The sequence below is a fragment of the Microcaecilia unicolor genome, chromosome 6 (assembly GCF_901765095.1).
Source record: "Microcaecilia unicolor chromosome 6, aMicUni1.1, whole genome shotgun sequence".
NCBI lineage: Eukaryota > Metazoa > Chordata > Amphibia > Gymnophiona > Siphonopidae > Microcaecilia > Microcaecilia unicolor.
In genome coordinates, this window is record NC_044036.1 from 93,582,296 (window position 1) to 93,726,474 (window position 144,179).

General features: G+C 44.4%; 1 protein-coding gene across 1 annotated transcript; it reads left to right on the plus strand.

The window, feature by feature from the left end:
* The first annotated feature begins 9,444 nt into the window (after positions 1-9,444).
* RGS8 (regulator of G protein signaling 8) lies at positions 9,445-75,403 on the plus strand. The gene is made up of 4 exons (XM_030206369.1): positions 9,445-9,545; positions 16,279-16,343; positions 57,762-57,928; positions 75,097-75,403. The coding sequence occupies exons 1-4, from the start codon at positions 9,454-9,456 to the stop codon at positions 75,277-75,279; spliced, it is 507 nt and encodes a 168-aa protein (XP_030062229.1). The 5' UTR covers positions 9,445-9,453; the 3' UTR covers positions 75,280-75,403.
* The last annotated feature ends 68,776 nt before the right edge of the window (positions 75,404-144,179 follow it).

Sequence of the window (144,179 nt, forward strand, 5' to 3'; positions counted from 1 at the left end):
GCAGCTTAGAAGTTGACCCCCAGAAATAAGGTAAGTCTGAGGGTGATCATGGCCACAGATGTGACAGTAATATGTAATTTATCTTTAAATCAAGTGTGGTACCAGAAGATTGGAGGTAGCCATTGTAACTCCAATATTTAAAAAAAGTTCCCGAAGGGATCCATGAAATTATACACCGGTGAGCCTGATGTTGGTGCCGGCAAAATGGTACAGATTATTATAAAGAACAAAATTACAGAGCATATTCAAAAGCATGGATTAATGAGACATGGAGGGGCATAATCGAAAGGGGCGCCCAAGTTTTCCTGAGGAAATCCATTGCAGGACATCTTTCGTTTTGATAATACGGTCGGGGACGCCCAAATCGCAAAATTTAGGTCAACTTTAGAGATGGTCGCCCCTGATTTTCAGCGATAATGGAAATCGAGGACGTCCATCTCAGAAATGACCAAATCCAAGCCCTTTGGTCGTGGGAGGAGCCAGCATTCGTAGTGCACGGTCCCCCTGACATGCCAGGACACCAACCGGGCACCCTAGGAGGCACTGCAGTGGACTTCATAAATTGCTCCCAGGTATATAGCTCCCTTACCTTGTGTGTTGAGCCCCCAAACCCTGCCCCCAAACCCACTACCCACAACTGTACTTCACTACCATAGCCCTTATGGGTGAAGGGGGGCACCTAGATGTGGGTATAGTGGGTTTGTGGTGGGTTTTGAAGGGCTCACATTTACCACCACAAGTGTAACAGGTGGGGGGGGGGGGGGGGGATGGGCCTGGACCCGCCTGCCTGAAGTGCACTGCACCCACTAAAACTGTTCCAGGGATCTGCATACTGCTGTCATGGAGCTGGGTGTGATATTTGAGGCTGGCATAGAGGCTGGAAGAAAGATTTTTAAAAAGTTTTTTGAGGGTGGGAGGGGGTTAGTGACCACTGGGGGATTAAGGGGAGGTCATCCTCAATTCCCTCTGGTGGTCATATGGTCATTTAGGGCACCCTTTTGGTGGATTGGTCGTAAGAAAAAAAGGACCAGGTAAAGTCGTCCAAGTGTTCGTCAGGGACGCCTTCTTTTTTCCATTATCGGTCGAGGATGCCTATGTGTTAGGCACACCCCAGTCCCGCCTTCGCTAAGCCTCCGACATGCCCCCATGAACTTTAGTCATGCCCGCGACAGAAAGCAGTTGAGGATGCCCAAAATCAGCTTTCGATTATGCCGATTTGGGTGACCCAGTGAGAAGGACTTAAAAATGATCTATGAACTAATGAACTTCCGCAAACTACTGAAGACCCATCTCTTTAACAAGGCTTACCAGAAAGATCAACCAATGTGAATATACATAACTCCTCCACACATATTCAGAATTGTCTTATAATATCTGCTTGTAATACTACTATCATGTCTTATCTTTATCATGTTACCAAAGATTCTTCTGTAACACTAAATATCTAATTTCTAATATATTTCCATTACTCATGAGTATTGTAAGCCACATAGAGCCTGCAAAGAGGTGGGAAATGTGGGATACAAATGCAATAAATAAATAAAGGACGCCCATCTTGCGATTTGTGTCGAAAGATGGGCGTCCTTCTCTTTCGAAATAAGCCTGAAAGCCAACATGGATTTACTGAAGGGAAATCTTGCCTCACCAATCTTTTACATTTCTTTGAAGAGGTGAACAAACGTGGATAAAGGCGAGCCGGTTAATATTGTGTATCTAGATTTTCAAAAGGCGCTTGACAAAGTACCTCATGAAAGACTCCAGAAGAAATTGGAGAGTCATGGGATAGGAGGTAGTGTCCTATTGTGGATTAAAAACTGGTTAAAATATAGAAAACAGAGAGTAGGGTTAAATGGTCAGTATAGAGAAGGGTAGATAGTGGGGTTCTCCAGGGGTTTGTGCTGGGACCGCTGCTTTTTAACATATTTATAAATGATCTAGAGATGGGAGTAACTAGTGAGGTAATTAAATTTGCTGATGACACAAAGCTATTCAAAGTTGTTAAATCGCGGGAGGATTGTGATAAATTACAAGAGGACCTTACGAGACTGGGAGACTGGGCATCTAATGGCAGATAACGTTTAATGTGAGCAAGTGCAAAGTGATGCATGTGGGAAAGAGGAACCCGAATTATAGCTACATAGTGCATCGTTCCACATTAAGAGTCACAGACCAAGAAAGGGCTCTTGGCGTCTTTGTTGATGATACGTTGAAACCCTCTGCTCAGTGTGCTGCGGCGGCTAAGAAAGCAAATAGAATGTTAGGTATTATTAGGAAAGGAATGGAAAACATAAGTGAGGACGTTAAAATGCCTTTGTATCGGTCCATGGTTTGATTGTACCTCAATTATTGTTTTCAATTCTGGACACTGCATCTCAAAAAAGATATAGTGGAATTAGAAAAGGTACAGAGAAGAGCGATGAAAATGATAAAGGGGATGGGACGACTTCCCTATGAGGAAAGGCTGATGCATCTAGGGCTCTTCAGCTTGAAGAAAAGGTGGCTGAGGGGAGATATTATAGAGGTCTATAAAATAATGAGTGGAGTGGAACGAGTAGACAAAATCGTTTGTTTACTCTTTCCAAAAATACTAGGACTAGGGGCATGCGATGAAGCTACAAAGTAGTAAATTTAATACGAATCGGAGAAAATATTTCTCCACTCAATGTGTAATTAAACAGCTTTGAGGAGACTATATGGACACACTCAGACACCAGAAGTGCGGGCCCGGTTGTTGGAGGCGCAGCAAGCTTTAAATGAACTTCTGCAGCAAACAGCGCAAAAATCTGCACTGTATTATAAGTATCACCTTTATAAATTCGCTAACAAGGGGGAAAATTTTTAGCTCGATTATTGCACAAGCAGGTGGGCTCCAGGAAAGTTCTTTCGCTAGTTAATAAACAAAAGGAGCTAAAGCATAAGGATAGAGAAATAGCGGAGATCTTTAGGCAATTCTATGAAGCGCTGTACAAACCGCAGCTGGAGATAGCAACTCCGAGTGAGGCATATCTTGGGAGCGTTGATGTGCCGAAGCTGCACAATGATGACCTAACAGATCTTAAATGCAGCAATAACGGAGGATGAGGTAGACTGGGTTGTAAAGCAGAGCTCGCTGGGTAAGACACCTGGGCCGGATGGTCTCAGCAATGAATTCTATAAACTACTTAGGCCGGGAATAGGACGACAATTATCGGAGGTTTTTAAACGAAGTGATCAGTAGGGGACAGATGCCCAGCCATTTGAACCAGGCTAATATTACGGTCATACTGAAGCCGAACAAGCAAGCGCACCTGCCGGAGGCCTATAGCCTATATCTCTGTTGAATTCAGAGACAAAATTTATAGCTAAGATACTGGCAAATAGACTAGCTCGGTTCTTACCGACATTGCTGGAGCAGTCACAGGTGGGCTTTGTGAAAGGCCGGAAAGTAGTCAAGAATCTAAGGCGAATACTTGGTGCCCTGGAGCGAGTGCGGAATGAAGGTTTGCAAGCTATGTTAATCAGCTTTGATGCTGAAAAAGCCTTCGACAGGGTGGACTGGGGCTTTATGTTTGAGACCTTAAAGGCCTATGGCATAACGGGATTTTTTGGGAAGGCTTTACAGACTTTGTATACGGAGCCTAGGGCGCGAGTAAGTGTCAATGGGCTATATTCTGGCTGGTTTACTATAGGGAGGGGAACCCGGCAGGGCTGCCCGCTCTCGCCGCTTTTGTTCGTATTGACCCTGGACCCGCTAATACGGGAAATTGGAAATAATGTAGGAATTAAGGGTGTACGGATCCGGGGTCAGGAGTTTAAAACAGCGGCATTTGCGGATGACTTGTTGGTACTGATCACAGACCCACAGAGTTCGTTGGACCAACTGATGGACAGTTTGCGGGAATATGGGGACTTTTCAGGGTTTAAACTGAATCTGGAGAAATCGGAGGCACTAGTTAGCGCGGGGGTGGATCCGGTGATTTGGAATCGGACACAGCTCCGTCAAACACATAGGGAGTTTAGGTACTTGGGAGTGCAGCTCCCAATGGATCCAGCGCAGCTGTATAAGGTTAACGTCCCTCGTTTGATTGGGGAATCTAAAGCACAGCTGGCGGCATGGATTTCCATGCCACTGTCCTTTCTTGGAAGAATACATTTATATCGCATGATAATATTCCCAAAATGGTTGTATATGCTGCAGATCTTGCCTATTAGGCTGTTGGCTAAAGATCTGAAAGCCCTGCAGAGGCATGTAGCGTGGTTCTGTTGGGCGGGGGAAAAAATCGAAAATGCAATGGAAACATGTATATGGGGCGCAGTGTAAGGGAGGCTTGGGCATGCCTGATTTGAAGGATTATAATTGGGCGTGCTTGGCTAGACACTTGCGGGATTGGCTCCTTAATAAGACAACCTATACCGATATATGTTGGGAACAAGCTTTCTTCAGGCCATGGTCCTTAAATTGTTTGTTACACGCTAACAGAAGGGGGATACCAAACCCGTTTTAAAGATAGTGTACTTTTGCAACCTCTACGACAGGCCTGGAGGGTACTCTTAGGGCACTGGGGACAGGATCCGGGAACCAGTGTGATGCTGACGATAGTGGGGAACATGGACTTTCCGGCGGGTCAGGAGAGTCGTATTTTTCAAGACATGAAGAGGCAGGGAGTGTTTTTATTGGAGAGTTTTTTGCAAGTGGATGGTTCGCTGTTGCCCTATGGGGAATTTGAAAGGAGATGTGTGGGAGGTCCACTGGCAAAATTGGCCTACTTGCAGTTGGAACACTACTTTAGAGGTTTGCCCCAGTCTGCACTCACATTGGATTTTGGGAGGAAGATTCGTGACTTTCTGAAGGGGGATGCAGTGGGGCAGACTTCAATCTCTTTGTTTCATAAGGCACTGGAAGAACTGAAGCCTAAAAAAGATATTGGTGAGGTAGTGGGGAGATGGGAGCAAGAAGTGGGGGGTTCCTTTGCAATCGAGAAGGTAATGGCTGCCTTAAAAGGGATGACAGGGGTGGTGCATAGTGCGGAACTGCAGGAATGTCATTTTAGATCAATCCATAGGGCATATTTCTCGGGTAAGCAAGCGTGGCATGCCGGGATAGTGGGGGCAGATAAATGCGGGAAGTGCGGAGTGGGCATGCCTTCTCTGGCACATGGGATGTGGCAATGTCGGCTCATTCAAGGATTCTGGGCGGCTCTCGCCCGGTTCGTATCAGAGCTATTGGGAAGTAGGATACACTTTACATTTGAACGGGTAATGTTTAGCTCCCCAGGAGTATGGACGGTGGGAACAAGGGAAGAAAAATTGTTCCTGAGCAAGTCCTGCATTCTGGGGAAGAAATGCATAATGAACCACTGGCTAATGGACATACCGCCCTCATACTGGTACTGGAGGAACAAGTTGCATGCTCTCATGTTATGGGAGGCTAGGGGTGCCCGTTACACGCCGAAAAGGAGACAACACTTTGTTCGAACATGGACTGCATATTTGAATGTAGTAGCCCCTAGAGCTAGAAGTCAGGTGCTGAATGAACTGGGTTGAGAGGGGATGAATGTGGAGTGACTGATGGGAAGCAGTGTGGGGGGGTGGGTGAGGCGGGAAGGACTGAGGTAATACTGAGGAGAGCAGACAAGGACAATCCACAATGTAGAGATGACTCACTCCTTGAATATGGGGGTTCCTATTACTAAGTTTGCACGACTTCTAAAGAGGTGTTGGCACAGGATGAAGGGCTGTAAGATATAAGTCCATGTGGGGCAGATTATGTCGTAAGATATAAGTCCATGTGGGGCAGGCTATATTGTATGGTCGACACCTCCTGTGTTTCGATGTTGGCTGTTCTGTGTGGTTGTATTGAGCAGGGTGGTATGCACCCTTTTGGAATATGCAAGGGTGATTCGCATTAATAAACATAAGGCGAGAGATGGAATAGGGAGGGATGGGGGGGGGGGGGGGAAGGGGGGGATAAAATGTAAAAGTGTATGGTGACTTAAGTGATATCATTGATAATTTGCGTTTGTCTCATTTTCTGAGCAACTTGTACAAGCTCTGTTACCACTAATAAAAAGATTTAAACATAAACTTTGGAATTCGTTGCCAGAGAATGTAGTAAAGGCGGTTAGCTTAGCGTGGTTTAAAAAAAGGTCTGGCTGGCTTCCTAAAGGAAAAGTCCTTAGACCATTATTAAATTGACTTGGGGAAAATCCACTGCTATTTCTGGGGTAAGCAGCATAAAATATATTGAACTTTTTCGGGATCTTGCCAGGTATTTGTGACCTGGATTGGCCACTGTTGGAAACAGGATGCTGGGTTTGATGGACCTTTGGTCTGTCCCAATGTGGCAATATTTATGTACTTATGATAGCAGATAGCCGGTTATATCGCCTGATATAACTGGCTATCTATGGATTTTTAAAACTAGCTTAATGGCCATATGTGGCTGCAAGAAAACATGGAATATCTTTGGCCAGTGTAAAGATAACCAGAGTGCAGGAGTGCAAGATAACCAGATAATGCTGAATATCAGCTTAGCCGTCTATCTTTAAAGTGGCCCAAAATAAACCAGATATTCAATGCCGGTCACCAGAAGTGGTCCGGCATTGAATAACGAGGCTCAGCGCTGACCTCGGGAGGTAGCTGGTCTAACTGCCATGGTCTGAATATCATCCTCTAGGACTTTAAATCAGGCATGGGCGTTCTTTAAAAATACCATTGTGGAAGCCCCACCAGATGTATTCCAAATATTAACAAAGGTGAAAAGAAGAGTAAACGACAGCCAGCATGGTTAAAAGATGAAGTGAAAGAGGCTATTAGAGTCAATAAAGCATCCTTCAAAGAATGGAAAAAGGATCTGAATGAAGAAAATAAGAAGCAACATAACCACTGTCAAGCTAGATACAAAACACAGATAAAGAAGGCTAAAAGAGAATATGAAGAAAAAATTGCCGCGGAGACAAAAATTCATAGTAACACCTTTTTCAGGTACATCAGAAGCAGAAAGCCTGTGAGGGAATCTGTGGGACATTAGATCATGAAGGAGCAAAATGGGCATTCAGGGAGGACAAGGCCATAGCAGAGAGACTGAATGAAATATTTGCTTAGGTCTTTATGGAAGAAGTTGAGGGAGATCTACCTGTACCAGAAATTGTTTTCAAGGGTGATGATGCAAAGGAACTGAAAGAAATCTTGGTGGACCTGGAAGGCTTACTGAGACAAATAGAGAAGAATAGTAAATCACCTAGACCGGATGGCATGCACCCTAGGGTACTGAAAGTACTCAAACATGAAGTTGCTGATCTGCTGTTAGTTATCTGTAGCTTGTTAACATTTGTCAGTAGTGTCTAAAGATTGGAGGGTAGCCAATGTAACACTGATTTTTAAAAAGGGTTCCAAGGGTGATTTAGGAAATTAGACTGGTAAGCTTGGCTTCAGTGCCGGGCAAACTAGTGGAAACTATTATAAAATATAAAATTATGGAACACATAGACAACCATGGTTTAATGGGACAGAGTCAGCATGGATTCAAACAAGGGAAGCCTCATGAATAAACATGTGGATAAAGGTGAGCTGTTTCATGTAGTGTGTTTAGATTTTCAGAAAACCTTTGACAAAGTTCCTCATGAGAGACTCCTAAGATAATTAAAGAGTCATAGGATAGGAGGCAATGTTCTGTTCTGGACTAGGAATTAGTGATTGGACAGAAAAGAGAGGATAGGGTTAAATGGCCATTTTTCTCAATGGAGGAGGGTGAATAGTGGAGTGCTGCAGGAATGATCTGGAAATCGTAACAACAAGTGAGGTGATTAAATTTGCAGATGACACAAAACTATTCAAAACATATGCGGACTCTGAAAATTTGCAGGAAGACTTTAGTAAATTGGAAGACTGGGCATCCAAATGGCAGATGAATTTGTGGACAAATGCAGTGATGCACATTGGGAAGAATAATCCGAATCATAGGGTCCACCTTGGGAGTCAGCACCCAAGAAAAAGATCTAGATATCATAGTAGACAACAAGCTGAAATCTTCTGTGCACTGTGTGGTGGCAGACAAAAAAAGCAAACAGGATGCTAGGAATTATTAGGAAAGGGATGATAAGACCAAGAATACTGTAATGCCTCTGTATCGTTCCATGGTGCGACCTCACCTTGAGCACTGTGTTCAGTTCTGGTCACTGTATCTCAAAAAACATATAGCAGAATTAGAAAAGGTTCAAAGAAGAGCAATCAAAATGATAAAGGGGATGGAACTTCTCTCATATGATGAAAGGCTAAGGAGGTTACCTTGGAAAAGAGACAGTTGAGGGGAGATATGATTGAGATCTACAAAATCCTGAATGGTGTAGAACGGGTAAAAATGAATTTATTTTTTTTTATTCTTTCAAAAAGTGCAAAGACTAGGAGACACTCAATGAAGTTTACATGGAAATACGTTTAAAACAAATAGGAGGAAATATTTTTTCACTCAACGAATAGTTAAGCTCTGGAACTCATTGCCAGAGGATGTTGTAATAACAGTTATTGTATCTGGGTTTTAAAAAAGGTTTGGACAAGTTCCTGGAGGAAAAGTCCATAGGCTGCTATTGCGATGGACATGGGGAAGGCACTGCTTGCCCTAGGATTGGTAGCATGTAATGTTGCTACTATTTGGGTTTCTTCTGGGTACTTGTGACCTGGATTGGCCACTATTGGAAATAGGATACTGGGCTAGATGGACTATTGGTCTGACCTAGTAAGGCTATTTTTATGTTCTTATGGAAAAGAATTTAGAAGCTTGTACTAGGTTCATAAATTAGGCTAATCAATCTAGGGAAATGAATGGCAGGCCTAAATTTATGAGCAGAACTTGTAAGCTCCTAGATTAAGATGACTTCTCAGCTGAAAAGTTATGCTTCTAAATTGACTGAAAATAGAGCATAAATTTAGGAGCCCAGCATTTTCTGAGTATTGGGCCCTTGATTTTTATAAAGTAAAAAACAAATATTAATCAATATGCAGACCCATTCAAATCTCTGCATATGTGCCACAGAATTGCAAACTTTTGTTGCAGAATGTTGAAAGGTCTGCTGCAGGAAACCAAGGGCTGTGCATATGATCAGATATATATTTCATGGATATACTGTATTATCTATTTGCTGATCTGCTGCCCTTTTATATCTAAAGTAAATGCAGGCTGATCTGTAACCAACTTAAGCGAGTGCATGAGCTGAATCTTTCCCCAGGGCATTCCCTTCTATGACTCTAGTACTCTGCTTGTCAGCTTCCCCATTAATCCACCTAAATGTGTTTCTATAATGTGACAAATTGTTCTATTGTAGTAGCCCACATCTTAGGGCCGATGAACTCTTTCATTCTCAAGTGCCCGTGTGACTTCCCTAAACTGTATTCTAGGGTGATAGGACTCTATGCAATCCTGTCCTTCACATTTCTGTTTTTTTCTTCCCTCTTTGTGATGATGGCAGAAGCAGAGGAATGAGGACTCGCCTGGGCTGCCTGTCTCACAAATCTGACTCATGTAATGACTTCACTGCCATTCTACCAGACAAATCCAATCGGGCTTTGAAGTAAGTACCTTATCATTACCCGTAGTAAGTCCATTGTTTCTGTTTGTGCTCTTCCATATTACAAATTCTATATCTGACTAATAAACAGGAAGGAGAGGAAATATATAAGGATCTGCTGTGAAGTGAGAGAGGAGACAAAATGGTTAGACCAGACTTATTCCCCTGCAGTTGTCCTTCAGTGCATCTAAGCTCAGGGCCACCAAGAGAGGGGGGGGGGGGGGGGGGGGCAGGGGCAAGAATATCCAGGCCTGGCCTCCCAGAGGGCCCTGCACTGAGGTCTGTGTCTCTTCTGCTCATGTGTTGGGACCTGAGTGATTACATTAATGTGGGCAGGAGGAGTAGCAGCCTAGTGGTTAGTGCAGTGGACTTTGATCCTGGGGAACTGAATTCAATTTCCACTGTAGTTCCTTGTAACTCTGGGCAAGTCACTTAACCCTCCATTGCCCCTGGTACAAAATAAGTACCTGACTATATGTAAGCCACTTTGACTGTAATTGCAAAAAAAAAAAAAAAAAAACAACCCCTCAGAAAGGCAGTGTATCAAGGCCCATTTCCCTTTCCTTCTTGTAAATTTCTACCTCAGTCTCACTGCTTTTCTTCCTTCATCCACTCCATCCATCTATTCACTTCTCTTCCTCTCTGAGAAGCAGTCATCTGTCAACCCCCTTTCTTCCTTTCTCACACTGACTTTGACTCCCAGTTTTCCTTTTTTCTCAAACCTTCATCTCCTTCCCTCATTCTTGGGGATTGCTGATAATCCCTCTGACTCTTATGCCTCTCAGTTTCTTAACATCCTCTTTCAATCTTCAGCTATGCTCTACTACCCCTACTCACCAGAATGGCCACTGTCTTCTTCTCCAACTGCTCACTCTCCAATTTCTGCACCTCAGTTCTTCCCTTCTCTGACCATCATCTGATAAGAGAAAGGGTATTGGGACTTGATATACTACCTTTCTGTGTTGTTGTTGTTGTTGTTGGTTTTTTTTTTTTGCAACTACATTCAAAGCACTTTACATAAGATATACAGGTACTTATTTGTACCAGGGGTAATGGAGGGTTAAGTGACTTGCCCAGAGTCAAAAGAAGCTGCAGTAGGAATCAAACCCAGGATCAAAGTCCACTGCACTAACCACTAGGCTACTCCTTCACTTAACTTTCACACTTAACACTCTCCCCACCAGTCCCATCCAGTCTCCACCAATACATTTAGGAATCTTCAGGCTGTTGACCCATGTACTCTCTCCACTAGTGCTTCATCCCTCTTCTCAACCACTATGTTATCCAGTTCTGTCAATGAGGCTGTCTTTTCCTTATAATACTCTTCTCTCCTCTGCTCTGGATACTCTCACTCCTCCCATTCCCCATTCTGTAAGGCGTACCAAACCCCAGCGTTGACTGACCTCTAGAATTTGCTACCTGCGTTCCTTTGCTTGATCTTCTGAATGCCTTTTGACTAAAATCCCATGCCCATGCTGGCTTCATACATTTCAAATTCTTGCTGACCTTCCAGTCTGCTCTTTCACTTGCCAAACAAGACTACTACATCCATTTGACAAACTCTCGTTTCACTACAATAGCACCCTCTGATGGCCTCTTCAGGGTAGGACAGGTCCTGTGATTATCACATACCCCCACCCTTAAGATATTGCTGCTTCCTCAAATACACCTTAGTCTTTCTTCTTTGAGGAGCAGCAATTCCTGATCCCCTTAACTTATCCCTTGGGTCAATTTCATTAACTCCCTCTTATCTCTTAATAGGGTCTTTTCCCTTTTTAGCATCAGGGATAGGGATTTTGAAGAAGGCTTTATACCCCATTGTCTTCTTTAACATAAAGGTTCCAGTCTTCTCTAGCGGACCTTCTTCTATAACTCCTAGAAACTCAAGGATCCATCGTCCTTTCTTTTTACGCCTCCCTAGGCCTTGACGTCTAATTCTTTCTTCCAATTTCCTGATCCACAGTGCCCTTCCTTTAGCAACTATGGGTTTCTTTTGGACCTTACCAACTCCTCTTTGCTTAATATCCTCCTTAGAGCTTTTAGTTCGGAGCTTCCCTTGCCTATCAGTATGAATTTTACTTTTCCTACTGGATCCTAATGAGTATGTGGGGTTCAAATATAGGGTCCTAAGTCTCTTTTTCCCTAAGACTCTTAGGCGTCTCCTATTCCTCCCCTTTTGTATAGGATACCTACTTTTGGTCCAGGACATCTCCCAGCCACTGGGTGACTTAGCGTCGTCCTGGCACCTTCCCTGAGCCGGTGTCCTCTTCTAGGGAACTCTTACTTTAACCAACTCTATAGTGCAGTATCTGCGACCTAGGATCAACCCTTCCTTATGAGGTCTGAGCCTTCCTCTCCATTGGGCAGCCTTTTTCCTTTTCTGCTTGCCTCTCTGGAGTCTCTCTAACCCTTTAAACATCTCACCATCTCTCTTTGTGGTTTTGACAGGGCCTTCTCGTTTCTCCCTATTATAACCTCTACTCATGGACAGGAGTTTACTTAACCTAACCTCTCCTAGGTGTTCCTTTCCCTTGAGCTTTTTCTGGAGGTCTACAATGCAGGATTTTGCTTGTTGGAGCTCCTTTAATCTTCTTTGCCCATCCTGGAAGAGAACATCTACAGCTAGGTTCAACACCCTGCACCTCTTCAAAGACCACCTTGCTTCTTTCTGCCCTTTCTGTTGCTTCCTTGGCCGGCTGTCTCTCTGCAGCCCACTCAGCTGCCATCTGAGCTCAAATTTGTTGCAACTCATCTATCTGAGTTTCCAACTCCAGCTTACTCTGGGTCAGGTATCCAACCCTTCCCTGGGCTTCCTGCACCTCTGTAACTAACCTGTCTATCCTTTGGGTCTATACCTTGTGCAGGTCCTCTATCTGACTTTGATTATAGAAATAAGATAATTTGGGTAATTTATAAAAGGTATTAAAATAGTTCCTGGAACTTAGTGAAAATGTAATTAGAAATGGTTTTAAAAATAAATGTAACTAATCATGTCAGCTAAATAAGGATCTGAACTGCATAACTGAACGAGAAAATGTGGTTTGTATTAAACATCTTTTAAACAGCAAAGTGGACTGCCAAGGTTCCCTCTAAGAGGCCCTTTTACTAAGTGGTGGTAAACACTAACGGGTGCTTAGGGCACGCTAAAAAGGCACTACCACGGGACACCTACATAAGTGCATAAGTAATGCCACACTGGGAAAAAACCAAGGGTCCATCGAGCCCAGCATCCTGTCCACGACAGCGGCCAATCCAGGCCAAGGGCACCTGGCAAGCTTCCCAAACGTACAAACATTCTATACATGTTATTCCTGGAATTGTGAATTTTTCCCAAGTCCATTTAGTAGTGGTTTATGGACTTGTCCTTTAGGAAACCGTCTAACCCCTTTTCAAACTCTGCTAAGCTAACCGCCTTCACGTTCTCTGGCAACGAATTCCAGAGTTTAATTATGCGTTGGGTGCATCCCACACAAAAAAATACAAAATATGAGAGCTGTGCATTGATTCAAAGTTTCAACCACATGATTAATGGCAGCTAAAAATGTTAATTGCGCAATTAATCACATAAAGCACTCCCTTGCATTTCCTCCTGTACAGTGCAATATATAGACAGCAGATGTAAATTCTCAAAACTGACATATTTCAATTACAACACTACAAATAAAATAATTTATCTCACCTTTGTTGTCTGGTGATTTTATCTTTCGAATTATCTTGTTCACTCTCTCTGGTTCTGCTTTCCTGTGCTCTGATTCTCTTTCCTGGACCTACTGTCTATAAACTTTCTTTTTTCACTTCCTTCACTTCTTGCCCTATATCCATCTTTCACATTCAGCTTTTTTTTCCAATTTTCTTTTTCCTGCTCAGATCTATCTAGTTCCATCTCTTCCCTTCCCTCCATGGGCACCATCTCCTTTCTCTCTTCACCTTCCATGGACGCCATTATTATTTATTATTTATTGTATTTGTATCCCACATCTTCCCACCTCTTTGCAGGCTCAATGTGGCTTACAATACATCATGAATAGTGAAAGTACATTAGAAAATATACATTTAGTACTGACAGAGGATCTTGGGTACATGATAATGATAAAACATGATGGTGTTTTAGCAAACAATCATAGTAAGAAATATTTAAGAATTATATTGGAGTATGCATTTAGTGATAGCGAAAAAATATGATAGTGGTTTTGCAAGGAAATATTGTAGGGGCAGTTCTGGATATGTGTACGGGAGTTCATATTTGTTGATCTTTGTTGTATGCCTTGTTGAAGAGATGGGTCTTCATCTCCTCCCATCTCTCTTCTCTTCCCTTCCCTTCCCCTTCTCTCCACGGGCACCATGTCCTCCCATCTTCATCCCCTCACCTCCCCTTCCCAGGCACCATCTCCTCTCCTCTCCTCTTACCTTGCTCCCCTCCCCTCCATAGGCACCATCTCATCCTTTCTCTCTTCCCTTCCCTTCCTCTCCATGGACTTCATCTCCCTCCCTTCCCCTCCCTGGGCACCGTAACATCTCCTCTCTTCCCTTCATCCGTGATCACCATTGTTTCCCTTCTCTTTCCTCCCCTCCCATTCCGTTCTTTGATCCTTCCATCCTCTATTTCCAGCATCTGTCCCTCTAACACCCCCCCCCTGCATTTATCTCTTTTTCCTCTTTCTCCTATTCTCCTGTACCCCCTCCCCCTGTGTGTTTTGCATCTTTCTCTCTGTCTTCTTTTTTCTGTTTCCTTTCTCGCCCACAGCCCCGGCCCCACCGTGGTTCACATCTTTCTCTCTGTCTTCTTTTTTTCTGCTTCCTCTTTCTCCCGTGCCTGCTGTGGTCCACATCTATCTCACTGTCTTCCTTTTTGCTGTGAGCACCTTCCAGCCATCTTCTTACCTACCTTTCCTGGCACGCCACTCCAGCGGTCCCTCTCTCCTCTGCAGCACGCTCCTTCTCCCTGCCCCTCACCGCTGCAATGAAAACAGTATTGCTTTCACCCGGCCTGAAGCATCTCTCTGTAACAGGATACAGGAAGTTTTGAGGCGGAACTTCCTGTTACAGAGAGAAGCTTTGGGCAGGGTGAGAAGCAGCAGCACTGTTTTCACCTCAGTGGTGAGGGGCAGGGAGAAGGATTGTGCAGAGGAGATAGGGGCTGAAGGAGCCTGTGCCACGCCATGAGAAGTAAGAACAGGTGCTGGCTGGTGGGGGAGAGATGATGATGGCATTAATGCATTAAAAATTTTAACACCAGTTAATCGTGTTATTAATGTGTTAAATGTATAGCCCTAAAAAATATATTTTAGTGCGGGGGCGTGTTTGTGGGGGTGGTGGGGGGTGGGTGAAGAGTAGATGTGCCTTGCTATAATCAGCAAATCACCGATTAGGCCCCTATTTGTTTTGTGGGAGGGTGTAGGTGTGCATTGATGTTGGGCACATAATTTCAGACATGAGCAGCATTGGGAGGGGTTCATTCTTGCCCCATTACACCTCCCAATGTTCCTTCTAAATCATGGGTGGGCAACCTTGATACACAGAAGGCTGTATGAATGCCAGTACTATTCCTAGCGGGCAGCAACATTATGTAATGTTGGAACTTGAAATACACAGAACTCAGTGTGCTGCTGCGGCTAGGAAAGCGAATAGAATGTTGGGTGTTATTAGGAAGGGTATGGAGTCCAGGTGTGCGGATGTTATAATGCCGTTGTATCGCTCCATGGTGCGACCGCACCTGGAGTATTGTGTTCAGTACTGGTCTCCGTATCTCAAAAAAGATATAGTAGAATTGGAAAAGGTACAGCGAAGGGCGACGAAAATGATAGTGGGGATGGGACGACTTTCTTATGAAGAGAGGCTGAGAAGGCTAGGGCTTTCAGCTTGGAGAAGAGACGGCTGAGGGGAGATATGATAGAAGTGTATAAAATAATGAGTGGAATGGATCGGGTGGATGTGAAGCGACTGTTCACGCTATCCAAAAATACTAGGACTAGAGGGCATGAGTTGAAGCTACAGTGTGGTAAATTTAAAACGAATCGGAGAAAATTTTTCTTCACCCAACGTGTAATTAGACTCTGGAATTCATTGCCGGAGAACGTGGTACGGGCGGTTAGCTTGACGGAGTTTAAAAAGGGGTTAGATAGATTCCTAAAGGACAAGTCCATAGACCGCTATTAAATGGACTTGGAAAAATTCCGCATTTTTAGGTATAACTTGTCTGGAATGTTTTTACGTTTGGGGAGCGTGCCAGGTGCCCTTGACCTGGATTGGCCACTGTCGGTGACAGGATGCTGGGCTAGATGGACCTTTGGTCTTTCCCAGTATGGCACTACTTATGTACTTATGTACTAAAAACGATGGAAACAAACTGCTAGGTGGCTATTCTGAAAATATTTGCAAAATAGAATCACCAGAACTCTGGTTAATGACGTTTTCTATGTATATTATGGTTTTGTGGGCTGCATAAAATTCAAAGGTTGCTTATAACTGTCTAAGGGCCTGTTTACTAAGCTGCACTTGCGTTTTTAGCGCACGATAATATGGGTGTCTCTAGCGTTAGCGCGCTAATTTTTAAAGTGTGCTAAAAACATTAGCGAACCTTAGTAAACAGGGCCCTAAATTTTCAGTAGAGCAGGTGAAATGGAAATTGTGCACTAGTGTTGAATACATAACTTTGCTCTTTTTATCCCCTCCCTTTCAAGTGTGCTGTTTCTACTGTACCGTTGTCATCTACCACTGCTGCCTTCTTCTCTTCCAGGAGGTTATCCACAGAAGAAGCTACGAGGTGGGCACATTCATTTGACCTGCTTCTGTCTAACAAATGTAAGTAGAAAAAGATCCACATGTTTGCAGATTTCAGCTGGAAAACATAAGACATGACTTTTTGATTCAGACCTCAATTGTATTCTGTAACGTTGTTGATTTGATTATTTGACATATTGTGCTGTTTTGATTTTTTGCTTTCATTGTATTTTGTAGCAAATTAAATTTTCAGTATCATGATCTGTCTTGTAGATGTCTGAGAGAAGTGTACAATAAATTGAACAAACAAATCAAATGCATAAATAAATACATATTTTAGATTGATTATAATTCAGATTGAGGTAGGACTAGGGGGTGTCAGCATACTCTGTGCCCCAGCTGATTAAACATGCCAGATGTAGTAACTGTAATATCTATCCTTTAGTATGATGCTTTACCTTGGATTTTCCCATGCTAAGCTTACTCCCAATATCAGTGCTTTTTTTGTAGAAGAAAAGGTGTCGGTACTCATTATGGGCGGGGTCACCACATATGGCCCCACCCCTATGATAGCCACACCCACATTAACAACACCCCTTATTCCAGTCACGGCGCATATATACAGACATCATTGAAAATATTATACTAGTATAGGAGAAAAAAATAACGTGATTTTTTTTCATTATAAATAATTTCTGTAAGCTGTTACAGCTCCAGTATACCCAGTGCAAAATAAGCAGATGTAAATTCTCAAATTGGACATATTCCAAACACTAAAATAAAAATAAAATGATTTTCTACCTTTGTTGTCCGGTGACTTTGTTTTTCTATCCATATTGGTCCCAGTCTCTGATTCTGCTGCTCTCTATCTGTTCTCTTAACACCGTTTCCAGGGCTTCCTTTCCATTTATTTCTTTACTTTCCTCCTTTCTTCTTCATTTCTTCCCTACATCCATAAGTAAAAGCTGGGTCCTCCTCCGTAGAATTGGCTGGAGGAGGTATAACGTGGATCCAGCTTTGCCTATTTTCTCCATCCATGTGCAGTTTTTCTCCTCTCTTCCCTTTCCCTCATCTCCATCCATGTGCATCTTCTTCTTTTTTCTTTTCTCCCCTCCATCCATGTCCAGCACTTCTCCTCTCTCCTTTCCTCCATCCATGTCCAGCATTTCTCCTCTCTCTCTTCCCTCCCCTGTATCCATATAAAGCAATAATTCTCTCTCCCCTCTCTTCCATCCAAGTCCAGCATTTCTCCTCTCTCCCTGCCAACCCCTCCATCCATCCATCCATGTCCAGCAAATTCTCTATCTCCTGCTCCCTCTCCATCCATTTCCAGCATGTCTCCTCTCTCCCCTTCCCTCCCCTCTCATCCATGTCCAACGATTCTGCTCTCTCCCCTGCCTTCCATGTCCAGTGAATTTCTCTTCACTGACCTCCCCTCCCCTCCATGTCCAGTATGTCTCCTCTGCCCCCTGCCCTCCCCTCTCATCTGTCCAGAAATTCTCTCTCCCCTCCCCTCCATGTCCAGTATGTCTCCTCTCTCCCCTGCCCTCCTCTCCCCTCCCCTCCATGTCCAGCATGTCTCCTCTCCCTCCTGCCCTCCCCTCCATGTCCAGCGATTCTCCTCTCTCCCCTGCCCTCCCCTCCATGTCCAGCTCTCTCCCCTCCCCTGCCCTCCATGTCCAGCATGTTGCCTCCCTCCCCTGCCCTCCCCTCTCATCCAAGTTGCGGCGAACCGGCAGTGAAGGCAGCAGTTCTCACTGAGGCAGGCACGCAGGCAGGTTCGTCTCCTCTCGCGTTGCTTCCCTCTCAGCACGTCCTGCCCTCGAAGGCGGGACGCACTGAGAGGGAAGCGGCACGAGAGGAGACAAACCTGTCTACGTGCCTGCCTCAGTGAGCACTTCTGCCTTCACTGCCAGTTTGCCGCGACTTGGAGAGGGGAGGGCAGGGGAAAGAGGCGACATGCTGGACATGGAGGGCAGGGGAGGGGAGAGAGAATTGCTGGACATGGAGGTGAGGGCAGGGGAGAGAGGAGAATCGTGACTTTGGGTAATCAAAAGATTTCAACGGAGCGCGGGAGCAGGAACGGACGGGAGCGGGCAGATGAGCCAGATCTCAGGAAACAGGTGCCGGTACACTGTACCGGTGCGTACCGGCACAAAAAAAGCACTGCCCAATATAGTAAGGGTTTTAACATGGAAAAATCTGCAGTAAAAGCATTGCACTAAAGGGTAGTGCAGTGGACACATAATATACATGCAAACCCATCAAATAGGGAATTACTCCTGATGTAAACAGTTAAAATTATGGTGTGGTTTCTTAAAACTTTCTCTTTAGTGCTGAATCTTTACTCCAGCACAGGGCCTGAGTAAAGATTCTAGTGTGGGATTAAAAGGGTCATCTGAGATGAATGGCAGCACTTTATCTCAGATGACCCTGGTCAGGAAAGGTCTCTGGTGGCCCAATTAGGCCCTGAAGCCCCCTCATCCCCTCTCCAAGAACATCCCAGGTGGCCTAAGTAGACCCCAAAGACCCTAACCCTAGTAATTCCCTGATGGCCCAGGTAGGCCCTAAACACTCTTCTTTCCTGTATACTTCCCACCCCACCATGGTCAGGAGAAGATGCCTACTCGCTCCTGCCTTTGATACTGCTGTCTTGGAGAAAGGTGGTATGTGGCCCTTAGTGGTAAGTCTGAACGTTCCAGCAGCCTGATCCCTAACAGTATGTTCTGATGTATTTTGCAAGATGGCAGCAACAAAGGGAGGAGTGAATGAGTATTGCTCCTGCCTACCGACCAAGGTGAGTTGGAAGAATATCACTTGGATCACCAGGCAATTTATTGGAGGAGGTAAGGCCTTTGTGGCTCACTTGGGCCATAGGAGGTTGTTTATGGAGAGGCTGGGGTGGTTTGGGGGCCTACTGGGCCATCAGGAGTTTTTTGTAAAGAGGGTGGAAGACTTCGGGACCTACTTGGGCTATCAGGGAGTATTTCTGGACCAGATAGCCAGGGATGAAATCTTTTCCCTTTCCTGTCTGTGCCTAAGCCACTCCCAGTCAACACTGAATACTGAATGGGGATTGGCTTAGGCACTGACAGGAGGGGGAACAAAAATGCCTGATGCAGAAAACAGGGGCAGATTACTGGCAGCATGCTATTTTTTAACACCATGGTCATTTGCATGCCATTTTTGTTTTGCTTTGGGAGTAAAACTTGCTCAGAGCCTGCGTCAGTAAACTGCACTGAAGCTCAAAGCACAGTTCTAACGCAGGGCTTATTACATCAGCCCCTGAGCATGTCTGGTGCATTTGATCAGAATAACAGCTGACACTGGTAAGCATCTTCAGTGTAAGATATCAAATAAGAATTTTGAAGAGCAGTGTCAGATTATAAAACTAAGGCCCAGATGATCAAAAACCCTGTGCTGTTCTGAACAGTGCTCTAAAATTAGCGCTGGAACAGCGCGAGGAAATAATGCCTCTATGATCAAAGCTAATAGCATGCAAATTCATGTGCGCTATTAGCTCTGATCATAGGGGTACTTCTGTGGGAGGATGGTGTCTGGGATGTGCCCGGACCTGTCAAACATACCAGTGTAGGCTGGAGGTCCAGGGAACCTCCAGACCCCCCAACCCCTATTCCCCGTACAGGGACCCTGATGGTCTAGCACTCCCCTGACTCAACCAGACCCCTCCACAGAAGACCTGACCCCTCACCCAACAGAAGAGAGGGCTAGTGGTCTAGTAGACCTCCAGCTGCCACCTGGTGGTCTAGCAGCCCTGACCCCCTCCCCCAGTACCTTCAAATGACAGAGGAGGGAGTAGCACTCCCTCCTCCTTCCAGCGTGCCTCACAAAATGGCAGAGCATGCCTTCCCAGTGCATTGTGGGAAGCGCTGGGCCGGGCTTCCCTACCATATAAGGTGCTAGAAGGAGGAGGGAGTGCTACTCCCTCCTCCATCATCTGAAGGTACTGGGGGGGGGGCTCGGGGGCACTAGACCACCAGGTTGGGGCTGAAGGCCTGTCAGGGGGTGGGGGGATCAGTCGGTCAGTTGGTCTCTTCGGGGGGATGCTATTAGTGTTCAGAGCTAGTGAGCATGTTGTTACATGCACTCACCAGCTCTGATTCTGGGGCGTATGCAAATGCAGGTGCTAGTCCGGTGCTAATGGCCTGTAGTGCCTGCGTTTGCTTTTGATCATCTGGTCCTAAGAGCAGCAGGAGCTCTGCAAAACCAGAGCCGCCCTTTGTTGGATGAAATATTTGGGAAACTGCTTGTCATTGGGTGTTCTGTAAAGGCTGCCTCAGTGACACTGTGGTTCTAGTTTTTCCCCATGCTGTACTGTATGTTATAGTCAGTGCATTTTTTCTAACAAAAAAGGTGCCGGTACTCAAATGCCAGGACACCCTTCAGGGGTGGGGTGATCACTGAGTGACCCACCCCACAATAGCCAGGCCCCCTGCAATCAGTCACAGACTCTATGACAAGGCAGAATTGGTGTGTAGAGCCTGATTGCTTTCATTAAAACTTGGGGACCATGGGTCAATTTTAGCAGACAATGGAAAAGATGCCGGTACTCAGTACCCCCTCAAAAAAAGCCCTGGTTATAGTTCAACAATTTGTATTGATGACAACAACAACAATACAGGCAAAGATTGCATGGAGAAAGCAGAAAAGCAATTAGAGCTGGCATAAGTGTGTTTTGTGAAGCAGCCCTTAGAAGCATCTTTATTAAAGTCCTTATTTTCTTTAACTGGTCCGCAAACAGAAACCGGGAATTTTTGAGATTTAAATGCAAAACTGTTTTTGAAGCATGACCAAATTCTTTTTTGGAATTATTCACCATTTTGACCCCTCCTCCCTTGGAGAAGCGTCTTTATCATTTTGGATCATTCTGTCAAACAATATGATGTTGCCTATTTTTATCAGTTCCATTTTACAAAACCCTATTCACACTGCCAGGCACAACAACAGAGCTCCAAACGAAAGGAGAGAAGAGAAAAATCGTGATTCTACTGCAGATTTTTTTTTCTTTACATTTTTGAACCACAGAAGACTTTCTCATGTAAATGATGGTACTGTATATAAAATAATCTTGCACCTTTGTGTGGAAGCCGCTGTGGTCTGGAGCTGTGCAACTGTCATTTCTTCCTCCTCCTCCTCCCCCCTCTGGCGTTCTGGGCACGCTCAAGCGCTGCGCTTAACACACAACTCCTGCGAGCATACACCAGACACAATCCTCCCAATGAACTCCATAATGCTTAATGCTATGAGCGCTCCTATATTTGCATCTCATTAGCATTGAGCATTAAGGAGTTGTTGTTCTGTGCTGTTCTAGCATTATTTCTCTGGCGCTGTTCAGTATAGCACTGGAGTTTTGAGCATCTGCCCCTCACTCCTTCTATGCAGCGCTGTCTGTCAGGCCTAGGGTTACCATATGGCTCCAGAAAAAGGAGGACGGATTGAGTCAGCCGGGTTTTACTTCCATTGCTTTCAATGGAAAGCAATTGCTTTCAATGGAAGTAATTGAGCCAGCTGGGTTTTTACATCCATTGCTTTCAATGGAAAGCAATGGAAGTAAAACCCGGCTGGCTCAATCCGTCCTCCTTTTTCTGGAGCCATATGGTAACCCTAGTCAGGCCCAGAAGCACAAAACCTAACAAGCCAGCAACATGGGTTTTACACTGGTTCTAGCCGGTTTAGCAATCACGGACTTCAGCCAGACATGCACAAAAGGGTTCTGCACACTCTTTTCCTGTCAGAAAGGAAGTACAGTTCACTTCCTGTAGGAGAGGAGAACCATCTCTTCCATATGTTCTTGGGACATTGCTATTCAGTGATTAAACCAGGCAGCAGAGTGTCTTATCCAGTTATATTGTGCTGGCTTTCCTAGGGCAGATTTTCAATAGCACTTAATCAGCAAGTCCTGATTAAGTCTTAGGGCACAGTTGTGGTGGAACCGGGAGTTATCTGGCCAATATTCAGTGCCGATGCCCAGATAGCTAACTGGGCATGGTGGATCATATGCTTGGCTGACTATGTGGGCAAGGTAATGAATATCAGTCATACCCATTTAACCCTCATTTGCCTGGGTGATCAACAGACAGATTAATGTTTAGAGTTTTTTTTTTTTTTTGAGCAGTATGGGGTCAGAGCCGGGACTAGAAGAGCTAGGAGGCAGGCAGCTCTGTAATCCACACTTTTCAGCACACTCTTGCAGTCAGTAAAGGAAGTCCACACATGTAGGCATGCTTTAAACTTGGAAATAAGATAAATCAGATAGGCTCCAAGCAACTACTTACATACTGACATATTCCAGTTAGTATAAGTAGATTTAACCATTACAATTGGGGTTCTGCAAAGTCCAGGTCCCCTTGCATAGAGATGCATTGGCCGGGGACCTGAACCAAATGCAACACCTCCCATGCCCCCAGGGCTGGGTATTTACAGTTGCCCAGATTTTCCCTTCCAAAGGATGTATTCTCCCACTTTGGCAGTCAGGAAGGAAGCTACAACCCCTGTTCAGAACGCCTTTATTCTGGCAGAGCAACTGAAGGCTCCAGCACTTCTGCGTAGTAACATAGGCGGCAGATAAAGACCTGGCATAGGCCATCTAGTCTGCTCAATAAGGTGGCCAGAGCTGCATCTGCCACTCCATGCAGGTTATACTCCATCATGATCAAATATTGGCATCAGAAATAGGGCAATCAGGGTGGAATCAAGATGGCGTTTTGAGCAGTAGTGTGGACGCGATGCCTTGTATGCTGCTGAGTAATCTGCCGTGTGGGCTCCGTTTACTGTCTGAATGATGGGGAAGCGGAAGGGGAAAACTGCCACCTACCTCCCTGGTCCCGCATTCGACGCCATCCACTCGCCAGACAACTCTCGACAGCTTTGGCATCGCCTCCCAGGTTCAACGGACTTCCGTTTTGACTAGCCCTGCTAGTCTCATTGAGCCCTCCCTCACTTACAGCACCCCAGCAGCCCGGTGTCGTATTTTCCCCACTGGGGCCACGGAGAATGGAGGAGTACCCAGCCATAGCCGTGGAAGGAGGACCCAGGGGAACTTCAACCCCAGGAAGTGAAACAGCGGAGCAGGGGCTGAGTCAACCCTGTTCTTCTACTCCTGGGAGTTTGGTGCTGGGGAACTCTGGAGGAATTACAAGACCTGCTGTAGTCACGCTGGAGACCCTATGGGACGCTATACAGGGTGTGAGTAATGTCTTGTTACAAATGAATACCTCAATGAAAAATGAAATTTCGGAATTAAAACAAACTCATCAGGACTTGTCTGTTAAATTTCAAGAGCAAACTGAAAAAAATGCCAAGTTCGATGGGGAACTGGAAAAATTATAAAGTATTACCTCAGAATTAATAAGAGAAAGAGAGTTACAAGAAAGGAAAATTGAACATTTGGAAAATAATGCTCGTAGGAATAATTTGAGGTTGTTAAATTTTCCAAAGTGCCCATTGATACCCGCAGGTGAAATGCTTAAGAAATATTTTAGAGAAATACTGGAGATCCCAATGGAGGGCTTCCCGCCCATCACGAGGACCCAGTATTTATCAGGAATAAAGGGATCTAAAGGGCCAAATCAAGATAATCCTAACTTAAATTTAACAGAATTTCTTGAAAACTCTCTTGAGATAGTAACTGAAAGAACAACGTTAATTGTAACGTTTGCTCTGGAACCAGACAAAAACAATATATTTCGACTTTATTTTCGTCACCTGAATGACTCTTTCCTTGAGGGTAAGATCCAGATCTTTCCGGACATCGCAAGAAATACACAAAAAAGGAGAAAAGAATTTCTTTTATATAAATCCAGGGTTTTGAATTTAGGTGGTCTTTTTGTGTTAAAGTTCCCTTGCAGATGTTGTATATCTTTAGAATCAGTTAACTATGTATTTTATACCCCAAGAAAATTGTTGGAATTTATTGAACTTAAAGAAAAAGCGAGAAGACCCCTGGAAACGATCTCATAGGAAATGCTGTAATGTCGGCTTTCGGTCTCTGTTGTTCCTAACTGCTTATTAATTTGATTTACTTTTTTTTTTCTATATATCCTAGTATCTTGATTCAGATATTGATATTGGGGACTAAAGTAAAATTATATTTCAATAATATATTTACTGGATGTAAAATATGTTATTCATATATTCTTTTTTATTTTTTCTGTATTTCCACATTTATGTTTTAAATATGTAAATGTTAAAAAAATTAATAAATATGTAAAATTAAAAAGAAATAGGGCAATCAGAACACAATCATGGAGGAGTGGTTTTATAATTTTGATGTAGCACAGGCACATTCATTGTTAGTTCTTGATTAAATCACTGATCCTGCAATGTTGCAAACTGACATTTTACTTGCTATCAACTGTAAGAGGCATCTTCCCCTCCCCCTCTGAGCAAGTGATACGAATGTGACTTTAAAAAAGCACACACTTGTTCTCAAGGCAGAACTTTTGCCATCTGTACACCTGGATAGCTACCGGGCACCACCTGAAATCCAGATATATAGGGTGTGGCACTCAATCTCTAGGTCTGAAGCAGGGGCGTATCTGCAATCCGGCGGTAGGGGGGGCCAGAGCCAGAGAGGGGGGGCATATTTTTGCCTCCCTCTCCCCCCAACCCCCCCGCCGCCGCCTCTCTCCACCCCCTCCCCGCCGTCAACCCTCCCCCGTTGCTTACTTTTGCTGGCGGGGGGCCCCAACCCCCGCCAGCCGAGGTCGCAGCGACGTCAGACGCCGAACTGGATTCAACCAATCAGCACTGCAGCGTTACTTCCTTGAAGCACATGGCCACGGAGGAAGACGAAATATGGAGATTGCGGGTCGGACCTCGGCTGGCGGGGGTTGGGGCCCCCCGCCAGCAAAAGTAAGCAGCGGGGGAGGGTTGACGGCGGGGAGGGGGGCCAGGGCGAAATCTGCGGGGGCCCAGGCCCCTGTGGCCCCACGCAGATACGCCCCTGGTCTGAAGTAGCCAGCAGCAGTCATTGTTTAAAGAAACTCTGACCTTGTCTTGATTGAACGATTGAAATTTAATATTTGTACAGCGGTTCTTGTTTCCTTCCGCTCATAATAAATGATGGTTATTTCTCTTGCTGTTTTTTGTTCATTTGACTACCTTTGAAAATTAATAAAGACTATTTGGAAAAAAACAAACTCTGACCATCGCCGGTTGAGTAGTGCCCCCTGGGTTTTTATAATTCCCTTCAAAAGGCAAGGCTTCAATCCACTTAGTTTTGACAGCCACTACTCTGGAGCAGGGACCCAGAATGTTCTCCCTGTTATTGCATAGGAAGGCACATTATAGCCTGCTACAATAAATTTAACATTGCCTGTGCAGTTGTCTTCTCGTGACACTTATTATGGTATTTTTATGTATTACGTTTTACAAAGCTAGATGACTGTCAGCTTCTCAGAGTGTTGGATTCTACCTTATGGATTCCCTCAGGGCTCTCAGCTTTCACCTATATTTTTAAATATATACATGTCTTCTTTTGAATTAGGGTTCTCATCTTTGGATGTTAAATTTTATTCTTATGCTGACGACATCCTTTTTTTTTTTGGTCCCTATGGAGCATGACCACAATACAACTCTTGCAAGGCTTTCTACTTGTATTAATGCAGTCGAACATTACAGCCATACACATGGATGCAAGCTTAACAAAGATAAAACCAAACTATTATGGTTACAGTATGATATGGCTGTACCTTTTGAACAGTTACCATTATCAAATGGCTTGATACTAAAAATTGCAAAATCTTCCAAATTTCTTGGTTTTCTCTTAGATGCTACACTCTTTTTTGATATTCAAGTTTTACAATGTGGTATGTTCAACTCATTTTAAACTGTCTTCTTCGTCGCTTACATCTTTTGTTTTTGGAAAAACACTTTATTATACTAGTTCAGACTTTAGTTTTATCATCCCCTAGACTATTGCAATAGCCTATATAGCTCTATCACAGCTAAATCACTCTCTAAAGTTCAAATTTTCCAGAATACCACAGCCAATTAATTTTTCAACTAAAGAAATATAGAACAACTCAATCATTGCTAAAACTTCACTAGCTGCCCATACAAGCTCACATAGCTTTTAAGCTTGCTTGCTTGGTTTTTTATATATTTGAGGGTTCTAGTCAAGATTATGTACCCAGTTTACGTTCATTCCCTCTTAATCGTAGATGTTCTAGAGCGAATGATTCATGTTTAATTTACTTTCTCTCCTCCTTAGGGATTTGATATATAAGGGTATTGGAGAGCTCTTTCTCATATAAGGTGGTTCAGATTTTCTGGCAGTCCCTCCCAAATGATCTAAAATTATTGTCTTCTTATTAGGGCTACTGAGAGGGGAGGCAAGATTCCTCTAGGCCCGGCCTTCAAGGAGGGCCCAGCCAGAAGCATTGCTATGGGGTGCACAATAACAAACAAGCATTAAATTCTCCTCCGCCCCTGTCTGGTCCAGTATCTCTCTCGTCTTTTCATCCTCCCCTGGGCAGTGTTCTTGCAGGCTACTGACAGCATCAAAAAAGAAAGCAACCTGCCTTTGGTTGGCCTTGGAAGTGTTCCCTCTACTTTGTCCATCCTCCTCTGACGCAACTTCTTGTGTCCACACAGATGAGACACAGCAGAGGAAACACTTCGGTGGTCAGCCAGAGGCAAATTGCTTCTTTTTTGATGCTGCTGGCCTGGTAGCCCGCAGGAGGAGGGAAAGACAGGAGAGATATTGAACCAGCGAGGGGGCGGTGCCGGTGGCAGGCAGGCAGGGGTGAAATGGCAGCGGGCAGGCAGGGGGGCGTTGGCAGCAGTGGGCAGGCAGGGTGGGTGCAATGTTTGCCCCAGGCCCAGCTTTGGCCCTGCTTCTTATCATTTTAGGAAAAATCTAAAAGACTTATTTATTTAAAACATTTTTGCTCTGATTTTTGTCATCCATTTACAGCATTTTGTGATCCACTTTGAACCATTCTAGGAGTTGGTGGAATACAAGCACTGTATCAATATGAATATCAATAGCATGCTCAGTGCTTTTCTGCAGCCAGCTTGGCACTGGTGTATTCTGATTAATTCCTTTTACACATGATTCCTGCCCCGACGATTATTATACCTTTGACCATGTCTCACAATCTCCTTATGCTCATTCCTCAATCTCTTCCTCTCCATCCTTCCTACTCCTTACCCCTCCCAATCTCTTCTCCTTTTGCTCATCCTATCTTTGTTTACCTCTCCATGCTCAATTTACGTATCCTCAAAACCCCACTACTACTATGTTTACTACAACTTGTAACATTCTCCTTCAAGACTTTGTAATTCTATTTACTATGTAAGCCGCATTGAACCTGTTATGTGTGGGAAAGCGCGGGGTACAAATGTAATTAATAATAATACATTGTGCAGATAGGATGGAATGGCGCTACCTGTGGTATTTGCAGACTGCATATTTCTCCCCTGTGTACAGACATTCAGCTTCATTTCCAGAACATTGCCAAAGGAAAGAACCTCAGTAGTCCTGAAATCTTACATCTTTAACTACTCATTAGTCTGATTGAGGCACCTTTTCTTTCCTTTGTTGGTTGACTTTTAATTGAATTAACTTTCCACAAGTTAACATGTTATTTTCCTTTCTGTTTTACCTAACTATTGCAATGAGAGTATTTAGTTCAATAACCTGACCCATTTATTTTCATAGGACTGTATCACCTTAAAGATCCATGTGAAGGAAATATCTCTATCTTATTACATTATGCACAAAAGATGAGACTGTAGTCAAACTAAAAATACCTCAAGTGTTGCTGCAAGAGAATAACCTTCTTTTCCTTTCCACTATTGAAGAGCTATTCTGATTGGCTGAGACTAGCACAGTTCAAGCTGCTTAAGTGCTGCCATATGAGCAAGCGAGTACATAGCCTAATGGTTAGTGCAGTGGGCTGAGACTGTAGAGAGCTGGATTTGATTCTCTCTACAGCAACCTGTGACCCCTACGTAAGTCACTTAACTCTCCACTGAGCCCACTAAGGACAGGGAAATACCTGAATATGACATATAAAACTGCTTTGGTTGTACCATAGAAGGGCAGTATATCAAATCCATGACCCTTTATGAGGAGGTCAGATCAGACTTCCAGAAAATAGGCCATTCATAGCGTTACTTAATCTCTAACTTCTTAATTCCCTGTCAAGTTTAATTTTTCAGAGCCTTTTTGTGAACTGGTTACTTTTTGGTATATGCATAGCTCAGTAGTGGTTCATTTCACTTCTCCACAAACTCTTTCCACTGCTCAGTAGTGGAGTAGTTTCTCTGGTAATATTCATTTCATTTCCTGCTGAGGGCAGCCCTTGACAAAATTTCTCTTTGAATCTAGGAGCCAGTGCATGAAATCTCTTTCACTTTCACCTCCACCAAAGTTGAACAGTCATGGGGGAATGGAGGGATAGCAGGAGAGAGAGGGAGTGAGAGCGAGAGCGAGAGAGAGGGAGAGAGAGAGAGAGAGAGTGAGTGGATAATCCTGTACCAGGTCTGCTGCAGCTCTTTTAGGACTAGATTTACTATGGCTGTTTTCCCATTCTGTAAGTGGAAAAAGTTTATTAAATCAGATGCTTAGGGTGGCAATTCTATAACAGGGCACCTAGAATTAGGCATCTGGAAGGCACGCAATAGCAGACCTGCCAAATCTTCCGCTTTTGCGAGTCATCTCCCGCCAGAGTGCCAGGATCTCCCGCTGAACAGCTCCGTTTCCATTTTTCAGGCACAGCAGGAAATGACTTCATTAAACATCATCTCCTGCTGCCGCTGGTCTCGCAGCAGCAGGAAATGATGTTTTACAAGGTGTTTCCTGCTGTCGCTGGAAAGGAAGGTTGTGCCGGGGCAGAACTGTGGTGGTTGTAGGCGGAGCTTTGGGCAGTTCCAGGTGGCGATATAGGCGGGCTGGGCAGAGTTATGGGCGGGTTGGGGCATGGCTATCGGCAGGCCGCCGACCCCCTTGGCAGCTCTGCAATAGGTAGATATTTTACAAAGGAACATAGGCACTTACTTTCCCTTTTAGAATACTAGTGTAACTGGGTACTAAAATGCCAGGAACATTTAGGTGCTCACACTTAATACCAGCCATAGAGCTGTGGTAAGTACAAGCACCTAAGTGTGGAAAGAATGTGTGTAACTCACAGTTTTCTGTAAGTTATACATGTGACTGGGAGCCCTATGTCCTGTCCAGGGCTGGCTCAAAGAAGTATGGCACCCTAAGCCAACTTGCTTCAGCACTCCTCTTCCTGCTGCATTGCTTCTGTTCCCGGCACCCCCCTCCTCGGGGGTCTGACATTTCTCCCTCGCTCACTCAGTCTAGCATCTCTTCCCTATCCCCTGGTCCAGTCTACTCTCCCTCCCTCCTTCTCTGTAATTCTGTAATTTTATCTTGGTTGCCTGCAGGAGTAGCATCAACCACAGGTGTCTTCCCTCTGCTGTGTCCCACCTCCTCTGATGCAATTTCCTGTTGGCCCAACACATCAGCAGGAAGATGCAGGGGTCAGCAGGAAGATTCAGGGGTGGGTTGAGAGCTGCCTGTTGTTTATGCTGCTGCTGCCAGCAGCCAAGGTAAAGTGTACAGGACAGTAGTGACAATGGGAGGGAAAGAAGTTTAGTTTATTTCATTTGCTTTACCACTCTGGCATAATCAGAGCAGTATACAATTATCCAACAATCAGACTGAAAAGAAATCCATAACATTTGCAAAGAAAAGAAGAGAAGGAGAAATAGAATAGAATTACATTCTCCAGAGCAGGTGCCAACGCAAGGCCCTCCTTAGAGGCGAGGGCAGGAAGGGAATGTTTGGGTGAATAGGTAAGTTCAGACCAGAGATCTGTTAGGAGGGCATTCCATAGGGTGGGGCAGCACAGAAAAATGCCAAATGGCAGGTCAACTCAAGGCGAGAGCAGTGTAGTGGGGGCAGAGCCAATCGAAATGAGAGGGCTGATCAGAGGTAAGGTTACCATATTTGCGGAGACAAAAAAGAGGACACACACAAAAAAAGGCTGCCCCAGCCCCGCTCTGGATCACCCCCAGTTCCACAGTGCACCCTGCTGCACAGTCACCTTGATGCCCCCAAGAAAGCAGATTCCATAAGTAGTGAAAATACTGGTAAAAGTAACAGAAATGCATTTTCTTCCATACTGTGCTAAATGCAAAATTAGAAAACATGTACATTTCCAGAAAAACAAACATCCATGAGCAGCATGTCCCCTTTCCTTTCCCTCCCATCCATGTGCAGCTCTTGCCCCCTTCTCTCCCTCCCATCCATGTGCAGCACTTGTCCCCTTTTCTCCCTCCAATCCATGTGCTGCATATCAACCCCCTCCCCTCCTATTCATGTGCTGCATATCAACCCCCTCCCCTCCTATTCATGTGCAGCATATCAACCCCCCTCCCCTTCCCTGGCCTACCTTACAGCCCTGGTGGTCTAGCGACCTCCTCAGGGCAGAAACGAACCCCACTCTTTCCAGCCTGCTGCTTCTGGTTGCTGAGATTTCAAGTGGTGGCCTTGCAAGTCTTCCGCAGAAATCTCGCAAGGCCGCCATTTGAAGTCTCAGCAGCCATTTTAAAGAAGAAGCAGCAGCAGCAGCAGGCCACTAGACCACTAGGGCGCATTATGTAGGTTCAGGCAGGGGAGATAGAAAGCTGACCTGCTCGCCAGCCAGTCAACCCATCTGTCCTTCTGCCTGCCACCCAGCTCATCTGTCTGTCAGCCAGCACATCCGCCCAGTAACCTGAACAAATGAGCAGGCTGATAAAAACCGCCCGGACCCCGACAGTCCCTTGAAAAAGAGGACATGTCTGGGGGAATCCGGACGAATGATGACCCTAATCAGAGGACTGTAGATGGGATAGAGGGAAAGATAAAGGGGATGCCTGAGTGTAAAACCTTATGTACAGGAGTGAGAATCTTGAACTGAATCCAAAATGGGATAGGGAACCATTGGTGAAAAGCGAACAAGGGAGTGATGTGATCTAATCTGTGTGCAACGGAGAGTAAGCAGTGTTTTGTACTGTCTGAAGATGCCTAAGGGATACGATTGGGAGGCCATAATAGATAATATCACAATAGTCTATACGGGTGGAAACTAGGAACAAAGGAGAGTTGCACAAGAAGGCACTGATGGTGATGTCAGAGGCTGGGGATTTTGGCGCCCTTTATCATCCAGCATCCTGAGCCAATGCCTTATGTGATCCAGTGGTTAAGTCCTGGTCCTGCCCATGTTCCTCATCTCTGGCATCTGCAGTTCTGATTATACAGCAGGACCGTGGCTCTCTGCATACTGTGGCTGCTTCCTCTAGACCTGCCTTGCCTCCTCCGATATAACTTCCGCTGCCAGGCCAAACGGAAGTACTTTGTACTGGTAATGAAGGTTATTGTGATGAAAACAGATGTACGTCAAGTGGGGCGGATAGATTGAGATATGAGCATAGGCATCCTTGAGATCTAGTGTCGCCAGCCAGCTGTTTTGTGGCAGAAGAGGAAGAATGGTTGGGAGAGAATAAATGCGGAATTTGTCTTTCTTGAGAAAGAGATTCAAGTGTCGTAGATTGAGGACAGAGGTCACCTGTTTTTCTGGGGATCAGGAAATAACAGGAGTAAAATCCACTGAAGGGAATTGGTTCGATGGAGGTTGATTTCAGAAGAATTTGACTCTCCTGCTGGAGTAGTGGCGACTGCTGTGAATTGAGATGGTTGGACACGGGAAGAAAATGTGGAGGAATAACCTGGAAACTTTGTTTGTAATCATAGCGGATGATATACAGAACCCACTGGTCTGTAGTGATGTTGCACCACTCTGGAAGGAAATGAGTACGATGACCCCCTAAAGGGAGAGGGTCAAAAGCTAGGCGTGGGTTTGGGCAGGGTAGAAGTTGGTTGAGAGTTTCTTTCACGAAGTCTGGGACATTGATATGTTGTATGATGCCGCTGCTTTGATGGAAGTTACCTGGAATATGGCTGGTAACACCAATGGTATGAAGGCTGATACTGATAAGACTTGCATGAAGAGTCCACTTCTTAAAGGAAGAGTTGGAGTCTGAGGGAGGATTAGATAACTCCCTAAAGGTGGATTTGTCATCTTTAACCTGTGATACTGCGTCCTTCACTTTATCCCCAAACAAGTTATCTCCTAAACATGGGGCATCTGCCAATCTGTCATGCAAGTCATCTCATAGTCCTGAAGCTCTTAACCAGGCTACACAGCTTGCTGCAGTGAAAGCTGCCCCCTGCCGAGCAGTGGCGTCTTAGAAATCATGTGTGTATGTGATTAAGTGGAAAGTGATTTCCTGTAGAGGTGATAAAAAGTCAGAAATCTGCTACGGCAAGGGAGAAACAACAGCTTGCAAGGTAGAATAAAGTTTAGAGTGCTAAAAGTGCAATATCTTCAAGTAGTGCAAAGCAACAAACTCTAATTTTCTGGATAAATTTATTATAACTAATGTCTTCAGGAGTATCAGGTTTAACCGAATCAGTAGGTGCATCTTCAGGTAAAGTAGTAGGCTGGGCCACTGAAGGAAGATCAGTTGCAGGGTTGTGATCGTCATCAGAAGAATAGACTTCTGAAGGATCATATGGAGATGAGAGACATTGCTGGAAAGAAACTGATGGACTCATTGGCCTCTTAGAAGGAGCTGGTAAGTTTTCGAGGGCTCACAGTTTCCACCACGAGTATAACAGTAGGAGGAGGTATGGGCTTGAATATACCTGTCTACATACACTGCACCCATCACTAGACTACTCCAGGGACCTGCATGCTGCTCTAATGGACCTGGATATAACACTGAGGCTGTCATAGAGTCTGGTAAGTACTATTTTTATTCACATTTTTGGGGGGTGGGAGGGGGGTCATTGACCACTGGGGGAATAAGGGGGGGTCATCCCTGATTCCCTCCAGTGGTCATCTGGTCATTTAGGTCCCTTTTTGTGCCTTAATTAGGTCTATACCAAAATGTTGAAGTTTTTGCCCTAGACATTTTTGTTTTGTTCTATTATGGCTGTAAAACGCCCTAAACCCACCCTAATCCTACCTCCACAATGCGCCCGACACGCCCCCCTCCATGTGATTTGGATGCATTGTAGATGAAAAGCATAGATAATTGTCTGCAAAACAGGTTTCAAAAATACCAATTTGGACTTTATGACACTTTTTGGACATTTTTCTCTTTCAAAAATGAGCCCTATAGTTGTTTTGCTATTTCAGAACATAAAGGTTCAACGTTCAATTTATTTGATGTACTGCACATTTTTCCAAGGAAGTCTAAGCGGTTTACAGTCTCTAAAATAATTCAGGGAGGGGAAACACAACAAAATAATATCCTGATAGTGAGGTTGCAAAAGAGACCGTAGTAGATCAGATGTCCCTAAATAAAACTAAAAATCAGACAAAAGATTGCAAATTAATACTGTCAAGTACTAAGCATGATGTAAACAGGAGCAACAAACACAGTTTGAAATGTCTATATGCGAATGCCAGGAGCCTAAAAAATAAGATGGGAGAGTTAGAATATATTGCACTAAATGAAAAATTAGATATAATAGGCATCTCTGAGACCTGGTGGAAGGAGGATAACCAGTGGGACACTGTCATACCGGGGTACAAATTATATCGTAGTGATAGGGTGGATCGAATTGGTGGAGGGGTAGCATTGTATATTAACGAGAACCTTGATTCAAATAGATTGAAAATTCTGCAGGAAACAAAACACTTCTTGGAATCACTGTGGATTGAAATTCTATGTGTAAAGGGGAAAGGGATAATGTAGGGGCGTAGCCACAGGTGGGCAGTTTGGGCTCAGGCCCACCCAGCAGTGGAGCACCCTTAACAGCACTGGCAGCAGAGCACCTTTATCAGCACGGCAGCGGAGGGAGCAGGCTGAGCTCCCACGATCCTGCATCTACCTCCCTCTGTCTCAGTGGCAGCGATAGCGATTCGTACAAAATTGGAGGAAGAAGGGATGGAGGTGGGGCCACAAAGACCATTGAAACCGCGAGACCGGAGCTGCAGGATGATTGTTGTGTGGCCGCGGCAGCGGAAGTGAGAGTTCCTCATGCCACCGCTGTGGAGATAGTTACTTTTGTGTTCTGGGAAAGTTTTCTGTCAGTAGTCGCTCCGGTTGACGATCATGAGCCTGAACATGTTACTGCAGCACATTGTGGTGTCGGAGCAGCATGCCCAGGAGATCTGCCGTGATCGGCTCCACAGTAAGCCGTCGCCGCCGGTGGTCTTTCTCATTGAAACGGTCAATATGTACATTTTTTGTACCCGACTAGAAGTGAGCTGTAGTGCCGTCATTCACTTTCTCATGTTAACCTGTAATTGATGAAGTGGCCCGTTAATTTTAACGTAGTTTTTGTTTTTCAGATATAATTATGTCTTGTCGCTAAGATAAAATACTAACTTTGATTTTGAATGTATTATGTATAAAAGTAATACATTTTGATAGCGCTTGGATCAATCAGTTTCATCCTAGTCCGGCCTTTGGAAGTACCTTCTTTAAGGATCCTCTTCTATAATATGTCACTTGGGCTGTGTGCATTATAGTCTGCTAAAGTGCTAGTGCTTAGAAATTTCGGGATATGGCATATGGAACAGCCTAAAGGTGTAAAGTACTTACAGTTTCATAATGCAATAAAATATAAAAGGGATCCGCAGTTTTTTTTTTTTGCAAGAAACATCCTCACTTTCTCAAGTGGAGTAGTAGGACAGCAGCTTTCTGTCTGTAAACCAGGCCCAGTTTTCTGAATACCCTTCATATTTTGAAGATGTCACAAATGTACTAGGCAAGGATCTAGCCTAACCCACTCCTGGCTTAGTGATTATGAATATAAATATCGTGTATATCTACTAAGATTCTGTGGTGCCACAGCTGGTAGCTCAGGTTAGAGCTCTGCTTTACAAACTTTCAAAACAAGCTTATTATTTGCTCACATTAACTTTTTCTGATTGAAAGTAGAAATCGGTTATAATTCATTAAGCATATACAGAATTGGCCCACCAATTGAACAAGACTAGACGGTTGTTTTAGGGCACCAAAAAACCAAAACATTCTTTAGCGTCTACGGCAGATGAATCCAGAAACATGTGGGTTGCGTCCATCTACCAGCAGGTGGAGATAGCACTGATTTGTACTGTGCCTGGTGGATGTCGCACTTCCTGGCCAGTCAGTATATCTCTTAACAGAGACTATGCAAAACAGTAGAGTTCAATAAGTGGCTTGAGTCTTGGTGTAAAAGTTTTAGTCACATAGGGGCGTGGGGTAATACGTGGAAAAATAACAGGCTGTACTGTAATGATGGGCTACATCTTTCGGTGACTGGAAAAAGGATCCTTGGGGAGAAATTCAGACAGTATGTTTCTAGACATTTAAACTAGAAGGTGGGGGTGACAAAAGGAAACAAGGGAATTCGGAAAGTCACCCCCAGAATAAACTTGATGGCAGAGGGAAAGGTCATCTAAATATAGAAAACCACCTAAACTCTCTATGCAGATGGAAAGCAATGAGCACAAATGCTCGCAGTCTAGGTAAAAAGGTTTAAGACTTGCAGGCCCTGATGTTTGAAGAAAACTGAAGAAATTTGAGTTGACAGCAAGGCACAAAGAAGAAAAAAGAGAGGAAAGAGCTAAAAATAAGAACAGTCAATATTTCAGAAGCAGGTGTAGTGAAGGTAAAAAAAGACAAAAGGACAGCAGCCGCTTGAAAGAGAATTAGAAGACGACAGACAGGAAAGCAGAAAAGAAACTGTAACCAACATATTGGAAAAATACAATGTCCAGACCACAAAGGTAGAAAAAAAGCAATGTATTTTGAATGTTTTAAATGGATTATGTTGGCTTTGGGAAATCTACATAGCAAATGTGTTTGTATCGTGTTCAGAAGAAAGGAAATGCATTTCTGTTTTTATTTCTCCAGTGTTGCAGCACATGCTAAGTTTAACTTTTTGGGGTTCCAAGTTCAATTTTTTACTAAATATTTTTATTTCTGATATGTGATCCCTTGTTCAGTATTTGGTGAGGGTCTGTTAGTTTGACCGTAATGGCAGGTGGGGAAATCGAAGGGTAGGCAGGGAAGAGAGGGGAACAGGGAGGGAGCCCTAGCATGTCTAACACCAGTTCTGACCATTGCTATATAGCTGGTAGGGATCCCAAGCCTTCCCAGCTGAGGACCTCCTCCAAAGACAGCCAGAACTTCCTTCTACAAAGTTCTGCAGTCGGTGACAGCATGCTTGAGTCACCGACAGCTAAGCACGCATAGGGTGTTGGCATCAATAGCTTGCGGACGTTGCTGCTGCCTGCCAAGTTTTGTAAAAGGGAGTTCTGGCCACCTTCAGAGAAAGTCTTCAGCTGACAGAGCTTGAGGATCCTTATTAGCTAATGTATTTATATTTTGCAGTAGGGCAGGGCAGAGAAAATATTGTGCCCACCCACTTTGGGTTCAGGCCCATCCAAAATTGGCTGTCTGGCTACGCCACTGGGATAATGATAGGAGTGTACTAGCGTCCACCTGGCCAGGATGAACAGACGGATGCAGAAATGTTAAAGGAATTTAGGGATGCAAACAAACTGGGCAACACAATAATAATGGGTGATTTCAATTACCCCGATATTGACTGGGTAAATGTAACATCGGGACACGCTAGGGAGATAAAATTCCTTGATGAAATCAAGGACAGCTTTATGGAGCAGCTGGTACAGGAGCCAATGAGAGAAGGAAAAATTCTAGACCTAGTCCTTAGTGGAGCACATGATCTGGTGCGGGAGGTAATGGTGCTGGGGCCGCTTGATAACAGTGATCATAATATGATCGGATTTGATATTAGCTTTGAAGTAAGTATACATAGGAAATCAAATACGTTAGCGTTTAACTTTAAAAAAGGAGACTATGAGAAGAATGGTGAAAAAAAACTTAGAGGAGCGACTGCGAGGGTCAAAGATTTACATCAGGCGTGAATGCTATTCAAAAACACCATTCTGGAAGCCCAGGTCAAATGTATTCCGCGTATTATAAAAGGAGGATGGAAGACCAAACGACAGCCGGCATGGTTAAAAAGTGAGGTGAAGGAAACTATCAGAGCTAAAAGAAAATCCTTCAGAAAATGGAAGAAGGAACCGACTGAAAATAATAAGAAACAGCATAAGGAATGTCAAGTCAAATGCAAAGCGCTGATAAGGAAAGCTAAGATTGCGTTGGAGGCAAAAACACATAGTACAAATTTTTTTAGGTATATTAAAAGCAGGAAGCCGGCAAAAGAATCGGTTGTACCGCGAGATGACCGAGGAGTAAAAGGGGCGATCAGGGAAGACAAAGCCGTAGCGGATAGATTAAATGAATTCTTTGCTTCGGTCTTCACCGAGGAAGATTTGGGTGGGATACCGGTGGCGGAAATGCTATTCAAAGCTGTCGAGTCGGAGAAACTTAATGAATTCTCTGTAAACTTGGAGGATGTAATGGGGCGGTTCTACAAACTGAAGAGTAGCAAATATCCTGGACCGAATGGTATTCATCCCAGAGTACTGATAGAACTGAAAAATGAGCTTGCGGAGCTATTGTTAGAAATATGTAATTTATCCTTAAAATCGAGCATGGTACTGGAAGATTGGAGGGTGGCCAATGCAGTGCTTTTTTTGAGCCGGTATGCGCCGGTACAGTGTACCGGCACCTTTTTTATAGGTCCGACGTTGTACTGGAGCCGGCTATGCTCCCTCCCTCCCCCGAGCTAGCGTACAGGGTCCCTCCGCGTACTCCGTGCCGCCAGACGACCCTTCTGCCACCCGACCCGGCCGGCACCTGACCCAGCATTAAAAAAATCTACGAAGCGGCGGTGCGGTGCCTCCCGTCTGAGAGTAAAAGAAGAAAAATCGCTTCGGCGGCCGGCCTTCCCTCACTGTGTCCTGCCCTCTGATGTAACTTCCGCAAGGGTGGGACACAGTGAGCCGGCCGACGAAACGATGTTTCTTCTTTTACTCTCAGACGTGAGGCACCGCGCCGCTGCTTCGTAGATTTTTAAAAAATGCTGGGTCAGGTGCTGGCCGGGTCGGGTGGCAGAAGAGGGTCATCTGGCAGCACGGAGCTGGTAGGCAGGTGGGGACTGGGTCGGGGAGGGGGGCTCAGATGGGAGGGGGGCTCAGATGGATATGGGTGGCTGGAGGGAGGGGGAGCAGGAGGAACGAGGAGAGTCGCTGGACATGGGTGGAAGGCAGGGGGGACTGGGGGGGTTGCTGGACATAGGTGGATGGCAGGGGAGGGCAGGGGGGACAGGAGGGTCCCTGGACATGGTTGGATGGAGGGGAGGGGGTTTCTGGACATAGGTGGATGGCAGGGGAGGGCAGGGAGACAGGGAGGGTCACTGGACATGGGTGGATGGAGGGGAAGGGGGTTGCTGGACATGGATGGATGAAGGGGAGGGCAGAGGAGGGTTGCTGGAAATGGGTGGATGGAGGAGAGGGAAGGGAGAGAGAAGAAATGCTGGACATGGGTGGATGGAGGGGAGGGCAGGGGGAGAGGAGGGTTGCTGGACGGGTGGATGGAGGAGAGGGCAGGGGGCAGAGGAGGGTTGCTGGACATGGGTGGATGGAGGGGAGGGCAGAGGAGGGTTGCTGGACATGGGTGGATGGAGGTGAGGGAAGGGAGAGAGAGAGAGAAGAAATGCTGGACATGAATGGATGGAGGGGAGGGTAGGGGGAGAGGAGGGTTGCTGGACATGGGTGGATGGAGGAGAGGGCAGGGGGCAGAGGAGGGTTGCTGGACATGAGTGGATGGAGGAGAGGGAAGGGAGAGAGAAGAAATGCTGGACATGGATGGATGGAAGGGAGGGCAGGGGGCAAATGAGGGTTGCTGGACATGGGTGGATGGAGGAGAGGGAAGGGAGAGAGAGAGAGAAGAAATGCTGGACATGGATGGATGGAAGGGAGGGCAGGGGGCAGATGAGGGTTGCTGGACATGGGTGGATGGAGGTGAGGGCAGGGAGAGAGAAGAAATGCTGGACATGGGTGGATGGAGGAGAGGGCAGGGGGCAGAGGAGGGTTGCTGGACTTGGGTGGATGGAGGGGAGGGCAGGGGGCAGAGGAGGGTTGCTGGACATGGGTGGATTGAGGAGAGGGAAGGGAGAGAGAAGAAATGCTGGACATGGGTGGATGGAGGGGAGGGCAGGGGGCAGAGGAGGGTTGCTGGACATGGGTGGATGGAGGAGAGGGAAGGGAGAGAGAAGAAATGCTGGACATGGGTGGATGGAGGGGAGGGCAGGGGGCAGAGGAGGGTTGCTGGACATGGGTGGATGGAGGAGAGGGAAGGGAGAGAGAAGAAATGCTGGACATGTGTGGATGGAGGGGAGGGCAGGGGGCAGAGGAGGGTTGCTGGACATGGGTGGATGGAGGGGAGGGCAGGGGAGAGGAGGGCTGCTAGACATGGGTAGATGGAGGAGAGAGAAGAAATGCTGGTCATGGATGGAGGCGTGGGAAGAGTGAGGAAGGAGATGAGGTGAGGGAAAAGGAAGAGAGAAGAAAAACTGCACATGGATGTAGAAAATAGGCAGAAGCTGGATCCACTGGACAGTCAAGTCTGCGGAGGACCCAGCTTTTACTTACGGATGTAGGGCAAGAAATGAAGAAGAAAGGCGGAAAGTAAAGAAATAAATGGAAAGGAAGCTCTGGAAATGGAGTTAAGAGGACAGATAGCAGCATAATCAGATACTGAGCCAGTATGATCAGAAAAACAAAGTCACCAGACAACAAAGGTAGAAAAAATCTTTTTATTTTCATTTTAGTGTCTCGAATATGTCCAATTTGAGAATTTATATCTGCTGTCTTATTTTGCACTGGGTATACTGGAGCTGTAACAGCTTACAGAAATTATTTATAATGAAAAAAAATCACATTATTTTTTTCTCCTATACTAGTATAATATTTTCAATGATGTCTGTTTATATGCGCTATGGCTGGTATAAGGGGTGTGGCTAACATGGGTGTGACTATACTAGGGGTGGAGTCATGAGTGGTGACTCCGCCCAGAATGAGTACCGGCACCTTTTTTTCTACAAAAAAAGCACTGCCAGTACTTCCAAATGCACCCTGCCACTTTGAATGTACCTTTTCTTTCCTCCCCACCATCCCCTACATATCCTCCTGTTACATAAGTACATAAGCACCGCCATACTGGGAAAAGACCAAGGGTCCATCAAGCCCAGCATCCTGTCTCCGACAGTGGCCAATCCAGGCTTCAAGAACCCGGCAACCCCCACCCTCCCCCCCAAAAAAAATTTAATAATGTTCAATGGACTTTTCCCTCAGGAATCTGTCCAAACCCCCTTTAAATTCCGTAAGGCCAGCTGCTGCCACTACATTCTCCGGCAACGAGTTCCAGAGTCTAACTACAAGCTGAGTAAAGAAAAACTTTCTCCTATTTGTTTAGAGGTGTGGTAGCCATGTTAGTCCACTCTTAAAGGTTATCAATCGAAATCAAACAAAATAAAACATGGAAAAGAAAATAAGATGATACCTTTTTTATTGGACATAACTTAATACATTTCTTGATTAGCTTTCGAAGGTTGCCCTTCTTCGTCAGATCCTATTTGTTTTAAATCTACCATATTCTAGCTTCATCTTGTGTCTCCTGGTTTTGTTGTTGTTTGAAAGTGTAAACAAACGCTTCACATCTGTCCGCTCTACTCTGCTCATTATCTTGTAGACTTCTATCATATCACCCCTCAGCTGCCTTTTCTCCAAGCTGAAGAGCCCTAACCTTCTCAGCTTTCCTCATAGGGAAGCCGTTCCATTCCCTTTATCATTGTCGCTGCTCTTCTCTGCACCTTTTCTAATTCCTTTATATCTTTTTTGAGATGCGGCGACCAGAATTGGACACAATACTCAAGGTGCGGTCGCACCATGGAGCGATACAACGGCATTATAACATCCTCGTGTTTGTTTTCCATCCCTTTCCTAATAATACTCAACATTCTGTGTGCTTTCTTAGCTGCGGCAGCACACTGGGCAGACGTTTTTAACGTCTTATCAACGATGACTCCCAGATCCCTTTCTAGGTCCGTAACTCCTAACGCGGAACCTTGCATGACATAGCTGTAATTCAGGTTCCTCTTACCCACATGCATCACTTTGCACTTGTCAACATTGAACTTCATCTGCCACTTGGACGCCCAATCCCCCAGTCTCGCGAGGTCCTCCTGTAACCTTCCACACTCCTCCTGCGACTTGACGATCCTGAATAATTTTGTGTCATCTGTGAATTTAATTACCTCACTAGTTACTCCCATCTCTAGGTCATTTATAAATATGTTAAAAAGCAGCGGTCCCAACACAGACCCCTGTGGGACCCCACTAACTACCCTTCTCCACTGAGAATACTGACCATTCAACCCTACTCTTTGCTTCCAATCTTTCAACCAGCTCTTAATCCATAGTAATACCCTACCTCTGATCCCATGACTCTCCAGTTTCCTCAGGAGTCTTTCATAAGGCACTTTGTCAAACGCCTTTTGAAAATCCATATACACAATATCCATTGGCTCCCCATTGTCCACATGCTTGTTCACCCCCTCAAAAAAATGCAGTAGATTGGTGAGGCAAGACTTCCCTTCACTAAATCCGTGCTGACTTTGTCTCATCAGCCCATGTTTTTGTACGTGCTCTATAATTTTATTGTTGGTAATAGCCTCTACCATTTTGCCCGGTACCGACGTCAGACTCACCGGTTTATAATTTCCCGGATCTCCTCTGAAACCCTTTTTAAAAATCGGCGTAACATTGGCTACCCTCCAGTCTTCCGGTACCACACTCGATTTTAGGGATAGATTGCATATTACTAACAGTAGCTCTACAAGTTCATTTTTTTGTTCTATTAATACTCTGGGATGAATACTATCAGGTCCTGGCGATTTACTACTCTTCAGTTTGCAGAACTGACCCATTACATCCTCCAAGTTTACAGAGAATTTGTTTAGTTTCTCCGACTCACCCGCTTCAAATATGTTTTCCGGCACCAGTGTCCCTCCCAAATCCCCCTCGGTGAAGACCGAAGCAAAGAATTAATTTAATTTCTCCGCTACGGCTCAGTCTTCCCTGATCGCCCCTTTAACACCATTTTCGTCCAGCGGCCCAACCGATTCTTTAGCCGGCTTCCTGCTTTTAATGTATCTAAAAAAAATTTTACTATGTATTTTCGCTTCTAACGCTAACTTTTTCTCAAAGTCCTTTTTTGTCCTCCTTATCTCCGCTTTGCATTTGGCTTGGCATTCCTTATGCAGGGACTGTCCTCCTCTTACCCCTTATTGTCAGCCCCGGATGACATCAAGAGGAGAGGGCAGAGGCTGCAGGTAAACACTGGAGCCAGGACTGCAGCAGATGGAACTAGAACTAGACACACCCTCCAAACAGCAGAGGGGACAGGGCTGCTGTGGTCCACTGGTGTGAAAGTGAATACTGGGAAATGCTCTTGAGTCAGAAATATTTGCAGTATTAAAGATAATTTCTCAAAGACTGGAGGAAAGTGCTGTACGTTAGTTGCAGAAAGATAAATGGATTAAACATGTTTATCACTGTTGGCTAGATTCCTTGTCCTGGCTACATATCCACAGACAGAAATGCTGGCAGACAGCTTGGGAGATTAACGCTAGATTTAAAAAGTGCTGAGCAAATGTAGGAAGAGATAAAGACACACCCACCCGTACTGTGCATGTGTGCACATATTCACGTACATGGGCAGACATGCTTAGTAAAATATATTCAAGTAGAAGAAATCCACATATCAGGATAAAAAAGAGAAAAATCAATTTTATGCAGACAAACATATAGAGGAAACATATAGATAGATGTACTGTACTTACACCCCTAATTCTATAAACATTGCCAAAAATTGCGTGTGCAAATTTGGCCGCATGCCCTCAAAATTTTATTCAACAGTATTTGTATGTTCATCATGGTGCAAAGCATATTGTTGCTGTGGAATATTGACCTGAATAGAAGGAAATAGAAATACCATACAGTGATACACACATATAGAATAGAGGACATTTTAAAATAGATTGATGTATGAAGGTATACTTCCAAAAGAGGCAATTTTCAAATGGATCAATGGTTGCAAACTCTGAGGGCAATAATCAAAGCCCTTTCCATGGGTAAAAAGCATTTTAGGAGTAGATGCTTGGGCTTGGATTATTGTTCAGCCTTTGAGTTGATAAAAATATGCACATTGTTTGCAGTGTGCATATTTTTACCTGCCGTGAGAAAGAGAGGGGTGTATCAGGCCAGAATGGAGCTTGGAGATACAGTGGTGGAAATAAGTATTTGATCCCTTGCTGATTTTGTAAGTTTGCCCACTGACAAAGACATGAGCAGCCCATAATTGAAGGGTAGGTTATTGGTAACAGTGAGAGATAGCACATCACAAATTAAATCCGGAAAATCACATTGTGGAAAGTATATGAATTTATTTGCATTCTGCAGAGGGAAATAAGTATTTAATCCCTCTGGCAAACAAGACCTAATACTTGGTGGCAAAACCCTTGTTGGCAAGCACAGCGGTCAGACGTCTTCTGTAGTTGATGATGAGGTTTGCACACATGTCAGGAGGAATTTTGGTCCACTCCTCTTTGCAGATCATCTCTAAATCATTAAGAGTTCTGGGCTGTCGCTTGGCAACTCGCAGCTTCAGCTCCCTCCATATGTTTTCAATGGGATTAAGGTCTGGTGACTGGCTAGGCCACTCCATGACCCTAATGTGCTTCTTCCTGAGCCACTCCTTTGTTGCCTTGGCTGTATGTTTTGGGTCATTGTCGTGCTGGAAGACCCAGCCACGACCCATTTTTAAGGCCCTGGCGGAGGGAAGGAGGTTGTCACTCAGAATTGTACGGTACATGGCCCCATCCATTCTCCCATTGATGCGGTGAAGTAGTCCTGTGCCCTTAGCAGAGAAACACCCCCAAAACATAACATTTCCACCTCCATGCTTGACAGTGGGGACGGTGTTCTTTGGGTCATAGGCAGCATTTCTCTTCCTCCAAACACGGCGAGTTGAGTTCATGCCAAAGAGCTCAATTTTTGTCTCATCTGACCACAGCACCTTCTCCCAATCACTCTCGGCATCATCCAGGTGTTCACTGGCAAACTTCAGACGGGCCGTCACATGTGCCTTCCGGAGCAGGGGGACCTTGCGGGCACTGCAGGATTGCAATCCGTTATGTCGTAATGTGTTACCAATGGTTTTCGTGGTGACAGTGGTCCCAGCTGCCTTGAGATCATTGACAAGTTCCCCCCTTGTAGTTGTAGGCTGATTTCTAACCTTCCTCATGATCAAGGATACCCCACGAGGTGAGATTTTGCGTGGAGCCCCAGATCTTTGTCGATTGACAGTCATTTTGTACTTCTTCCATTTTCTTACTATGGCACCAACAGTTGTCTCCTTCTCGCCCAGCGTCTTACTGATGGTTTTGTAGCCCATTCCAGCCTTGTGCAGGTGTATGATCTTGTCCCTGACATCCTTAGACAGCTCCTTGCTCTTGGCCATTTTGTAGAGGTTAGAGTCTGACTGATTCACTGAGTCTGTGGACAGGTGTCTTTCATACAGGTGACCATTGCCGACAGCTGTCTGTCATGCAGGTAACGAGTTGATTTGGAGCATCTACCTGGTCTGTAGGGGCCAGATCTCTTACTGGTTGGTGGGGGATCAAATACTTATTTCCCTCTGCAGAATGCAAATAAATTCATATACTTTCCACAATGTGATTTTCCGGATTTAATTTGTGATGTGCTATCTCTCACTGTTACCAATAACCTACCCTTCAATTATGGGCTGCTCATGTCTTTGTCAGTGGGCAAACTTACAAAATCAGCAAGGGATCAAATACTTATTTCCACCACTGTACATGCATAGTTTTGAATAACCAAAACTGCCTGTATATTTTCAGATGAAAAATATGAACATAATAGAACATAAGAGTAGCCATACTGGGTCAGACCAATGGTCCAACTAGCCCAGTATCCTGTTTCCAACAGTGGCCAAGCCAGGTCACAAGAACCTGGCAGATACCCAAATCGTGGCAACAATCCATGCTACCAATCCCAGGGCAAGCAGTTGCTTTCCCATGTCAGCCTCAATAGCAGACTATGGACTTTTCCTCCAGGAACTTGTCCAAACCTTTTTTAAACCCAGATACGCTAACCACTGTTGCCACATCCTCTGGCAAAGAGTTCCAGAGCTTAATTATTCGTTGAGTGAAAAAATATTTCCTCCTATTTGTTTTAAAAGTATTTTCATGTAACTTCCTTGAGTGTCCCCTACTCTTTGTGCTTTTGGAACGAGTAAATAATCGATTTACCTCTACTCGTTCTACACCACTCATGATTTTGTAGACCTCAATCATACATAAGTACATAAGTATTGCCATACTGGGAGAGACTGTAGGTCCATCAAGCCCAGTATCCTGTTTCCAACAGTGGCCAATTGAATTTACATGTACCAGGCAAGATCCCAAAATAGTACAATACATTTTATGCTGCTTATCCTAGAAATAGCAGTGGATTTTCCCCAAGTCTATTTTAATAATGGCTTACAGATTTTTCTTTTAGGAAGCTATCCAAACTATTTTCAAACCCCACTAAACTAACTGCATTTACTATATTATCTGGCAATGAATTCCAGAGTTTAATTACACGTTGAGTGAAGAAATATTTTCTCAGATTTGTTTTAAATGTACTACTTTGCAGCTTCATTGCATGCCCCTAGTCCTAGTATTTTTGAAAAGTGTAAACAAGTGATTTACGTCTACCCATTCCACTTCACTCATTATTTTATAGACCTCTATCTTATCTCCCCTCAATCATCTTCTCTCCAAGCTGAAGAGTCCTAGCCACTTTAGCCTTTCCTCAAAGGGAAGTTGTCCCATCCCTTTTATCATTTTTGTCGCCCTTCTCTGTACCTTTTGTAATTCCACCATATCTTTTTTTAGATGCGGCGACCAGAATTGAACACAATATTCAAGCTGCGGTCGCACCATGGAGCGATACAAAGGCATTATAACATCCTAATTTTTGTTTTCCATTCCTTTCCTAATAATACCTATCATTCTATTTGCTTTCTTCACCACCGCCGCCACACACTGAGTAGAGGGTTTCAAAGTATCATCAACGATGACGCCTAGATCCTTTTCCTGGTTGGTGACTCCTAATGTGGAGCCTTGCATTACTTAGCTATAGTTCAGGTTCCTCTTTCCCACATGCATCATTTTCCACTTGCTCACATTAAAAGTCATCTGCCATTTGGATGCCCAGTCTCCTGTAAGGTTCTTTTGTAATTTTTCACACTCCTTTTGCGATTTAACAACTTTGAATAACTTTGTGTCATCTGCAGATTTAATTACCTCACTAGTTACTCCCATCTCTAGGTCATTTATAAAAATGTTAAAAAGCTGCAGTCCCAGCACAGAGCCCTAGGGAACCCCACTATGTACCCTTCTTCATTGAGAATACTGACCATTTAACCCTACTCTCTGTTTTCTATCTTTTAACCAGTTTTTAATCCACAATAGAACACTACTAAACTCCTATCCCATGACTCTCCAGTTTCTACTGGAGTCTTTCATGAGGTACTTTGTCAAATATATATATGTCATATATGTCAGACCTAATAGAACTACCACCCAGAAACGCAAAAAAATCTTCTCGCACATTCCTCAATCTTCATCCTCCGAATTGTAAAGGCTTGAAATATAAATTAATGCATGCATCAACCTTTTCCTATACAAGCACACAACTCTGGAACGCGTTGCCAGGCAACCTGAAAACGGTCTATGAATTGACCAACTTCCGCAAACTATTGAAAACTTATCTCTTTGACAAAATATATCACAAAGATCAACACGTGTAACTGCACTATCTTAATATATCCAGAAATGTTCTTTAATGTCTTTTGCTTTAAAACTATCATGTATTTCACCACCATGTAACCCAAACTCTCTGTAAAACCAAATGTATATTCTCTTCTACCTCCAGTATCCATGATGAATTGTAAGCCACATTGAACCTGCAAAGAGTTGGGATAATGTGGGATACAAATGCAATAAATAAATAAATGCCTTTTGAAAATGCAGATACACAATATCGAACAGCTCACCTTTATCCACGTTTGTTCACCCCTTCAAAGAAATGTATACAGATTGTGTGCAGAAAAGGCAGGTGTGTTCTGTGCACTTCTCCCTAAAGCAATAACCAAGCCAAAGTTCATTTAGATTATTGGTTCAAATCCTGTGGGTAAATGTACCCTTGGACTAATACAATTTTAATTACTGCCACCTCTGTGGGCAATTTTTACACTGATGCTTATGCAAATTTTCCAGCAGAAACACCCCATGTTGTTTCTTGTTGAAAATTAGCAAAAGTCTGCATATACTCTTCACTAGGGATGGGCAGCTCCCAAATTTTTATTTCGTTTCCCCTGTTGTTTGCAGCATTGTTCATTTTGTGTTGGTTAGTCTTCATTTTTGTTTCAGGCTCTTGCGTACCAAGGGTGGGGCGGTGGGGGCAATCCACCCTGGGTGCAGGCACCAAGGGGGTGTACTGAGCAGTTGGCAACTGTCGTCTCTGCCAGTCTCCTGCCCCCTCTAATGTCAACTTCCTGTTCTGGGGCAGGAGACTAACAGAGCCAATAGCCACGCAACTGCTCAGTGCACCCCCTTGCTTGGAGAAGGAGGTGCTTTGCCTGGGTGGCATCCATGGTAGGTACACCACTGGTTTCAGGGTCAAAGTTATTAAGAGTGAACACTGTTTTCTGATAGTGTGCATTCATTTCTGCATGCACAATGGTTCACAAATACACACACTATAGTACAGTCTTGATTATCTGACCTTCGGGTAATCTAACCAGCTGGCATATCTGACAGACTCCCCCAGTGATGTCATTGCATTTATTTCTATTAAAAGTCTTTGTTTTAGAACAATTTTTGAAAATCGGGAACCTGTGCCTTTGTTTATGTATTGTTTGAGGGGTTTATGCAGTGTTTTCCGTATTATCTGACTTTTCAGTTATCTGACAACAGGTTGGTCCCGCTTAGGTTAGATAATCGAGACTGTACTGTATTACGAAAGAGTATGCCCTGTTTGCAAATAGTGCACACTATTATTGACAAATGAAAGAAACACAAAATGTTGTGCTTTATGTGTTCATTTTCATTTGTTAATGACATACTGTGAGATGGGATATGTCATTGACATTTTCCATTTTGTTACAAGTGACAGCCCATCCCTACTTTTCACTTGTGGGGAGAAGGTGAGGAGAAAGAATGCACTTTCACGTGAAAATCAAATGTATGCACACTGTTTTCATTCCACCAACCTATGCACATCCTGTGGCTGAAATTAGGCATACTATGGAGCTCACACATATTTTAAGATGCACTTAAGGAGGAAAACTTGTGAACACTTGCCGTTCCACTAGTATGGCAATAGTCAGTGCTGGAAATTTGGCAAAACACAGAAAGAAGAACTGAATTTTGAAAGATGATACGAATGATGCAGAAAAGTTTACAGACAAAGAGGAAGAGCAAAAGAAGATGACATAACTTGTAGGAGTAAGATAAAGGGAACATTGCAAACTTCATTGTGATCAATATTCCTTTGTCTGGAAGTACAGAAGGTGATAAAGGAGATTGTTTTTAGAAAAGCTTTACGTACTTTCTCATTGTTAAAAAACCCCCCCAAAAAACAAAAGTCATCGCTGAACATATCTGATTGTTCTCCTGTTTGGTATAATTGTAGATACTGATACGTAGAGAAAACATAGATGAACACTTTTGTGCTTACACATACAGCCACAGAGATGCTGTGTGTTATATATTAACAATCTGGGTTTAATTGCTTAAATTCGTACAAGACAGACAAAAGGTAGAGAACCTAAATCCTGCAGCATTCTCTCAGCTTCTAGTAGCTCTAGTAGCATAGCTGGGCAAACTGCACAGAAAGCGTGTGTGAAAACTGTGCTTGGTCCTCCCATCAGGTCAGAAGGGGCTACAGGCTCTCCCTGGTTTCTACTGCCTCAGTCTCAGAAGAGGGGTGACACTAAGGCCATTCTCACAGTCTCATGGCCTGGGAACCTGCTTTTCTAGCAGACATCACAATCTGGCTGTCACGTTTCTTGGCAAGCCTTACAATTTAGGGAGGTGATGACCCCTACAGTGACGACATAGGGAGAATGCAGCAAGAGCAAAGTGACATGACAAAAAGGACAGCGATCATGTGATTGTTAATCTTAGCCATAACCCTGCATAACAATGTAGATTTAAGTTATGATGCACTTAGTTCCATTCACAACCTCTTATGTTTATGTTTATTATTTGTTATACTGCATTTGCTGACTCACAGGTCAATGTGGTTTATAGTCAAAAGTTATAATATTAAAAAAGGAACGTCAATCAATCAAAAGGAAAGAACTAACAGTTATACTATCCACAAAATACAAATACTGAGAAAACACTGAAGTCAGACAATCTGGAGATAGGACTGATTTTGTTTCTTCAATATTTGAAAAGATATACAAAAAGAACATATTTCCTTGACAGGCTGGATATCTCCAAAACAGCAAAGCAAAATTCACATAATCAATTGGTTTCCATAAGTCAAAGTGTCAGCCCCAAATAAGACAGAGTCAAAGACGGAGCTGTTGGCAAAACTGGGTTTAAAAAAAGGTTTGGACAACTATTAGCCAGGTAGGTTTGAGGAATTTCTCTTACTGCTGGGAGTTGGGAGTGAAGAACAAAGAATGGTTGTCCCCATGAGAATCTGTTACATACGTCTTCCAAGCAACCTAGGTTGGCCACCATTGAAGACAGGATCCTGGGATCAGTGGATTATAGCTCTGACCCAGTATGATATTTCTGACATTCTTAACTTCCAACACACCGTAATTGAGGTCACTACAGCATCAAGACCGAGACTAACACTTCCAGTACCTTGATATCATCAAGAATGTCCCACCTTCTTTCTGACATCAGTACCTTCCTTCAATACCCAGCATCATCAACTTCCACCACCTATACTTCTCTCAGCTCCCAGGTACCCTCAAGACTTCTTCATCTACCTTTTCAGGCGACCTTCAGGGGGAGGAATGCTGGCTTCGGCCTAACCCCTGGTAAGCCTTTCCTCAGCTGAGAGGTGCCCAGCTCTACCACCGGCTGCCTTTCAGGTGCTGTGGAGGACTTGCAGCTCATCTGCATATCCTTACAGCCTTCTCCGGGGTGACACCCAGGTCCACTCCGATCCACTCAGGGCCTCCTTGCTAAAGTACCTCAGTCATTTATGGCCCCTATTCATATTCTCTTCCTAGCCCTGTCCCTTCCTAATCTTTTCCCTCACCCCCTACCTCTCTCCGCTACAGGAACTCACTGCCCATCCATCGACTTCATCACCTCACCTTCTCTCCTACCCTCTTCCTCCCTCTTGGCTTTTAATCTCCGCCTCTTTCTTCTGTCCATTTTGCCTTCCCCATTCCACCTAAATACCTCTCGCCTTCGACGCCTTCATGGCCACACCTCTCCTACTCTCCTCCGCTCTCTTTTACTCCTTCTCTTACTCTCAGTCGGTGACATCAATCCCAATCCTGGCCCCCCTCACCAACTATTATCCCAACTCTACAGATCTCACCGCGACCTCTCTAACCTCATCTCTATTTCTCTACTCCCCTCCTCTTCTCTGCCCTTCTCTTGTGCCCTATGGAATGCCCGCTCTATCTGTAACAAACTCGCCTATATCCATGACCTCTTTATCTCGCGTCACCTCCATCTGCTCGCCATAACAGAAACCTGGCTCTGCCCTGATGACTCTGCTTCAGTCGCAGCCCTGTGCCATGGCGGTTATCTATTTTCACATACTCCTTGCCCTGCTGGCCATGGGGGCGGTGTTGGACTACTTCTCTCTCCCCCCTCCAGATTTCAACCCCTTCTTCCACCTCAATCTCACTGTTTTTCCTCCTTTGAAGTCCACTCTATCCGCCTTTTCTCTCCTCTGCCTCTTCGAATAGCGGTCATTTATCGTCCCCCTGATAAGTCCCTGTCATCCTTTCTCAGTGACTTTGATGCCTGGCTTGCCTTCTTCCATGATCCTTCCTCCCCCTCTCTCATCCTTGGTGACTTTAATATTCCTGCTAATGATCCTTCCAAATCTTATATTTCCAAGTTACTCGCTTTAACGTCGTCCTTTAATCTCCAACTATGCTCCACCTCCCCCACTCATCAAAATGGTCACTGTCTTGATCTCATCTTCTCCTCCAACTGTTCACCCTCTAGTTTCCTTGCCTCTGATCTTCCCTCCTCTGATCACCATCTTATAACTTTCACACTTAAATCTCCTCCCTCCCAGTCCCGTCCTATCTTATCTAATTTATCTAGGAATCTTCACGATATTGACCCTTCATCTCTATCCTCCCATGTTTCAAACCTCCTCTCTACTGTGGCACCACCCACATCTGTCAACGAGGCTGTTTCTTCTTACAACAATACTCTATCCTCTGCCTTAGACACTCTTGCACCTTTGATGACCCGCCCTGTAAGGCGTACAAAACCCCAACCTTGGCTGACTTCTAATATGCGCTACCTACGTTCCTGTACCCGCTCCACCGAACGCCTCTGGCGGAAATCTCGGGCCCTTGCTGATTTCTTACACTTTAAGTTCATGCTGACCTCCTTCCAATCTGCTGTTTTACGTGCCAAACAGGATTATTATATCCAACTGACCAACTCTCTTGGTTCTAATCCTTGACTTCTCTTCACCACATTGAACTCTCTCCTCAAGGTGCCCCCTCCCCCAACTCCCCCTTCATTATCTCCTCAGACCCTTGCTGAATTCTTTCACAACAAGGTTGAAAAGATAAACCTTGCTTTCTCTACCTCACCACCTCTCCCTCCACTAGTCCGTTCCCCTCTCTCTCCTTCCCCTCATTCCCTTTCCTCCTTTCCTGAAGTTACTATTGAGGAAACTACACTTCTCCTTTCTTCCTCAAAATGTACCACCTGTTCCTCTGATCCCATTCCCACCCACCTTCTTAATGCCATCTCTCCTGCTCTTATTCCTTTTATCTGTCACATTCTCAACCTCTCACTTTCCACTGTGACTGTCCCTGCTGCCTTTAAACATGCTGTGGTCACACCTCTCCTTAAGAAGCCTTCACTCGACCCTACTTGTCCCTCTAATGACCGACCCATCTCCCTTCTTCCTTTTCTCTCCAAATTATTTGAGCGTGCTGTTCACCGCCGCTGCCTTGATTTTCTCTCCTCACATGCTATTCTTGACCCACTACAATCTGGTTTTCGCCCTCTCCACTCAACCGAAACTGCGCTTACTAAAGTCTCCAATGACCTATTACTGGCTAAATCCAGAGGTCAATATTCCATCCTCATTCTTCTTGATCTTTCCACTGCTTTTGACACTGTCGATCACAGCATACTTCTCGATACCCTGTCCACACTTGGATTCCAGGGCTCTGTCCTTTCCTGGTTCTCTTCCTACCTCTCCCTCCGCACCTTTAGTGTTCACTCTGGTGGATCCTCTTCTACTTCTATCCCTCTGCCTGTCGGCATACCTCAGGGTTCTGTTCTTGGTCCCCTCCTCTTTTCTATCTACACTTCTTCCCTTGGTTCATTAATCTCATCCCATGGCTTTTCCTACCATCTCTATGCTGATGACTCCCAAATCTACCTTTCTACCCCTGATATCTCACCTTGCATCCAAACCAAAGTTTCAGCGTGCTTGTCTGACATTGCTGTCTAGATGTCTCAACGCCACCTGAAATTAAATATGACCAAAACCGAGCTCTCATTTTCCCCCCCAAACCCACCTCCCCGCTCCCCCCGTTTTCTATTTCTGTTGATGGCTCTCTCATTCTCCCTGTCTCCTCAGCTCGAAATCTTGGGGTCATCTTTGACTCTTCTCTCTCCTTCTCTGCTCATATCCAGCAGATTGCCAAGACCTGTCGTTTCTTTCTTTACAACATCCATAAAATCCGCCCCTTTCTTTCCGAACACTCTACCAAAACCCTTGTCACCTCTCGTTTAGACTACTGCAATCTGCTTTTTGCTGGCCTCCCACTTAGTCACCTCTCCCCTCTCCAGTCGGTTCAAAACTCTGCTGCCCGTCTCATCTTCCGCCAGGGTCGCTTTACTCATACTACCCCTTTCCTCAAGACCCTTCACTGGCTCCCTATCCGTTTTCGCATCCTGTTCAAACTTCTTCTACTAACCTATAAATGTACTCACTCTGCTGCTCCCCAGTATCTCTCCACACTCGTCCTTCCCTACACCCCTTCCCGTGCACTCCGCTCCATGGATAAATCCTTCTTATCTGTTCCCTTCTCCACTACTGCCAACTCCAGACTTCGCGCCTTCTGTCTCGCTGCACCCTACGCCTGGAATAAACTTCCTGAGCCCCTACTTCTTGCCCCATCCTTGGCCACCTTTAAATCTAGACTGAAAGCCCACCTCTTTAACATTGCTTTTGACTCGTAACCACTTGTAACCACTCGCCTCCACCTACCCTCCTCTCTTCCTTCCCGTTCACATTAATTGATTTGATTTGCTTACTTTATTTATTTTTTGTCTATTAGATTGTAAGCTCTTTGAGCAGGGACTGTCTTTCTTCTATGTTTGTGCAGCGCTGCGTATGCCTTGTAGCGCTATAGAAATGCTAAATAGTAGTAGTAGTAGTAGTTTTCTGCCAACCTGGAATCTCTATACTAAGTCTATAAGCCTCTAATGTTCATGTGGTGCTACTTAGTGGCACTAAGAACTTTGAACTGCAGACGCGTGGTATAGCACATTTTGAACCAAAAGGATTTCTGTGGATAAACACCACTTTGCATATAGAAATCTCTTTGACAATTGCCACCTTATATGTGGAAATCATGCGCTTCACATTTAGCCCCTCATTATACAACAGGTTGCTTAAATTTAGCACCTATTTTTATTTATTTATTTGTCCCTAATTCCATAAAATTGGGTGTCCGACTTTACACTTACCCCCTAATTCTATATATAGCACTCAAAATTGCGTGCTCAAATTTGGGCATACACCTAATTTGTGCACGTAATTTAACTACTTAATTAGCACTGATAATTAGGTGCTAGTGTTGTGTGCAACTTCTAGGGGGTGTGGCCAGTGGAGGGACTTGGGTGGATGTAGGTTATAGCATACTGGCAACAGTTAAGTGTCGGCAAGACATAGCATAAGTGCTCGTGCTTAAGGTTTTGTATTTTTGGTCCATGCTTTCATCTCTTCTAGACTTCTCTATTGACACTGCTCTTTATTTAGGGCTTCCCTCCATGCAAGGTCATGGATTTCTGCTTTTCTGTAAATTAACGCTGATTTTAAGTTTCCTAGATGTTCTAAATTTAGAAAGTATGTGTGCTGTATTGGCTACTTGTCAGTTATTTTAAAATTCCAGGATTTACACTGGTTCTATAAGGCTGTGTGGTTCAGTGGTTAGCTGCATGATTCAAAGCAACAATTGGGCTCTGGGCACCAGAAAAGAAGGATGTGGTCCAAGGTGCATCCGCTCTCCTGCTGTTCCTCCTGCTGACTTAAATCAGTGGCTGTGAGGATGGTATGGACTGAGATAATTGAAATGGTAGATGAGGAAGTATTGAGATCATGGTGGTAAGGGAATCATTGGAGGTGTGAGGAAAGGCTGGATGAGGGATTTTTGAAGGGCTGAGAGAGACATTATGGGGTGGGGAGGGGTGTGAGTAAATGAAACAATTGAGCAGAGGTGTGTGTGTGTGTGTGTGTGTATGTGTGCGCATGTGTATGTCTATGCATTTGTGTGTGTGTGAGAGAGAGAGGGAGGGAGGGAGGGAGAAGGAATTGGTACCAGGTGCTAGGTGGGGGCGTTTGTGAAAAAGAGCACACAGAATTTTTTTTGGGGGGGGAGTGAGGGAGCAATGGTGGGGACATCTCCCTCATCCCCTCAATCTGGATCTTCCCTCCCTTCATACTAAATGTTATCCCACATCTTGAGCAGTCTTGCTTTACTGGGAGTGTAGTACAAAAGAAAGAAATGAAATGAAACTTCCCCTATTACCCCTTTTCCTCCATCCTAGATGCACAACCTTTCTGCCTCCATCCTGTTTCCTCAATCTTTTTAATCTTCAATTCTCTCTCTTCTTCCACCTTAGTCCCTGGTCCTCTCACCCTCTGTCCACTCCATTCCTGGTCCTCTCACCCTCTCCTTCTTCTGTCCTGCAGGGTCATAGCGAGCTATGTGTGGGCAGTGCAGCTGCACAGGGCACAAGGGAGGTGGGGGCTCCAAAATTGTGTCCTGTCCATTGTCTTCCCTGCTTGGCTGTGACACAGTGGGCAGATAGAGGCTTCAGGGGGTGTGTTGCATGGGGTGCTTTCCTGGCTTGGGACAGTCCTGCTTAGAGAATGACACGGGAACGGGGACCCGCAGTAACTGCAGGGATGGGGACGGGGACAGAGCTTGCAGGGATGGGGCAGGGACAGATCCCACGGGGACGGGGCGGGGACAGAGCCCATGAGGATGGGGACAAACTTTGTCCCTGTGTCATTTTCTACTTTGAAGCCTGTTAATGAACTGGACTGTTTGAGTGATGCAGTCAATGATATTTTGATTTTTTGGAAAAACAAGCAAACATGCTGGCCACAACTAGCAACATTTGCATGGTGGATCCTGTAGATTCCTGCTACCAGCACATCTTCTAAGAAGACATTTTCTATTTCAGGAAGGACTGTGGAAGACAAGAGAGCTAGACTGAACCCTGAGATTGATGACTTTGTATTCATCCACAGATTAAAAAATCATAACAGTGCATAGGGCATATTTCTCCCCTCTAGGGCATACAGAATAGGTTCTATTTTGTACCCATGGACATTTTAACAGGGTGGATTAGGATTCCTTGGGGTAGTAGAAATCAGCTTTTGTTGGGGTTGGAAGGGTAGAGGGTGGTGGTGAGGAGGGTTATTATAGCTGCTCACTGTTATTATTGCTTTCTATTTGTAAAGATTTAAATATAAAATCATAATTGTTTGAGTCTTCTGCAGATGAGGACAGAGCCCATGGGGATGGGGCGGAGACAGGGACAGAGCCTGCGGGGACAGGGCAGGGCCGGAGACAAGGCCTATGGGGATGGGGTGTGGACGGAGACAGTCTGCGGGGATGGGGCGGGGATGGAGACAGAACACTTTGTCCCCGTGCCATTCTTTAGTCCTGCTCTCCCTATTCCCAGCCCTCCTCCTCTCTCCCAGTTCACTTACCCTCCACTTCTCCTTTCCCTGTGTGTGAGCTTCTCTTTCTATGCTGATAGTTGAGATTTATTTACCACAAAAACAACATTAATTATGCAGACACACAAGTAAGTTTGGAAAGCCATTATAATAATGGAGGAGTGGCCTAGTGGTTAGAGCACTGGTCTTGACATCCAGAGGTGCCTAGTTCTAATCCTACTGCTGCTCCTTGTGATCTTGAGCCAGTCACTTAACCCTCCACTGCCTCAGATACAGACTTAGAGTATGAACCCTCCAGGGAGAGGGAAGTACTCAGTGTAGCCTGAATGTAACTCACCTTAAGCTACTACTGAAAAAGGTATAAATAAATAAATTTAACATTTTGGGCCTGATATTCAGTCTGCAGTGGTAAGTGGCTTGTAAGCCATATACAGCTGCGGGCCAAATTAACTCCTGATATTCAGTGCCAGGGCATGTCTGGCCTCTGGCATTGAATGTCCGGGTTAGTACAGCAACCCAGAGATTAACTAGGCACTGGTTGATATTCAGACAAGAGCCTGGTTAACTCAACAGATAAAGTTATGCCAGCCTTTTTGCTGTTTGAACTTTATCAGCATACTTAGCCAGTTAGCCTCTAACTGGCTAAATAGCAGTTCTGCACAAATTTGAACCCCCGACCACTCCTAACCTAGCCAGTTAAGGAATGGCCAATTAGAACCAATACCTAATGGCACTACCCTGTCCTGAGCCACATGTACTACAGTTTGGATGTCCACTGCAGTCCAGGCCACTCCTGCATATCATATGTCCATCTTCTTTTTAACAAAAACCTAAATCTATAATTGAAAAATACCAAACACAGAAAATGTTCTTTATGGACAGCTTTTTGGTAGTGATGAATATTCAAAAGCAATGAAAAGTAGAAAACCTCCGCAAAGTCAAAAAAAGGTCCAAAGAACAGCAGAGGTGGTCCAGGAAAGAAGGAACCTTTGGCTGGTTTCGTGGACTGCCTTTGCTGTTCTTTGGACCCATTGATGAATATTCATCCATCACCTCTGACTTACATACTAGGAAAAATCAGAACCTTTCTGTAAAGCAGCAACATCCATGCCTAGAGGATTCATACTGTCAGCTCAGGAAGAACTAAGCTCAGCAACTCTAATTCAGCTTAAATATCTTAATGTCAAGGGCTTTTCCTTCCTTGTTTTCTTTCCTCTTTCCCTTAATAAAATAGCTTTTTTTAAACCTACAGATGGACTGTCTGCTTTTCAGACATTCTTGAAGACTGAATTTAGTGAGGAAAATCTTGAGTTCTGGATGGCCTGTGAAGAGTTCAAGAAAACTCGTTCAGCTGCCAAACTGCCCGCTAAGGCCCACAGGATCTATCAGGAATTCATTGATGTCCAAGCCCCTCGAGAGGTAGGTACCTTGGTGAACTGCAGGCTTTCTTTCAAGGCAGCTAATCATGGAGATTTATGCACTATGAACCTAGAGATCAGGCACCTGTACCTTCTATTGATCCATATTAATATCATTTGAATGCTTCTGTCTCTAATACTCTAATACTCTGGAAAAAGTGTTTTGAGAGACCATAGTGATCTCTCTAAAGCAGTGCTTATTTTTATGTAATGATTTTCTTACGCTCCAAAGCACTCTACAATAAAGGTGCTTTACATAATTCTTAGGAGTCTGAATGAAATGCAAATGAGGCATGCATTACTGCAGAAGGTCAAGTATACATGATAAAGTACATGCACTAAGAGCCAAGGTAGCCATCTTTGAGTGGATGTATAAGTAGTGTCCTATCTAACAACATTTTTCCTTGAAATTTTTTTTATACTCTGATTGTACACCTTCCCCCTTAGCAGAAAAAGCCAGATGTTTATAGTCTCCTTTCTTGTGAAGAGGGGTTGTCTGCGGTCTTTAATCAGGGAAGGAAGGCTGTAGAACTTTTTTTTGCTAAAACCCTTGATTATCACCTTGTGCCTACTTCTTAGCTTGCAAGCCGCCTGAGTACAAGGAAATATTCACTGTGCCTTAATGTAACTCTCCTTGAGCTATCAATGCAAAGGCCTACGCTAAATCCAAGCAAACAAATAAATAGAAAGAGAGATTTTAAAAGCTGCCAAGATATCTACATCTGCTGGTGACATCTCGTGGCTTACCTCTGACTGCTGTTGTAGCTGAAATTCAGGAATCTACAAAGACATGTTATTTCTGTCCTTCAGCATCTGATGAGGAGTTGATGGCTGCAGCTGAGGACTTGGCCACCATTTAGGAGGTACAGTAAACAGGTGCTTCCGGTAGCAGTGGGAACCATTTGTAGTCTCAGTTCAGGAGCGGCAGCAGAGAGACAGATGATACAATCTAAAAGTGGAGCTAACTTTTGTGCTTCTCTTCAGACTGAATATGTTCTAGTAAAAGCCTTAGGGAAGGGGCTGTCAACAGTTGCAGGAGTGAGACTGTCGAGATTGGGTCAACTTGTGAAGAGGTTGTGGTGTAGTTTGGAGCGTAGTTCTGGAGATGACACAGCTGCAGGGGAAACGTTTGCTTGTGTAGTGTTGAAGACAACCCATTCTGATGGGATTGTGGCAGAACATTCTGACCTGCTGTGTTTCTGTGGTTTTCTTTGAACGTGGAAATAAGGGTCAAGAAATAATTTGTGAGTGATTCATTTTAGTAGACTGGCTTAACAACGGCTCCTGGCCAGTTAAATAGCACTTAACCAGCTAAGTGATAATAATCAGTGTGAGATAGCCAAACTGAAACAACGCCTGGAAACAACTCCAAAGAAAATACAAATACACCATAAGACAAACTAAAAGATTATATTACAAAACTGAAATTGGACCAAATTACAAAGACACACATAAACTCTTCCAACTCGTGAACAAACTACTAGATACCACACCAGTCACAACCAACAATAAAGACACACCAGGAGCAGACAATCTCGCAAGATACTTCAACAAGAAAATCGTACAATTGCGACTTAAGATACCTGTCAGTACCATCGACTATGCAGAACTCCTCGACTGTTTAGACCCAGACCCTGGTGTATACCCAGCAGACAGAACATGGACCAACTTCGAGACATTATCAGAGGATGTCATTTCCCAAACGCTCAAAAGATTTGCTAAATCTAACTGTAAACTAGACATATGTCCAAACAACCTTATGACATCTGCTCCTCAACAATTTATAACAGACATAACGAAACACTTAAATTACATGCTACAAAATGGACTCTTTCCGAAGGAGAAAGGAAACATATTACTTACCCCCATACCCAAAGACACAAAGAAAAGTGCCAGTGAAATAACCACCTACAGGCCAGTAGCATCCATTCCCTTAATAATCAAACTTACGGAAGGGATGGTAACCAAACAACTTACAGATTACCTAAACAAATTCTCAATACTCCACGACTCCCAGTCAGGATTTAGGTCTAACCACAGTACAGAAACAGTACTAGTTACACTCATGACTAAATTCAAACAAATGATTGCAACTGGAAAAAACATATTACTCCTACAATTTGACATGTCAAGCGCCTTTGACATGGTTGATCATGGAATACTATTACACATCCTTGAGTACTTTGGAATTGGAGGTAATGTTCTCAACTGGTTCAAGGGATTCCTAACCACACGATCATACCAAGTGACATCTAACTCGACTACTTCAGCCTCATGGATACTTAATGATGATACCCTTGGCCAACCTATTATCAAACCAAAATCTCAACGCAGATGACGTAACGATCTACATCCCATTTAAACAAGATCTAAAGGAAATCTCCAATTAAATCAACCAAAGTCTCCATATCATGCACTCATGGGTGGATGCATTTAAGCTAAAACTTAACACAGAAAATACTCACCTCACAACATAACACGAACAAAGGTATTAATCCGCAAACAAATCTTTTCCGGAGATGGGAAGGCGGTAGAACAAGAGGACATGAAATGACATTGAAGGGGGGCAGACTCAGGAAAGATGTAAGGAAGTATTTTTTCACAGAGAGGGTGGTGGATGCTTGGAATGCCCTCCCGCGGGAGGTGGTGGAGATGAAAACGGTATCGGAATTCAAACATGCATAAAGGAATCCTGTGCAGAAGGAATGGATCCTCAGAAGCTTAGCCGAAATTGGGTGGCGGAGCAGGTGGGGGGAAGAGGGGTTGGTGTTTGGGAGGCGAGGATAGTGGAGGGCAGACTTATACGGTCTGTGCCAGAGCCGGTGATGGGAGGCGGGGAGTACTGCTGGGCAGACTTATATGGTCTGTGCCCTGAAAAAGACAGGTACAAATCAAGGTAAGGTATACACATATGAGTTTATCTTGTTGGGCAGACTGGATGGACCATGCAGGTCTTTTTCTGCCATCATCTACTATGTTACTATCCAGCTTATTTTCGAAAGTGATAGCCGGCCATCTTCCAACACAAATCGGGAGATGGCCGGCCATCTCCTAAAACCGGCCAAATCGGTATAATCAAAAGCCAATTTTTGGACACACTCGCCGGCATTCCGTCGCGGAGGCGGCTAAACTTCAAGGGGGCGTGTCGGCATGGTAGTGAAGGCGGGATATGGGCGTGCTTACGAGATGGCCGGCTTCAGCTGATAATGGAAAAAAGAAAACCGGTGATGACGAGCATTTGGTCGGTTTTACTTGGTCTATTTATTTTCACGACCAAGTCTCAAAAAGATGCCCAAACTGACCAGATGACCACCGGAAGGAATCGGGGATGACCTCCCCATACTCCTCCAGTGGTCACCAACCCCCTCCCACCCCAAAAAAACCCTTTAAAACATTTCCTTCCTAGGAGGGGAAGCCAGTCGGCCAGCTCGTAAAAAAAAAAAAGAATCTTGCTGATCAGTTATGTTATGACTTACTTGTTCTAGAGTGCTGTATTTTGTGATACTGTTTTGAGAAATGTTCAAGAAAGACTTCATACAAATTAAAAAAGTCCCTGCTGTTCATTTTCCCTTGATGGCCGTACACTTCCCTTAATAGCCGTCTTTCTCTTGATGGCCGTCTTTCTCTCCGAAAGCTGGCTTTCTCCCCAAACAGGGAAATCAAAACAGTTTTTTTTTTTTTAGTAGTAACAGTGAGATTTGAACCAGCCACCTCTGCATTACAAGAGCCATGATGTAACCACTTGGCCACAGCTCAACTTACGTGGGTGTTCTTCCCTTTTGATTATACCCCTTCAGGTCTCTCTCAGCCAATCACAGCGCGTTAAGCTGTCTGTGAGTGACTGAGAGAGACCTGAAGTGGGGTATAATCAAAAGGGAGGGACACCCAAGTAAGTGGACTGTAGCCAAGTGGTTACATCACTGGTCTTGTAATGCAGAGGTGGCTGGTTCAAATCCCACTATTACTACAAAAAAAAAACAGTATGCAAAAACTTTTGATTTCCCTGTTCAGGGAGAAAGACGGCCATTAAGAGAAGTGCACTTTCGGAGAGAAAGATGGCTATTAAGGGAAGTGCACGTCAGGGACGGCCATCAAGGGAAAATGCAAGGCAGGGACTTTTTTCATATGTATGAAGTCTTTCTTGAACATTTCTCAAAACAGTATCACAAAATACAGCACTCCTGAACAAGTAAGTCATAACATAACTGATCAGCAAGATCTAACATCCAGAAGTACCAGTGCACTACGAATGCTGGCCCCTCCCACGGCCAAATGCCTTGGATTTGGCGGGTTTGAGATGGCCGGTTCCAGTTTCCATTATCGCTGAAAAACAAAGTCGGCGATCTCAAACCCGGCGATCTGTGGCATTTGGCTGGCCCCAACCGTATTATCGAAACAAAAGTTGGCCGACCATCTTTTTTGATAATACGGTTCTGGCCAGCTGTTGCGGCGCCGCCAAAATAGATCGCCGGCAATCGATTTCGCTGGCGCCGTTTGATTATGCCCCTCCACGTTACCATCAATACACCAAATCTGAACCTGCCAATTTCAAACACCCTAAAAATTCTTGGAGTTACCATCGATCGACACCTAACACTGGAAAGTCACGCAAAAAATACAACCAAGAAGATGTTCTATTCAATGTGGAAATTAAAAAGCGTAAGACCTTTCTTCCCAAGAACCGTTTTCCGTAACCTTGTACAATCAATGGTGCTCAGCCATCTAGACTATTGCAATGCACTCTATGCTGGCTGCAAAGAGCAAATAATCAAGAAACTTCAGACAGCCCAGAACACTGCAGCAAGACTCATATTTGGTAAAACAAAATATGAAAGTGCTAAACCGCTACGAGAAAAGCTACACTGGCTCCCACTGAAAGAATGCATCACGTTCAAAATATGCACTCTAGTTCACAAAATCATTCACGGAGATGCACCAGCCTACATGTCAGACTTGATAGACCTACCACCCAGGAATGCTAAAAGATCATCCCGCACATTCCTTAATCTGCACTTCCCCAACTGGAAAGGCCTAAAATACAAACTAATGCATGCGTCTAGCTTTACCTACCTGAGCACACAGTTATAGAACGCATTACCGCGCAACCTAAAAACGATCTACGAACTAACTAACTTCCGCAAACTACTGAAGACCCATCTCTTTAATAAGGCGTACCACAAAGAGTAACAGATATGAACATATATAACTCCTCCATATATATTCAGAACTGTCTTACTATATCTGCTTGTTATACTATCATGTCTCTTATTATAATGTTACCCAAGATCCTTTTGTACCAGTAATTGTATATTTTCTAACTGTATTTCCACTTATCACGATGTATTGTAAGCCACATTGAGCCTGCAAAGAGGTGGGAAAATGTGGGATACAAATGCAATAAATAATAATAATAAATAATGCTTAGCACATAGTGACTAACCAGTTATATCGTGCAATATAACCGGTTAGCTGCGAACATTCAGTGCTTCGCAGGCTAAGTTTAGCAGTCAAATCGGACAGCCTAATAGCAGTCCTATCTATAGCTGCTATAAACTTTACCGGCCAGCACTGAATATTAACTTGGCTGGTTAAGTTTAAGCCAGCCGCCCCCCACCCCCGCAGGCCAACATTTAGCCGGCCTGTTTCTCAGCTGGTCTGTGACCAGCTTTTGAGAGTAAAGAGACAATGTAGCTACATTGGATTTAAATCCGTGGTTCTCAAGTCTTTCCTGAGGGCTTCTCAGCCAGTCAGGTTTTCATGATATCCACAATGAATATTCAAGAGAGAGATTTGCATGTGGTGGAGGCAGTGCATGCAAATCTCTCTCATCGATATTCATTGTGGGTATCCTGAAAACCTGACTGGCTGGGAGCCCCGAGGAAAGGTTTGGGAATCACTGGTTTAAATAATACAGAGCTATCTAGATCTTAGGATGCCTGCATTTTCTATTACAGTTCAGTGAGGGGGGTAATTTTATAAAGTACTTTTCTACAGTTAAACTGGTTTTGCTGTTAGAAAAGAGCTTGCTTAAAAATATACCACAGTATGTGTGCATAAAAGTATGTGCAGTACTGTTACATGACCCGCACATAGGTGTGTTCAGGGCCTAGTTTGGGCAAAGCATGAGTGGCTTCTCCTGAACAGGTGTAAATATACTCAGGAACATTTTACCCTTAATTTCTGCAAGTTTTGTGAGGCTATTTTATAAAGATACATGGAAACCTATGTTGTCTTTATAGAATGGCCTGTAGATAGTGGCCTACTTGGTCTTTCTACCTAGTAAACCTTTTCTAAACTTACCTTTTAAAAGGGGAGGAGGTAGACAGAGGTGATGAGACAGTGACATTTTACAGTTGAGAGACTTTCCAGCTCATTTTCGAAAGAGAAGTGTGCCCATATTCCGACCCAAATTGGGAGATGGGCGCCCTTCTCCTGTGTGCACCCAAATCGGTATAATCAGAAGCCGATTTTGGGCGCCCCCAACTGCAGTCCGTCGTGGAGTTGAACAAAGTTCCCGGGGGCGTGTCGGAAGGGTAGCGAAGGCGGGACAGGGGTGTGACGGGACGTGCTTAAGAGACGGGCGCCCTCGGCCGATAATCAAAAAAAGAAGGGCGGCCGTAGTGAAAATTTGGTCCGCTTTTTGTGGACCCTTTTTTTTCATGACCAAGTCCCAAAAAAGTGCCTGAACTGCCCAGATGACCACCGGAGGGAATCGGGGATGACCTCCCCTGACTCCCCCAGTGGTCACCAACCCCCTCCCACCAAAAAAAAAAAACTTTAAAAACTTTTTTTCCCAGCCTGTATGCCAGCCTCAAATGTCATACCCAGCTCCATCACAGCAGTATGCAGGTCCCTGGAGCAGTTTTTAGTGGGTGTAGTGCACTTCAGGCAGGTGGACCCAGGCCCATCCCCCCCACCTGTTCCAGTTGTGGTGGTAAATGGGAGCCCTCCAAACCCCCCCTCCCCCGAAACCCACTGCACCCACATCTAGGCGCCCCCTTCACCCATAAGTGCTGTGGTAATGGTGTAGAGTTGTGGGGAGTGGGTTTTGGGGGGCTTAGCACCCAAGGGAAGGGAGCTATGCACCTGGGAGGTATTTTAATGTTTTTTAAAAAATTTTTAAACGTGCCCCCTAGGGTGCCCGGTTGGTGTCCTGGCATGTGAGGGGGACCAGTGCACTATGAATCCTGGCACCTCCCATGACCAAATGCCTTAGATTTGTTCGTTTTTGAGATGTCTGGCTTCAGTTTCCATTATCGCTGAAAACCAATGCCACCCATCTCAAATCCGCCCAAATCCTACGGCACCAACCGTATTATCGAAACAAAAGATGGACGCCCATCTTTTTCGATAATACGGTCTATCCCGCCCCTTCATGCGCCCGTCCTCGGAGATGGGCGTCCATGGAGCTGGGCGTCCCCGTTCGATTATGCCCCTCTTTGGGGCTCATTTTCAAAAGAAAAGAATGTACAAAAAGTGCACAAGGGGCAGATGGACGTGTTGTTCCCAGGAAAATGTTTAAACCATATAATTAAAAAAAAAGTTTGTCTGATATTTGCTGAAAGAAAAACGTTTTGAGAGTGGGTGTTTTGGGGGCGTGTTGTGTTACTTGATGTACGCTTTTTTGTGATAACAGGTAGCAAAACAATTTCCTCGTGCCGGAAAGAAAAATGTCTTGAATTAGACCTGCTTTAAATCGACTCGCTGAAGACCAAACTTGTCTTTGGACCTATTTGTGATTTTGCTGAGTTGGAGAGTGGAGAGGTGGAATTGTTTGTAATCCCTGGCTTGCCCCTCAATCAGGGCTGCCGGCTAAACTCCCTGGGCCAGTTATCTGGGACCAGGGGTCATAAAATCAGAGTGTACTTTTAGAGAGCTGGCACAGGCCGGGCTGGTCTAAATCCTGATAGGCCTAAGGGTAATCTTTCCCTGGGCACTCTCAAGTCCACTCTCATTCAAAAACAACCAGCAGTCATTGAGTTAAACTTCAACTGGCTTTACTTAACAATAACTTGAAAACAGTTCAGAAACACAAATTGATATGTACAGTCACGGCATATAACAGTTCCAGATCAGCTTTAGACGCAGTTTCCTTCAATTGCCAAAAATAATGTGAACAGTCATTGTATATCAGCATCACGGGTTCTCTAATATTTCTGTCCCATCCCATTTCAAGATTCCCCTCTTAACACCCATTGAATATCCTGCCAGAAGTGAGGCTCCCCCACTCCCGCTTCTTCAACCCAAGGTGTTTTTTACTCTGGGTGCTCCTTCATGCTCCCAAGTTGGGAACTCCCTGCAGGCACCCTCTGCCCCAGTGGCGTAGCCAGAAGGCAGTTTTTGAGTGGGCCAACAGGTTGGATGGGTGGGCACTAGAGTTACCAATTTTTTGAAAGGAAAAAAAAACAGTCACCTGATGCACCCATGCTCTGTCCCTACCCCACCCCATGCTCCACTTCTATCTCACTCCTAATTATTTCAATGAGGGTAGCAGTGCAAGCTTCAGTGGCCAATTGAGAGGTAAGGGAAGTTCAAGAGACTGCACTCTCCATCAGCCCCCATTGAGCCACCCCCCATTGAGCCTCCAACACACATATGGTACTGAAGCCAAATACATTCCGCATCCAGAGAACCACCAACAATGGATGCAGAGCAAGGACATTTCCCCATAAAACTCATCATACAAAAGAATTTTGGTAATCTCAGTAATAGACATATTGTAAAGCAGGGGCGTATCTGAACTGCGGCGGTAGGGGGGGCCAGGGCCAGAGTGAGGGGGCACATTATAGCCCCCCCACCGCCGCCGCCGCCATTGCCGATCCCCCTCCCCCCAGCTGCTGCCATTGCCGATCCCCCCCGCCGTTGCTGTCGCCTACCTTCGCTGGCGGGGGACCCCAAACCCCGCCAGCCGAGGTCCGCGTCCTCCTGCCGCTGCCGGCTGCCTGTAAAGGAATTCCGTCAGCTGGCGGGGGACCCCCAACCCCCGCCAGCCAAGCCGAGGTCCTTTCATTTCTAAAGCTGGCGCCGAAAGTTTCTTCTGAGTCTGACGTCGCTGCACGTTGTACGTGCAGGACGTCAGACTCAGAAACAGAATGAAGCTCATTCTGTTTCTGAGTCTGACGTCCTGCACGTTGTACGTGCAGCGACGTCAGACTCAGAAGAAACTTTCGGCGCCAGCTTTAGAAATGAAAGGACCTCGGCTTGGCTGGCGGGGGTTGGGGGTCCCCCGCCAGCTGACGGAATTCCTTTAGAGGCAGCCGGCAGCGGCAAGAGGACGCGGACCTCGGCTGGCGGGGGTTGGGGTCCCCCGCCAGCGAAGGTAGGCGACAGCAACAGAGGGGGAGGGTTGGCAGCGGTAGGGGGGTCCAGGGCGAAACCTGCGGGGGCCCAGGCCCCTGAGGCCCCACGCAGATACGCCCCTGTTGTAAAGTAATTTTTAAAAATCTATAAACAAAAAGTCACTCAGAATCTAGAGCAAATCTACCATGCCAGCACTAACTTCCAAAACAGGGATCCTACAAAGGTAATGCCCTAAATATTACAGCGGGCCCTAAAATATTGATACATCTATCGAGAAAACTGAACAAGCCAAATTACTACAGAATGCTACATAGAAACGTCACAAACACAGAACACAAATCCAATACATAATAACTGACCACAAACTCTATAAATATAATTTAAACTGAAACCCCAAGAAGCTAGACCTTGCACGTAGTACAACACTAGAGAAACAAAGAAAGGCATTTTCTCCTGTGCAAAATATAAAGATAGCACATTCCTGGGATGGTGTTGGGGGGGGGAGGGGGGAGGAGTGCAACTAGGGCAATTGTGCTTGGTTCTCTGGCCAGAGACAACGCCAAGTCTGCCAGAAGCTGAAGATGGCGCAGCCTGGTAATGGACTTTGGGGTCCTTTCCCAGATTTCTGCCCTGGACCCCAGCCATGTCTAACACCAGTTCTGGCAAGATGTACATACCAAATATGACATATTCTAATCACAAAATAGAAAATAAAAATAATTTTGTACCTTTTTGTTGTCTGGTCATTTTATTTTTCAAATCATATTGGTCCCAGTCTCTGGTTCCTGCTTCCCTCTGTCTTTCTTGTCCATTTGACATTTCTTCTCTCTCCATGTCCACCATCCATCTCCCATCTCTGTGTTCCTATATTTCCTTGTCCAGCATCTCCCCTGTGTTCATATCCCGCACCCATGTACCCCATGCCCAGCATTTCCCTTCTGTGTTCCTATTCTCCCCCCTTGTCTGGTATCTCCCCCCATGTCCATTGTATTTCTATTCACATATCTCCTTCACCCCCCACACTCATTGTATCTCTTTTTCCATATCTCCCTCCCCCCCCTGTGTCCAATATAACTCTATTCCCATATCTCTCTCCCCCTGTGCCCATATGCCATCCCAGTACAGCATCTCACCTTTGTCCCTGTCCCCATGCTCCCACCCAATGCCCATCATCTCCCTTCTGTTTCTCTATACCCCTCTATGTCCCCTTTCTCCCTCCCCCATACCAATGTGTCCCTTTCCTCTCTGACCCCACCTCAGCCAGCTCCTCTCCTTTCTTCTTTCTTCCCTCCCCCTTATACATCTGGTTCATTCTCCCACTGTGGGTTCAGCATTTGACCCCTTCTTCCTTTATCTCCTTTGTCCAGCATCTCTCTCCCTTCTCTCTAACCCTAACCCCTCCCCCTCCCATGGAGAAAATGTGTTGCCGTTGCTGCGGACGTTTTCTCGATGTGGGGACCAGTATCACCATTGCATATTTTGCGTAGTGTATTTTCAATTGGCAGAAACGTTTATCACAGAACATCTATGATGTTTGCAGTATGTCCTCTTTCTAAACATTTTTTTGTGTATTTGCGAATATCAGAACACATTTATTTATTTATTTCATTATGGATTTGCATGAACGTTTTCCAGTTAATGTTTATTTTACCATTTGAACGTCATATCAAAAATGTCCCTCCACATATCTGATGGGTGAGAAAAGCCAATCCACCTTATAATTGAAAGAGAAAAACGCCTAGATTTCGACCCAAATCGGGAGATAGACGTTTATCTCACAAAAACGAATAAATCGGTACAATGGAAAGCTGATTTTGGACGTTTTCAACTGCACTCCATCACGGAAGCGTACAAAGTTGACGGGGGTGTGTCGGAGGCCTGGCGAAGGCGGAACTGGGGCGTGGTTATCGGCCGAGGAGAGATGGGTACCTTTCGCCGATAATGGAAAAAAAGTATGCGTTTGTAGCTAGAATTTAGGGCACTTTTCCTGGACCCTGTTTTTTCACGAATAAGGCCCCAAAAAGTGCCCTAAATGACCAGATTACCACCAGAGGGAATCGGGGATGACCTCCCCTGACTCCTCCAGTGGTCACTAACCCCCTCCCACCACAAAAAAATGATGTTTCACAACTTTTTATTTTCACCCTCAAATGTCATACCCACCTCCCTGGCAGCAGTATGCAGGTCCCTGGAGCAGTTGTTAGGGGGTGCAGTGGACTTCAGGCAGGTGGACCCAGGCCCATCCCCCCCCTACCTGTTACAATTGTGCTGCTTAATGCTTAGTCGTCCAACCCCCCAAACCCACTGTACCCACATGTAGGTGCCCCCCTTCACCCCTTAGGGCTATAGTAATGGTGTAGACTTGTGGGCAGTGGGTTTTGAGGGGGATTTGGGGGGCTCAACACACAAGGGAAGGGTGCTATGCACCTGGGGAGCTCTTTTACCTTTTTTTTTTTTTTTCTAAAAGTGCCCCCTAGGGTGCCCGGTTGGTGTCCTGGCATGTGAGGGGGACCAGTGCACTATGACTCCTGGCCCCTCCCACGAACAAATGCCTTGCATTTATTCGTTTTTGAGCTGGGCGCTTTCATTTTCCATTATTACTGAAAAACAAAAATGCCCAGCTCACAAATTGTCGAATAAAACATGGACGTCTATTTTTTTCGAAAATACGGTTCGGTCCGCCCCTTCACGGACCCGTTCTCGGAGATAAACGCCCATGGAGATAGACGTTTTCGTTCAATTATGCCCCTCAATGTCTCCTAACTGTTCTTTTGTATTTGTTTCAAAGTGTTTGATTATTATAATGTGACATGTTTTCCATTCATGTATACTCCTGAAGTTTCCTTTAAAGAGAATTCTGACAGTAATTAGTAAGAATAAGGGTTTGAAAACACTGAATTTACAATTTTTCAATAGATGTTACATGCTGAGCCTTTGTTACACTAGAGTCTTTGGTGGTTGTTAAAACTGAATTGCAGTGTTAAATACTGTATATGTTAAATTTGTGTTGTGAAAATAGGATGGAAAAGCCTAATGAAATGATAACTTCTATAGATTCTAATATCATCATAACCCCATTTTCACTGGGTACTCCTTGAAAAGGTAGGGCCCATCTTCAGAGGCCACAGAGTGAAAATATTACTACGTTGTTTGGAACACAGATTTTGGGATGGGGACAGCTAAAGCTGTAAAGCCCAAGAGAGCACTCATACAGTCTCTTTGATAAGATTTTTCATATACTGAATGTTGTTCCAAATCAAAAACACACTTTGCTGAAGTAAAAAATAGTAACCAAAACAAAATACAGAGTGTAGAGAAAAATACAGGAAACCATCTGGAGTATTACACAATATCCAAATTTCCAAAATACACTGTCTAACTACAAAGAAAGAAGAAAATTCAAATTCTCAGATTCTTATACATCTTGAGTAAGTTTCTGCAAGGCCTTCAGCGGGTTTACATTGGGTACTCTATCTCCCTATCAACCAGGGCATAGCCAGATCTAATATTTTGGATGGGCCCAGAGTTAATTTGGATGGGCCCTTTCATGGCCCCCCCCCCCCCCCACCCAATTACAGTTTTTTTTAACTTATCCACATCCAACATCTCTCCTCTCTTTCCTCTGCAGCATCCCAGCATCTGCCCTCCTGTTGCTGGGCCCTTTCCTCCCCAGTGTGCCTTGTGAGTGTCCCCGGCACCTGCGGTGGTTCCCGCCAGACAGGAAACAGGAAATGATGTCAGCAAGAGTGGGATATGGTGGATGGAGGCCTGTGGACTGGCACGAGTAGCAGGGCTGGATAGCAGCAGGCGCTGGGGACACCTTTGGGGTTTCACAGGGAGGGACAGGATTTGGCAGCAGGAGGGCAGATGGTGGGGCACCACAGAGGATAGAGGGAAGAACACAATGTAGTATCATCGCTGGGTGGGCCTGAGCCAAGAATGGATGGGCCTGTGCCCACCCGTGCCCACCCGTAGCTACGCAACTGCTATCAACTTCCTGGATTCCACCTCTCATACAAATAATTGTAGATAGCACCTTGCTGGCTGTACTTTTATGATTGGGTCTTGAAATAACTGCCTGCAGGCCCTAGTTGGGTGGTTGAGTTTCTCCAGAGGCTCCTTCATGCTTTCAGATATATTGAGAATGAGTACTCTTAGTGGGAACAGAGAAGACATTGCCTTCTGTACCCTGGAGCTGGAAAACACAGCCCATAGCTTCTCCTGGGGGCACTGTCTCCAGATGGGTGAGTTTTGTGCATACCATGACAGCAGGGAACCTCACTCCTAAGCTAGTGTATGTGAAGTATGATCCCAGTCTCTCAGATTTACTGCTAATCTTTGCATTGTGCTAAAGAAAGCTCCCTGAAGAATGGAGAGCTCCAGCACCTTGCTTCTTCTCCTGCTTCAAATGTCATCTTTAATTTTTGTAAGTTCTGGAATAACCTTTATGATCTGTAATCACAGGGGCTTAAAATTGTGGATGAACTGCTGTACCTCTTAAAAATGAGTACAACGATTGAGGAACCTCCCTGATCCTAGAAATTTCCCCATGTTTTTGCATGGACAGTTTCTTTCTGTAGAGGAAGCCTATCGGCTCTATAGTATCTCTTATAGTGCAGAAGGAAGGAATAGGGGATGACCAAGAGGAGCATAATCGAATGGGGCGCCCAAGTTTTCCTGGGGATGTCCTCGCAGGACGGCCCCGTGAAGGGGCGAGGAAACCGCTATTCTCAAAACAAGATAGGCGGCCATCTTTCGTTTAGATAATACGGTCGGGGACACCCAAATCTCAACATTTAGGTCGACCTTAGAGATGGTTGTCCTTAGGTCGTCCTTAGAGATGGTCGTCCCCAATTTTCGGTGATAATGGAAACCAAGGACGCCCATCTCAGAAATGACCAAATCCAAGCCATTTGGTCATGGGAGGAGCCAGCATTCGTAGTGCACTGGTCCCTCTGACATGCCAGGACACCAACCAGGCACCCTAGGGGGCACTGCAGTGGACTTCATAAATTTCTCCCAGGTGCATAGCTCCCTTACCTTGGGTGCTGAGCCCCACAAAACCCACTACCCACAACTGTAGAACACAACCATAGCCCTAAGGGGTGAAGAGGGGCACCTACATGTGGGTACAGTGGGTTTGTGGTAGGTTTTGAAGGGCTCACATTTACCACCACAAGTGTAACAGGTACATAAGTAAATAAGTAATGCCACACTGGAAAAAGACCAAGGGTCCATCGAGCCCAGCATCCTGTCCACAACAGCGGCCAATCCAGGCCAAGGGCACCTGGCAAGCTTCCCGCCTGCCTGAAGTGCACTGCACCCACTAAAACTGCTCCAGGGACCTGCATACTGCTGTCATGGAGCTGGGTGTGACATTTGAGGCTGGCAAAAAATATTACATTTTTTTTTTGAGGGTGGGAGGGGATTAGTGACCACTGGAGGAGTAAGGGGAGGTCATCCCCAATTCCTTCCGGTGGTCATCTGGTCAGATCGGGCACCTTTTTGAAGCTTGGTCGCAAGAAAAAATGTACCAAGTAAAGTCGGCCAAATGCTCATCAGGGACGCCCTTCTTTTTTCCATTATCGGTCGAGGACGCCCTTGTGTTAAGCATGCCCCAGTCCCGCCTTCACTGTGCTTCCGACACGTCCCTGTGAACTTTGGTCATCCCCGCTACGGAAAGCAGTTGAGGACACCCAAAATTGCCTTTTGATTATGCCAATTTGGGCGACCCTGAGAGAAGGACACCCATCTCCTGATTTGTGTTGGAAGATGGGCGCCCTTCTCTTTTGAAAATAAGCCTGCAAGTGATTTCCAGCAGACAGGTGGATAATATGCAAAACCTTATTGAGCAAGCACCATATGTCCCTCTTATGGTGTTTGCTCAATAAAGTTTTGCATTTTATTCACCTGTCTGCTGAAGGCCATCCTCTACTCCTTCCTTCTGTGCTTTGGATTATCGTAGGGGTTTTTCTCTTGTTTTTCATTGTTGTGGTTTGCCATACCTCTCATAAACACGGAATTGAGTGAATACAGAATAAATGAAAAATGATTAAGGTAGAACCCACTGCTCATATGCCTCTGAACCTATACAGGGACAATACCCTATGGGACCAATGTCTCCAAATGGGTTAGTTTTGCACATACTGTGACAGGAATGAACTTCAGTCCTAAGCCATAATATATGGAGTATGATCATAGTCTCTCAAATTGATTGCAAAACACCATAATACATGCTTAGTGCCTAGGAGAGCTTTCTTCGGGAAAAAATGGTTAACTCACCTGAAGATAACTTGGAGTACACATGCCACTGCTACATACAGAGAAGACAGTTGGAGTAGAGTTCTTGCCACTTCCAGTCCCTTTTTTATGTCTTACCTTCTATCCAGTCTTCTTACCTCCCCCATTTTTATCCTTTTTCAAAGATCTGTCTTCTTCCTTTTTTTCTCCCTAACTCCATAGCCCTCTCTCCTTTTCAACTGCCTCTCAACCTGTTCCCAAACCCTGCTGGTCTTTCAAACCATCTTCCCTCCCCATCTTTCTGCACTCGGTCTCACAGTTCTGCCCATACCCCTCCTAGTCCCCATTTTCTTCCTAATCCCTGGTCATTTTGTTATTACCATTATCACCCCTTGCTTATACCGAGGTTTCCACTTGTCCACCTTATGCAGTCACTGAACCTCACTCACAATCCCAGCCAAGCCCTGAGTCCCCACTTACACTCTCAATACCCAACCAATCTTATGAGTCTGTGTAGGATATCAGAAGATGACTTAGAATCTTCATCTAAGTCCAGCTCCCTCTTCACTCTCCTATTCCCCAGCACCTGCCCATCTACTTCCTTTTCCAATACTCATTGAACCTGCCTTCTCCTTATTCCAACAGCCACCCCTATTCCCCTTCCTCTTCACTTTCCCCTGCATATACTCTTTCTTCTTCCTCTCCTCCTAGTCTGTGTTCTCCTCTCCATTCTCACTTCCCAGCATATGCTCCTGTCTCCCTTCCCCCTAGCATCTGCTAATGTCATCCCCCTTGGCCCAGCCCCAGCATCAGCCCCATTCTCCCAGCCCCAGATGCTTTCCAGCTCCATCTCCCCAGGCTCTTAGCATCAGCTCCAGTCCCTTTGCTTATACCCTCTTCCAGTCTCAGACAACCAGCATTACCCCCCCCCCCCTTAGCATCAGCACCTTCCAGTCTTAGCCTCTTAGCATCAGCCCTCTTCCAGCCCAGATACTTAGCATTAGTCCTCTTTCAGAGGTGCCATAGAAGATAAAGCAGTCCCTATAACCTAATCATTAGTAAATCCTGCAAGAGAGGAGCAAGGGGATCCTGAGAGAGTGTGGGTTGGGACAGAAAATGGAAGAAGTAGGTTCAGCTACAAGTAAATGTGCCTATTATCAGATTATTGGTATGAAGAAAAGTTTAGTTTGAGTAAAGGTATAGTTTAGAATACCGCTTGAGAGTGAAGAGAGATTTGTAGTATACAAATCCTGTTATTTATCCCCAAAGGCTTGGAATAGTTCTCTCCTTCTGCTTGAGAGCTGATTCATAGCTGCCTAAAAAGCTGCCCTTTACTAACATCCCTTGAGTATAGACAGTGGAATGGAGTGGATCACCAGAGCCATGGCCCAACCAAATGATGTCCTACATAGCTTCAGAAATTAGAGAACCTGAGGGGATAGGGCATCAGTTGATATGTTTGCACTCTCCACAAAAAGGTGTTCCACCCACTGCTCCTGGCAATGAAGACATGGTGGTGGTGGTGGTGGTGGTGGGGCTATATAAATAAACTCAAACACTGTTCAGTATCCAATCCTGTACTCAGTTACATGAACATTTTTTTTTTCAGTATCTTCTCCTTTTTTCCAGGTGAACCTTGACTTCCAGGCACGGGAAGTTACAAAGAAAAATTTGCAGCAGCCTTCTCTTTCCTGTTTTGATCTAGCCCAGGTGAGAGTGCGTAGCCTCATGGAAAAAGACTCTTACCCCAGGTTCCTGAGATCCAAGATCTACAAAGACCTACTGAGCCACACTCAGAGGAGACCCAGCTAAAGCAGAGGCACGCACATAGGTGCCTCAGCTAACGATTTCATTCCAGACTGTGATGCTCTATATGTGTTAAAACCAATGGAGAAAGTGGAAGTAAAACAAAAGAGGCCAGATGGGTCACTTGAACTCTGTGTGGACTTTTCCTGGTCTTTGTCTTTAATTACATTCCTTTGTTATTAGTTGGATCACTCTGCGGCCATGGTCTAGATTGTATTTGGTGCTTCTGCAAATCCTCTGTGAAGATAATGATGTCACTCAAGTCTTTCCGTGGCAGACATGCCTTTATATTTATCATAACAAGCTAAGCTCTCTAAAATATCACATTCTTGTCATCCCATGCTTTGAGCAAGATATCACACAAATTTCACAGGGGAAAAACCGCTAAATCCAGTTGTTACTGCGTATTTCTATTTCTATTCCTTGGACCCTGTAGAAACAGTTTGGGATGACACTCCTGTAGGTTTTGTTCTATAGTTACTGGATGTCATAACTACTTATTATAGGTCTGATAAGTCATGTTGACAATGGACAGCTGATAATCTTCAGCCTTGTTCTTTTGGCAGTAACAGAGGCACTGAGTGCTAGGTATCTCAAATTCAGACATGATGAAAATGATCATTTTTAGATGTACCCTTACAGAGTTTTGAGGTAATAAAGGAAAAGAGAATGTCTAGTGATGTAGGTCATTATATCTGTTTTTGACCTCATTTCAGCTATTAAACCAGGCAACGTGTTGTCAAAAGTATACCATCTCAAATGTTAGTGATCTCACTATTGATTAGGACAAGTCTGGTGTCCATTATGCATTGACTAGAGCAGGTACCAGAAAATAAGTAGACAACGGGACAAAGCCGCTTGAGTGGATGCTGAGGGGTTACAATGCCACTCTCACATCTGTGTACATCCAGGAAGAGTACACACTGTACACGTGTTTTCTTCTGCACTATATCTGGCCATAGTTGTAGTTTACCAAATATATAAGTATATTTTCACTTCTTCTTCCAACCCCATTTTTTGGATCATAGTTTACATTAGTTGGTTTGATTCCTCATGTACAAGCCTTAGAACTCTGGAGGAGTAGCCTAGTGGTTATTGCAGCAGACTTTGATCCTGGCAAACTATGTTCAATTCCCACTACAGTTCCTTGTGTCTCTGGGCAAGTCACTTAACCATCCATTGCCCCAGGTATAAATAAGTACCTGTGTATACTATGTAAACCGATTTGAATGTAGTTGCAAAAAAACACGGAAAGTGGTATATCAAGTCCCTTTCTCCTTTAAGGATCTGCCTAGGTTTAAGTGGCAGGAACGTGTACATGCTGGTATTCTAGTCACTTACATGCATATGTGAACACATTCATACATAAATGAGCAGTTTCTGGCTAAGTGCTATTCTGTAAGAACACCCTAGATGCAATGGCATGTACTTTGTATGTGGGCATTCACATAGGCGGAGCTTGGGTAGAGCTCATAATTATGCATGTAGATTATAAAACCTTATAATCTACATGCAGCATTTTGCAATCTTTGTGCAATAATTTATGCCAGCTCTATGGTGTTCACATCTTAAATATAGGCATAGGCACTTACTTTTCTTTATAGAATAGGATTCAAATAGGCGCTTTCCTAGAAGAATTACCCTAGTATGTATTGTTGAATTTTGCATTTTTTGTGTACTCATTTTACACACAGTATTGAAGTCCTGTCCTGAATTGATCTATTCCACATCTCTGTCCATTGGTTGATATTGTACTGTGTCTGTGGTCTTTGGTAACTGGGATGTCAGTGAATTGCAGGCTTCCGTGTTGTAACATCCTGTGCAATTTCTGGCTTAGGTAGAAAAGAAGCTGAGCCACACAGATGTGCTTTTCAGATCATAGGCTGTGGCAAGACCTTTGAGTTCTTGGGCAGTCTGTGGCAGTGTTTCAATCCCTGGCAAGAAGTGAGAGATAATATCCCATTACTGGGAATTATAATCAAATACTCATTTTTCTAGGCTGTGCATGGCAATTTGTTCTAGGATGAACCAAGCTGGCTGAAATTTACTGCCTGTTTAAGACATCATTTTCTGCTTAAAAGTCTACGTTGCACAGTCCCAATATTGACCCAACAGAAAACAGGAATCTTGTAGAATATGATATTTGTAACCAGACCAACAAAAAAGATGTTGGCTCCACTAAAGAAGAGACTGAAGTGGTGCTGAAAACTCATGTACTGAACTGTCGTTTGTTGATCCAGGTATCACATCCTACAAAGACTCCTTCCTAAAAGTCTGAAATCTTTGGTATAATGTTATCCTTACTGTGTAGTAAATTACTAATGGACTGTAAACAGTTCATTTGGCTTCGTTTTAAAACAGTGGCTCTTAGTGTGTCAGGATACACTGGTGTGTCCCCAAGAGGTGGGAGGTGCATTCCTTGAAATACCCATAACTGGTTCCTTTTTCTATGTCTTGACTGCCCTGCTGCCATCAGTCCCAAATAGAAATGCTGCAGGCCTGCTGTCCATATCTTCTGTTTGCTACATAATTTCCGAGTATTTTCAGGGTGTTGTGTTAATTCACAGTATCTAGCAGTAGAGGGATTTTGTGTTGCTGTTACTGAGATGACACCAGAATTTGAAAATATATTTCTTTTGTATGATAAACTGTATAGACTCTAGAATGAATAAAAGTTTCTTGACAGTAAGGTTATTATAAATTGCCTACTATGCAGTCCCATATGGAAATACTTGCATGCAACTCATCCGTCCCTGATTTCTCATTGATGAAAGTCTACTTTCTATACCTATCCGCCTAAATCTTCTCTTCTTTCCCTTATTCAATTTTATCACATCTCTAATTGTATCTGATATCCTGGAATGGCAAAGCCATAACAGGACTCTGTAAGCCACATTGAACCTGCAAATAGGTGGGAAAATGTGGGATACAAATACAATAAATAAGATCAAAACTTCTTTGAAAAAGAATTAGTAACTCTTTGTTGTATAAACTGTTAAAATTAAAGTAAATTCTGTTTAAGAATATTTTATATTTATATTTCCCTTTCCACCATTTTTTAAACAATGAAATATTTAGGAGTTTTTTTGTTGTTGTTGTTCAGCTGTGAATTTTAGTGTTCAGTTTGTCATGCACATGAACACTGTCTGTCAGGTGTGTCACAACAGAAGGAAGGTTGTTGAGAACCACTGTTTTAAAAGAACAATTAATCCAGTTCATTCCTGCCTAACCCAATCAGTCAGCTCCTATGTAATAGGAATATGTTTCTGTTCAAACCATGTGGGTGCATTATAAAGTTAACATCTGTGAATTACTGCTTGAACTTCTGCAAGGGGGTGATTTGATGATGAAACTTGCTCTGCATGCAAACCCTGATTTACATGCAGAGATTCCCACTGCAGCCCTCCATTGCCCCAGGTACAAAAATTTAGACTGTGAGCCCTCTAGGGACAGAGAAAGTACCTGCTTATAATGTGTACAGAAATGATTAATATTATTATTAGTAGTAGTAGTAGTAGAAGGGTTTTTATAAACTTAGGCAATCACATATATTTGTAAAAAGTACATGCATGGAAAGAATGCATCTACTTTCTTGGTCATCTGCATGCAGGCTTTTCTGGGGGCATAGTTTGAGCAGTGCGGAAGTGGAGTTGCAAAGTACCTGTGTATTTTATTAACATGTACAGTACACATACATATATATACCTTCTTCAGAGCAGATGTAAATTTGTGTGTTGGCATGTATTCACCATTGGAGCTAGATCTGGGAGCCTATTTTGTAAAGGCACAGAGGCACCTACAGTATATTGCCTTTATAAACTAAGCTTAAAATAGGCACTTTATTGGACTTCTCACATAGGCGTGTGTAGATACTTTTCCTGGCTCAAAAGTACCCTCTTCAGGACTTAATACATCACTATTGATGTCTGTTCTATACTGCCATTGTAATATCTGTATATTGTCCAGACTGTTATATAATAGGCTTTAATGTCTATGTATTTATTAATCAGACTCTGGTCTGATCGTTAGTTTTTACTAATAAAATGGCTATTTGTGTTGAAATCTTAGATTAAAATGATTTTTCTAAGCTGGACTTCAGGCACTAATAATGCTTGTAGAAATTACAGGGGTTGATATGCAAAGTGATTTCACCAGTTAGGAGGGCTCCTACCTGTTGCAATCACAGCGATCATGTCTGATGCTAGTATTGAGGAGCACTTAGCTGCAGAGTACTGCAGAGTATCAGTATGGACTGTGGCAGTGTTCTCTGGTTAGCGGTGGGGTGGTCTGGGGTGGAGCTAAGGCAGAGGTGAGAGTTATCCAAGCACAGCTGATATTCGGTGCCGTGCCTGGGTCAAATGCTATCCTTACTTTCCCAGATAGCTGTCTGCATCCTAGCACTGAATACCCTCTCTTTCTTTCTCTGCACATCTCAAACAAACTGTTAAAATCTGTCATTACTTTTTCTATAATATCACCAAAATTCATCCCTTCCTTTCTGAGCACACTACCAAAACCTTTATCCACACTGTTATACCTCTCACTTAGACTACTGCAACTTGCTTCTCACAGGTCTCCCACTAAGCCCCCTCTCTCCCCTTCAATCTGTTCAAACTTCTGCTGCACAGCTGAGAAAAACTGCATTGGCTCCCAATCAAAGAACGTAGTACCTTCAAAATCTGCACCCTGGTCCACAAAATTATCTACGGCAAAGTCCCAGGCTACATGACAGACCTCATGGATCTAGCAACCAGAAACACAACCAGATCATCACGAACATTCCTAAACCTCCACTACCCAAACTGCAAAGGACTCAAATACAAAGCAACCTACATATCCAGCTTCTCCTATATAAGCACACAACTATGGAATTCACTGCCAAAAGCTGTGAAAACAACCTGCAACCATCTAAACTAAAGGAAATCACTAAAAACCAACCTGTTCAAAAAGGCATACCCTACCGACCCAACATAAATGCCTACACTCTGCAACACAGCAAAACCAAACCTCATAATGGAATATATAACCTCTCCTCTCTTCAATCCCCATTGTGCCTGAACCTTAATCGACCACAACATCACCATGTATTTGTTTCTCTAACGGACTTCACGAACGCCTTTAAGGTACCATGTAAGCCACATTGAGCCTGCAAATAGGTGGGAAATTGTGGGATACAAATGTAACAAATAAATGAATAAAAAATATTCTGCCAGTCTCTCTATGCTCATATTAGCCCTCTCCTCAAGTCACTTCATTGTCTCCCTATCCATTTCTGCATACAGTTCTAACTCCTCTTATTGACTTACAAGTGCATTCACTCTGCAGCTCCTCTCACTCTCCCTACAACCCTCCCTGGGAACTCCATTCATCAGGTAAATCTCTCTTATCTGTACCCTTCTCCACCACTGCCAACTCCAGACTCTGTTCCTGATTTGTCTTGTTGCACCATACTCCTGAATCAGTATGTCAAGCTCCGTCTCTGGTGGTCTTCAAACCTAGACTAAAAGCCCACCTTTTTGAGGCTACTTTAACTCCTAACTCGTATTCACTTGTTCATTACCCATGTCTGTTTTATCATTCCCACCTTAAGTAATTCCCTAATCTCTTATTTGTCTTGTTTGTCTGTCTTGATTAGCTTGTAAGCTCTGTCAAACAGGGACTCCCTCTTACATTTTTAGTGTACAACGCTGCGTACGTTTAGTAGTGCTATAGAAATGATAAGTAGTAGTAGTTAGTAGTAAGTAGTAGTAGTAGTAACTTCCAGCAGCTGCTGATTTACTGGATATTCAGGGCTGATATCCAGTCCCAATTTTGCCCACGGTAGGCAGTTTCAAAAGACACTGACTGTTGTGGGTTGAATATTGACCAAACAGTCATTGTGGTTTTGGTGATGTAGTAGAGAAAGAGAATTATGCAGCTTAGGACCTGAGTTACTAAGGGGTCTCTTTACTAAGATGCGCTAACAGATTTAGTTCACACTAATGATTAGCATGCGTTAACAACCTAATTCTGTATATGGTGCTCAGAATTGCACATGCAAATAAGGGTGTGCACTCAATTTACATGTACAATTTAATTCACAAATGGGCCAATTAGAAGAGTGGAAGAGTAGCCTAGTGGTTAGTGCAGTGGACTTTGATCCTGGGGAAGTGAGTTCAATTCCCACTGCAGCTCCTTGTGACTCTGGGCAAGTCACTTAACCCCCCCATTGCCCCTGGCACAAACTAAGTACCCAAATATATGTAAACTACTTTCAATGTAGTTGCAAACAAACCTTCAGAAAGGCAGTATATCAAGTCCCATTTCCCTTTCCCTATAAATGGTCACTAATAATCAATGATTATTGTCATTCACTTAAATTTACACACTCATGTTTAGGTGCTGGGAAAGCTTATGAGCAGATCTAAAAAGGGGGTGTGGCCATGAGAGAGGCATAGGTGGATCAGTGGTGTTCCTGGAATTTGCGCACAGCGTACAATATAATGGAGATTTGAGCCTAATTTAGGCATGAGAAATTACACCAGGTTTCAGTGGTATAAATCTTCATACTCAAAATGGGGTACAGATCCCAGTGCCAAGTACCATTTATAGAATAGCACTTAGTTTTTTTTATTGGCACCGATTTTTCAGCGCCGTATACAAAATTTACTCCTAAATGCTAAGAAGCCCGTTTTATGCCTATCGGTTTCTTAGCATTTAGCTTGTGCACTAAATCTGCTAGCTCACCTTACTAAAAGAACCCCTAAGTGTTTTCCCCCATTGTCAATAAAGGGAAAAGCCTTAGCAAATCGAGCTCCTTAGTGAGCATTTTTGTACTAGTTTCTAAAGGACGTGACATCCTCAGATGCTATCAGAAGTGCAGAACTTTTCAGGCTGATGACTAGCTGTGCCACTTCATCCTTGCCACAGCACTGTTCTGAGTAATGACTACCAGGGCCTTAGTTTGTGTGACATGTCAAAAACCACTGTATAACACTAGCAGGAGACAACCTGAGCTAGGCTGACTTAAGAGCTACACCAAGACAGATGTATTTTATAATGGCAGTGCTGCGTGCTGCGTGGAGCTAATGCTATAGAATACTAGCATAAGTCTGTATTTTTGCACCTAACTTTAGGCATGAGCATAAGAGGCGTAGGCAGAAAATTTGAACAGGGAGTGTGCCCCCTGGCCCCCCTCCCATGCCTCCTGGTATCTTAAAATCACCTGCTCCACTCCAATCGTCACCTGGGCAGCGACAGCGGTACTCATAGGCTGCCTGTGGCCTGCATCAGGGCTCTCTCTGTGAACTGTCCCACTCTTCACAAAACAGAAAGTTGCATCAGAAGGGGCGGGACGGTTCAAAGAGAAAATGCCGGTGCAGGCAGCAGGCAGCCTGTGAGTGCTGCTGCCGCTGTCTGGGCAAAGACTGGAGGGAGATGATTTTAAGGCACAGGCAGGGATGGGGGGGAATCTGACAGAGGGTGCGTACGCAACACATGCACCTAGAATAAATACGCCACTGGTGAGCATTTAGGCCACCCCTACATTTTTTGTAAAAGTAAACCATGCCAATATTGCATAAACTCTTGAAATGACCTTTCTGCCTATGAAGAGTCACAAAAAGCTTTTAATATTGCTACTTCAACTTTTAATTTAAAGTAAAACACCTCTAACTAATAGCTGAAAATCAATATAAAAAGTGAAAACGTTATTTTTTGCATACGCAGCCATTCAATTGCACCAGTTTATTGGTTTCTTTCTCCTTTTGCAAAATCATGCCTGAAACACCTTTTGTAATTTTCATATTACCAAATGTAGACCCTCCTTAGAATTACTACAGGGCCTTTCTCCTAAGAAATAGGATTAGTGTGTCCTTACACGGGCTTTTACCGCATGTTAAGCCCATTTCTAGCATGGCTGTCAAAAAGGGCCTTTTTGTCCTTATTCTATAAATGTTTTGCTCCTAATTTTGTGCTCCTAAATTAGGAGCATAATCTATTTTGAAGCATAAATTATGCTCATGAATTAGGAGCATAACCTTCATAGAATAAAGACCTTAGCGCACGCAGATGACAAAACTAACACAGAAATGCTTTAGCACATCTGTCATTTTGCCCATTTTACCACTCTCTATGTCTTCCAAAACTGTGCAAAAAAATTGCTGTTACTCATCCCATGCAGTTATGACGTAGCACAGGTTTGTACAGGACATAATTGTACTGCGAGACAAAGAAACCTTTCTAACAGAAAGGAAGAACAGAGTGATACAGCTTTACCCATGTCTCTGATATAGCTCTGAGTGAATACTGAGGAAACCTGAAACATTAAAAAAATGTAGTAGTCAGGCTGTCTGAATATGCACTTTGTTCTATCTACAGCAAATAAGTTAAACCTCTATCCGTGTTAAGCAATATAGGGAAGCCATGCTAGACCTAATCCTGACCTCTTCCCCACCGCTTTCATATATCTTGTTAATAACTGATGAGGAAACAACTCAACACAGCATTGTAAGAAGGGACCATCCACGAGCTATTACTCAATATCATGAAGTTGTGCCTCACATATCTTGGAAATTCCTGCTTTCTAATTTCCTGTTGGTCTATTTTGGTCATTTTCCCAGATGGAGAGCCTCAGCCTTTGTCCTCTGCTCTTTCCCAGCTAATAAGAGTTTCTAGCATTCATGTGATACAAGTCAGCAGACCCTGCTGCTAATACGCTGCCCTCCAGTGGGAATTGGCCCTCGGGCACAGTGGTGTGCTCTCTTTGGCAGCCTGCCTCCAACTCCAGTAGGAAGCTGACTTTCATATTTATCACAGAACATGATACTATGCTATCCAACATTACACAAGAAACCAAAATGGACACAAAGCTGAATTAAAAATTTTGGGACACATAGGCATTATATTTACAGATGCCCTGTGTCTATGTGTGCATTGCAAAGATGAAGACTTATCACCGCAGTGCTGGAGACTGAAGGCCAATGACTCAGATTTTTCTTGTGGGCTCCAGTCATGTCTAAAACTAATTCTGACAGATGCACATTCCAAAAACTGACATATTCCAGTCAATAAATAGAAAATACAATTCTTTTTTTCTGCACCTGTTGTCTAGTCATTTTATTTTTCTTATTGTGTTGGTCCTAGTCTATGGTTTCTGCTTTCCTCTTTCTTCTCTTAACTGTTTTGCCACTGTTTGGCACTTCTTTTCTCTCCATATTCACCATCCATCTTCTCTCTGCATCCCTATCTATCTGACCCAGCATCACCCCCATCTTCTCACCATGTTGAGCATTTCCCATCTCTGTGACCCTATTCTTGCCCTGTCCAACATAACTGTTCTGTGTCTCTATTCCCCCCCCCCCCCCCCACACGTGCCAGCATGTTTCTCTCTCCCTTCTCTCCTGTTTCCCTCTCCAGGCCAGTATCTCTTTCCTCTTTCTGACCCTCTACGGGTCTAGCAAGTATTCCTGTTTCTTCCCTCGCTCCTGTTCTGCCTTCCCTATGCAGGACCACCACCTCTCCCTCTTCCTTCTTTCCAAGCACGTCCTGGCATTTCTCTCTTTCCTTGTCCTTCCTCTAGTCCTCTTTCCCTCTCCACGCTCTTTCTTCCTCACCCTCCTCATTGGATCTCTCTCTTCCCTACCTGAGCTTCTATCGATCACCTCTCTCCCTCTTTGTCCACTGATTCAGCACTGCAGTACCTCCTTGCCCCACCATGCAGACCCTCTCTCCCTCCCTGCCCCTGATGCAGCACTGCTCTCCCTCCTTGTCCCTCCATGCAGACCCTCTCTCCCTCCCTGCCCCCTCCATGCAGCACTGCTCTCCCTCCTTGCGCCTCCATGTAGAACCTCTTTCTCCTTGCCCCCCCCCCCCCCATGTAGGACCTCTTTTCCTCTTTGCCTCCCAATGCAGCACCTCTCTCCCTCCTTGCCTACTCTGATGCAGCACATCTTTCCCTCCTTGTCCTGCCTGATGTAGCACCTTTCTCCCTCCTTGCTCCCTCCTCCGATGCAGCACCTTTCTCTCTCCTCCCCCCCCCCCCCCGATGCAGCACCTCTCTCCATCTTTGGTCTCCCTTGCCCCCCTGCAATTCTGTATCTCTCTTTCCGTCCTCTTCTTTCTTTCCTTTCTGCTTTCGCGGCAGTGTCAGCAATAGCAGGCTGCTTCAACCAATTCCGGGGGCCTTTCTTCCGCCACCTCCAGCCTCTTCTGAAGCAACTTCCTGTTTTCTCGAGGGCGGAACACGGCTGAAAGAAGGGCCCCAGGATTGGTTGAACCAGACTGCTATTGCTGACACTGCTAGTACTGCCGTGAAAGCAGAAAAGAAAGAAGAGGAAGGAATTAGAGCTTATGCTTGCCCTGGAGAGTGCTAATGTGTGAGTTCAGGCCCCTTAAGCATGTAAGCTGGAGAAGGGGCCCGAATGTGAGTGACTTGGCATGTCTGGTATTAGGGGGGAGGGGTGAAAACAGGCAGAGTCACTCAAGAGTGCCCTTAACTGTATTTTTCCCTTCTCACCTCCCCTATAATCCTCATTTCTGCTCCCTCACCTCATGGTGATTTTCTGGTGCTACCCACAAGAGCAGTATGAAACAAAACCTGTGCAAAGCTTGTGAGCAGGCATGGCCTTGCAGCAGCTCCAACCCCTCTTCCTGTATAGTCTTGTTACTAAAGAATCCAATGCATTCTTGCTAGCAAAAAAGGTTCCGGTACTCAAATGCCAGGCCACTCTAAAAGGGTGGGGTGATCACTGAAGGACCCACCCCACAACAGCCAGGCCCCCTGCAACCAATCACAGAATCTATGACAAGGCAGAATTGGTTTGTAGAACCTGAGTTCTTTCATTAAAACTTAGGAACCATGAGTCAATTTTAGCAGACAAAGGAAAAGATGCTGGTACTCAGTACCCCCAAGTACCCCCTCAAGAAAAGCCCTGAAAGAAACCCATGTGAGGGTGGGACAGCTGCAGGCCTGTGAGCATATGTCAAAGGCTCTGGGCCAAGGAGGTTTGAATGAGAACAGGAGATGACATGACATCAAAAAGTTGAAGCCACTTAGGTTAGTCTGTGTTTCCCCTTCCCCACACAGCTGTCACTCTGCATACACTCAAAACAAAACAAACAAACCACGAGCTACTGCATCCATGTTGTTTTTTTTTTTTTAATTTGTACCCCGCGCTTTCCCACTCATGGCAAGCTCAATGCGGCTTAGGTACTTATTTGTACCTGGGGCAATGGAGGGTTAAGTGACTTGCCCAGAGTCACAAGGAGCTGCCTGTGCCTGCAGTGGGAATCAAACCCAGTTCCCCAGGACCAAAGTCCACCACTCTAACCACTAGGCCATTTTTATTTAATTCCATTTATATTTTCAAACATGCCGGCTTGTGCAGCATACGAATGTACACAGAGGTAGTATAATAACGGAATAACTTTTCATAGGTAGAGTAGTATTTTGTTATAAATCGTAATCAGTGTCATTTGGAGGGGCTGGTTATAGGGACACCCTAGCATATGTTAAATTCGTGCAGAGAATTGTTTTCTCCTGGTAAAGGGTCACTAAAACAGACATCATCTTATGAGAATTAGGTGCTCAACATTCAGATTTTCTATTTATTTATTTATTTATTTACTTATTTATTTATGACATTGGGAGATATTCACCTCCATTCATCTTTTATTCTGCAAATGAGAACGAACCTCTAAACTTCTCTTCTGATTTGATGAGTGTTAATCTTGCCAAAATATGTCATATTCTTAGATATGAACAGACATCTTATAAGCCATGTAAACCCCACCAAAATATTGTGAAATACAGATGTATACCAGTCTACAGGGAAAAAAGCCAGAGAGCTAACTAGTGGTACCATTTCAACTACTGTCCCTCCATATTTGTAGATTGTTTGCCTGGTAGCTTTCTTCTAACTTTTTGGTTCCCAGTTCAGTCAGAATGGCTTCTACTGAGGATGTAGCACCATGAGTCTGTGATCACCATTCCCCAGGATTTTTACCACATCTTGAACTCCTCCTCCTCCTCCTGTCTAGCCCAATCATTGTAACACCAAGAGGAGCCACAGACTACAACACCCTCTAGAACCCAGAATGCATTGCATCTCAAGTCTGGCTGGTAGCTGTAATGGGGGACATAAGACCCATCCCCCCTTTTCTCCCTCAAAACATAATAACATATAAGAAGAATGCAAATATTAGTAAGTTTATAATTGAAACCAGAACACACTTGGTATAAAACAGGCCGCAGCTTTGTTTATTGGTAATATTATTCAAACCCTGGCTAGAAAAAAAAGTGACATTCTTATTTAGAAATAACAACCTATTACATATTGTGTTGTCATTGCAAGTAGTATACTATGCCATATTTTGTATCGTTACTTGAATATTTTTACTGCTGTAATTGCCTATTGCTCATGTTTGATCTATTCTTACTGTACACCGCCTTGAGTGAATTCCTTCAAAAAGGCAGTAAATAAATCCTAATAAATAAATAATTTTATATCCCACATTAAACAGGAATTAGGTTGAAACTTGGAAGCATTTAAAATCTTTTTTTTTCCTGTGCCTAGATCAAAAGAGAAAGATGGTTTGTGGGAACTTGCTCCATGTGTTTTGTGGAATGCAGTGGCATATTATAATAATGCACTATTGTTTATTACTACTATTTAAAAGAGAGATATTCAATAATGAGGGCAAAGCTACCTTCATGCAGAAGTCCAGAGTCAGTCTAAAAATGTGCAAACATTTTCCAGTTCTGTGTATATATATATTTCTTCTTCAAGTTATTTTTCAACTGCATTTTCTGTTATTACCCAAATATGAAAACAATTCTAGGGGGTCTTTTACTAAGGCATCTCAGCGTGTACCAACAGCTGATTTTCACAGTGATCTATAAATGCTAGTGCTGCTTTGTAAAGGCCCCCTATATATGCTTAAAAGACAAGAAACAAAGAGGCCAATATTCAGAAAAAGAACTAAGTTAGGTGCCTACATTTATTCCCTATTGTCTGCCATACTTAGGAGCCTTGGGAGCCCTTTTACTAAGGTGCGTAAGGGCCTACACACATTCAGCACACGTCAAATCAGCATTACCAGCTGGCTACTGCATGCCCTGGTTGGTAATTCTGAATTTGGCACGCACCAAAAACACACGGAAGAAAATATTTTCTACTGTGTGGCGCTCACCTGGTGGTAAACAGCAGTGGGCATGAACTGCATGTCTAACACCTGGGTAGCACATGAGACCTTACTGCTATGGGTGGCGGTAAAGTCTCAGGCCGAAAAAGGGCACACACTGGTTTTTATTTTGCCGAACGTCCATTTTCCGGCCCCTTAAAAAAGACCCTTTTTCCAGGACGTGGTAAAAACTGGCCTGGCATGCACTCAAAAGACATGCTCACACTGCCGCAGGCCATTTTTTGCCACAACTTAGTAAAAGGGCTCCTAAGTTTTTGACTATAAAGTTATACACTCAATCCTAGTAAATTTTCAGAGGCTAATTTATGAGCAAAGTTTCAAATTTGGAGCTTAAATCCTTTGAATAATGGGCCTCAGTTGTTCATTCATTTATCATCTAGTAATTTATTTATTTATTTATGACGGTACATTTGCCATTTTAATGAATACATTCAAAACTAAGGCATCATTCCATACCTTATCACAACCCCACCCTAGGAATGCCACCAACTACAGTGAGATAAAGTGCACATGAAATGACATTACCCACAATCTTTTACACACATAAGGGTGGGCAATATGATAAAAGACCACTTCTGTGGATAAAGCACTGTTTTACCCAGCGACATGGCTTTGAAGATGACCCTCACAGGGGGTAATTCTATAAAGTAAGCATGAACATTTCACACTGATTACACATGTGAATGATTAGAAAACTGACACATTCACACCTCTGTGATCTCATATATGTGTAAACATCCAAAATCTGCCTAAGTGCTATCTTATAATTGCATGCATATTTTACGTAGCATGTATTTGACAGATACAGTGGGGGAAATAAGTATTTGATCCCTTGCTGATTTTGTAAGTTTGCCCACTGACAAAGACATGAGCAGCCCATAATTGAAGGGTAGGTTATTGGTAACAGTGAGAGATAGCACATCACAAATTAAATCCGGAAAATCACATTGTGGAAAGTATATGAATTTATTTGCATTCTGCAGAGGGAAATAAGTATTTGATCCCTCTGGCAAACAAGACCTAATACTTGGTGGCAAAACCCTTGTTGGCAAGCACAGCGGTCAGACGTCTTCTGTAGTTGATGATGAGGTTTGCACACATGTCAGGAGGAATTTTGGTCTACTCCTCTTTGCAGATCATCTCTAAATCATTAAGAGTTCTGGGCTGTCGCTTGGCAACTCGCAGCTTCAGCTCCCTCCATAAGTTTTCAATGGGATTAAGGTCTGGTGACTGGCTAGGCCACTCCATGACCCTAATGTGCTTCTTCCTGAGCCACTCCTTTGTTGCCTTGGCTGTATGTTTTGGGTCATTGTCGTGCTGGAAGACCCAGCCACGACCCATTTTTAAGGCCCTGGCGGAGGGAAGGAGGTTGTCACTCAGAATTGTACGGTACATGGCCCCATCCATTCTCCCATTGATGCGGTGAAGTAGTCCTGTGCCCTTAGCAGAGAAACACCCCCAAAACATAACATTTCCACCTCCATGCTTGACAGTGGGGACGGTGTTCTTTGGGTCATAGGCAGCATTTCTCTTCCTCCAAACACGGCGAGTTGAGTTCATGCCAAAGAGCTCAATTTTTGTCTCATCTGACCACAGCACCTTCTCCCAATCACTCTCGGCATCATCCAGGTGTTCACTGGCAAACTTCAGACGGGCCGTCACATGTGCCTTCCGGAGCAGGGGGACCTTGCGGGCACTGCAGGATTGCAATCCGTTATGTCGTAATGTGTTACCAATGGTTTTCGTGGTGACAGTGGTCCCAGCTGCCTTGAGATCATTGACAAGTTCCCCCCTTGTAGTTGTAGGCTGATTTCTAACCTTCCTCGTGATCAAGGATACCCCACGAGGTGAGATTTTGCGTGGAGCCCCAGATCTTTGTCGATTGACAGTCATTTTGTACTTCTTCCATTTTCTTACTATGGCACCAACAGTTGTCTCCTTCTCGCCCAGCGTCTTACTGATGGTTTTGTAGCCCATTCCAGCCTTGTGCAGGTGTATGATCTTGTCCCTGACATCCTTAGACAGCTCCTTGCTCTTGGCCATTTTGTAGAGGTTAGAGTCTGACTGATTCACTGAGTCTGTGGACAGGTGTCTTTCATACAGGTGACCATTGCCGACAGCTGTCTGTCATGCAGGTAACGAGTTGATTTGGAGCATCTACCTGGTCTGTAGGGGCCAGATCTCTTACTGGTTGGTGGGGGATCAAATACTTATTTCCCTCTGCAGAATGCAAATAAATTCATATACTTTCCACAATGTGATTTTCCGGATTTAATTTGTGATGTGCTATCTCTCACTGTTACCAATAACCTACCCTTCAATTATGGGCTGCTCATGTCTTTGTCAGTGGGCAAACTTACAAAATCAGCAAGGGATCAAATACTTATTTCCCCCACTGTAGGTGAACACAAGGGTGGAGCAACTTCCGCCTATGTACATAACTTATAGAATATTACAAGTTATGTGTGTATTTCCAGCATTTAGGTGCCAACAGTTACACCAGCTTTATAGGTGATATATGTCAGGGGTGGGCAGCCTCGTTCCTCAAGGGTCACAATCCAGTTGGGTTTTCAGGATTTCCCCAATGAATATGCACAAGATCTATTTACAGTGCACTGTAAATGGATTTCATGCACATTCATTGGGGAAATCCTGAAATACTGACTGAGATGCATCGCTCAAGGACCTAAGTTGCCCAACCCTGATATAAGTGTTCACACCTAACCGGATATGCTTGTATATAAAGAAAAATAGGCACCTACTTTCTGTATCAATCAGGTACACGGTTATAAAATTAACCCCATAGAGGTTAGAACAGTGAGCTGAGAACCAGGGGATCCCACTTCAAATCCCACTGCAGTTACCTCACGTAGGGGCCCTTTTACTAAAGGGTTGGCACAAGGCAACAGGCTTGCCACGTGCCAATCCGGAACTACTGCTGGGCTACCGCAGGAGCCCCCCCTTCAGTGTGCGCCATTTACAGTGCTACAAAAATTATTTTCAATTTTGTAGAACTGGTGCTTACCCGGCGGTAATTGGACTGGTTACCATTAGGTTAACGCGGGAACCTTTTCCGCCACCTCAATGGGTGGCAGTAAGTGCTCCCCCCCAAAATGGCCACGCAGCAAGTGGTTCACTTAGCACACGGCCATGTTTTTTGAGACAAAAAGACAGCCTTTTACCCGCTGTGGTAAAAGGGGGATTCAGCGTGCATCAAAAACATATGCTGAGGCTAGCACAGGCCCCCTTTTACCATAGCTTAGTAAAAGGACCCTGTAGTTCACAAGCACTATATTATCGGCATGCAAACATACATGTGTGCAGCTTTATAAGAGATCTTTTCAGTGTGTTAAATGTGCTTTATATCAGGAAAATGTTTTACAAAGTTACTCCCTTAATGCATGTACATTATACAGATTTTCAAAGAGAAACTGTCCACATTCTTTGTCTTTGGAAATGAGCGGGTGCATAATAGCTGTGGTAACCTCAGCACATGCAGAATTCCATGTGTATGTCTGAAACCTAAAGTACTGTATGCACTCCGTTTTCTTCTCCTGACCTACAGATAGCCACAGGAAGGTCTCTTTTTGCTGTGATTGAAAGCATGCGTGTCGTGGAAGCCCACACATTCTTTTAACGTGGCCTGAGGAAAGCAGAATTTAGTCAGGCTATTTACCGGCATAAATGGCTTTGAAATTTTTTCTGTGTAAAGCTAATGAATAGTTATAGATGCAAACCTCTGAGGCTGGTTTACTCCAATTTAGTTTTCTTGATTCACTGCCTTTTGAGCCAAAAACATCCCAGTGATGTTCATCAATAAGTAAAATCATAGAGTCCCTAGTAACGTTCCTTCCAGTAAAGCTACTGTTCCTTAGTATTTCTCTTATAAATTATTGCTGGCAAGCTAACAGAACTCTCATTCTCACTTCTATGTTATTGATTTATGATGGTGCAAAACTGACCATTATTTCTGAAAAATACAGAAATCTGGGCCTCATTTAGACACTACATGAGTCCTTTCTGATTGCTAAGTGTGGTAGACCCCACTGAGAGCCCTTATCAAACAGGATGATGCTGTTCTTGTACCATGTGTTCCAACAGTGACTCAGGATGGGTAATATGGAGAACTAACCCAAGCTCATCTTGCCAGAGGCTGTAGTGGGACTGTGTAATGTGCTACACAGAACTTGCATTGTGTTCCCTGTTCTCATCTCTGTAAGCTTCCTTTCAGAAAAACAGCCATTATGTTGATGTGTCCTTTTATTTGTATTCACTGTTACTGGATTAAATGCTGTGAGAAATGAATAAATAATATTTACATACCTGCTGTGATGTATTGTTTTCTTTGTTTTATATTTCGATGCTGTGGTGTGATCCAGTCAGCTTCAGTAGACATTTCTCTGTAGCTGGGCTTACCCATTTTGGTGACCCCACTGCCATCCCAAAATACTCATAATGAATATGCATGACATAGCTTTGCATAAATGCATATTTATTTATTTCCAGCAACTTGATATACTGCAATGGGCTTTAGCATAGTCATTAAAGCAGTTCACAATAAAAACTCAAAGTAAAATAAAGGGAGAAAGTGTAGGGGGAGGGCTGCTTAGAGGACAGAGGAGGAGAAGGTTTATGACGAGGAAGAGAAAGCAATAACAAAGACATATTTGGTGCATGTTTGAAAGCTGGGATAGTGGGTTGATTTCGAATCTGGTAGGGCAGGTCTTTCCAGAGTCTGAGACCAAGGTAGCTAAAAGCAGTGTCACGGTCACCGCCACCGGTACTATTGAGATGAAGAACTAAGGCTGGGGGGAGAGTAAGGAGGTTGTTGTCAGCAGATCTAAGGCAGCAGAGGGGAGAATATGGCATGAGGAGCTTGTTGAGATATGAAGGGGCATTAGGCATATTCACTATGAATGTCCTGAAAAATCTGAGGGGCACTGGGATAGGACTGGGAAACTCTGATCTGTGTTCCCTTTTTGGTGCAATGTCTGCCTTCTGATGAGAAAGAACTTCTATTTCTGTCCTTCTTCCCATTCTTCACATGCACAATATTTCTTTCATTAAAAGGAATCCTGGTCAATCGAAACAAATCAGATTACCAGGTTGGCTGTTGTTTTTTGTTGCTTGTTGTCATCTATCATGCCGGCTGATTTTAGTGCACAATGATGGTAACGTTTTGATTTAACAAAGTCAAAAATTAAGGTCAATAAGTAATGAAGAAAAAATATAAATATAAATCCCTTTTCCCAAATAAATGAACTGAACATACGATATGCAAATATATCGAACATTATGCAAATCATCTCCCTCCTCTTCTCTCGACCCTTTGAACATATTTTTCTAGTGAGACCCAGAACTGAAATGAGTTGGCACCCCTGTTCATTTACTAAAATGCATTAACCAGTTAAAATGCCCCATTGTTCTCAGAGGGGTCTTTTTATCAGATATGCATTTAAGTAAAATTGACAAGTATTAGCATCTTAATACATCACAGTTGATAAGTCCCTAAGCTTGTATCTGAGACACTGGAGAGGAAAGTGACTTGCTCCAGGTCACAAGTAGTGTTGGTTTGGGGGTACAGGATTTGGCTTCTCTGGTTCTCTTAGCCCACTGCTCTAACCATTAGGCTATTCCTTCACACCATGCTCTACAACTCCCTAGAGCTGGCTATATTCTTTTACGAACGAAAAAACAAGGCTTTCTGAAAATCAAGGTGCTCTCCAGACAGAGCTGGATTTAATCAATGGATACATGCAACATCATGGCAGATACAAATCAAGATCAAGTATACATATGTAGTATCACATCATACCTTATGAAATGAGTTTATCTTGTTGGGCAGACTGGATGGATCATACAGGTCTTTATCTGCTATCATCTACTATGTTACCCTCTTTTTGGTCTTGAGAAAGTGGTGGAGGAATTGGGCCAGGAGATCTGTGAGGAGCATGAGGCAGAAGTGAAATAGAGACATGGAGTTTGATATAAAGGGAAAGGAGTGACCATATACTATAATTTACATAATTCTTTTCAGCAATCAAGGTGCAAACATCTGTACTAGGTCTTTGGCTGGTATAAATGATCATACCTAAAATAAATAAATAAATAAATAAATAAATAAATAAATAAATAAAATATAGGCACATATAGGCTCCCACTTCCCTACCTCTACCACCCTCCTCCCTTACCCATTTTACTTACCCACATCTAACTGACCACATCTTTATACACTATATTACAATTATTATCCATTCCATGTTATTGTAAACCTGTTATACTATATAAGCCGCATTGAACCTGCTAATAAGTGGGAAAGGGCGGGGTATAAGTGTTACAAATAAATAAATAAATATTTTCTCTGCTACACTAATATTGTATAAAGGAAAGCAGGTACCTACTTCCTTTTATAGAACAGGCCTCGAAGAAGCATCTGCTTGGCACCTAAAAATAATTTGTACTCTGGAGAGTTCAAGTATTCACACACCTGTTTTGTTGGAAGAAAGCAGCAAGGTATTAGACATCACATCTATTTCATTAAGGCTAGCTAAGAATCCTCACACACCCAATAGAAGACTCCTGAAGAAGGCCTTTTTAAGCCGAAACACGACTTGTGTCGAGTCTCAGATCTCTCTATATAAAACGCACCTCCAACGTTCTAATGAAGCCTCTGTTAGCCAACATTCTAAAGTGAAGGGGGTGAGATCGCATTGTGTCTGCCCCGCCCACGCGTCAAACGTGATGACGTCGAGGGCGGAGCAATGACACTCAACCAATCGCAACGCTCGGCAGCGAAGCGTCAGGGAAGGAGGCGGCGCTCTCGACGTCTAGCCTTCCCTTCGCTGTGTTCCGCCTTCTTCTGACGTCAAGGATGACGTCAAAAGAAGGCGGAACACAGCGAAGGGAAACCTAGACGTCGGGAGCGCCGCCTCCTTCCCTGACGCTTCGCTGCCGGAACCGGCACGGAGGTAAATTTAAAAACAAGAAAAAAAAAAACAAAACAACCATGTTGGGGGGAGAGAAGAGGGTGGCCACTAAAGAACAACAATGGGAGCGGGAGGGCAGGGGAGAAACGACAGCATGGATGCGAAGGGGGGGGGGGGGGGAGACGAGGGCGGCCCAGGCTGGGACATGGGAGAGAGAGGAGCATGGATGCAAGGGGGGTCATGAAAGGGAGACAGGGGACTTGCTGCAAAAGGATGAATGGAGGCGGCAGGGGACAGAGGAGCATGGATGGGCATGGATTGGGATGGCAGGGCTCAGGAAGAGAGGGCAATTGCTGGAAAGTGATGAATGGAGGGGGCAGGGGACAGAGGAGCATGGATGGGCATGGATTGGGAGGGAGAGAGGGAAATTGCTGGATAGGGATGAATAGAGGGGACAGATGGGCATGGATGGAAATGGATTGCAGGGCAGGCCTCAGGGAGAGAGGGCAATGGCTGGATAGGGAAAAATGGAGGGGCCAGGTGACAGATGAGCATGGATGGGCATGGATTCGAAGGGCAGGACTCAGGGAGACAGGAATTGCTGGATAAGAATGAATGGAGGGGACAGATGGCCATGGATGGATATGGATTGCAGGGCAGGCCTCAGGCAGAGAGGGGAAATGCTGGATAGGGACAAATGGAGGGGCCAGGTGACAGATGAGCATGGATGGGCATGGATTGGAAGGGCAGGACTCAGGGAGAGGGGAATTGCTGGATAGGGATGAATGGAGGGGCCAGGTGACAGAGGAGCATGGATTGGAAGGGCAGGACTCAGGGAGAGGGGAATTGCTGGATAGGGATGAATGGAGGAGACAGATGGCCATGGATGGATATGGATTGCAGGACAGGCCTCAGGCAGAGAGGGGAAATGCTGGATACGGAAACATGGAGGGGCCAGGTGACAGATGAGCATGGATGGGCATGTATTGGAAGGGCAGGACTCAGGGAGAGGGGAATTGCTGGATAGGGATGAATGGAGGGCACAGATGGCCATGGATGCATATGGATTGCAGGGCAGGCCTCAGGCAGAGAGGGGAAATGCTGGATAGGGAAAAATGGAGGGGCCAGGTGACAGATGAGCATGGATGGGCATGGATTGGAAGGGCAGGACTCAGGGAGAGGGGAATTGCTGGATAGGGATGAATGGAGGGCACAGATGGCCATGGATGCATATGGATTGCAGGGCAGGCCTCAGGCAGAGAGGGGAATTGCTGGATAGGGATGAATGGAGGGGCCAGGTGACAGAGGAGCATGGATTGGAAGGGCAGGACTCAGGGAGAGGGGAATTGCTGGATAGGGATGAATGGAGGAGACAGATGGCCATGGATGGATATGGATTGCAGGACAGGCCTCAGGCAGAGAGGGGAAATGCTGGATACGGAAAAATGGAGGGGCCAGGTGACAGATGAGCATGGATGGGCATGGATTGGAAGGGCAGGACTCAGGGAGAAGGGAATTGCTGGATAGGGATGAATGGAGGGGACAGATGGGCATGGATGGATATGGATTGCAGAGCAGGCCTCAGGCAGAGAGGGGAAATGCTGGATAGGGAAAAATGGAGGGGCCAGGTGACAGATGAGCATGGATGGGCATGGATTGGAAGGGCAGGACTCAGGGAGAGGGGAATTGCTGGATAGGGATGAATGGAGGGGACAGATGGGCATGGATGGATATGGATTGCAGGGCAGGCCTCAGGCAGAGAGGGAAAATGCTGGATAGGGATGAATGGAGGGGGCAGGGGACAGAGGAGCATGGATGGGCACACACACACACTCTATCACACTGTGTCTCACATACACACTTGCACACACTCTCATTCTCACACACACACTCTCTCACAAACACACTCTCTCTCTCACACACTCACACTTTAACTCTGACTCTCAAACAGTCACTCTCACATACACTCTCCCAAACATACACACTCCGAGGAAAACCTTGCTAGCGCCCGTTTCATTTGTGTCAGAAACGGGCCTTTTTTACTAGTGTTATAATAAAGCCAATTCTTTGGACATCTTCTGCTGCTCTTTCCTTTGTCACCCTTACTGTGTTTGACTTGTTTACCTAAAAATAGGCCCTGTGTTTGGTCAGCTGAAGACTTGTTAGTACAGATCCCTGCCTTTATAGAAAGAAAGCAGGCCTCATCCTTTGGAATCCAGAGCCAGAGGAAACATGCCTACAGAATAGTGTGTCGTCCTCCTTGGAAGAGAGCAAAACCTGGCTTAACCTGTTTTGCAGTATCTAAGCTTATATCTGCTGGGTATTTTATTTTCTATTCACATACTAATTCATTCTTTTTATTTAAGGCTTGTATTTGCTTATTTATTTATGTTTTTATTAGCGACAATTCTCAACCATTTTTCATGTTTATTTCAAACATTTTTGTTAATAAAAGCTTTTAACGTGCATTAGAACATTTTAATATGTGGAAATTGACATAACACATTAATTCATAGGATAACGTACTTAGGAGCCCTTTTACTTTGAAGCAGTAGACCTAGCGCATATCTAATATGCACTAAAATGCACTGCCATAGGATGCACTGAGGTGTCCCGCGGTAGTGTGCCATTCAGCACGTGCTAATTTCACGTTGAAAAATATTTTTATTTTTCAGCACAGAAGGCATGCACATGGGTGGAGATTAGGTATACTCTGCGCTAGTTGGGTAGTGCGGGAGCCTACTGCTTAATAGGTGATGGTAAGCACTTCTGCAGTAATGGCCATGTACTAATTATGAAATTAGCGCATGGCCATTACAAGAAAAAGAAAAATGTGGCCATTTTAGTACCACGCTGAAAAATTACAGAAGGACCTTACGAGACTGGGAGACTGGGCGGCTAAATGGCAGATGACGTTTAATGTGAGCAAGTGCTAGGTGATGCAAGTGGGAAAAAAGAACCCGAATTATAGCTATGTCATGCAAGGTTCCATGTTAGGAGTTACGGACCAAGAAAGGGATCTGGGTGTCGTCGTCAATAATACACTGAAACCTTCTGCTCAGTGTGCTGCTGCGGCTAGGAATGCGATTAGAATGTTGGGTATTATTAGGAAAGGTATGGAAAACAGGTGTGAGGATGTTATAATGCTGTTGTATCGCTCCATGGTGCGACCACACCTTGTGTTCAATTCTGGTCGACGCATCTCAAGAAAGATATAGTAGAATTGGAAACGGTGCAGCGAAGGGTGACTAAAATGATAGCAGGGATGGGACGACTTCCCTATGAAGAAAGACTAAGGAGGCTAGGGTTTTTCAGCTTGGAGAAGAGACGGCTGAGGGGAGACATGATAGAGGTATATAAAATAATGAGTGGAGTGGAACAGGTGGATGTAAAGCTTTCCAAAAATACTAGGACTGGGGGGCATGTGACGAAACTACAGTGTAATAAATTTAAAACAAATTGGAGAAAATGTTTCTTCACCCAACGCATAATTAAACTCTGGAATTCGTTGGCGGAGAACGTGGTGAAGGTGGTTAGCTTGGCAGAGTTTTAAAAGGGGTTAGACGGTTTCCTAAAGAACAAGTCCATAACCACTACTAAATGGACTTGGGAAAAATCTACAATTCCAGGAATAACATGTATTGAATGTTTGTATGTTTGGGAAGCTTGCCAGGTGCCCTTGGCCTGGATTGGCCGCTGTCGTGGACAGGATGCTGGGCTCGATGGACCCTTGGTCTTTTCCCAGTGTGGCATTATTATGTACTTATGTACACTAAAAGTGGCCTCTGCACATAGGAAACCCATATGCTTAAAGCAATATAGGCCAATTTTTAGCATAGCTTAGTAAAAGGACCCCTTAGGAGCCCTTTTACTAAGCTGTGTTAGGCCCTAATCCATGCATAATGCAGCTTAAAATGGTGTATTGCAGGACACACTCAAGCTTCCTATGGTAAATGCCAAATATATGAGCGCTAACCATACCCAAACAAATATTTTTTGAGGGGACATATCAGGGGCAGAGAGTCGACATTTCTGCACTAGTTAGGACATCTACATAAGAACATAATGTCACGTGACACATAACAGTAGCCATACTGGGTCAGACCAATGATCCATCTAGCCCAGTATCCTGTTTTCCAAACAGTGGCCAAGCCAAGTCACAAGTACCTGACAGAAACCCAATTAGCAGCAATATTCCATGCTACCAATCCTGGGGCAAGCAGTTGCTTTCCCATGTCTGTCTCAATAGCAGACTATGGATTTTTCCACAAGGAATTTATCCAAACCTTTTTTAAACCCATATACGCTAACCACTGTTACCACATCCTCTGGCAAAGAGTTCCAGAGCTTAACTATTCATTGAGTGAAAACATATTTCCTCCTATTTGCTTTAAAAGTATTTCCATGAAACTTCCTCTAGTGTCCCCTAGACTTTGTACTTTTGGAACGAGTAAAAAATCGATTTATTGCTACTCGTTCTACACCACTCAGGATTTTGTAGACCTCAATCATATCTCCCCTCATCCGTCTCTTTTCCAACCTGAAGAGCCCTAACCTCTTTAGCCTTTCCTCATACAAGAGGAGTTCCATGCTCTTTGTCATTTTGGTGGCTCTTTTTTTAACCTTTTCTAATTCTGCTAAATCTTTTTTAAGATATGGTGACCAGAACTGAATGCAATACTCAAGGCAGCGATACGTAATTACATAAGTATCGCCATACTGGGACAGACCGAAGGTCCATCAAGCCCAGCATCCTGTTTCCAACAGTGGCCAATCCAGGTCACAAATACTGGCAAGATCCCGAAAAAGTACACGTAGCCAAAAGGACAAGGGTTCGCTTTCCCACATGCTTTTCTACTGTTCAAACTTAGTCTTATACTGGGAGCAAGTATGGGATAGAATTAAATGTATTTCTTCTATTCAAGACAACCTCATATACCAAATCATTATCCTACACTCCTCTTCTCCTGGCATTCCCATCTCCCAAGATAATGCTAAACTATTTAACCTGCTGATTGCAATTGCTATTGCTATACATGTGATTGTTCTTCACTGGAAAAATAATGTCAATATATCTTTTTATAAATGGTGGGGTTATGTTTGCCAGTTTAGGAAATTTGAAGAAATCTTAGCTAGGAAAAAAGGATCTTTACCTGTTTTGTATAAAAACTGGTCAATCATAGACTCATACTGCTCTTCTGCCTCTCATCATTGATCTTTATCAATATCCTCTTGGTTGTTATATGCCAATCTTCTTCATTTATTTGCGTCATTGGCCCATATGCTTTTCTGCCTTAATACTGTATTACATTTATATTTGTAACTTCTCCTTCATTACAGTGGTTTTTCCCATCCCTCCCTTTATTGTTTTTTCCCTTTTCACGTTTTGTGTTATCATATTATAATTAATAAATAAATATTGGAAAAACAATTACACACCAACTGGTTAGCACAGGAATACCTGACCAATATTACAAACAAGAGGAAATCAACCATTTTACAGCTCCAGCAAAAATGAATTTTAATGCTTAGGAAAACCCAATGTAAGGCCACTTTTTACCATAGCTTAGAAAAAAAGGGGCCCTTTTACTAAAGGTGTTAACCCTAATGCATGCTTAATCTGTGAAAAACAGTCTACTGCAAAATGTGTTAAATCATTTTGTGATATTTTGCTTGTTAGTGTCCACTTAGCACATAGCTAGTTTTTAGATTTTATTTTATTTTTTTAGAGGGGATGGAGAATGGATGTGGAAGCATCAACCAGCTACCATGTTTGCATTAGCTTATGCTAACTAGTTAACACTGAGTTAACGTGGGTGCACTTAGCGCTCCTGTGCTATTATGTTTTGTCGCATATCCTGTACATGAATGGAAAAATTAGTGGAGGACCTGCAAAATAAACTGAGGGCCTCTTTTATCAAGCCGCGCTAGCAGCTCCTCCGCAGCAATGCCAGCAGAGCCATTCAAAGTGAAAGGGCTTTGTCTGCATTGCTGTGGCATGATAAAAGAAGCCCTGAATGAACATATCTGGTTTTTATCTGTTAACTAGTAAAAAAGGCCCGTTTCTGACACAAATGAAACGGGCGCTAGCAAGGTTTTCCTCGGAGTGTGTATGTTTGGGAGAGTGTATGTGAGAGTGACTGTTTGAGAGTCAGAGTTAAAGTGTGAGTGTGTGAGAGAGAGAGTGTGTTTGTGAGAGAGTGTGTGTGTGAGAATGAGAGTGTGTGCAAGTGTGTATGTGAGACACAGTGTGATAGAGTGTGTGTGTGTGCCCATCCATGCTCCTCTGTCCCCTGCCCCCTCCATTCATCCCTATCCAGCATTTTCCCTCTCTGCCTGAGGCCTGCCCTGCAATCCATATCCATCCATGCCCATCTGTCCCCTCCATTCATCCCTATCCAGCAATTCCCCTCTCCCTGAGTCCTGCCCTTCCAATCCATGCCCATCCATGCTCATCTGTCACCTGGCCCCTCCATTTTTCCCTATCCAGCATTTCCCCTCTCTGCCTGAGGCCTGCTCTGCAATCCATATCCATCCATGCCCATCTGTCCCCTCCATTCATCCCTATCCAGCAATTCCCTTCTCCCTGAGTCCTGCCCTTCCAATCCATGCCCATCCATGCTCATCTGTCACCTGGCCCCTCCATTTTTCCGTATCCAGCATTTCCCCTCTCTGCCTGAGGCCTGTCCTGCAATCCATATCCATCCATGGCCATCTGTCTCCTCCATTCATCCCTATCCAGCAATTCCCCTCTCCCTGAGTCCTGCCCTTCCAATCCATGCTCCTCTGTCACCTGGCCCCTCCATTCATCCCTATCCAGCAATTCCCCTCTCTGCCTGAGGCCTGCCCTGCAATCCATATGCATCCATGGCCATCTGTGCCCTCCATTCATCCCTATCCAGCAATTCCCCTCTCCCTGAGTCCTGCCCTTCCAATCCATGCCCATCCATGCTCATCTGTCACCTGGCCCCTCCATTTTTCCCTATCCAGCATTTCCCCTCTCTGCCTGAGGCCTGCCCTGCAATCCATATGCATCCATGGCCATCTGTGCCCTCCATTCATCCCTATCCAGCAATTCCCCTCTCCCTGAGTCCTGCCCTTCCAATACATGCCCATCCATGCTCATCTGTCACCTGGCCCCTCCATGTTTCCGTATCCAGCATTTCCCCTCTCTGCCTGAGGCCTGTCCTGCAATCCATATCCATCCATGGCCATCTGTCTCCTCCATTCATCCCTATCCAGCAATTCCCCTCTCCCTGAGTCCTGCCCTTCCAATCCATGCTCCTCTGTCACCTGGCCCCTCCATTCATCCCTATCCAGCAATTCCCCTCTCCCTGAGTCCTGCCCTTCCAATCCATGCCCATCCATGCTCATCTGTCACCTGGCCCCTCCATTTGTCCCTATCCAGCATTTCCCCTCTCTGCCTGAGGCCTGCCCTGCAATCCATATCCATCCATGGCCATCTGTCCCCTCCATTCATTCTTATCCAGCAATTCCTGTCTCCCTGAGTCCTGCCCTTCGAATCCATGCCCATCCATGCTCATCTGTCACCTGGCCCCTCCATTTTTCCCTATCCAGCCATTGCCCTCTCTCCCTGAGGCCTGCCCTGCAATCCATTTCCATCCATGCCCATCTGTCCCCTCTATTCATCCCTATCCAGCAATTTCCCTCTCTCCCTGAGTCCTGCCCTCCCAATCCATGCCCATCCATGCTCCTCTGTCCCCTGCCCCCTCCATTCATCACTTTCCAGCAATTGCCCTCTCTTCCTGAGCCCTGCCATCCCAATCCATGCCCATCCATGCTCCTCTGTCCCCTGCCGCCTCCATTCATCCTTTTGCAGCAAGTCCCCTGTCTCCCTTTCATGACCCCCCTTGCATCCATGCTCCTCTCTCTCCCCTGTCCCAGCCTGGGCCGCCCTCCTCTCCCCCCCCCCCCCCCTTCGCATCCATGCTGTCGTTTCTCCCCTGCCCTCCCGCTCCCATTGTTGTTCTTTAGTGGCCACCCTCTTCTCTCCCCCCAACATGGTTGTTTTGTTTTTTTTTTTCTTGTTTTTAAATTTACCTCCGTGCCGGTTCCGGCAGCGAAGCGTCAGGGAAGGAGGCGGCGCTCCCGACGTCTAGGTTTCCCTTCGCTGTGTTCCGCCTTCTTTTGACGTCATCCTTGACGTCAGAAGAAGGCGGAACACAGCGAAGGGAAGGCTAGACGTCGAGAGCGCCGCCTCCTTCCCTGACGCTTCGCTGCCGAGCGTTGCGATTGGTTGAGTGTCATTGCTCCGCCCTCGACGTCATCACGTTTGACGCGTGGGCGGGGCAGACACAATGCGATCTCACCCCCTTCACTTTAGAATGTTGGCTAACAGAGGCTTCATTAGAACGTTGGAGGTGCGTTTTATATAGAGAGATGTTTTTGATCTATTTATATTTTACTTCATTATGCTTTTATTGATATATTGTTATAGTGATAGTTTTATAATTGCTTTTCTTTGTTTTGTATTTATTGCTCAGTTTTTTCTCTAGTATTTTTATTAATTTAATGTTGTAATTTATTTTGGGTATTGAAAAATAGTACAGTGGAAAAAGAAATGAACTAAAAAAAAAAAGGTTCACCCAGAGGCATGGAAGAGAGAGCAGTATAGGAGGGGGTCCCCTTATCCTTTTAAAAACTTGAGTGGATATAGGTGACCCCCCCCCCCCCCCTCAATCTTTGAACATCCCCTTCGCCTTAGAGATCTTCAGCTGTGCCTGATAATGACAAGTCTTCAAGAAAATACACTGTGGAACCTATAACCCAGCATGCATGCTCACGCGGTGGGTGGGTGGGTGGGAGGGGGGGGGGGGGTCTTAACCATCTTATCTTTTCTTTCTGCACAGGCTTCCTGTTTCTAGAGAAACCCAGACAAGGCAAGTATGGTTAAGGCATAGGCAAACTAAGCATGTGCCTAAGGCCCAAATATTTAGGAGGGGCCCTCATATATATAATTCAATGACTATTAAGGCAGATTTTTTACCCTGCTAAGGGCCCCTTTTACAAAGCAGTAGTACACGTACTGCCACTTTGCCACACCCACCACATGCCATTTCTGGCGCGATGGATTTGTTTTGGCACTGGGGGCTTACCCAGCGGTAATCAGGCAGCACTGTGCCCTGCCCGGTTAGCGCCAGGTTAGCGCAGAAGCCCTGACCACCTCCTAAATGGTGCCCCCGGAAATGGCTGCGTGGCACATGTGCACTTACCACACAGCCATTTCCTGACTATCACAGGGCCCCTTTTAGCGCAGCTTGGTAAAAGGTCCCCTAAATCATCTGCTGGCAGAAAGAAGAATGGGGGAGGGACAGGGACAGAGAGAGAGTTCCAGAACCACCACTGTGTTCTGCATTCAGAGGCCAGTCCATTCTCCCCACCCCATGTCAATTGTCCTCCAGACTGCAATGATTCTTACCTGCTGTTCCTCTGCAGCCAGAACCATACAGGTCCTGTTTGTGGGAGTTTAAAAAATGTATTTATGTTGTTGCAGTGGTAGTGGGGGTGGTGGAGGGGAGGGGGGCAATATGCTTGTCTGTGTACAACCTACCAAAGGGTTAATCCTGCACTGATGCAGGAGGTGGGTGAGCTTGTGCACATGTTGGAATACAGGCCCTGCTATGTCTTTTCTTGTTGCTGCTAGTCACCAACAGCCTGGGCTCAGGCATGGCAGCACCAGTGCTTCTGAAAATTTGGCTCAGGAAGCATCTAATATAATAAAACGCACCGTGAACGTTCTAATGAGGACAACGTTCTGAAGTCACTAAAACACTCCCTGAAGGGTTCGTGGCGTTCGTGGTGTGAAGCCACCCAGCCGTCTCTGCCCCGCCCTCGCGTCAAACGTCATGACGTCGAGGGCGGGGAAAACACACGGATCGCGAGGGCAGAAAAAAAAACAAACTGATCGCACCCACGCACGGTACGTTTTAGTATATTAGATTTACCTCTGTGGTGGCTAGGGTTGCCAGGTGGAAAATTTTTTTCCCACCCAATCCAGCCCAAAAAACAGCCCAAAACCCGCCCAAACACAAACCCCGCCCCTGACACCCCCACCCCCGCGTCATCAACCCCGCCCCCGCCGTCATCGGCCCCGCCCCCGCCGTCACCGGCCCCGCCCAAAACGTCACTAACCCCGCCCAAAAACGTCACTAACCCCGCCCCCCGCAGCCGAAAAAGCCGCCCAAAAAACCGCCCTGAAGCCCAAAAAGGAGCCCAAAAAACCGCAACCCGCCGCGGGCAAAAATTTCCCGCGGCAGGTCGCGGAAAACCGCCCAATTGGGCGGTAAAACCGCCCACCTGGCAACACTGGTGGTGGCGGTTCCGGCAGCGCAGCGTCAGGGAAAGAGGGGGCGCTCCCGACGTCTCTGATGACGTCAGAAGAAGGCGGAACACAGCGAAGGGAAGGCTAGACGTCGGAAACGCCGCCTCCTTCCCTGACGCTGCGCTGCCGGAACCGCCACCACGGAGGTAAATTAAAAAAAACAAACAAAAGAAAAGGGATGTTGGGGGGATAGAAGAGGGTGGGCAGCAAAGTTGAACACTGGGAGCAGGAGGGCAGGGGAAAAACGACAGCATGGATGCGAAGGGGGGGGGGGGAAGAAGAGGGCGGACCAGGCTGGGACATGGGACAGAGAGGAGCATGGATGCGAGGGGGGGTCATGGAAGGAAGAGAGGGGAATTACAGGAAAAGGAAGAATGGAGGGGGCAGGGGACAGAGGAGCATGGATGGGCATGGATTGGGAGGGCAGGGCTCAGGGAGAGAGGGGAATTGCTGGAAAGGGATGAATGGAGGGGGCAGGGGACAGAGGAGCATGGATGGGCATGGATTGGGAGGGCAGGGCTCAGGGAGAGAGGGGAATTGCTGGATAGGGAAAAATGGAGGGGCCAGGTGACAGATGAGCATGGATGGGCATGGATTGGAAGGGCAGGACTCAGGGAGAGGGGAATTGCTGGATAGGGATGAATGGAGGGGACAGATGGGCATGGATGGATATGGATTGCAGGGCAGGCCTCAGGCAGAGAGGGGAAATGCTGGATAGGGAAAAATGGAGGGGCCAGGTGACAGAGGAGCATGGATGGACATGGATTGAAAGGGCAGGACTCAGGGAGAGGGGAATTGCTGGATAGGGATGAATGGAGGGGACAGATGGGCATGGATGGATATGGATTGCAGGGCAGGCCTTAGGCAGAGAGGGGAAATGCTGGATAGGGATGAATGGAGGGGGCAGGTGACAGAGAAACATGGATGGCCATGGATTGGGAGGGCAGGGCTCAGGGAGAGAGAGGAATTGCTGGAAAAGGATGAATGGAGGGGGCAGGGGACAGATGGCCATGGATTGGGAGGGCACGGCTCACACTCTCTCTCTCATATACAATGTCTTTCTGACTCTCACTCTCACACACTGTCTCACACTGTATCACATTCACTCTCTATGTGCCACACAGTCACTCACACACTCGCTTGGTCTCATACACTCACTCTCACAGAGAATCTGTGTCTCACACACACTCTCTCTCTCGCCCACACACACACACTCTCTCTCACACTGTGTCTCACATACACACTTGCACACACTCTCATTCTCACACACACACTCTCTCACAAACACACTCACACCCAGACTCACTCTCTCTCTCACACACTCACACTTTCACTCTGACTCTCAAACAGTCACTCTCACATACACTCTCCCAAACATACACACTCCAAGGAAAACCTTGCTAGCGCCCGTTTCATTTGTGTCAGAAACGGGCCTTTTTTACTAGTTTGTCTATATTGCCTGTACCTGAATGCAGACCTGACTCCAAAAGTAAAGTAGCTGTGATTTAAAATCAGTCTGCAATTCTGCAATCCTTATTAACCCCACACCAAACCAGTTCCAGCCCAGGTTGTGCAAAGGCAGGGGGAGCGTCAGTGATGTTTTACACACACTAGCTTTTTAAGGTGAAACAACTCTAATCCTTTTACATTTCAATCTTATGACATCAAAGAATTAGGTGACTAGCTGTTTGATGAGAAACAGAATTATCAGATGGCTCCAAATCCCAAGGGACTGGTTGAACCAGTTCTGGTTTGACCCTTAGTGCACTGATAAATTTTTAGGTTGATTTTTTTTTCTAATACAACAAAATTACAAGACTATAATTTCAGGTAGTAAACCAGGACTGACACAGTCTGTCTGTGATAACATGTTATAGGTAACCCTAAAGAAAAAAAATTGAACATATGTCACTTTAATAAATAAATATGACAGCAAAAAAATACAAATTCACTTGAACAAATTAATTCATTAATTAATTTTATTTATGCCATTTTTATCCCACATTATCCTGAAAACAAGCTCGAGTTGAATGTGGCTTATAGTTTAGATTAAAAATACACAGTTTCCATTTCAAAAATATTGAAGTAGTATAATGAAGTGGCTGAGAGTAACAGATCAAATAAACTACAAATAATGTACATATTGATAGATTCACAATACAAAAAAGAGACAAGATTGTCGACTGGTTATTGTTATATTAACTAATGTAATGAATTCTGGAATGAATTGGTGAACAGTTTTTAGCAATTTTCAGAATTGTAAGTAGTTAGGATGAAATTTAAAAGATTTTGGGAGAGAGTTCCAACATTTAGTTCCAATATATGTGAAATCAGCAGAAAGTATTGATTTATATACCAAGTTTTTAAAATTTAGTGGAAAAAGTATGAAAGGGTTCCTGGTTCCAAGGAAGGCTTTATGTGAAGACTAGTAAAAAAGGCCCGTTTCTGACACAAATGAAATGGGCGCTAGCAAGGTTTTCCTCGGCTCCCTTGCAGCCACCCATGTCCAGCAACCCTCCTCTCCCCCTGCGCCCACTGCAGCCACCCATGTCCAGTGAACCTCCTCTCTTCCCTGCCCCCCCTGCAGCCACCCATATCAAGCGACCCCCCTCTCTCCTCTGCCCCCCCTCCAGCCACCATGTCCAGTGACCATCCTCTCTCCCTGCCCCCCCGCAGCCACCCATGTCCAGCGACCCACCTCTCTCCCCTGCCCCCCCTCCAGCCACTCATGTCCAGCCACCCATGTCCAGCAACCCTCCTCTCTCCCCTGCCCCCCCTCCAGCCACCCATGTCCAGTGACCCTCCTCTGGACATGAATCAGCTGTGAGGCATGTTTTTTCTCCCCCCCAGGTTCTGAAGTTGACATCATAATGGCTACGGTGATGTCAGCCTAATCTATGGAGCCTAGCAGACCAACTCGGAATGAGCTACGGTCCCAGGCAAGTCAGAACGTTGGAGGTGAGAATTATTATATAGGATATTTCTATTAAATGGTTCATATAAACTAGAGCCAGTTCGTGCAATATCTGGTGTAAAGGTTAATAGCTTGAACTAGATCCTGGCTTTAATGGGGAGCCAATGTACTCTAATCAGTAATGGAGTGGCTCGCTCATAACAGGGTACTTTACAAATAATAAATCCATGGTCATCATTTTCCAGAACAATAATGTCTAACTAAAGAAGCATTCTTACTAAATCCAAATCCATCCGTTTCTACCTTTAAATGCAATTCCTAATCCTTACAATGAGACAGTTGTAGCTTTACTACCTTATTCCCGTACTCAGCCTGAAGCCTGCAGACTGTCCCCCTCCTTTCTTGTCCTGTCACCCACAGAACCCCAGTTGGCAACTTAACCACAGCAGGAAAACTCCTGCCAGACATGAAAGCTACAGCTTGTTGCTTTGCAGAAAGCAAACAGAAGCACTGATATGCTCAGATGGCAAACTGCCTTTTCTTATCCATTAGCTTATTCAGGTGTAGGATAAAGTGACTGAGGTGGCAGCAAGCACGAAGAATTCACATGATCATTTGTATCTCCTGGAAAGGGAGAGGGGAGAGAAGGAGAGAAGTGAGTCTGTGCTCTATGCCACACTTGAAAATTTCTGCCTGCAGTAAAGCAGCATTCCCAGACTAGAAGCTTGGAGCTCCATGCTAATTCAGCTCTTGTGGGTCCTGGTGCAGCTGCCTTTCTATATGTACATCTTTCAATGTGCCATCATGGTGGGAGTAGCACCCTTATCACCCTTTCCTAATCCTACCATTCACCTTCATAAAGTTCACCATCTTGACTAGGCCAGTGTTAGATATGCTGGGTCCCAGGACAGAAATTTGGGATGGGGCTAAAAAATCTGCCAGCAGGCTGTACCTTCTTCAATTCTGGGCTGGCTTGGGGCCTCCTTTGGTATGGGTGCCCAGAGCAGTTGCTCTAGCTGAATGTTCCCAACGCTGGCCCTAATTAAAAATACAACAAATATGTTGATTCATGGCTCAGAAGGTTAAGAATGACGTTGCTCCCTTCATGATGCCTTCCCTCTCAGTATCTTCTATTACAATAGGTTTATATTTGTCTGCCCCATTCAATATGTCTGTATATTATTAAACTCACCTCAATCTTAGTCCAACTCTTTGGGTCAGCTCTATAGTGATAAACCTTGTCTGTCTAGGTGTTTGTGTGAAATCTTGTTTTCCCTCCCTTCACAGACTGTCTCCATAAATCTTAAGGGCCCTTTTACTAAGGTATGCCCAAAAGTGGTCTGCGCTGGTGTAGGTGCATGTTTTGGACGCACACTGGTCATGGGCGTAGTTTGACTGTTTCATTCGGGGGGAGGGGGCAAAGGATAGGGTGGGGTATATTAGCATATTCATTTGCATATACAGTGCAATCCACTTAAGTGCAAGGGTCTGGGACCAAAGAAATACATGCAGTTAACCGGAGTGTGCACTTAAACGTTGTGACCCAAAGAAGCTTGACATCTGATAAACATATGTACAGTACTGTTTATTATACATACAGTATATAGTCTCTGTTAACTGATGTTATACAGTCTCCGTTAACTGATGTTAGGCTTACTTGAAGTAATCAGTCATAGTCCTCTGTACACTCTTGTGTTTGTGAGTTCCATAGACTACGTCTGCCAGATGGTAAAAACTGTCATAGCACTGACATCCAGTGGCCTCCAGATAGGCCCACACAGTGTTGAGACTCTCCAGCGCTCTTGCAAAAGTGACAGGAGGTTGTTGAATTTCGTCAGCATGTGCCTTGCTGCTCATTTCATCATCTGTTTCATCATCAGTCATTGCCTGCGTGTAGGTGCATATCTCGACATCAGTTCTGTCATCAGCTGTTTGTAGATTGTAATCAACAGCTACGTAGTGATGAAACTCCTCTTCAGTAACACATCCTTAAACTTGCCCGCTTGTAGCAGTTCACAATGGTTGTCTGTGTAACATGATTCCAGGCTTCTTTCTGCATATCCAACAGTGATAGATTACGAGCCAGTTCAACAGCACGTTTATCCTTGCCAGTCTGGTCATCCATAATGCTCATTAGACGACGTAGCACAAGAGCCTGATAATGTTGTTTGAAATTGGCTATTATGCCCTGATCCATAGGTTGGATCAGAGAGGTAGTGTTTGGTGGCAGGAAGACCACCTTGACGTTAGACAGCCTGACATTGTCACTGTGTGTAGCACAATTATCACAAAGCAACAAAATCTGATGCTTTTGTGCCCGCATTCTAGTGTCTAACTTCTTTAGCCACTGCTTCCAAATTTCCCCAGTCATCCATGAATTTGCGTTAGCCTCGTATGACACAGGAAGTCGCTTAACATTCTTGAAGCAACGGGGCTGTTTGCTCTTTCCAATGACGAGTGGTTCCAACTTCTCACTCCCATCCATATTACAGTAAAGGAGGATCGTCAGTCGGTCCTTCGACGTTTTACTTCCTGTAGTTTCGGCTTGTTTGAATGCAAGTGTTCCATCAGGAATTGCTCGCCAGTAGAGACCGTTTTCATCAGCACTGAAAATGTCACGAGGTGCAAACTCGTTCAAGATGGTAGGAAGAACTGAAACAACCCAATTTTCAGCACCAAAGTCATCAGTGTCTTGTTTTTCACCATGCTGTTTCTTGAATTTTATGTTGTTCCTCTCCTTCCATCTTTCCAACCATCCAACAGTGGCTTTGAATTCAGTTAGTCTAAGACTTTCAGCTAGCTGATTAGCTTTCTCCATAAGCAGTGGACCACTGACAGGAAACTGTCTGCTCCTGACTTAAGAAAACCACCAAAGAAGAGCATCTTCTACATCCTCAGCTTTTCCCGCCCATTTTCGTTTCCTGTGTGGATTTGTATTGTTTTGCCAGTCTTCCAGAAGCTGATCTTTCTGCTTCAAGATATGTGAAATTTGACTGGGATTGACACCATATTCTTTAGCAATAGATGCTTGACTTTGTTTGTTTTCTAATTTTTTAAGAACTTCTATTCGTTCATCCAGTGTTAAAGTCTTACAGTTGCGCGACGACGACTCCGACTCCAGTATACACTCTAACAACATTCTTTTGCTTATTCTGCCTGTGGCAGTTAACCAACGAGATTTCAAATTTACTGCTCCTTTGTTATGTGCCAATCGGCTTCCATATTCTGTGCATGCGCTTAGGCGGAGTCTTTCCTGCAGAGGAGTGGTCTTAAACCATGCATATAAGCAAATCTTGCACTTATCAGTGATGCGCTAAACCGAAGTTTGTCCCCATAGAAATTGATGGCACCAAAAACGGGACTGAAGTACGGCATGCAGTTAAACAGAGCATGCGCTTATCCGACATGCACTTAAATGGAATGTACTGTATATATATGCAAATGAATATGCTAATATAGAGGAAGGAAGGAATAACCATAATGAATATGTATGAGATATCTCATACATATTCATTATGGTTATTCCCAAAAAAGCCAGCTCTTTCTCTCTTCCTTCCTTCCTTCTTCCCTTCTTATCCAGAACTCCCTCTTCCTCTCCAGTAGTATTTTCCCACCCCCTTTCCCATACCATGCCAGTGTAGACCTTAGAAATGCATTAGCTCTATATGTAGATCCTTCAAGAGGTAGTGTGTCATGATTTAGGTTCTACACCCTTTCTGATGTTTTGGTGCCACCTCAGTAAGGTCAACACACAATCTTTCCACTGCAAAACACTATACACAAACTTGTGCAAAAACACACTCATAACCTTACCAAACCATAACAGCACTAATTCCAAGGACAGGACGAGCTACAACCTTATGCGTGGAAAGGCAGCACTGTAATTACACTGGGTTCTAAAACACCAGTACACTACCTAGTGGAAAAAAACCAAAAAGGGCTGCAAATACTACATGCTAGCAGAATACTGCACCTTGATCACACATGAAAAGCGCATGACAACAGATATGACACAAGGAACTAGAAATAAAAAAAATATGATGGCAAAATACTGAACTGGAAAATTACCTCAAGAAGTCAGACTCAGCATGCAGCAATACTAGAAAAATTGAAACTTACATGCAAAATATCACAGATGCACATTTCCAAAAGCTGACATATTCCAATTAATAAATTCTGAATAAAATACTTTTTTCTACCTTTGTTGTCTGATCATTTAGTTTTTCTATTCGCTTCAGTCCCAGTGTCTTCTGTTTTGTGCAGAGTCTTCTTTCCATTTGATATTTTTTCTCTCACCATGACCACCATCCTCCTGTATCCTTATACGTCCTGTTTACCATCTGTAGCCTTGCCCCTATCCTTCCTCCAGTTTCAGCATCTGCTCTCAAAGTGTGCTGTCTTCTTCATTGCTGTCGCTGCGACTGAAAATAAAAGGTTTAAACGTGCGGGGGGGGGGGGGGGGTTTAAGGAACGGAGAGGAGTGCTGTCGGTCGGGGAACATTTTGGAAGATTCATGATTTTAGACTTCCAGAACTTTGTCATCCCTGCATTTTGGGGGGCAATGCCCCCTCACCCCCCAAACTATGCCCATGGGGATTTTTTAATGTGCTGGAAAATGGACGTGTGGCAAAATGAAAATCAGCGCGCGTCCATTTTCGGCCTGAGGCCTTAACACCACCCATTGACTTAATGGTAAGGTCTCACGCGCTAACTGGGCAGTAAGCGTGCACCAACTGCCGATTACCGCCAAGTAAGGGCCCCACAGTAGAAAATAGAAAATATTTTCTACCATGTCTTTTGGCTGCACATCAAAAATGGAATTACCACCCGGAGCACATGGTAGATGGGCAGTAGTGCCAATTTGACACATGTTGGTTGCGCGTGGGTGCCTACATGCCTTTGTAAAAGGGCCCCTTGCTTTCTTGGTCTACATGAAATCTATGGCTCTAAATCCAGTCTCGTCTGAACTCTTTTAGCTTTTTCTTTTCTTCACTTATTAATTTATGTTTATGTTTATTAATTTATAACCCACCTTTATTCAAGGTGGGGAGCAATCCCACATACATAATTAAAACATACAGTATCAAAACAATAAAGACAACAAAAAAAGCTACAGCATCAGTCCAAGCAGCAAATAAGATCATAGCAAGTTATAGGCCTGTCCAAATAAATGGTGCTGCGGCATCAACTTATTTTGGCATGTATAAGACACCTTTGCATTTTCTTTCCTGTTGCCTTCATGGGCATAGTTTGACTGTTCCATTTTGTGTGTGTGTGTGTGTGGGGGGGGGAGCAAAAGGGTGGCGCTTGGCATATTAACATATTCATTTGCATATAGACATCTCATACATATTCATTATGATTATTCCAAAGGGGAAAAAAACAACAGCCTAAGACTGAATATGAAGCCAGTATATGAATATGAATGCAGCATATCAAAATAGTGAAGATATATTTTTTATTAACTGAAATGAGTGAGCACCATGGTAAATTTCTCTCATAACCCTCTTGCATTCACATGAATTAGCAAGGAAAGAGCACGTTCCCTCTCCCCCTTTCCCTAGACCTGACACCAAAACCCTCCTCTTTTCTCCTTTTCCAAAGCCCAACTCTTTCTCTCTTCCTCTCCCCCTGTTTTGCTCTCCTTACCAGCACCTCCCCATTTCCTCATACCATGCCACAGGAATAAAAAAAAAAAAAATAGTTTCCCCCCACCCCCATCTGCCTCCCATCAAACCTGTCCTTTATCTCCCTATTTCCTTCTTCCTAGTGTCCAGTGTATCCCCTCTCCCATCCCAAAACTGTCTTCATCTTTCTTCTTCCTCCCTTGGCTCTTATATTTCCAGCATCTCCCCCCTCTCTCCTCCTTCCTCGCCCCTCTGCTACTCACCTCTTCCCTTCTGCCCCTTCCTTCTCTCATCTCCCATCCGTTTTGTCTCCTCCTCCTCCTCCTACTATTTAGCATTTCTATAGCGCTACAAGGTGTACGCAGCGCTGCACAAACATAGAAGAAAGATAGTCCCTGCTCAAAAAGCTTACAATCTAATAGACAAGAAATAAAGTAAGCAAATCAAATCAATTAATGTGTACAGGAAGGAGGCGAGGAGGGTAGGTGGAGGCGAGTGGTTATAAGTAGTTACGAGTCAAAAGCAATGTTAAAGAGGTGGGCTTTCAGTCTAGATTTAAAGGTGGCCAAGGATGGGGCAAGACGTAGGGGCTCAGGAAGTTTATTCTTCTCCTCCCTCCTCCTGTTTCTTCCTGCTCATTCGGTCTGAAAGGAGGAAGGGGCAGAAGGGAAGGAATGAGTGGCAGAGGGACAGAAGAGAAGGAAAGGGAGGGGAGTAATTCAAGAGGAAAGAGAAGGAAAATAGGGTGAGGAAGCAGCTGATTCACACCTCACATTCCACAGTACTCACACCTGAAATCCCCTTATACTCAAAGTCACACATCTGCCCCCACTCTCACATCCAACACCCTTCCATCCTCCTGTACTCACACACAGGTTACTTATATCCTGGCCCCGCACTTCCCAGCCTTACACACACTCCACACAAACCTCCTTACTCCTCACACCCCCAGCACTTACATCTCTGCCCAGTCAGTACTAATGGATTTTAGGAGAGAGTTTATTCTTGCCCCCCACCCCCTGACCTGCTCCCTTCCCTCAAGCCTGTTCTTGTCCCATGACTTCTTCCCAGTGCAGCCGCTGTGAGCAAGACCTAGAAATGGTGGGTGTACAGCCTCGTGCTATAGCGCTTCCAGCCCAGGATATGCCAGAACCGCCCCAGGACAGCAGGAAGTGCATCAGAGGGGGCAGTCTGGCAAAGTTTAGCTGGAAGCACTGCTGCACAGGACTCTGCACAGCTGTTTTTAGTTTCTGCTCTCTCATGGGACGAGAACAGGCTTGAAGGAAGGGAGTGGAGGCACAAGGCCAGCCAGAAGGGAGAAATCAAAATGGGGAGGGGAAGGAGAAAGCGAGAAATACATAATGGAATGCACAATGCAGGGGAGGATGAGTGAGGCACTCAGTCCAGCATTGTTTGGGGGGCAATGACCCGCCTTGTTCCCCCAAAGTATACCTAAGCTTCTCACCCTTTCTGTTATTTCTTCTTGACCGTCATCTCTTCCTCATCTCATTCCTTTTTATCACTCTCTGCTTCTTCTATCACAAGGGTGAATGCATATTTGAACACAGCAGAGCCTCATTTTGTTCAATTGCTAGTAACCATGATGAAATGAAGTGAGAGGATTGGTGTTGCCTGAAAATAGCAGGAGGCAGTCAGGCTCTTAGCCTAATTGCATTTCTTTTATTAGTATAATTTCAAATGTGCTTCTGTGCTATCAAAGATATTGCAGAAAAACAGCAGCCGGTCTCTTGTTTTTCCTTCATCCCCATGCCCAAAGCGCATGGTTTCGCATTTGCAAAGTGCTAAGCTAAATGACCCATCTGCTTCTTAAATATAACCCATTATCTGCCGGAGTCTATATATCATGCCTTAATTTCTGTGCGGAAATTGAACCATATTCTATAACATTGCTTGTAACTTAATTGGTTAACTATCTAATCAGTGCTGTCAATTGGATGTTAACAAACAATTATCAGCACTAATTGGCATTAATTAAGATTTACACCAGGGGGGAAGCCAGACTTCGGCGGGAGGGGGGGCCAGAGCACAAGGTGAGGGGGCACATTTTATCCCCCCCGCGCTGCCATTTTTGACCCTCCCGCTGACGCCATCTTTGACCCCCCCCCCCGGCGTCGCCAACCCTCCCCCGTCGCCATTGCCTTCGAGTACCTGTGCTGGTGGGTGTCCACAATCCTCGCCAGCCAAAGTTTTTTTTTTTTTTTTGTACCCCGCGCTTTCCCACTCATGGCAGGTTCAATGTGGCTTAGGTACTTATTTGTACCTGGGGCAATGGAGGGTTAAGTGACTTGCCCAGAGTCACAAGGAGCTGCCTGTGCCTGCAGTGGGAATCGAACCCAGTTCCCCAGGACCAAAGTCCACCACTCTAACCACTAGGCCACTCCTCCACTCCACTACGTGCAGGACGTCAGGACGATTCATACCACGCAAAGAGAATCGGCTTCCCGCTTCCAGAATCAGATCAGCTGCTGCAGGCTGCAGCAATGTGCCGGCCCAGAGACGGGCTGAAGATACAGAACTTCGGCTGGCGGGGATTGGGGACCCCCGCCAGCACAGGTACTCGACGGCGATGGCGACGGGGGAGGGTTGGCGACGCTAGGGGGGGATCAAAGATGACGGCGGGGGGGGGGGGGGGGAGGGGGTCGGTGGTGGGGCCAGGGCGAAATCTGAGGGGGCACAGGCCCCCCAGGCCCCACGTAGCTACGCCACTGATTTACACGCAGAACTCGCTGAGCATATTCTGTAACGTGGTTTACTTAAATTCTAAGTTGCATGGTTGAAAAGGGGGAATGGCCATGGGCAGGGCATTTCTAAAATCTATGCACGGTGTTATAGAATACACCAGCTCTGGGGGAATTTTATATATGGCAACTAAAAAATCTGTGCAGAAAAAATGTCTCTCTAAGCATATTCTATAAGTGGCGCCTAGATTTAGGCGCGCTATGTAGAATATGCTTAGTTGATGACCCAGTGCCTAAAACTACAAGTGTCTATTTACACCAATGAAAACATGGCGTAAATCCTGGTGTGTAATTTAGGTGCCTGGGCCATATTCCATAACTGCGCACATAAATTTTGAATGCCCATGAAACACCCATAACCATGCCCCTTTTTGGCAGCGCACATTAGAAGTTAGGTGCACTGTGTTACAGAATACGCTTAGCAAGTTGTGTGCGTAAATTCTAATTATTGCCAATTAGAGCTCATTATTGCTTGCTAAGTGCTGTTATCAATGCTGATTGGCTTGTTAAGGCAATTAACCTGCTTATTTTCGAAGGAGATCGCTGTCCATCTTCCAACACAAATCGGGAGATGGCCAGCCATCTCCTGAAGCCGGCGAAATCGGTATAATCGAAAGCCGATTATGACCGGCTCCAACTGCTTTCCGTCGCAGAGCCGGCCAAAGTTAAAGGGTGCTTTTCCGCAGGGTATGAAGGTGGGACGGGGCGTTGTTAAGAAATGGCTGGCTTCAGCTGATAATGGAAAAAAGAAGGCCAGCTCTGAGGAGCATTTCGCCAGCTTCACTTGGTCCATTTATTTTTAGGACCAAGTCTCAAAAAAGTGCCCCAATTGACCAGATGACCACCGAAGGAAATTGGGGATCACCTCCCCTTACTCCCCTAGTTGTCACCAACCCCCTCCCACCCAAAACAAAAAAAAAACTTTTTTCACAGCCTCTATGCCAGCCTCAAATGTCATACCCAGCTCCCTGACAGCAGTATGCAGTTCCCTGGAGCAGTTTTTTGTGGGTGCAGTGCACTTCAGGCAGGTGGACCCAGGCCCATCCCCCACCACCTGTTACACTTGTGGTGGTAAATGGGAGCCCTCCAAATCCCCCCAAAACCCACAGTACCCACATGTAGGTGCCCCCCTTCACCCATAAGGGCTGGTAATGGTCTAGAGTTGTGGGGAGTGGGTTTTGGGGGGGGATTTGGGGGGGGCTCAGCACACAAGGTAAGGGAGGTATGCACCTGGGAGCAATTTTTGAAGTCCACTGCAGTGTCCCCTAGGGTGCCCAGTTGGTGTCCTGGCATGTCAGGGGGACCAGTGCACTACAAATGCTGGCCCCTCCCATGACCAAATGCCTTGGATTTGGCCGGGTTTGAGATGGCCGGCATCAGTTTCCATTATCGGCGAAAACCGATGCCGGGCTTCTCAAACCCAGTCATCTCTGACATTTGGCCGGCCCCAACCGTATTATCAAAACAAAAGATGGCCGGTTTGGGACCGCTGTTTGCTTCCTGAGTGTGGAGCTTTTTGTAAAATACATTTAAGACTCATGAAAAAAATAGGTGGATTTGGCTCCATATACAGTGGAAACAGCTATTTCACAATAAAATGTGTTCATAAAAGGTGTGGCTTCACTTGGCCTTTGCACTTGTGAGTTACTTGTGGCATATATACAAGTAGGCTACTCACATGTGTAAGCATGTTACTTTTACCTGTACATGGCAGACCTGAGCGCTATTTTAGGTACGGCAGCCGCGTTAAGCTTTTTCTACTGCGCGGCTAGACAATATCGGCAGCAGAGTCTTATCATTTTTTTGAAATTGCTCCTGAAGAAGACTGTAGAATGAAATGGATGGATGGATCTGTTGAGCCCATTAAGATTCCTGTTAATGTCAAGTGCTGCATTTGCCATAATTTAAAAGTATTACTTAGGAATGAAGTAAAAATGATAATAAATTAATAATTAAATTATGTAAATTTGGGGAGGTTTTTTTTTGAACAATGATTAATTTTTCTTGTTTCTGGATGATCTACAGCCACTGAGGTCTCTTTCCTCCTATATGACAATATTATTGAAGACTAACAAACAGACTTACACTGCGGTTAGATTTGATCAAACTTCACATACAAGGCAAGCCAATTATGGAATCAGAATGCTTTTCAAGGGAAGTAAGGTAACCACAATTCCCTCTCATGCTCTCCTTCCATGCCCTGGCTGTAGGAGAGGTTATCTCACAGGTGTGGGTTACTGGAAACAGGTGCAAATGGTGATGGGGAAACCTTTCAGGATATATGTGTACTATTGTTCCAAAATTTGCAATACATGTATATCTTGAAGAATTACCCAAACCATGCCTAGAGCATATGTCCTATAAATCTGTGTGTGCCATGGACATACATGTAGAAGTAGCAGCGTTTCTAAAATCACTACTTAATATATGTATGTAACTAACCCATACAATAGAGATAAAAATCAATTTTAACAGAATCAATAGTTTGTGTTAACCATAATTACACAGGTTTATAAAAGCCTCATTGTTATAGCACAATTGGGAGTAAATGGTGTAAATAATGTGCTACAATTTCTGGTTAATGATTGACTTCTATAAGAGCATGAAATCCTGAATTGGGAGCAAAGGCTGGCTCATTTATTCATCTATTCAACTCCCAAGCTCATGAGATAGGCTTATCTTACTTTTCCTAAAAGTAGCAAGCAAGAGAAGGGGAGACTTTGCTGGTCTCAATATTAGTTGAAACAAAAAAATCTTTTGATGTATTTGCTCAAATTTTATTCATTCAAAACACTGGTTCCCCAAAACAGTAATGGCCAGTTCTGGTTTTCTGTTTCTGGTTTGATGTTCTGGTTTTTGGTCTCCTCTGGTCCGTTATTTCCGCTAGAAAACATCATTTTCTTTCTTGAATCTGTTTTATACCCGTTTCCAATTTTATTCCTTGTGATTGGTAGCATGGAATCTTGCTACTATTTGGGATTCTGCTAGGTACTGGAAGCAGGATACCAGGCTAGATGGACCATTGGTCTGACCCACTATGGCTATTCTTATGTTCTTATTCCCTGCATGCTGACTGCAATTCCTCTTTTTGTATTATAGACTGGGGGCAGGGCCAGATTTCTACATATTGTGGCCTCTAAGCTGTAACATTAAAGAGGCCCCCTTCAATTAAGTAGGAAGTAAATGTTAGGTTTAGTAGTATTTAGTGCAGCGGACTTTGATCCTGGGGAACTGGGTTCGATTTCCACTGCAGCTCCTTGTGACTCTGGGCAAGTCACTTAACCCTCCATTGCCCCAGATATAAAAAAAATACCTGCATATACTGTATATGTAAACTGCTTTGAATGTAGTTGCAAAAAAAAAAAAAACCCACACACATTAAGGCGGTATATCAAGTCCCATTCCCTTTCCCCCTTTCCCTTTCCATGTTAGGGAAGCATGAGGTCCTTTGAAATGTCAGGCCCTAAACTGTAGCTTGTTTACCTTATTCATAAATCTGGCCCTGGCTGGGGGACATGCTGAGAGGCCCTGGATAGAAGAGGGGTGTCAGAGAATTCCTCATATAACTGAATAAGTTGATTATTCTTATGGATTAAGCTCAGATTGTAAATTCAAGTGTACATGTCCTGTGATATATTGGAATATGCTTTTTGATTAGTTAGTGAAATATTGTAGAGTAGATGTCTCAGATTAGCAGGGACACGGTTGAAAGGTACCCCAGAGGCCAGTGCATAAGATCATTTGTAGTGTCTATGGCCAAAAATGGACTCTGATTCTCCTCAACTGCTCTCTTACAGTATACAGACTGTGTAAAAGCTTTATGGTTATCAGTTAATAGTAATTAGGCTTTCTAACCCAATAGGCAAGAAGGGACTGAGATTCTGTTCTTAGTTTATAATAAAAATTGCTTTTTAATGGGCTTTCCAGTAATATACAATTATATAAAAGAGGAGGAGTAAGAAAACAGTAAGACAAAATGGGTCAAAGATTTTCATTAGATTGATTACTCTTGGTCTCCCATCAACATTATTCTCCACCTCCAGCTCAAGTACCTTTCACACATATTCACAGGCTGAATAGTTATAACTAAGCCTTATTAGACTATAAGAACATAAGAATAGCCATACTGGGTCAGACCAATGGTACATCTAGCCCGGTATCCTGCTTTCAACGGTGGCCAATCCAGGTCACAAATACCTGGCAGAAACCCAAATGGTAGCCACATTCCATGCTACCAATCCCAGGGCAAGTAGTGGCTTCCCCATGACTACCTCAATAGCAGACTTTTTATGGTACCCTTTTTCTCCTTGGTTGGTCAGACACCTTTCTGTCATTTATCAATTACTTCAACCCTAGTAGGCAAGAGTTAAGTCCAATCTCTCCTCTCTCTCTCTCTCTCTTGTGAATGGCAAATGGTTCTTCTGTGCTCTATTTTCCTTGGCATTCATTTTATCCCTTTATATTCCCTAGTGCTTTGTTTCCTCTTAGAGAGCAGGTTAGGAGATGCATTGGGTGGGTTCTATTACTTCTTGATTGAGGTGTGTTCAGCAGCTCCACTGCTTGGAGTTCTCAGGTCCCTTCCTTGACAAGGACCATCCAATGATAGCAGTTTGATTCTTTTTTTGCTCTCTATGACAGAGGATCAAGATCAGATGTTCCCAATGACCAGATCCTTCTTTTTTCAGTGCACTTTTAGGCTTATTTTCGAAAGAGAAGGACGCCCATCTTTCGACACAAATCCGAAGATGGGCATCCTTCTCACAGGGTCATTCAAATCAGTATAATTGAAAGCCGATTTTGGATGTCCCCAACTGCTTTCCGTTGCAGGGATGGCCAAAGTTCAAGGGGGCGTGTTGGAGGCGTAGCGAAGGCAGGACTTGGGCGTGCCTAACACATGGGCGTCCTCAACCCATAATGGAAAAAAAAGGGCGTTCCTGACGAGGTCTTGGACAACTTTACTTGGTTCTGTTTTTCTTACAACCAAGCCACAAAAAGATGCCTGAACTGACCAGATGACTACTGGAGGGAATCGGGGATGACCTCCCCTTACTCTCCCAGTGGTCACTAACCCCCTCCCACCCTCAAAAAAAATCTTTAAAAATATGTCGTGCCAGCCTCTATGCCAGCCTCAAATGTCATACTCAGCTCCATCACAGCAGTATGCAGGTCCCTGGAGCAGTTTTAGTGGGTGCAGTGCACTTCAGACAGGCGGACCCAGGGCCATACCCCCCCTACCTGTTACATTTGTGGAGGAAACAGCGAGCCCTACAAAACCCACCACAAACCCACTGTACCCACATCTAGGTGCCCCTTTTCACCCGTAAGGGCTATGGTAGTGGTGTACAGTTGTGGGTAGTGGGGTTTGGGGGGGGGGGTTTGGGGGGGCTCAGCACACAAGTTAAGGGAGCTATGTACCTGGGAGCAATTTATGAAGTCCACTGCAGTGCCCCCTTGGGTGCCCGGTTGGTGTCCTAGCATGTCAGGTGGACCAGTGCACTACAAATGCTGGCTCCTCCTACGACGAAAGGGCTTGCATTTGGTCGTTTCTGAGATGGACGTCCTTGGTTTCCATTATCGCCGAAAATCAGAAATGACCAAGTCTAGGGACGACCTAAATTTCAAGATTTGGACATTGCTGATCGTATTTTTGAAACGAAAGATGGACGACCCTCTTGTTTCGATAATACGGGTTTTCCCGCCCCTCCATTGGGACGTTTTGCGAGGATGTCCTCAACAAAACTTGGACGTCCCTTTCGATTATGCCCCTCTATGTGCCTCAGGAGGCAGCCTTAGGTCACACTAGCAACCTGTGTGCTTGATTCTTCTCCTTTTCCTTAACTCAAAGACCTGGGAGCCAAGGCGCCTATTGGGCCATTTTCTCAAACAGACCTTCCCATATTCAAATTTGATTGGCACCCTTCTGGAGCAGGGGTCCAGAATGCTCTTCCTGCAACTGCAAGGGAACAGCCTGCTACAGCTGCTAGCACATTTTTGTAAAAGGGGAGAGGGTAAAATAGCACAAACACCTTATCAACCATAAACAAATACAATTTTAAAAATACATATGAGAACCGTATCAAATTACTACACTTTAAATTCTTTAAATGTCAAGGAGGGCACATTCTACCCGGAAAGCCAGTGGTGTTATAAAAATACCTTTTGATACATAAGTGATTCAATTTTGCGCAATTCTAAGGGTAGTGCATTCCATAATTGTTACGTATTTCTCTACTTGGGCATCTCTTATTATTTTTATTCTCATTAGGTTGTACTAGATCTTAGTTTTTTATGTTAATCATTTTACTCATGTCCCATTTATGCTTTTATTTAACAGTATTTTTATACTCCTGATACAGGCCTTCTAGGCCGAAACACAATTTGTGTCAAGTCTATTGAAGATTCAATAAAGGATTTGGTGGCACCTTTTGGTGTGAAACGTTTTGTTTGGTCACCTCCTCTGTTGTGTTTGTTCTGTGCGATATTCGTCACGCCATGCAGCCCATAATTTTCCTATGGGTTACATGGCATTTAGTGCACATTGATCATTAGTGTGTGCAATCTGTTAGCGCACCTTAGTAAAAGCAGACTGGATGGACCATGCAGGTCTTTTTCTGCTGTCATCTACTATGTTACTATGTTACTATGACCTCTAAGATTGTGAAATTTATTAAAAGAACTAAGTAAAATGTCCCAAAAGTACTCCAAATATAAGTTCTTTTTAATTAAAAAGGCTTTAATTTTAGAACTGTCTTTTAGGAAAATGTCTATCAACAACTACTGGCCAGTGTATAAAATAATTGTTTATACTTAGCTCCAGGGCCAGTGTTAGGTAGGTGCAAACAGGGCAGTTGCCCTGAGCTATCATGCTACAGGGGACCTCAAGCCTGCCTGAATCTGAAGGAGATGTGGAGGGGCATAATCGAACGGCACCAGCCATCTAGATGGCTGCCCATCTAGATGGCCGGCGCCGCAAAAAGCGGTCTGGAACCGTATTATCGAAAAAGAAGGCTGGCCATCTTTCATTTCGATAATACGGTTGGGGCTGGTCAAATGTCAAAGATGGCCGGGTTTGAGATGGCTGGCATCAGTTTTCGCCCATAATAGAAACTAATGCCGGCCATCTCAAACCCGGCCAAAATCCAAGGCATTTGGTCATGGGACGAGCCAGCATTTGTAGTGCACTGGTCCCCCTCACATGCCAGGACACCAACCGGGTACCCTAGGGGGCACTTCTAAAAATTAAAAAATAAAATTAAAATAGCTCCCAGGTGTACTAATTCATTATCCTTGTACATAGGAACAATGGGCTTGATATTCAGCTCGCAGTGGTCCGTTTTGAAGCCACTGACAAATTCAGGCTGAATTAAGCCCAGATACTCAATGCTGGATTCATGGTCTCCTGGAAGTTAACCAGGCTCTGGCAGATATTCAGACTCGTGCTTGGTTAGATTAGCGGCGGTGGGTTACTTAGGAGCCCTTTTACTAACTACCACCTGGCTACTGCGTGCCTCGGGCGAAAATTCTTTTTGACGCACATCCACAACACATGGTAGAAAATATTTTCTATTTTCTACCACGTGGTGCTTACCCGGCGGTAATCACCAGTTACCCAGTTAGTGTGTGAGACCTTACTGCAAAGTTAATGGGTGGTGGTAAGGTCTCAGGCCGAAATGGACGTGCACTCGTTTTAATTTTGCTACACGTCCATTTTTGGCCACCAAAAAAAAAGTCTTTTTTCCAGGCACACTGAAAAATGCACCTGTGCACGTCCAATACAAGCGCCTACACCAGCACATTGCGCAACCATAAAATTGCACACAGACATCAGGCTAGCCTTGCACCAATGTCTGTGCAAGCTTTCTGCATGGACCCCTCTTAATTGGGAGGGTCTCCCAGTTATATACAGTAGAAATATTGACACCAAGGATCAGACTTCAAAGCACAGCTATTCATTGCCATAGTAACAACATACAAAACAAGCACTCCACTGCAGCTAATTAAGATGAATGGCAGGTACATAGCTAATGAATAGCAGGATGAAAGGGGCCCTTCTCAGGATTCTCAAAACATATTTCTTGGAAAGGGGCAAAGGCTAAGTCTAAAGCCTAGACAACTGTTGGGTTGAGAGTCTAAAGGATATATGTGGCTAATCTTGGAATGAATTGCAATTTTTTTCATTTAAATTCCAAGGTGGCCAACGCATAACGTTCATCTCAATGTCCAGTCAAATGTTACGTACTTAGGAGACGGCGGGGCCAAATTTTATGTGGCTGGCACCAACATTCAGAGAACCACTGAATGTCCAGCATAAAGATAAGCAGATAAGTCACCTGCTTATCTTTAGGAACACAGCATATCCAGTGATAGTACTGGACAACTACAATCCTCATTCCCTTCAACCCTCATGACGCTTGACTCATACCTACCTCATTGACCACAATATAACCTTGTATTTGTTATCAACCGAATTGGCAAACGCCTTTACGGTACTATGTAAGCCACACTGAGCCTGCAAATAGGTGGGAAAATGTGGGGTACATATGTAACAAATAAATAAAATAAGTAAATATGGTGGCCAGATGATGGAATATTGCCCCTGTGGTACTGAAATGAATAGCCATGCCAGTAGATGTGTGGCTTTTTTCATTTAAGTGGTCTCACACTTCAAGAGCACATTTGTTCTACATGTCTAATGACTCTGAAGCTCACTGTGAAGCTCACCTTTACGCTGTTTGCGTCAGTCATTTGGAACACTCCCACTTCCACCCTGCTGGTTTTCTTCCATGCCTTTTTGAATTTCACCACCATTTTCTTTCTCCACCAACTCCCTCGGAAGGGCCTCCCAAGCATCAACCATCCTCTCCGTGAGAAAGAATTTCCTGACATTCCTGAATTCTATATATGGTGCCAAAAAAGAGCTATTCTATAAGCTGCACTTAAGGTTAGGCACGGTTTATAGAATAGCACTTATGCCTGGGACTCAAATGTAACTTTAGGCGCAGCCATTGCACCCACTGAAACATAGTGCAAATGTACGTACATAAATTGGGTGCATACCTACATATTCTATAACAATGTGCATAAATGCTAGGAACATCCCCATTCTGCCTATGACCCTCCCATGTCTGCACCCCTTTTTTTTACTTGTGTGCAAAATTTATGCACGGATCTCACACCTAAATTTATGCACGTAAACTCCAATTAAGTCTAACTAGTTCCAATAATTGCTTGTTAAAAAGCAAATTATTGGTGCTAATTAGCTCACTATTCAATTAAACTGTGCACACAAGTTTTGGCGACTTGTATAGAATTGGGGGGAGGCCGGCTATGGCAAGTGACATTCTGCAAGTACTCTAACCTTGGATGGGAAAAATAAATTCAAGTTAAAAAACTCTGGGAGATGAATTAAAATAGCAAAAGTGGGTGGGCAAATCGGGGAGGGGGGGATGACACATGGTTCTAATGGAGCATTTATATAGTGGCTTTTGCTCCTGCCTACCTTAAATTCCTGTTTGGATTTATGCCAAACATTTTCTTAACATCTTGAATTAATCCCATCTATTCCCTTTATCATCCTCTTCTGTTCTGCAAAATTCAAACATCTAGAAATACTAACCTTCTGGAATATGAATTTTTTTTTTGGGTGAGGGGAGGGTGTGAATCAACATATGCTGGTTTCTGGGACTTCTCCAAGTCATCTTAGCCTCAGTACAGAAACACTTTCCTTTTAGTTGAACTATTTCTCCCAGAGATTTAATTTCCCCATACAGAACATGTTGACAATCTAGCTGGAAACTTATTTGTATATGGTACAGAAAGTTGTTGAGATGGGCTGATAGAGGAAAATCAGGTTTACAGGTTTTCAGAGCCATCTTTGTATTGCTTATCTGTATAGAATGCATTTTTATTAGTATATAAATTGTGCATGAATTATATAATAGGCAACTGCCATTGTATGTGTATTCAGGGAAGGCATTCAGTCTGTGTGCCCAGAGAAGAACAGTACATGCTTTCAGAAGTAAATGATGGGCCCCTGATGCAGGACAAGTCTATTTATGATGTTAGCTTGATATTGCCCATAATTCTGTTTTTATTTCCCCCTATTTGCCAATTCAATCCAGTTTTCAGTTCAACACATTTCCTTTGATGAGAAATCCCCTGCGAGATTATTGGACTATGATGTGTCACCAGCTTGCGCAGGCAGGGGGAAAGCTGTAGACTGTCTCTGGCAGGAAATTTCCCAGTAGGCTCTCTGGTGTAACATTGTCACAGCACGCAGTCAACCACGTCCCTTGTAATGGCTCCAAATGGAAAACAACATAGGAAATTCCACAAGTCCTGCCTGCTCCTAATCCTTCATGTCTCTCGCTGTGACCTGACAGTAACTCTCCCACCCCCTTTCTTCATCTCAGTGAATGATGGGGTTGATTTCAGGGTCAGATTCCTTCAAGCCATATATCAGAAGATAAAAATGATCCAAAACAACTGTCTGTTGTATCAAGAGTCAGACAGATAAAAAGAGATACACAGAGGTCTACAGAACTATGGAGATGCAGATTGGAAGGCAGATAAATAAAAAAAAGATGTTAATGAGCTGAACTTCAAAAATGCATGTTTGTCTTTTATGAAAGTTATTTTTATAGAAGGTGTAGCCTTTCCCCCTGGGCGCTCCCCTTAAATAGGTAGATTCACTTGTCTAGGTTCCAATCCCTTCCTCTCCTAGGGAAATGTTACATAGGTTCTCTAACGAAGGGATGAAATAACCTTTTCAGGGTCCTAGGTACCTCACAAAACTTTTCACAGACCAATGAATGGTGTTTAAAAATGGTAACTCAAATTTACTGTAAAAACTTGATGCAGTTTATGAAAGCCATTCATTCCACGTCTTCAGCACCAAAGCGCATAATCTTCCTTTAACTTCAACATTGTTAACTGCGTCCTGAAGAATGTTTTGTGCCTCAGGACCCCAACACACCTTCAGATCCTTTCTTCAGTCAGAAACACCTCTGCTCCTTGTCATTCTAAGGGGAAAAAGACCTCTGATGTAGATTCTGGTTTTCTACACTCCTAAGGCTCCCTAGAACTGCACCTCTCCATCTACAGTGGTCTCTCCTGTGTCCTTCTCCTTGCCTTTTTCTTCGCACCCTGGTGTCAGGATCCCAAGTGAGGACTTCTGTGAGGATCCCAAGTGAGGATCCCAAGTGTGGCTCCTCTGATATCATAAGGTTCCTCTTCCTTAGACTCTTCAAATCCTCTGGCCCCCCAAATCTCCCTCTGATGCCAAACTAAATTGAACTCAGGACAGGGTGTCTGGGTACCTTTCTCAATATGACTCTTCAAGCCTCCTCACCTACCCCTCCAACTTTCTGGCCTCATTCCTAACTCCCTCTAACATAGCTCCATGTGACTTCTTCTTTTTAAACAGGGGACAACCTCTACAGGCCAGGAATCGTCCTATACAGTTCTCAGCAAATTCCCTTTTAACCTGTCCTACATAATGATCATTTCTAGTAAACGCTGAAAGCACAATGTCAGTCTATAAAGGGGATCAAAGAATCCCCTTACAAGTACTATAAAACAGAGTCTCCAAGGTAGCAGAACAATCTAAAGGGAGAAAAAAAAACAAAGGCCAAAAATCAAAAGATTTTACAAGGATAAAGGTTGGAAGAAGTAGAGGCCTGTCAAAGATTTCAGGGAGCTGGGTAGGGATTCCATGGCTCCCCCCTGAGACTGCTGACAAAATGCAGTGCAATACTGTGAGTGAGGGTGGGCTCGGGCCCAGCAAGTTAGGGTGAACGAAATTAATGTTTATTAAAGTGTTGGGAAAGGGAGTCCTGTTCAGTTCTCAGGGGAAGGAGAAATCAAATGCAAAAACCAATCTTTGAATAGAAGAATGTCCTCTGTGGCCTGCTTTTGCAGGATTACTGCATACACAACAGTTTCTTCTTGGTAAGGCAAAACTTTCTCTTGACTCTGGCCTGGTTCCTAGAGTTACCAGTACAGTTCTTAGTACTTCACCAGCCAACCTGCCTTAGGCCAGATCCAATATGCAAAGCTACAAGGTCCAAGTTTAATTTGGCCTACCTAACTGTTGTGGTTCCTTTCCATAGGTACTTGATGGGGCGTAGTCTTCGTTCTTCCCCCTGGGCCCTCTTAACTCCACTCTGGCCCTGCCTTTTATAGTTTCTGGTTTTGGCTCCACACCTCCCATCTCACTTTCTCCCTGGATGGGGCTAAGGGTTTTAAGGTGGCTCGCAGTACCTGAAGGATCCTTCTTAAGGCCAGTAGTCAGCATGAAGCTGCCATTATGCTGAATCAATATTATCTGCCCAACACGGAAAAATGTTTCTGACCAGGAAGACCTTTCACTGCCTATGAGGTTGTTACAAGCAGGACTCAAGGCAGGGACCTGTACCCAGGGTTCCTGGAATGATCCAAATATAGTTTCAGACCTTTATGTCTTGTTCTGTCTCAAGTGGCTATGAACATGGGCTCTCAGTGATACCTTGCCCATTCATTTATGTTATATATTTACAGTAAAGTCTCAATTATCCGACCTAAACGGGAATACCCATTGTCGGATAAATGAAAAGTTGGATAATATGGAAAAAAATGGTAACCCCTCAAACAATGCAGGCCAAAGGCAGTAAAAGCAGGGCCCCGGCTCACAACAGTGTTGTTTTGTGGTAAAAATAGGATCCCAGGTTTGGGAAAATGGAAAGAGAAGCTATGTGATGACACTGGGGTTCTGTCGGATATGCCAGATGGTAGGATCAGTGAAGGTCGGATAATCAAGACTGTACTGTATTTCCTTATTTGTAAAAGATTTCTAAGCCAGACTATTCACAATTCTAAGCAGGATACAGCCAGCATCCATAATAAGAATACATAAACAAATTCATCGATGAAAGATTAAAAGCAGTCCCAGGCATTGTCATAAGCAAACTTCTGCCTAGCTTACATTTCAGTAATCTTCTGAAAATAAAACATGCCTCAAACAGCTGAAGCCTCCTATAGCTGCATCAGTCCAGCCATTCAAAGACTTGTTTAAAGGGCAAAACTTTTAAAAGTCTTCTAAAGGTGACAGCTTGAACTTCAGCTCATAGTTCTGACAGAAGCACATTCCACAAGGTAGGGCTTGCAACAGCGAAGGATCCTGCACGTGCCTCAGACAGACGCAATGACTGATCTAAACTGGCATGGAGAACCAAAACTGTTTAAGACAGCATAAATAGCCACTGGAGCAAAATCACTCAGATCCAAGAAGCAGACAGAACTCTGGAGTCTCAATACGTGGATAAGATGATGAAGCAGGGAAGAGAGATTTAGATTTGTTAGGATCTGGGCAACATTTTGAGGATGGGTGAGCCTGTTCCGAAAAGATGGGTTATACTTTAATCGAGATGGCGCTAACATTTATGAAGGAAATAGAACAGCTTTTAAACTAGAACATGAGGAAAAGCTGACAGTTACTCAGGAGTGCATGGTTTGGAGTGAGATATTTTTGAAAGATACTATCAAAACAAAGAAGATAAGGTATCGCAGCAGAGAGATTGCAACAAAGGCAAAAGTAAGCCAGGAGTCTTTAAGGAAAGAGCAGAGTAAAGGCTTCATATTATCCCTGTCAACTGCTAAGCAGCATGTAGATACAAACATAAAACACACTCTGAAAAGTCTGTATACAAATGATAGAAGCCTACAAAATAAGATAGGAGAGTTCCAGTATATAGCACTAAATGAAAAGATAGATATAATAGGCACTTCAGAGACCTGGTGGAAGGAGGATAACCAATGGGACACTGTCTGGTCAATATTCAGCTGGTGGCAGTCAGTGTTTTTGTAACACTGACCATTGCTGGATATTCAATGCCAGGCCATGTCTGGGTACTGGCATTGAATATCTGGCTCTCATTGGGCATGTGCTAGCCACTAGAAATTATGCTTACATGTATATCATCTCTTGCTGCCATGGGGCCAGTCTTGTTTATCATGAAATCAGCCCTATAAGCAGACGATGACAAGGGTGTAGGCACTACTCCTGCTGCCAGCCCAGGTGAGGGGTGGGATGTACAATGAGTAAGATGTGTGGGCCATTGTGTGGCAGTAGAATTTGAGTTGGATGATTGGTGAAGTGAAAGATAGTGGTTGAGATCAATCAGGGTAGGAGAAGTTGGCTGCCAATTGAGGATCGATGGAGGAGTGGACGTGGCTGGGTGAGTCATTTGTTGTCATGTTCCTATTTCTACTGTCTGTAAATTATGTTTACCAAGTGTGTTTATTAGTTTCTAGTTGTTGACTGTACTATATATTTATTTTTATATTGTATTTGGATTATACATTGCTTTGGGCAGTTGGTATTGTGAAAATGGTTTAAACATGTTTTAAATACATTTGTCAATTAAATATATTCTTCAAAGATAATACCAGCTTCAAATGAAGCCAGGCACACTGCCATCAATCTCCCTCCCCCCACCCCCCCCCCGAGCAGCAGATTTGCAGGAAACTACTGAGAGAGAATGATTAAGACTAAGGAAAACACTAGTGGTAGGGATAGAATGAGTAGAGATGAGAAGCACTGAGTGAGGATTTAATGGATGACACTGGGAAAGGGGGGGGGGATTAATGAGATTGGGGCTGAAGGCTGGGATGGGAAAAGAGAGCTAAGGCTGGGATGTGGAGAACATGAAAGAGAATGAGTGAGGCTTAAGTGAATACTAGGTGAGGATGAGCAAGGCTTGAGAGTGAATACTGGAGAAGGATGAATGTGGCTGGGATGTGGGGAGCACTGGAGGAGGATAAATGAGACTGGGGATGAGTAATGCTTAGAACATAAGAGTAGCCATACTGGGTCAGACCAATGGTCCATCTAGCCCAGTATCCTGTGGTCACAAGTACCTGGCACACTGTGTGAGTGTGTGTGTGTGTGTGTGTGTGAGAGAGAGAGAGAGAGAGAGAGGGAGAGAGAGAGAGAAAGGGAAAGTGGCAGGTCACAGGTGAAGGTAGGGAGGGACAGAAAAAGAAAATGAAAGACTGTGGTTCACTTAGAAGTCCCAAACCTTTGAAAAGAAGAGCCATAATGAATATTTCAAATCATAGCAAGGGCCTGGCTAGGAATCCCCCTTTCAAGAATTTGATGAATAGGAGGCAAAAAAAGAGGAGGCTGGAGAAAAGAGATAAGAGGTGTAGGGTGTGAAGGCGAGGAAGGAGGGAGGTGAGGAAGTGGAGGAGAGAGATGACAGAGGGTGAAAGAAGAGGATAGAGGGTTATACAAAGAAAGATAAGGAGTGATGGAAGAGAAGACAGATGAGGGAGAGACAAGGGATATATGATAGGAGCAGGAGGAGAGCTGGGAAAGATGAGTGCTACAACAGGTGGAATATGTTTGAGGAGGAAAAGAGCACTGGATAGGATAATCTGACTAGTATGTCCATAAAACTGAAGTAGCAGAAGAGGACAGCTACAGGCTGATTAGGTGACAGGCCCCAGGAGGCTTGGGGGGGGAGGGGCCCTGTGTGTGTGAGGGAGACTTGGGGGATGGAGGTGCAGGTCTTTGTCAGTGTGTGTGTGTGTGTGTGTGGGGGGGGGGGGGGGGGGCACTTGGCTGACAAAAGTAATGGAGTTGGTATTCAAAGTGATTTAAGCAGCCAGAAATAGTTCCTGCCAGGTTAAATCAATTTTGTGGGGCTATTTGCTGATATTCACTAGCACTTGAGAACCAGGGGACCCGGGATTGATTCCCACTGCAGCTTTTTATTATTTTATTTATTTATTTTATTTGTTACATTTATAGCCCACATTTTCCCACCTATTTGTAGGCTCAATGTGGCTTACATAGTACCAGAGAGGCGTTACAGACTCCGGTGTAAACAAATACAAAGTGATGTTGTGGTAAGATAAAGTTCATGTGGCACAGCCACACTAGGAAATCGTACAACGGAAGAGGTGTGTTATGTCCATTACGTTCTTTAGTTTTGTTGTGTTGCAGAGATCAGGCATTTATGTTGGATCGGTAGGGTATGCCTTTTTAAACAGGTTAGTTTTTGGTGTTTTCCGGAAGTTTAGGTGGTCATTCGTAGTTTTCAAGGCTTTTGGTAATGCGTTCCACAGTTGTGTGGATTATACATTGTGTGCTTATGTAGGAAAAACTGGATGCGTAAGTTGATTTGTATTTGAGTCCTTTGCAGCTTGGGTAGTGCAGATTTAGGTACGTTCGTGTTGATTCGGATGTGTTTCTAGTTGGTAGGTTGATCAAGTCTGTCATGTATCCCGGAGCATCACCGTAGATAATTTAGTGAACCAGACTGCAGATTTTGAAAGCAATGCATTCTTTGATTGGGAGCCAGTGTAGTTTTTCGCGAAGGGGTTTTGCACTTTCAAATCGCGCTTTCCCGAAGATAGGCCTAGCTGCCGTGTTTTGAGTGGTCTGAAGTTTCTTTAAGGTTTGTTCTTTGCATCCTGCATAAATTCCATTGCAGTAGTCTACATGGCTTAGCACCATTGATTGTATCAGGTTGTGAAATGTTCCCCTCGGGAAGAATTGTTTTACGCTTTTCAGTTTCCACATTGAGTGGAACATTTTCTTTGTTGTGGATGTCACTTGGCTCTCTAGTGTTAAGTTGCGGTCCATTGTAACGCCGAGGATTTTCAGGCTGTCTGAGATAGGGAGGGTGTAGTCTGGGGTGTTGATAATTGTGGGGTTATCCGCACTGTGTAGGGATGAGACAGTGTTTTTTTTTTCTTTGGTTAGTTTTAGTTGAAATCCATTTGCCCAAGAGTCCATGATGTTCAAGCTGATCTTGATTTCGTTGGTGATTTCTGTCAGTTTAGATTTGTAAGGAATGAATATTGTGACATCGTCTGCATAGATGAAAGGGTTGGATAAGGCCTTGGTTGGATAAGGACTTGGCTAGTGGGGTCATCATTAGGTTGAAGAGGATTGGTGATAGCGGTGATCCTTGTGGTACTCCACAGTCTGCTTTCCACGGTGATGATATGTTTGAGTTTGATTTTACTCAAGGAACTTTATCAAAAGCTTTCTGAAAATCTACATACACTACATCAACTGGCTCACCTTTATCCACATGTTTATTCACATCTTCAAAGAAATGAAGCAAATTGGTGAAGCAAGACTTCCCTTGGCTGAACCCATGCTGACTCTATCCCATTAAACCATGTTTGTCTACGTGTTGTGTTTTGGCGGGTATGCCCGCCTGCCTCAGGGACAAACAACACACTGCAGTTGGTAATATGATGCCAAGTGCCTGGGATGTAAACAATATTGTGGTACCAAAAGCATAATGGGTCTGCCAAAGTTCACTGCTCAAGCAGATACCTTGGCACTAAAACACCTTCTCTAGTGTCTTATGTTTCAATAGTTTTTATTGGTGACACATAGAAAAGCACAATCCATTTTAACATAGCTTGTTTCAATACAAAACAACAGAACTCAATAAAGTAACATTTCAAACTTAATACTTTCATGTAGCCATCCAGTATTTATAACTTTTCTCCCCTCCCCCTCCCCTTCCCCCCCCTCCCTCTCCCTCCTCCCTTCTTGTATCCCCCTCTAATATGTCTCCTCCCGTGTACCCCCTTGAAATATACTATTAATCATAGTTTATTAAGAATTAGACTTCTTCCCCGTTGTGTTAACTTGGCCAAGTAAGGATTCCAAATCCCAAGAAATCGCAGCTTACGTTTATAAGACCCTCTGGCCTCTTGCACTTCCCAAGTGAGTACCTGATGTATTTGATTTCGCCAATGCCAATATTCTGGTTTGTTCTGTGAGGTCCATTGCTGCAAAATACATTTTCTTGCAATTAAGCAAAGTTTACGGCATAGCAAAGCTTCACTTGTTCTGAACCCACGAAAAGCATCCGGGCAATCAAGCACTACTTGAGCAGGTGTACCCTGTATACAATTTGGCATCATGAGAGAAAGAAAAGCCACCACCCTCTTCCAAAAACATCTTATATGCGGGCATCCCCAAAACCCATGATATAGAGAATTGTCGGCTAGGTTACACTTCAAACAAGTGGGCGTCCTTATTCCCCCCGCACGGTAGAGCTGCACTTGCGAAAAGTATGCTCTATGTATAACTCTGTACGCACACTCCCTATACCCTGCACCAGTAATTAAGTGTGTTACATTCTTAAGATGTGCTGCTATATCCCATGATGTTAAATCTTGGCCTACATCTACCTCCCAACGCCTCTTAAGCTGAGCTAGATCTTTCCCAGGTACTAGGGACCAAATTTTCTTTTGCAAATTCGAGATGGAGGGAGCCTCATTTGAAACTTCAGCAAAAAAGTTTAAAATTTTTTCTCCCAAACGGATTTGAAGTGACACCTTATTAAGAGAATTAACATAGTGTTTCAACTGACAATGTGCAAAGGTGTCACCCCATCGAATTATTTCTTGAGGGATCAGATGATTTAAGAGTTGAAGCTCTCCTGTGTGGCTTACCACTGTCTCCAGACTGCTAAAGCCCTGTGCCTCCCAACGCGCAAAAACTGAATTTTCCTGACCGGGTCCAAACATCGGATTCCCTCTAATCGTTAAGAGTTCCGACACCTGAGGGTCCCCTCCCAGAAGTTTCCCCAAAAACCTCCATGCATCTCGTACCGGTCCCAACAGAACAGAGTTACCTCTCAGTTGTGCCAATGATGGACCATCCCCATGCAGCAGCGAGACCAAATTGAATGGTTTAAACAATTCCCTTTCTATGCCCAATGGTGTGTGATATTCAGAAAGACAAATCCAATCGCGTACCTGTCTCAAGTTACATGCTATGTTATAGAATTTAATATTGGGCAGTCCTATACCACCTTGTTTCCATCCCCCCAATAGTAAGGGCAACCGTATCTTTGCCTTTTTATAAGCCCAACAAAACCTCGTCACCAATCTATAGAACAATCGTATATCTTTCTGTACTAATTTTATTGGCAATGTTTGCATGACATATAGCCATCTAGGAAGAATTACCATGCGTATCAAGCACAGTCGTCCTGACAGTGACAGTGTCAACGCCCTCCAGGCGTCCAACTGCTGTCTTGTTTTCTCTAGCAGCCATTGCATGTTGGATCTTTGTATATCCCCTGTCCTTGTAGTCAACAGGACCCCCAAATATCGAAAAGAGCCCTCCACCCAACGTAAGGGAAACTGTCCCACCCATGTACTACGGGTTTCTGCTGTTATAGCCAGTGCCTCTGATTTGTCATGATTAATTTTAAATCCTGAGTATGTTCCAAATTCTAAGAATATTTCCAATAAGTCTGCCAGTGATTCCCGAGGCTTAGTGAGCACCACTAGCAGATCATCAGCAAAGGCTGCCACTTTAAATTCTTGATCGCCAAACTTCACCCCACTAATTGACGCACATGAGTAGATATCACGGATCAGAGGATCCATGTATAGTGCAAAAAGTAAGGGTGAAAGTGGGCAGCCTTGACGAGTTCCCCGCTGTATTTGAAATACTTCGGATTGCAACCCATTCACCCACAATCTAGCCAGCGGTGCCTCATATAAAACTGTTATCGCCCTCGTAAACCACCCCTGAAATCCATATTTTCCTAGGACAGAAAACAAAAAAGGCCACTCCACCCGATCAAATGCTTTTTCAGCATCAAAGCTGATCATAATAGCTGGGTCACCCGTGTTCTCTAGACGTTCTAGGGAAGCTAAGATACATCTAAGATTCCTAGTTACCGACCTTCCCTGAACAAACCCCACCTGTGCCTCGTGTATAATACCTGGGAGTACGCGTCTCAACCTATTCGCCAAGATCTTTGCAAAAAGCTTAACCTCGTGGTTAAGAAGCGAGATTGGCCTATAAGATGTTACTAGGGTGTGATCTCTTTTAGGTTTAGGCAATACTATTATTTGAGCTAAATTGAGATGTTTTGGCATCTGACCACACTCTACCCAGGAATTAAACGCTGCAGTTAAAGGTAAAACTATAGAATCCCCCAATACTTTGTAAAATTCTGCTCTTAATCCATCCGGGCCCGGAGCTTTACCAAGCTTGCAGCTTCCTATGGCCCAGCTCACCTCATCGCTACTAATAGGAGCATTCAAGAATTTACATTCTTCCTGTGATATATGTGGTAGCGAGACATTTTCTAAATAAAGGGCTTCGCTAATTCCACTCTCATCTCCTGGCTTATACAGTTGTCGGAAAAATTTCTGAAAAACATCTCTTATTTCTTCATCTGCGTGACATAATTTACCCGCATCATCTCTAATAGTTAAGATATGTCTAGATACACTCTTAGAATTAATCAATTTCGCAAGCATTTTGCCCCCTTTATTCCCATGTCTATAAAGTTGAAATTTGTAATATGCCTGCGACTTAACCGCCCTATCATGCAGTAAAGTATTCAGCGCAGTCTGAGCACTTATTATGTCAAGTCTGTTCTGAGAAGTAGGCTGTTTCCCAAATTTTCTCCGTAAACCAGCTAGGTGTTTTTCCAGGCGTAAGATTTCATTATCTCTGGCTTTCTTATGGTGACTAACGTAACTGATTATGTCCCCCCTTAGTACCGCTTTTGCAGCTTCCCAAAATAAACCAGCCCTATCTTTCATCTCGTCGTTATTATGTGAATAGTCTTTCCACTTATTTACAAGGAACTCCTCAAATTTCCCGTCTTTGTAAAGATAGCTAGGGAAGGACCAACCTCTTCCCTTTCTCCCTTGGGTCCCCCCTTTCCATGTCATCGACACTACTGCATGATCCGAAATTATACACGGGCCAATCTCCGCTTCAACTACATCTGAGAAGCTTGCACGTGAGGCTAGCAAGTAGTCAATCCTAGAATGAGTCTCATGTGCTCTGGACTGATGTGTATATTCCCTGTCTGATGGATGGAGGACTCGCCATACATCTATCAGGTCCAACATTGAGCAGAAATCTGGCAATCCCCTCATTTTCGTTACCCCTTGCCCTGCCGGGGGGCTTGATTTATCCATCTGAGGATTCCAAGCCGTATTAAAGTCTCCCCCTAGTACCAAAGGTATAGTTTCAATTTGGGACAAAATTGTAATTAAATTTTTATAGAATTTTTGGTCAAGTTGGTTTGGTGCATATATACTACCCAGGAGCAACTGTTGTCTGTTTACTGTTGCTCGGCAGAAAATAAAACGACCTTCTGGGTCTTTCACAATGTTGTTAATTTGCAATGCCACCCCTTTTCTGAATAAAATGGCTACTCCTCTTTTCCGTCCCACTGCCGCTGAGGCCACACAGTCCCCGACCCACCATTTTGCTAGTTTGGCGTGTTCATTATCTGTCAGATGCGTCTCCTGCAGAAGCACAATATCTGCCTTAATACGTTGTAAATACTGCAATATTTTAGATCTTTTTATGGGGGAGTGAATACCCCCCACATTCCACGTAACTATCTTAACCATGCTCCTTACAAAAGAATATTACTTGACCCCTCTTATTTAACATCGTGCCTGAGGGGAAACCTGCCCAGCCTCTGGTCCCCCCCCTCCAGGATTTCAAAGTTTCCATCAATATATGCCTCATATTAAGTCGCTTCTGCAAATGATTCAGTCCTAATCTTCTTATCTGGTACACATTACTAAATATCCCACCTATCCCCCTTCCCGTCCCTCCCCAATACTTCCCCTCCCAAATCCCCTTCATTCCCCTACTATCCCTCTGCGAGATCTTAGTCACTATTGACGCCTCCCCCTCACCCCGCAACCAACCAACCAACCTGAACATAAATGTGAGCCCTTCAATTAAACCAGAACATTGGCTCACCCCCTCAAACATTCCACTTCACTTATTGTGCAAAATATATTCTGCAAGGAACCTCCCATAGATCCCGCTTTACCTAATTTAGCAGGTGTAATAATTTTTAACCTTTTTATCAGGACTCTCGCTCTCCCCGACTTAAGCCAGAGTGAGCGTGAGTGAGCAAACGTCATGTCTCAATACCTGCAACTCTGCAAACTTTGATCGCCATTAATTTTCTTAAACCTTTTCATGGCGACCAATACATTATATTTATAAATCCAAAACAAATTAAACATTTTATAACATCTCATCTCATTACCATTACTTTGTTAATAATGATCATTCATTCTGCAAACGTCCAATCTCAAATTGAACCTGTCAGCCTCCTGCTATCCCAGTAAGAGCTGTTTTCTCCTGATCCCTCGTGGAGGCGCATACATTGCTACCTTCCATCAGCAGAATGGTTACATCAAGCTGAAATATTTGTTGCCCCTGTTATTCAAGGGGTCGTCATTAAGGTAGTGTCCAACCATTATTTTGCCAGCCAGCTTGAAGCCCAGTATTAAATAAATGGACTATAAGGCTCTGTTTCACTCTGTTTAAGCTGGGGGGTGGTTCACACTCTAGTAGATAATATTAGACCAGTAGGCAATCCATGATTTTCATCAGAACCAAATTAATCCAACCATTTCTTTTGCCCCTCTCCACTGCTTCTGTACTCTTTGCCACCCCCAGCCCCCATGCCTCGTCCACAGCAAGAGAAGGCCAGCAATCAAACAACTTTCCAAACTTCCACTTTGAGAGCCTATCATCCGCTAAGACTCTGCCAGTAATTGGTGCTCATTAAGCTTTTTCTCAGCCTCTGTTGCTGTCTGAAAGGTCTGCCAGCGATCTTGCACTTGCACCCGCAGTTTCGCGGGAAATTGTAGAGCAAACTTTATCTTTTTTTCCGCCAACTTGGAACATATGGGGTGAAATTTTCTCCTCTGTTCCTGTACTGCTTGGGTATAATCCTGAAAAATCAGTATATTTTGTCCTCCGTACTTCAATGAATCTCTACGTATCTTAAAGCCCTGAAGAATCTCCAACTTATGTTTGTAGTTTAAGATTTTTGCCACTATTACCCTGGGCCTGGCATTTGTCTCCAGTTTCCTTCCCACGCGGTGTGCGCGCTCAATTACCAACGGGCCCGCCGAATCCGTCAGTGCCAGCTCTTTTGTCAACCAAGTCTCCAGCCATGGCTCCAGATTGCGCTCCGGCAATTGTTCCGTAAGTCCCACAATGCGAACATTATTCCTTCGCGATCTGCTTTCCAAATCTTCAAGTTTTAGCCCCTGTTCTCTCAGTTGTTGTTGTAAGTTTCGCAAGTCGGGGCCATAACTGCGTGTGTCGTCTTCAATTGCAGAGACTCGCGTTTCTAAATCACTTGTTCGCGTTCCCAGACCGTCCAATGCCATTTGGAGATTATCTAGTTTATCATTTAGCGCTGTCCATTTCAGAGCCCAAGCGCTCGTCATTGCGCCGGTCAGCTGGGAGAGCTGCTGTTCCGTAAAACTCGATCCCGCCGCTTCCGGGCCTACCTCCGCCATCTTGCCCTCTGCGGTGCTCGCCTTGTTTTTCCCCCTATTAGCCAGCCGTTGGGTCATTACTGTTGGCGATTTCGCGAAGTATTTTTCCATACGCTTTTGCTGCTTAGCTCAGCGAATTTTGAAGGGCTTTTACGTGTTAAAATAGGCTGCTTGCGGGGTGAGGGTCCCGGAGCCGAGGCACCACGCTGCTAGCTCAGCTCATGACGTCACGTGACCCCTTCTCTAGTGTCTTAATAAAAGATTGCTATTGACACTCTTAGCATAGGAATCCTTGTGTTATCTTGTTTGTTCTATATAGATAATGGTCAAATAGCCACCAGAAAAAGGGCCATTAGGGCAGGTGATTGATGTATGTTCAGCATTAAAATTCAGCTGTGGAATTTGACCTTGGAAGATGTGGTTACGGCATCTAGCATAGCTGGTTTAAAATGAGTTTGGATACCAAAATCCAAAATATAGAACAGGAAAAGTTCTTTACGATGACGAATCACAGAAGGCAAAAGTAGAGACTAATAGACGATTCACCACTGGAGACGTGAGTCCAACAGTCTTTATTATATCAGAGATAACGACCCGACACAGGCCGTGTTTCGACGCTAAAAAGCGTCTGCATCAGGGGTCAATAAATACACCAAGTAATGAATGCAAAACAAAGAGTCCTACTTGTATATGTGTTGTCAACTCACTGATCACGTAGCATCAAACAGCATATTCTGTTTGGTGCTACGTGATCAGTGAGTTCACAACACATATACAAGTAGGACTCTTCGTTTTGCATTCATTACTTGGTGTATTTATTGACCCCTGATGCAGACGCTTTTTAGCGTCGAAACACGGCCTGTGTCGGGTCGTTATCTCTGATATAATAAAGACTGTTGGACTCACGTCTCCAGTGGTGAATCGTCTATTAGTCTCTACTTTTGCCTTCTGTTAAAATGAGTTTGAACAAATTCTTGAAAGAAAATCAGTCAAGCAGGCTTGAGGAAAGCACAAGGAGTATGCGACAAGGAATGGACCTACTTTTTGAGATCTGCTGGGAACATGTGACCTAGACTGGCCACTGTTGGAGACAGGATATCAACATCAATGGATGAAGTCTTACTCAGCATGGCTTTTCTTTTGTACAACCTAGTCACATGGACTGGCCATGGACAGAGACTAGATTCTGGGTTAGATTGTTCTGTCTTAGCATGGCACTCTTTATTTTCTTAAGCACATTATCTACAGAAAAATAATACTTGTAGAGTTGAAAGTGCAATTTATGTGCATTTTTCAACTCCCCAAACCAAACATATCCCTGAGGATGCTTCCTTTCCATTGTGGTTAAAAGCAGCAACACACACATCATTTTAGATGCATAAATGGAAGGCAGTTTTCAGACAGCTAATACATACTTTATAATGCTCTGAAAATTGTGTGTATATATATATATTTGAGAGGATTAATAGGATGCAATCCCTTCTCCCTCCCCCTCTCATAAAGCAAAAAATCCTTCAGTACTGGTCATTTATGTTCCAAGGATAAAATGAATTCCTTCCCCAAATCCAAGGCTGTAACTGGAACAAAAGAAATCCTTGCACAAGCTCTTATCTATTTGAAGTTCTTGAAATCTGAATACCCAGCCATATCATTAACCCTTTTAGGGTTTATGCAGGAATTAGCATGTGTTAACAGTATGGCAAGTTGACATACAGCATGCAGTAGTTCACAAGTTAAATGCCTAATGTAGGATGGGTTGAGAACTGGAGGAATTGGGTTTGATTACCACTGCAGCTCCTTGTGATCCTGAGCAAGTCACCTACCCTTCACTGTCCCAAATACAAAATTTAGAATGTGAGCCCACAATGAACAGAGAAAGTACAGTAAAGTCTCAACTATCCAACCTAAACGGGACCAATCTGTTGTCAGATAAATGAAAAGTTGGATAATAAGAAAAACAATGGTAATCCCTCAAGTAATGCAGAAACAAAGGCAGTAAAAGCAGAGTCCCGGCTCACAACTGTGGTAAAAGTAGGATCCTGGGTTCGGAAACGGAAAGAGGAGTCAAACAATGCAGAAACAAAGGCAGTAAACGCAGGGTCCCAGCTCACCACAGTAGTAAAAATAGAGTCCTGGGTTCAGAAAATGGAAAGAGAAGCTGTATGACGTCATTGAGGGTCTGTCGGATATGCAAGATGGTTGCAAAGGTTGGCTAATCAAGACTGTACTGTACCTGTATACAGTATATGTAAACCACTTTATCTGTACCACAGAACATAGGTGTCATAACAGGGGGAGCCATGGCACTCCCAAAATATTTTGTCTCTTCTTCTGGAAGATACCGGGACATTCCCCACCTTCCTCCCACCCTCACCCCCTGCTACTTTATTAAACTAGCGGCGGCAAAACAAAGTACATCCATCATGGGACCACAGTCACTGTATGGTCCTTGGCATGCAAATCATTACAACTGAGTATCTGTTGCTGCCTCTGTGCAGGTACCAGTAGAAACTAACTCGGTTTTCTTTTTTTGTGATCCTAGACAAGAACTTGGATGGAGCTTCTTAAAGAAAAGCAGGATTGAATTTCTGTGCCCATCTGTAGTGACATATGGGCAAAGTCTGTGTTTTCTCAACATATTTCAGTGCTAAATAACTAGGCACAGTTTCCTAGTTGAGTGCACCAGTGCTTCCTAGATGGGTACAGTCTGTGAACGCATGGACATCAACAAACAGACTGAGCCAACATTCACTTCTTGAATGTTACATTTTTCCACTTCGGAGTCTGATAGGGGAGTATTATAAGCAGCTGTGGAGGAAAAAGAGAGGAGGGCAACAGATGGATTTACACGTGGGTTGTGCATGTGGCAGTGGATTAAAATAGCATCTATTATCAATGTTGCCAGCCCAGGAATTCAGTCTAAAGACAGAAACACAAAATACTTCATCTTCAAAATCTGAAATGGTACCCATGGCAACTCAGGTAGACATTACAAGATGACCTGCATAGGATTTTAATATCATCAGTAGCATCTTTTTCACCACGCTGTCCCTCCTCTGTCTCTGGTTATCACTGTCGTCCTTTATCTCCACTGTACATCTCTTTATTATGTTCCCATGGAAGGTGATTTCCTATGTGGGTGGCTAAGGAGTTGCCCAGCTACCAGATGCAGACCTTGGGGCCTCATTTGCATACACCAGTAAGGGATGAAAAGCAGTGCAGTGCCAGGTGTGAAAAAAGACAATCGCTCAATGATTAGGCCATTATGAAAATGAAACCCCTTAGTGTGACTAGATTTAGCTGCCAAAAAATAGGCCATGCAGGTGGGTGGGGATGGGTGGGTGAGGGGAGATACACATTTATATTTAATTTTCAAATGTATGTTTGTATTTTCAAGCACATATCTGACCTGTAGGCAGTCACTGAGGGTTCTTCAGAATCCTCCCAGAATGCCTCCACTCCTTGTTACCCCTGTACCTCATGCTAGTGGCGGAACAAGCCAACAGTGATCATAGTTCTGGTTCCTCTGGCCACTGTGAATGTATCACAGTTCAGTTCTGCAGTACAAAGTGATGGGACCGGCCTTGGAGAAAGCACAGGCATAATGGTAGGATGTCAGCAATGCATTGCTTTTTCATATAAGTTCTACTCTATACAGATTTTCTTACATATCCCTTGACACACATGGATTTCATAAATAAAAATGGTAATAAATAGAAATAAATCAAAACATAGAAAAGAAAATAAGATGATACCTTTTTTATTGGACTAAATATATCTTTTGATTAACTTTCAAAGGTAACCCTTCTTCTTCAGATCAGAAATAAGCAAATGTTGACAAAT

Bases quoted from the DNA above. Each gene is read 5' to 3' on its own strand.
- RGS8 (XM_030206369.1), top strand. From the start codon at position 9,454: ATGAGGACTCGCCTGGGCTGCCTGTCTCACAAATCTGACTCATGTAAT. The intron at 9,546-16,278 runs GTAAGTACCTTA...CTTCTCTTCCAG, and splicing joins AAATCCAATCGGGCTTTGAA to GAGGTTATCCACAGAAGAAG. The intron at 57,929-75,096 runs GTAGGTACCTTG...CCTTTTTTCCAG, and splicing joins ATGTCCAAGCCCCTCGAGAG to GTGAACCTTGACTTCCAGGC.